General features: G+C 43.7%; 8 protein-coding genes across 17 annotated transcripts; 5 read left to right on the forward strand and 3 right to left on the reverse strand.

Moving 5' to 3' along the window:
* Nucleotides 1-15,542: 15,542 nt before the first annotated feature.
* Nucleotides 15,543-28,387, reverse strand: pip4p1a (phosphatidylinositol-4,5-bisphosphate 4-phosphatase 1a). Its single transcript, XM_062405018.1, has 7 exons — nt 28,175-28,387; nt 26,963-27,156; nt 24,956-25,062; nt 22,717-22,822; nt 20,674-20,726; nt 19,477-19,567; nt 15,543-16,947 (listed from the first exon to the last, which is right to left on the reverse strand). The coding sequence occupies exons 1-7, from the start codon at nt 28,290-28,292 to the stop codon at nt 16,804-16,806; spliced, it is 813 nt and encodes a 270-aa protein (XP_062261002.1). The 5' UTR covers nt 28,293-28,387; the 3' UTR covers nt 15,543-16,803.
* A 1,419-nt stretch (nt 28,388-29,806) lies between these two features.
* dnaaf6 (dynein axonemal assembly factor 6) lies at nt 29,807-32,194 on the reverse strand. The gene is made up of 6 exons (XM_062404289.1): nt 31,912-32,194; nt 31,333-31,399; nt 31,139-31,244; nt 30,908-31,004; nt 30,377-30,462; nt 29,807-30,129 (listed from the first exon to the last, which is right to left on the reverse strand). The coding sequence occupies exons 1-6, from the start codon at nt 32,005-32,007 to the stop codon at nt 30,000-30,002; spliced, it is 582 nt and encodes a 193-aa protein (XP_062260273.1). The 5' UTR covers nt 32,008-32,194; the 3' UTR covers nt 29,807-29,999.
* A 672-nt stretch (nt 32,195-32,866) lies between these two features.
* On the forward strand, nt 32,867-33,713 carry LOC133968316 (MICOS complex subunit MIC26-like). Its single transcript, XM_062404292.1, has one exon. It carries the CDS (start codon nt 32,919-32,921, stop codon nt 33,525-33,527), a length of 609 nt encoding a protein of 202 aa, XP_062260276.1. The 5' UTR covers nt 32,867-32,918; the 3' UTR covers nt 33,528-33,713.
* A 485-nt stretch (nt 33,714-34,198) lies between these two features.
* On the reverse strand, nt 34,199-37,075 carry eif3f (eukaryotic translation initiation factor 3, subunit F). The gene is made up of 8 exons (XM_062404291.1): nt 36,923-37,075; nt 36,458-36,528; nt 35,835-35,914; nt 35,615-35,752; nt 35,426-35,517; nt 35,099-35,235; nt 34,764-34,877; nt 34,199-34,370 (listed from the first exon to the last, which is right to left on the reverse strand). The coding sequence occupies exons 1-8, from the start codon at nt 37,032-37,034 to the stop codon at nt 34,293-34,295; spliced, it is 822 nt and encodes a 273-aa protein (XP_062260275.1). The 5' UTR covers nt 37,035-37,075; the 3' UTR covers nt 34,199-34,292.
* Nucleotides 37,076-37,880: 805 nt separating this feature from the next.
* kcnj9 (potassium inwardly rectifying channel subfamily J member 9) lies at nt 37,881-47,561 on the forward strand. The gene is made up of 8 exons (XM_062404290.1): nt 37,881-38,342; nt 39,277-39,700; nt 40,782-40,995; nt 42,173-42,374; nt 43,576-43,768; nt 44,186-44,383; nt 45,928-46,058; nt 46,403-47,561. The coding sequence occupies exons 2-8, from the start codon at nt 39,403-39,405 to the stop codon at nt 46,667-46,669; spliced, it is 1,503 nt and encodes a 500-aa protein (XP_062260274.1). The 5' UTR covers nt 37,881-38,342; nt 39,277-39,402; the 3' UTR covers nt 46,670-47,561.
* A 10,753-nt stretch (nt 47,562-58,314) lies between these two features.
* Nucleotides 58,315-64,604, forward strand: LOC133968671 (junctional cadherin 5-associated protein). The gene is made up of 3 exons (XM_062404829.1): nt 58,315-58,640; nt 60,341-64,248; nt 64,570-64,604. The coding sequence occupies exons 1-3, from the start codon at nt 58,315-58,317 to the stop codon at nt 64,602-64,604; spliced, it is 4,269 nt and encodes a 1,422-aa protein (XP_062260813.1).
* A 6,880-nt stretch (nt 64,605-71,484) lies between these two features.
* LOC133968672 (supervillin-like) lies at nt 71,485-106,230 on the forward strand. Of its 10 annotated transcripts, none has more exons than XR_009924121.1 (41): nt 77,286-77,574; nt 79,195-79,258; nt 80,074-80,162; nt 80,254-80,311; nt 80,388-80,536; nt 81,062-81,899; nt 84,498-85,835; nt 86,271-86,441; nt 86,603-86,640; nt 86,757-86,818; nt 86,912-87,048; nt 87,261-87,356; nt 88,549-88,834; nt 89,362-89,412; nt 90,302-91,013; nt 92,392-92,908; nt 93,785-93,935; nt 94,550-94,606; nt 95,374-95,451; nt 95,958-96,105; nt 96,364-96,459; nt 96,613-96,693; nt 96,911-97,088; nt 97,615-97,787; nt 98,017-98,211; nt 98,440-98,576; nt 98,969-99,116; nt 99,219-99,364; nt 99,872-100,047; nt 100,195-100,342; nt 100,651-100,930; nt 101,078-101,229; nt 101,344-101,449; nt 101,844-102,051; nt 102,136-102,269; nt 102,394-102,549; nt 102,699-102,842; nt 103,042-103,163; nt 103,271-103,426; nt 105,304-105,703; nt 105,978-106,230. XR_009924121.1 is itself a non-coding variant. In XM_062404835.1 (41 exons), the coding sequence occupies exons 1-40, from the start codon at nt 77,514-77,516 to the stop codon at nt 103,730-103,732; spliced, it is 8,049 nt and encodes a 2,682-aa protein (XP_062260819.1). In that variant the 5' UTR covers nt 77,287-77,513; the 3' UTR covers nt 103,733-103,742; nt 105,304-106,230. The 10 variants fall into 10 exon arrangements, 9 of the variants coding, with proteins under 9 accessions (XP_062260821.1, XP_062260820.1, XP_062260814.1 ...); XM_062404835.1 differs by adding an exon at nt 103,721-103,742 and having other exon boundaries at nt 77,287-77,574; nt 105,304-106,230; XM_062404837.1 differs by lacking the exon at nt 77,286-77,574 and adding an exon at nt 71,485-72,033 and having other exon boundaries at nt 105,304-106,230.
* A 530-nt stretch (nt 106,231-106,760) lies between these two features.
* Nucleotides 106,761-110,527, forward strand: LOC133968865 (acyl-coenzyme A thioesterase 1-like). The gene is made up of 4 exons (XM_062405100.1): nt 106,761-106,871; nt 107,486-107,961; nt 108,059-108,261; nt 108,351-110,527. Exons 2-4 carry the CDS (start codon nt 107,505-107,507, stop codon nt 108,960-108,962), a joined length of 1,272 nt encoding a protein of 423 aa, XP_062261084.1. The 5' UTR covers nt 106,761-106,871; nt 107,486-107,504; the 3' UTR covers nt 108,963-110,527.
* Nucleotides 110,528-120,724: the final 10,197 nt, after the last annotated feature.

Below are 120,724 nucleotides of genomic sequence, written 5' to 3' on the forward strand. Positions count from 1 at the left end.
CCCCGGCCACCGTGGCATGAGACTCGGAGCAGCAGGGTTCCTCCACACGTCCATTAAGAAAACACAACATTGTCCAACTCAATAAATACAAAGTGTGTGTACATTCAACCACAGGAAGTGATGAAGTAGCTACTCAGAACAACACAACGAAGAGAGAGAGTGTGTGTGTGTGTGTGTGTGTGAGGAGGGAACACGGTCCATCTGTCACTTGTTTCCTCTCCTTCACTCCCTCTCCCCCGAGTGGGGGTCACTCCTCGTCCTCCCCTCCTCCCCATGGGCGTCTCCCCCCCTCGCTGCAGCGAGCAGACTCCGGCTGATGCTGCTCAGATCCCAGCCTGGGGGGGGGGCCTTGTGCTGCCAGCCCGTGTGGCGGGCCGGGGCCAGACACGGGACGGCCCTCAGCGCCCTCAGGTGGCCCCCCGGACGTGGGGGGGCAGAGATGAAGGGGAAGGGGCCGTGAAGGGCCCGGGGGGGCGGGATGGGCTTCGGGAGGTAACATGGGAGCAGGAAGGGGTGAGGCACCGGGGGGGGCGCTGCTGTGGAACAGAGAGGGAGTTACATCAAGTTTCTTCATGGTGTTAGACGATGAATTAGAGTCACTCACATATAAACAGTTATTAATATTCATAAATAATATTCAAAAAGTAGCTGAAGCAACAAATGCATCTTAAATTGAGTTAAAAACAATTCAAGACAAAGTGAAAACTGACATTTAGATCTTTATAAACAAGGCAGGATGAAATAACTTACATATATGTGCTTTTTTAACGTGGACTATGTATATACATTATTGATGATACAGCAATAATTGATGATGATACAGCAATAACAACAATTCTCTTTCTGTACAGGACGACCATGTGATCCTTTAAAGATCCTAAAAGCTAAATCGACCCTAACTTCACTTATTGTTGCTATAAGACACAATTGTACTGAAATATTAAGATCACAATAAATAAATCTAAATAATGAATCTCTATTTTTACAGTTTTTATACTAGAGATGATTTACTCTATTCGTTTCTAGAACGAGAGACATTCTACAAGTGAAGGGTGAATATTTGACACTGGAATCATTTCCAGTCCTTTCACGTCTTCTTTCACTTGGAAATAAACTGAATGTCATAAACTCATAAAAGCATTTAAATGTGACTAATTTTGGGGAACATGAAGATTATCGAGAAAGGGATTGTCTCTAATTCCTAAAGAGCAAAATAACTCAATAAAGTTGAGATAGTAAATTCAGTAGATCCAGATGTTTATTTGGATCTGCACAAAGATTTCTAACGTCTAATCATCCTTTCATCTTTCCACCAACTTTCATAAGAATCGGTTCAAAAGTTTTTGCAAAATCCTTCAAACTAACACAAAACTTTACCAAGATGACTCCCTGCACCAGACAGGAAGTGAGACAGTGAGAGTGTGAGACATGTGGACGCTCAGGGGAGAGTGTGAGACATGTGGACGCTGAGGGGAGAGTGTGAGACATGTGGACGCTCAGGGGAGAGTGTGAGACATGTGGACGCTCAGGGGAGAGTGTGAGACATGTGGACGCTGAGGGGAGAGTGTGAGACATGTGGACGCTCAGGGGAGAGTGTGAGACATGTGGACGCTCAGGGGAGAGTGTGAGACATGTGGACGCTGAGGGGAGAGTGTGAGACATGTGGACGCTGAGGGGAGAGTGTGAGACATGTGGACGCTGAGGGGAGAGTGTGAGACATGTGGACGCTGAGGGGAGAGTGTGAGACATGTGGACACTGAGGGGAGAGTGTGAGACATGTGGACGCTGAGGGGAGAGTGTGAGACATGTGGACGCTGAGGGGAGAGTGTGAGACATCTGGACGCTGAGGGGAGAGTGTGAGACATGTGGACGCTGAGGGGAGAGTGTGAGACATGTGGACGCTGAGGGGAGAGTGTGAGACATGTGGACGCTGAGGGGAGAGTGTGAGACATGTGGACGCTCAGGGGAGAGTGTGAGACATGTGGACGCTGAGGGGAGAGTGTGAGACATGTGGACGCTGAGGGGAGAGTGTGAGACATGTGGACGCTGAGGGGAGAGTGTGAGACATGTGGACGCTGAGGGGAGAGTGTGAGACATGTGGACGCTCAGGGGAGAGTGTGAGACATGTGGACGCTCAGGGGAGAGTGTGAGACATGTGGACGCTCAGGGGACAAGCCCTGGCTGGTGTTGTCTTACCTCTGTCCATCACAGCTCCTCCACACAGAGGGAGACCACCCTCAGCGGGGGGGAGCAGGGGGAAGGGCAGGGGGCCGCTCTGTACCAGCTGCAGGACGGACAGACAGACGGACGGAGGGACAGAGGGACGGATGGAGGGACGGATGGACAGAGGTGGACATGGAAGGAAATGAGTTGAAATGGGAACATGGATCCCACAGTGCAACAGACTCATGACACAAAACATCAGTGTTATGTTTCTGATCACGTTATTAGCAGGAAGAGTTTTATTCCAAGTTTTCTAAAAACAGTATATTTCAAAATGGACATCAGAGGACATGTCTCTGAATGAGTCGCTGCTCTTAAATCTCTATCAGGAGAATTATGAAGCTTTGTAAAGAAGCTTCGGTCACGTGAGTCTCTGCTTAAAAACCCACAGAATGATTTCTATTGAACTCGGTCAAATTCATATTAAATGATAAAGCTGAGGAACTGTTTTAATTAAAGTTGGGTCAGTTCTTTAAAACATCAAATAAAAATGTGACGAAGATAGTTTTTTCTTCTGTTGTGGAATAAAACTGTTCTTAAATAAATAGTTTATGAAATTGGACAAAAAACTGTTGATGAGTGTTTTAAACAATAATAATAACATTCATGTGGAAATCCTTAAAGCAACAGTGTGTAACTTTTACTGATCAACAGCGCCCCCTGCAGCCACACGCTGGTATTCATTCAGTTTTGCTCTGTGTCGATTGAGTTGTTTTCGTGTAGAGAAAAAACAAAGTCTATCAATGTGTTGATGGACTGATCTGTGGATATTACCCATAATCCCCTGCTTCATGAACCATAGAGGCTGTAACAAATCTTCATAAAAACATGTCCTCCTGAATATTGGAGATAAACTTTGGTTTTTAATAACTTCTGAGTTATTTTAACTCATTTACAGTTCAGCTTCACTTCTTCAGTCAGTTCCTCTCACAGGAGATGGAACCCACTCACCAGAGTTACACAGAACAGACGCTCAGGGAGCCGAGGAGGAAACTTTCTCTGTGTTCACACTCACTGAGACATCACACTCATTTTGAAAGCAGCTGTTTTCAGGTGAAAAGTTGCACGTTGTTGCTCTGAGGACGAGACGTGAGACGTGAGACGTGAGACGTGAGACGTGAGACGTGAGACGTGTTAATGACCTGGTGACTCGGCGCCGGGGGAAATCCAGGATAGTTCACCAGGATGAGTTTGCTGAAGTTGAACTTGTAGGTGAATCGTTTCCCTTTGGTCTTGTGCAGGATGCGTTTGTTGTAGTAGTATCTGGAAGGAAAGTGTTTTCTGTGTCAGATCGCAGTGTGAGTGTGTGTCTGTGTGTGTGTGTGTGGGAGGGGGGGGGGTGTGTGTGCGCTCCAGGGCTCCTCAGATATAGAAGTGCTTCCTGAATGGCGTGCGTTGCATCTGTGGCCATTTTAGATTTTAAAAATTTAATTTGACAACATATGTCGGCGAGGAGCACGATTTATTTACAGCATCAGCCTGAGGGAGGAGCTGCACAAACACACACAGACACACACAGAGGATTTCACACACTCACAGTTGTTGTGACACGCTGTGGTTAGTGTGTGTGTGTGTGTATGTGTGTATATATTTAATACATGGGAGCATGTCTCTGTGAGTTTCACAGCCTCACCGGTGCGTTGTGTTTTCTACCTGAGCGCCCGGCTGAGCTTGTCGTAGTTCATGTGTGGTTTGCCCTTCCTCTCCCCCCACAGCCGGGCCAGCCTCTCCGGGTCCCGGATCACAAACTCGCCCCACTCCCCTCCCCAGCCGATGGCCCCCCCCTCGTCCCGGCCCAGCAGCTCCAGGAGGAAGTGCCAGAGCTGCACCTGCCGGGAGCCGGGAGACCAGGCCGGCTTGTAGGCCCAGTCGGGGAACAGCACGGCTGCAGGGACGGGAGGGAAACCATTACTGTCTCCAAACCAGTTACAGCACAAATATACAAATTTAACTGAAACGAGAAACTGTTAACGAGTCATTTCATGAGTGGGTCTGTGGCGTTTCCTGTCTTCATTTGAGAACCTCCTCCCACTGATCTGTTAGAATCTGCTGCTGCATCATGAACACGTCCTGATTTACTGCATGAGGCTGTTTACACTCTAGTTTGTTGTGTGTTGTCCACTTGACACACAAACGTGTTTGTGAATATAAGGTGACGATGATGAGTCCCTAAGAAACCACTGGTTTTGTTGAAGCATCTTTTATTTTGGCGTTGAATGCACAACACAATTCATATTTAGAAACTGCACTGAAATGCATTGTGGGACTAATAAAGGATTATCTGATCTTCTCTTGTCTTAAAGGCTCGAACTTTGGGACATGATGCATCTCACATCCATGTTCTGGTGTTTTACACATTTATTTTATCACATACACACATGCACACACACACACACACAGACACACACACACACACACACACACAAACACACACACAAACACACACTGCCAAGGATGAATAAATTATATCTCTTACATAAAAAACAAAATTCTCCCACACAGATGCCAGCCCACACACACATGTAAATCATCACGATACACACACACAAACACACACACACACACACACACACAGACACACACCGTCTTACTTCGACTCCAGTAAGGGGATGAAAGGTGTCCGACCGAGGAACCGCAGCCGAACTGCATCTGAAAGAAGAAGCAGAATCCACGATGTGAGGTTTTTCTTCATCAGCGTAATAAAGTCACGGAGGTGAGAGGAGACAAATGAAATATTAATTAGTTGTCATGTGGTGTTAAATTATAGGTCAACACAACAGAGCACGCACACACAGTTTTCTAATTCCAGCAGCTTGTGTTCCCGACGTCGTCTCACACGTTTATTAATGTGATGACAAATCTCAACCCAGAACAAAGACAGTGTCTCCGCTCCGTGCAGCAGCATCAGTGGAGTCGTGAGTTTAAGGTTTTAACAAACGTCTCCCAGCACGTCGTGTGCTCGGATTTACATTCACCAACACAGCAGCTGATGTGATTAGAGCAAATCCCAGTTGTGTGTGGAAAAGCAAATGTGAGAAAAGCTTCGTTTTCCCGACAGAGCGTTAAGAATTTATGTATTTTCTTTTTTTTGTAACTTCATCCTGCAAACACACAAACCAGCACTCAGACACACACACACTCTCACACACACACCAACCAGCACTCACACACACACACACACACACACACACACACACACACACACACACATCGTCCGCCCACAGACGCGATGACCTTCCCAGGCAACTGGAAGCAGCAGAGACACCCACCATCTTCCCTGGGAGGCTGAAAACTCATCTCTTGAAAAAGTACTTTGTATAACCCTAATTAATTGGAATCTGAACCACAACACAGACACACACATAGAAATCAGTCCCTTTAATAGGCCTCAGAGGGATCCATGAATTATTTCCTGGGGCATCAGTGAAACAAATTCCAGATCCTTTGTCCAGAATCACCTTCCAACAAATCACTAACGGAATAGAAAACAACAACTAGAGGACATTCTTCAGAAAGCCGCCTGGTTCTCGACTCATCATTCTGCTCTAACGTTATCAATCTGATAAAGACGACTGGTTTAACAGATGATTCTCTCTCTCTGTGTTTATTACTCGTCTCCCGATCGATCGTCACCACGAAGGATTCACGTCCTTTAGTTTCTGTCCAAATCCTCCAATGACCTCAGAGGCTCCGATGTCCTCGAGGCTCAAATCAAAAGGTTTAAATGTGATAAGTATCAGCTCATCGTGTTTTAAGGTACAAGTCACATTGACCTGTTCATTCTCTGCCTCTCTCTCCCTATAGGAAGTTCTCTGCTCACTCATCCCATCGTTTAGCCCGAGGACACTCGGACACGCTGGAGCCGGGGGATCGAAACGCAGACCTTTTGATTGGTGGAGCACCCGCTGAGCCACAGCCGCCCCCCCCACCCACGCAGCCGGGTGCCAGTTAAAGATCTAAATTCTGCAGGAACAGGAAACTTCTTCACCTCCAGCCGCTGCTCAACCTGCGAGAGCCTCAGGGACAGGTGGTGCAGCTGTAACATGGATTTCTGAGGCTGAACAAGTATTTGCACATTATTCCACTGAGTTCAGTTTGCTTTCCTCCTCTCAGCCGCCCCCCCCCCCCCCCCCCCCCAGTGACCAGTTATTCACTCTGTAACTCTGCTACAGGCTGTTTGTCCCAGTTCCCCACAGCCCGGGCTGTCATCTTGACTTTAGGGAAAACACACAAGGCAGCAAACACAGGCTCTGTATGCTTGTTCTGTCAAAAGAGGAAAAACAGAATTAAAACATGTGTGCAGAGAAAAACTGACTTTTCCCTTTTGTTTAATGCAAACTTTTGGATTTGAGTGAACTCCTCTCTTCTCCTTTGTTATTAGTTATTAGTCAGCTCACGGCCTCAACATGCAAATAACGAGAAGGAGAGAAAAACACTGAGCGCTTCAACAAGATGTGAAGGGTCGACCGAGCGGTGGCTTCTAAAAGGTCCACTCTTTCTTTTTGAACTAATCAGAAACAAGAGCTCCTGCTTTGCGTCTGGTTAACACAGAGCGGCCTGGAAAGCGGCTCCTGTGCAAAGTGGAATAAGAATGAAACTGGTCCCATTACCTTGACTGGAGCAGGAAGCGTCTTCGTTGGGTGAGTCTCAACCATCAGCTCGTCTGTCGGCTGCAGTGAGGGACGGACCATGGAGCGAATCTTAAACCCTCTATCTCATCTCACCCCCCCACCACCACCCCCTAAAACCACACACTCCCCCCCCCCCCAACTCTCACCCTCCTACCTCCCTTCTCCTGTGACACCCCCCCCCCTCCCTCATCCATGAATTAAGGAGACTAGGTCAAAACTAAAAGATCTTGTGCTGATTATGTTGAACTGATTTTAACAGAAAAAAGTTTTTGTAGAATTGATGAATCGAGTGGAGAAGTGAGTCCATTCGTTTCATGATTAACTTATTCACAGTTTATAAAAGCAGATAATTATTTTTGAATTCGCATTTAAAACTTAAATCATGGACTAATTATGAAAATATTAGTTTTTGTCTTTATGTTTCACTGAAGTCATTAATTAAGAAAAAGGCTCTTGGAGAATCTGTGGTCGTAGCTTTTCAAATCTGCTCTTCTCACTTGATTTCTGTCACTTTTAATTAAATATTTGGAGATTTTTAACTGTTTGTCAGATAAAAACAAGCAATTTAATGAATTTGAGTTTGAATGGATGATGATCACCGGCAGCCGTGAAGAGTCCGGGTCAACTGACCATCGTTACAAGTGAGAGAAGGGTTTGAACTGAAAAGAAAAATCCACCAGAGGAAAAGAGGTGAAGTCTTTTGTCCTCTCGTCAGAACAGGAGTGAATTAGAGTCGAGAGGAACAGATATGATTGAGTGGACTGAAGGTGACTGGAGGTTCCTGTTGAACTCAACACCGGAGCCGCTCTCTGCTCCTCTCCAGCTGCTCCTCTCCGGACGAGGAGTGACCTTCTCCAAGGTCAACAGGCTGTTCACTGCTCCGCCTCACGGGGCTCAGGAGGCCGTCAGAGGTGGAGGCGACGCCGAGGACACGGGGACACGTCCTGCTCCAGCTGACGTCCTCCTGAACTCAGCTCCTCCAGGAGTAACCACCTGTGTCAGTCCGGAGGGACGGACATGAACTCCTGCAGCCGAGCAGAAGAGCAACACAACTGTTGTGAAATCAAACCATTTCCATAAATTCTGCCCATTTAAATGAGTGTTTTCATCCTTTGGTGGTGATTTAAACCCACAGACACATTCTGTTTGTGCGTTTAATGGCACGATGAATCTTCTTTGAGAGGGACGTTGGCGATGGAAGCTGAGAATTAACATTTTTTTTTAATCGTTTTAAAATTTCCCGTCCAAAAGAAGCTATTTGCCTTGATAAACTAATCCCACTGGCACATGTGAGCACCTGAATGTGGTTTGAAGCGTAAACACAGATTCTACTGCTCCTCTGAAATAAGACCGGGAATCAAATCTGCAATATAGGAGTCGGTGCTCATCGTCAAGAGAAGTGAGAACCGTCAGGTACAGAAAGTTGGCATTTAATGAGGCTGTGTGTGTGTGTGTGTGTGTGTGTGTGTGTGTGTGTGTGTGTGTGTGTGTGTGTGTGTGTGTGTGTGTGTGTCTGTGTGTCGCTGGATTAGCAAGTGATGAAGTTTTTCTCTGCAGCAGAAGAGGAGACAAAGAAAAGCTGCAGCAATCCATTTAAGGCTTATGATATGGCTGCGTGTATCTCCCTATACATTCCTGCCTTGCTCACAAGCACTTATGCACATGCACACACACACACAGACACACACACTTCTCGTCCCTCAGATGTGATAGCTGACACCGGAGGCTTTTAATTCCAGTGTAAATACAAATACCCTCCCAGACAGCCATCAATTATGGATGCCGCTAATTGAGTTGAATGTTGTGCTTTTAGCAGACCAGGGAGCCAGGGACCCTCGTGCAGGGAGCCTGAAACCAAACACACACACACACACACACACTCTCTCACACACACACACACACACACACACACTCTCTCACACACACACACACACACACACACACATATATATAAACATATTCATATAGTTAGATGTTCATACTTTTTTCGAACCAAAAAGCAGCCAAACACTTTCCACACTATTGGAGTAAAAGCTCTGGAACCTTGTGTGTAAGATCCCTTTGTCAGTTGTTGAGGGGATTCAAACCCAAAACCTCCTCTGAAGCAGCAAAGACCCACAAAATATTCCCACAACCACCACACAAAAGAAACTGGTCGTGAAAGATCCAAGACGTTACACACGATAAAAAACAGACTGCCGCTTCTCGCGCTGGGTTTAAAGAGACGTATATTTTTACACACAGACACACACACACACACATGCGACACAACAAAGGAAGAGGCCTCTCAGTGAGTATAAAAGCTGACAGTTTGGAAATTGAGCCCTCGGACTGATAGAGCCGCCGTGCAGCTTCCAGGACCCGATGACAGAGCGAGAGATTTAAACAAACGGGCTGAAGATGGAGGCGAGCGGCGATGTCAGGGGAATATTACAGTAAAGATGTAATATAAACACAGAAGTGTGAGAGGAGGAGGAAGAGGAAGAGGAAGAGGAAGAGGAGCTCCCCCCCTCGCTCTCCCCCGGCCTTATTTACTCCTCAGTGTTTTCCAGATATTAGCCCGGTCTATCACCAGGAGAAGCAGAGCAGAGAAGAAGACAAATATAATGAAGGACTTGTGTCTGGGTTTAATAAGACTTCAAATTCCCCGAGGGGCAATTTAAGAAGCAGCGTATGAAAACAGGCCGAGGGACGGGAAGCTGCTTTCCTCCCAGATTGTCATCCTCTCCTCTGTTTCTGTTTTTTTCTTTCCTCCTCTTCTCCTTCAGCGAGGGGGCATTATCTCCTCTGTGACAAACTGTGTGCATGCAATGAGGAGGATGAGGAGGGAGTGGTGGTGGAAGAGGATGAGGAGGATGAGGAGGAGGGAGGGGGGGGGGGGGTTAAGTCTGGATTTGATCCCCGCTAAAAGGACTGTTTGTTTTACAGCTGACGACCCCGGAGTTTAATCTGGTGCTTAGCCGCCTGCTCAATCTCTCCTCTCCTCCGTCTCCTCTCGTCGTCCGTGCCGCTCTCCTTCATCTCTCGTTCTCACTCACTCAATCGTATCATCCACTCAGAGCGAGCTAAGCCCCCCCACCACCTCTCCATCCTCCTCCCTCTCTCTCTCTCCATCCTCCATCCCTTCTCATCTCCTTACTTCTCTCCTCTCTCTTTTTATTTGGAGCGCCGGGAGCGGTTGTACGCAATTTACATTTAACTGGATCCACCAGGTTGTGTGTTAGGCGTAAAATTAAGCAGTGTTACATCACCCAGTACAGTGAGTGCATGTGTGTGTGTGTGTGTGTGTGTGGGAGGATGGAGGTTTCAGGCCCTAAAACGTGTCCACACATGTGTGTGTCCGTGTGTCTCTGTGTGTGTGTGTGTGTGTGAGAGAGACAGGAGAACAATAGTGAGAGTGTATGTTAAACAGGATGATGGAATTGCAGCAGATGAGGGTCATGCTCAGGGTCTTAAGGGTCAAATCCTGTTACAAGTAAGAGGGATCAAGGCTTTAGTGAGGCGCTGACTTTTTATTTTTTTATTATTGCTGCAATATTCACTGACAGTGTGCAAGAGGGGCTGTGTGAGTGTGCATATGTGAAACAGTGTGTGTGTTTGTGTGTTTGTGTGTGAGTGTGTGCGCTGCTTAGTCAGATTTGGTTGAACCCAGTTAACACACTGGTTGAGCAGGTGAGATGGAAAAATAACCAGTAAAAAACAAAGTTCTCATCATAACCTGCAGACGGCCGACCCGCCCAGTTTCCCCTCAGTGTGTAAAACCACTTTATTCCTCAGTCAGTCACAAAGTGATTCTGTTTATAATGGGCACACTTGGTCATTTATTCAAAACCAACAATTGTTTTTGAGACAACGGAAATGTTCTGGATCCAGTGAGAATCATTTGGTGAATTTGGTATCTGAGGAAATGGCAGGAAGGCTCAGATTGAATAATGTTTAGAGTAACAAAAGGAGTTTGTTCCAATGGAGCCATCTTGTGTTGGTCACATTTCAGAGGCTCCTTTAAATGCAGCCGACACGAGAAACGAAGGCTCCAACGGGCGGAACCCTTTAGGAGCCAATGCCGGCCACCAGGGGGCCATCCAGATGTTTGGGTTCCACTTTCCGGGGCGCTGCCATGTCGTCCATCTTCATTCACAGTTATGTACCGTGTGACCCACCCACTGTCGGGCTGCTTCTCCGGCACTGCAGCATTTCATAAGCAGAATAATGGAGGATTTTAAACTTTTCATTGGATATAATCACGAGACCGAACATCATCCAGAAGATTGACGACCCGAGCAGAGCCGCTGCAGCTGTTCATAAATCTGTCTCCGAGTCGGGAGGTCCCCCCGAAGTTTTCATATCTGCCTTCACACCAGTGACTGATTCCAATAAATCACATTTCACCATGAAAACATACATCATGAGTCACATGTAAAGATTTACGTCTTTAAACTGGAGAGTAAACATGTAAACAGGAAGTTAGAGTTTCATCACAAACTGAACTAGTTTCCCAGAAAAGTACAATATAACAACATATATAGATTTTTTTTAATTGACAGTGTGGATTTATCAATCTTTTAATGTCTTTTTAACAGAGTTCATTTTTGGAACAAGAGGAAACATCTGACTGAACTGATCTATCCGACACTCTTAAGAGATTTGTCATTTAAAAGGTTTTATATTATATTAAATGTGATTTATAATCTCCGAGCTTATTGAGCCCTAATTAAAAAAATACATCATAAGTATGATTTCTAATATCATCATATATTCAACAGGAGATTTGAGATAATCCAATAAACTGGAGGAATCGACTCATGATGACGTTTCATCACAATTCAGTCACTTGGCAGACGCTGCTGCTCAGATCAGCCAATCAGGAGCAAGGATGAGTTCAGTGTCTTTCTGAAGGACGAATGATAAACGACCAGTTCAACGCCTGAGACACAAATCACATCGTAGAGCAGATACATGAGGTTGTCGTCCAAATTACTGATTTACAGCCAATTTCAATAAATAAAACACATTTTAGTGGTTACATAACTTTCATAATTTCGTGAAATACACCGAAATATGATGAGAGGAGGAAACAGAGATTATGAAAGTTAATGGCAGAGCTTTGTGTTTGTTGAGGTTTGAGGGAATTTACAGATATATTCAAAAAGGTGGAAGGAATAAACTGAAAAACGAATATTCTTAATATTTTGATTTAATTTAACCACAATGAGAAGCTCTAATTCAACCTCACTTATCTCATTAGGCAGCGTTTTGTCTTCACTTTAATCCGAATTCTCTTTGAAATTTGGCCTGAAAGTGACTCGAAGCTTTCAGAACGAAGAGCAGCTTTGTCAAAACGTCGATCACACAGAAGCCGTTTACCCGTAATGTGTTTACTGTGCTGCTGTGTTCTCACGTCATGCTGTTAGCAGAATAATCATCATCAAAAAGAGCATGTCCCCTAATGACTGGATCAGTCAAACGGAGAGGAACCCAAATTAAGTGATTTGCAAAATTAAAAAAAGAAAAATGCTTCGGTTCAGTTCTGCACTTGGCGTTTGTACAAAGGAGAAAGAAATGTGGTTGTGACCGACCGGCGTGATCCAAAGAAAGGACACAAATAAAAAAATAACAGGCAAAGATTTACAGTGTAGGAGATTTCCCCCCCTCCTCCTCCTCCTCCACCTCCTCCTCCTCTTCTCCGCCTCCTACAGTCTTACGAGTCCCACATCAGCCAAACTGTCACCGCAGCGTCTCACCGGGGAAAACTGTGAAGACGGCAAAGAGCGAACAGAAAGGGAGCAGAGACAGCCGCTCTCCCAGAGGAGCTGCTGCTCTATAATATCATGAATGAAAAATTGACTCAATAAAACGACAAAACAATGGACCTGAAGCACTTGGAGGGGGGGGGGTTCTGTGTCCGTGTGTGTGTGTTGTGTTGTGTTGTGTTTCACAATGAAAGGAGGCTAATGCTCCCTCACTTAAAACCAGGAGGTTATGGGACCAATTGTCTTTCTCTCTTTTTTTTCCACCGCCTCCCCTCTCTGGTCTCTCCTCCTCCCTGGTCCACGCTGCCCCCCCGGGGAGCTGTGGGTTCTGAAAGGTTTCTCAGTGTCTTTAATCCTTCCATCTCTTTGTGTCCAGGAAAAAATATATCCGCATGAAACTCAAGAGGCCGACAGGGACTGAGTCGTGTGAGAAAGAAAGAAAGAAAGAAAGGACGAGCTTCTCTCCTGCAGTTTAGTGGAATCATAAAAATAGAAAGTAGAGGTGCTCATTAAAAAAGATAAAAACTCATTTGGCTTCTTCTGGGAGAAGAACCGAGCTTTAAATTAGTGGGTCTATGATTGGAGTCTTCCAGGTTCAGCGAAAACTGGAATGGCTCGATTTCTCTCATTTTAATAATTGGGGAACTTCCCCAGTTCAGAGAATGGATCACAGCTTTAATCACAGGGTTCAGCTCCTCACATTATTATAAACCTGCTCTTTAGACGTGATGCGTTTTCTGTTTTAAAATCAAGGGTATAACCTGAGAACCATCACAGAGAGACACTCAGGAGAGGGACATCACACACGTTCAGCTGAAGGTCTTCACAGAGCGACTAGAGGAACTCTGATTTGATTTTAAACTTCATAGAGTCTCATCTTTTAATCTGGTGGTCGGGGGTTGATACATAAACGAGGCACAGACGACTCAGGCATCAGATGAATGTTTAAATACATGTGATGCTCATTGTGTTTGTGTGTATTTACAATAACCAGTAAAGAGCTACCCTAATGGAGATTTTAATAAATAGCTTATAATAGCTCAAAGTAGGCTACAAATCAGTTGGACTAGCTAAGATTTAATGGTTTGAAAAGTCAAGATATGTTTTATTTAATTGTGTTAATTTATCTTATTCGAGTGGGACAGTTGTGATTGATCAACAGACAAAATACTGTGCATGAGTCAGAGTCACTGGCCAAGTTGGACCAGTTATTAAAAGACAATTTCAATAAAATGTAAAGAGCTAATATTATAAAGCATCTGCCTCACAACTAATAACTTGAATACTGACATTTCAGCTATAGAAGGTTGGAGCTTCTGGACAGAAGCAGGATACAAAGTACTGAGAAGAAAGTTTGTCCACACAATGAATTTTGTACAGTTTCCCAAAATATTTATGATTCAACATTTGATTCGACCTCAGAGAACTTTGACTGTTTTCTTTGGACCATTGCATCATAGATGTGTTGAGGTAGATTCCTTCTCTACTCTTTAAAACTTTCCTCTATGATAAAGCTGATGTGTGATTTGGCTTTAAACCAAACACTTCTCCTCTCGAGGTCAAAAACCTGAAATATTTAGAGTTTAGTTTATTTGTTGTAATTTGAATTGACAGTGGTTGTGGCTATAATAATAGAAATGCAATGGATCTTGTTTGTTGTGGAATAAAAAAACTCACATCGGCTGTTTTTCACATCATCATCATCATCATGTCTTTATTTGTGTGTAAACAAACTCTGAAAGAGAATCAGCCAGGGTCTTGATTATTGGCAATAACATGATGGATTTCTTTTGCAGTCATGGATAAAACATGATCACTGCAACAAAAAAAAAAAAAAAAGCTCTTCAACAAGTTGTGTCACATTGATTCTGCCCTAAATTCATTTTTAATAAACCACAATAAACACAATTCTAGGGAAAAGACATAACTGTTGAATTGTTCCTTTGTTTTTTGTTGCAGCGTATATATAATAAATAACATGACACTTCCATGTGAACTGCCTGCGAGCTCAGTTCAGTCTAACTTCAGCTCCTCTAACTCGGTGTATGCAGTGTTTCCTCTCTACTGTATAAGGTGCTGGGTGTGTGTGTGTGTGTCTGTGTGCACGAGAGCCAGAAACGCCATCGCCTGGGAGCGGGATCCTGTCTGGATATTTTTCGTGGGTGCGGTTATGTTGATGTGTTTTTTAAGATGTGGACACGCCCGGGCGTCCAGAGGCTTATTAGGTTAGTAGTTTGTCAAATCATTAAATACGTAACAGGTGAAGAGTTGCAAAAATAACCTTCTTAAAAATAAAACACAAAAAAAAAAAACACGTCGGCAGCGATCACAGCAGTAGTGTTAAACTCGGAGTGCAACGCAATTTCGCTGAGTCACCTCCACTCGTACATAAACAACAAATATATTTACAATCAGAACAAAACAAAATATAGAATTCATAAGAAAAGGAAAATGTCACCACATTCAGAACAACAGACGAGTCATCATGGGAGCTATGCAGCGTGATAATGTAACGTGTAGTGTGTGTGTCTGTTTGTGTGTGTGTGTGTGTTCATGTTACTGACCTACTCTTGCTTTGAGCGTTTCCTCTTTTACTTTTGTCAGAGGCCTTTAGGTGAAACGCTCCATCTGCAGCCAACCAATCAGAAACCTCGGGACCAACCTGAGGACCAGTCTCCGTCTTCAGGGTCAACATCAAGACAGATTCACTAGAGGAGGTCCCAGAGACAAACAAAATACTAAAATAATTCGGAGAAAAGGGTATTTTCGTGCCAATTTGAGGAAGTTTGATACATTTTGATGTAAAATCCAAAGTTTTAGGATAGTATAGAAGAACTGGTTCTGTAACATATTCAACCTCGACCAGCAAAACACACAGACAGGCCTGAAAAGGTCTGATCCGAGCTTCTCTAACGAAACAGACCGAGGGGGGGGGGGGGGGGGGGGGCAGATATCCTATAGCTCTTTGTGATTCGTTTCATGTTTTTCTCTTTTTTCCGAAAAGCAGAACAGAATGAAAAACGTGTCTCTCGTGTCAATTCAGGTTGTGAAAATATAAAAATTTAAAATAAAATCAGAAAAGGTATTTTTTTTTTTTAAGTTTACTTGTTGGGTGAATTTTGGATCAAAGGAAAAGCTGCTGTAGATTTTGTTGCACTCGAACAGGATGTGGATGCAAAGTGGCGTGCGTGTCACTTTTTTTTCCTTTTACTGAAATAGGGGACGCAGCAACACGGAGGAAATCTGTTCACTGGTTTGTCTTTGAAGACGGAGACTGGGGCGGCTCCACTAAAACTGGTTTCGGAGCTGCTGCAACTCTAAAACACCGTCCTCTTTTTGATGTGTACCATATGTGTTCACGTAGCTGCGTGTGTGTGCATGTGAGCGTGTTGAATCTTCCTATCACACCTCCATTTAAGGCTTTCAAGCTGCTTTGGATCAAAGTCAGTCCCAGGGGATAATTCAGCATAAACACTGAGTTCAGACACATCAGACGCTACCTTCACATACGGCTGAATTCAATAATTTCAGACACATTTCAACACCTACTTGATCTTTTGATTCACAATAGGAGGCTGATGTCCCGTCAATTACTCCAGCCGTCTGCTGCTGGCGTGGATGTACTTCCTTTTCCCCACAGCTTCATCTGACTCCGCCACGTTTCAGAATATGTTTTTTCTTTGTTTAAAAAATTGCTAAATGCTTGAATATTAAACCAAATGTCAAATCAGGACTGAAAAAAAAAAATCGACTGTCGCCTCCTCCAAAAAAACAAAACGAGCGGGTTGTTCACGTGTAAGACTTGAACGTGAAGCCCTGGTCTTAGAGGTCGGGAGAGCAACCGATGTGCCACAGACTGAAGCCAAAGGAATCAACAGCGCCGGGGAAGAGGGAGGAAAAGTGTTAAAAATGCTAAAATGAACCCCACACTGGCCACGAGATTAGAATAGATCGACAGAACATTAGGCTATACGCGTCATCATGATGACCGATGGACATCCAGCTTTAGAAACACATCTGACTAAAAGGGAAGGAACAGGAGGACAAGATCATTTTCTTTTCCGGAGTTGGATTTAAATAAATATTCTGTTTTTGCAGATTTTTTTTTTTTTTTTTAAAGCCATCTTTTATCCTCCTGCCTGGCGGGTTGAGACGAGGGGGCCACAGAGTCGGAGAGGAGGGGGGGGGGGGGGGGGGCTCTATGTGAAGTTCTGGAGGGGCTGACTGACCCTCATGCAGGCCCAGTAAAAGGCCCGGACTAAGGTGATGAGAACCAGGAGCAGCAGCACGGCCCACGAGGCGTAGATCCCCTGGAAGGTCTGAGCCTTCACCCACGTCCCGGCCTGAGGAAGACAGAGGAAGAGATATTCAGCCGACACCCATTAAGCCTTTTAAAAGACATAAAAGCACATTCTGAATTGTTATGAAGCTAAAACCAGCACAACTATAATCAGAAATACATGCTTATGTTTGAAAATGTCTTTAAATGTGTTATCAGAGCCATTCATCATGATTTCAACAGCGCCAGATAACAGCAAATAAAAACAATAATGATAAAAAGGCTCCTTCAGGTTTACATTTCACATTATATATTTGTGTTCTTCATATTTATAGTCATTAATTATAAGGTTTCAGGTTAAACTACAAAATACAAGGCCTTCATTACATATATCTGTCACAATATTGTTACCACATGTTTTTTTTGCAACTTCCTAATAACGATATCAGCAAAGATAAATGTAAAACAAGGAAACGCAGCCATTCAAACATGTGAGAAGCTGAAATATCGCTTTAGCTTTTTTTTTTTTTTATATAAAATGATTATTAATTGATCTGCAAAATATTTCTATACAACTTTTAATACAACACAAAGCACTTAACAAGACAACAGTTACTCTCCCACATGGATCCACAGAGTATGATTAATCCACCTGCAGCCGCCCGATGAGACGACAGCTCATCTCACGACTCTAAAGAACATTTTTCATGCGAGAGCTCATCGTCAACACTTAACAGCGAGTGGCTAAGAGAGGAAACGTCTCTCCCATCAAGTATTAAGTGTGCAGCTGCTCAGAACAAAATTATTTAATGAAGATGGCGAGAATGACTTTGAGGGAACCCACAGGGATTTTCGTGACAATATGGAAATACGAGTTGGAACGGTTTGAAAGTCACAGCACTGGAGCAAAGCTAATACGGATATAAAACATCAGAAGAGTTAATGAACCTTGTTGGATTGAACATATTGTTGCACTGCTCGTATACTGAATATATATTGTCCTGTGTTGACAAACAACAGATTATGGTAATATATAGAATGAAACAACAGGCAGGGGATTCAGGGCGAGAGGCAGAGAAGGTTCTGTTGGAAGGATGCTTTAAGTTTAAGGACAGAAAATACTTAACAATGGAGTAATTATATGTACATGTACAAAAACATACACGTTTTATACAATATGTATAATTGTAAAAACACCAAGGTGTCAACCCACAGTGTCGCCCTTCGGTTTGTGAGTTTCTGTTTGGAAGCCTCAGCCCCCATCTTGGTTTTTGTGAGAATACAGGTTTCTGGCACGTTAGCATTGTCTTTACACCAACACTGGTTTGAACAGCAGGGACTGTGCATTGACTTCAATTTATTCTTTCTAACCCTATCTCTAACCATAACCCTGAAAACAACGTCTTGACTCTCTAACAACCCTTTGAATTTTTGACGTCCTCCATAAGGACCAAGACTCAATCTGGTCCTTGCTTAGATTAGACGCACAAACACATACAAATACAAACACACACAAAGTGAAAACGCTGTTGAGGTGAAACTGAATGAATGAGTAGAGTGACCTCATTATGTGTTAATGTTCATTTTGTCAATGTGACCTTGGACCAACAGTATCTAATCAGTCTCATTTCCCTCTGTGATTCTGTCTCCTCTAAACGGTTGAGACATTCAAATTCTTTGGTTATTCAGTTTTGGTTTTGACATTCATCCATTGACTCATCTCATGAAGCCTCTCTTTGATTTCTGATCCCCCCCGGCTCAGGTGAACTGGACTCAACAAAGTCTAGTTCGGTTTGTTTCTAACACTTGGATTCATTCATGTTTTCCCATTTTTGATCAAAGATGGAGCAGCTTTTTGTTTGATGAGTTCAGAAATGCCGTATTTTCAGTTCTACAGTGAGAGGGAAACTGGACGGGCTCCAACACTTCAATTGTGTTGATTTTATGAATTTTTAATATTTAGTTCAACCCTCCCTGTTTGATCCACCTTCATTTAAAACCACTGCTTTCGTATTCCTGATTAAATTCACCTGTTGAAACATGTAAATCACTGAGGATTAATCTGTCAAACTCCGGCTCTTGAACCATTCTTATAATTGAAACCTTTTCATGCCAGGTTGAGATGTATATATTTTTTTTAACCACTGTTATGCAACGTTGTCGACAGCAGCAGATTTATTGTCTGCACAATAAAGGTCACTGTTGTCTCTGCTGGCAGACACGTATCCTGTCATCACTGATTTACGTTGTTTGCTGCTCATCTTGCGCCCTCTGCTGGTCAAAATCTACTTTCAGACTCTTGCACTCCTTTTCTCTTTCTTGTCTCTAAAAACAGATCTACTGTAATTTAGATAAGAGCAAACAACTATAACAGAAAATATAATATGTCCTGACAGGTTGTGTGCACATGAAAGTGGAGCGTACGAGGCCTAAGATGGCAAAACTGTAGAAGAAGTAAAAGGGGGAGTTACAGATTCAGAGTAATTGATGGATACCAGTTGTATTTTCTTCTGTCAGCTCTGCAGTTATTGATAATCTCTTTTTAAAGGGGTGAACAGGTCTTAATCTCTCAGATATCAGTGTGTTGTCTCACCATCAGCCCGGCGCTGGAAATGCTAAAAAGCAAGCAGAGTAGAAAACACCACAAGCTCCGCCTCCGGGGGTACCTCTGACCAATGGAGGAGCTGCAGGACAAAGAGAGAGAAGAGAACTTTATTAGGAGATGAAATTCAAATGAAACTCAAAAGACAGGACCCAAGTGTCCCATTAGACAGGACACTGAGCCGGCATCATAACACAAGGACCCTGAAACTATTATTTACATCTTTGATTTTCTAACGTCTGAATAGTGGTTACAGATTAACTTGGACCCTTTTTTTTTAAAAAAGCACAAAAGTTTCTCCAGGACCAGCAAGTGTGTATAAGTTATGAATCTATATTTACTGCAGCCTAAAGGAAAGAGCGGGACTGAAAAGACAAACGACGGATGATCGCGATGCACCTGCAGAAAATCAAATTCAATCCACACCTGTCGGGGCTCAATCCATCATGCAGCTATTTTGGATGTGACGAGTTGAAATCTCCTGACTAAAGCCGTTTGTAGAAACTGCTTACGGTCACCTTGTTGCAGGGACACAACCAACACACTGGCATATTTCACTTTGCAGCCAATTCGCTCGTGATGTTAAGAAGCTTATGGAACCGGTGGTTTCGGGAATGTGATTAGTAGTAGTTAGTTCAAAGACGATTCCTGAGGCGCAAAATATACATGGAGCTAAATCCTACAGATCAGAAACCTCATGATGTTATAGTCTGGTTTTTCTCCTTTTGACATGAACTCTGGCAAATTGGCTCTTGACATTTTGTGGAGTTTGCCACTTTATATATAAAGAACGCAGCAGTTCAGGTCAGAACATTCAGGCCAGAGGTGGTTTCTGGGTAAAGCAGCAGGAGGCAGGACATGACGTGTAAATTACTCTGTGATAAAGTTCAATGTTTGTGTTTACAGCACATTGACACCAAGTTGACGTCTTCATTGGCATGTTCAACATGTATGACATGTCTTTTCCATCATGAAATGTTTGTAATGTAACAAAAGGATGCCACAGGTTTGATTCCCAAAAAAACGGTGTGTTCTGTCCTTGAGAACTCCCCTGAGGACACTTCCTGCTCACTCTCAGGTTTTTCTATTTTCAAAGCATGAGATAAAAAGTAAAAGACAAAAATCCAATTTATTTAAGTACAGTGAGCATGATGTGGTGAAAGGGATTAATTGCTTATGGCTACTTACACTTTCCTGCAGTGTGGGCATCTGGCCAGCGTCCGGTCTGTGAACTCTGTCCACTGAGAATCACAAAGAGAAAAGATGAGGGATCAGTGATGATGATAACAAAACTTAAACTCTCTGTTATCACATTCAATGTTAATATCCAGTGTTTCTGCTGCGACATATGTCAAAAGAAAGAAAAGCAACAACCCTCACGTTTGAAAAGCTGGAACCAAACAATACTAGATAAGTGACTTAAATAATCAATAGATCAAATGAATAACAACATGTCTCCACTATAAGCCAGCTCAAGGCAAATCTGCACTGATGTGTCTGATCCTTCGAATGCACGTACACATGATGCGCAGCCAATACAAATCTTATTTACCTTATTCAAATTCGCCTGCAGCTGCACTTGGATTGATGACACACTTTCAGAAATGTAATACAACTATCCCAGTTCTTGCCAACAGTTGCTGCTTACCATACAAAAAAAAAATATGATAAAGAAAAATGGCTTTCTCTCAGGGTGTAGACATTTAGCTCCCTCCCTGACGCTCAGGTGTGTTTATGAGAACACAATCCACTGTGCGTGCTGTACATTCTTCTTATTCTGATGGAGGCGCCGTGTGAGGAGCACGGAGAACCTAATCACTAAATCTGTGACAAAGGGTTCAGTGCGACGCCACCCGGGGAGCAGATCTGTATTTTCATTCAGCCACCGTATCTCTGAGCAGGAGGGGAAGGTCCAGCTGAATGCTAAACACCCTGAACCATCTATCTCACATCTGTTTACGGCCCGTCTCTTCCCTTTCTCTGGCCGAGCCGCCCTCCCTCCTTTCAGCAAATATCCCAAACCATCTTTATCTGTCCCACACATTGTTAAAGAGGAAGTAAGTTAAGACTTTAACTTTCCCTTTAGCACAAAGTGGCCAGAGTATATCAGCTGAGAGTTTAGAGGATTATTGATCTCGACCAATAACTCAACATTTATTTACTTGGCCTGGTGCAACAGGGTTTTTGGCTTTGCAGTTGTGCAGTGAAACGTTTAACAACACACCTCCTGAAACTGTCACAGCATATTTCAGCTGCTGATAGAAGCCAAAATGACAAAGCAATTTTTCATTATTCAGCTACTTTGCACAACGATTCATCAACTCTTCAAAAACACTTATTTGATGTGGGCTTCCTATAGTGAAAGTGATTGTTGGTTGTGTCTTTTATAGGTTGTTGTCGTTGAGACAGAGGCGCTGGGGACTTGTGCCAGAGACTTTAACTGAGGCTGCACTGATGCCGGATTTCCTACTGATTGCCAAAGAGGTTGATAATGGTAATCAATTGCTGTCAGTTTAAATAAAAGCAATACCACAAAGGCTGAAGTTAGTAATTAGAGTCAATTGCTATTTGTTTAAACCTACGCTCATTTGCTCTTCTGTATATTAACGATATATCTTAGGTCTTATCTCATCTCATAGCGGTTTTTAACAGCTACCATCTGTCGCTCCAGAGAGAAAAGGATATCACATTGCTCTAATGTAAAATGTTGACTGTCAGAGAAACTAATTATGCGAGTGGATCGAGAGTGAGTCAGGGACCTAGTCAGCTGACGAGTGGCCACTGGGACAGGGAGCCGGCTGCACTTCATCAGTGAAGCACATTAATTTCACCTTCTTTCTAAAGGCTCAAGTCTTTACACGGCTCTAAATCTCAGAGCTGTGAAAAGCAAAAGGCTCAAAATGAAGAAAAGCTCAGACGTGGACATTTGAGCTCAAAGGATTTTGGACCATGTGCTGACCTCTGAGGTCAAGAAGGATTTGGTTTGTGATCCAGATTTGAGATTTTCACCTTCAGGGGATATTTGTTTTTGTTTAGTCTTACAATAAGTTGGGAAATTTTTAAGCATCAAATTAAAAAGGACCTGTACGTCTCTCATTTATGCATCAATCTTTTAGCCAATCTGCAAATTTCCCCCAAAATCAAACAATTCCATTAACTCTAACTTGATGACTGTTTTGATTCAAAATCAAGTCTAAAAATATTAAAAACAAAGAAACAGTTGAGTGTTACCAGGAAGGTGTTGCTGCAGTGTCCACAGGAGACGCGGGCCCCGGCTGGCTGGGGATCAGGACTGGCAGGACCAGGATGAACTGGACCCAGATTTATTATCCTCTTACTGTGAAGAGACAGACCCACATTCAGTCGGAGTCCACACCACCGATGACTCAAGATATTATTCAGTGTTTGACGTGTGAAGCTTCACTCTGCTGATGTGGAGAAGGCAGCAGCAACAGATCATGCTCATCCTCATCATTACCACTAACGCTGCTTTACTACAACCGACCACAACAGACAACAGACCACTCAGCGTCAGTGATCAGGCCACATCATGTCGATGTGTCTGGTTTAGTCTGACTGACCCGGACTGAATGCAAAACAGTGAGACTGAAGATGAATTCTACAGAGCAGTTACAATCGGGAAAAGGGGCCTTTGGGGATTATTTATTTGTCTTTAATAAAATGGACAACCTGTGGTTGGATGAAATAAAAGCCAGAGCGGGGACAGCTGTGTCAGAGTCAAGATAAATCCCACTTCTCAGCTAGGAATGCACAAGTCTGTTTGTCAGACAAAGTGATTTAAAAGAAAGATAAAGAAAGATTTAAGTGATAAGAACAAGATTTGCTCTTTGTTTGAAAGGCATTAAATGTACAATAACGTCAAAGAAATGACTGGTTTAAGAGTAGATGTGATATATTTTTTTAAATGGCACTTTTCATGAAATAATGTCTTGCCACGGATTAACATGCAGACCCCAATTAGCCTCGAGTCCAACCCTGTGATCAGCACTGACACTGACAGATAAATTATAGATTTCAGATATGTATACTTTACAGTTTAACATGACACACATTTCAATAGCAGCAGAAGATTAAAGAAAGAAAAAAACAAAAAAAGAGAGATGGCTAAAAATGTTGCTCTTGCTCATTTTATGCCTCGAGCATAAACAAGGGAATCTTATCTTTCTGAGCAATTACACCCGACTGCGGCAGCGTGACGTTCAGATGAGCTGCCAGAGCCGAGTATTTCTCTGTGACATCAGCCGTGTGTTTGTGATGATAAAAAACACAACACATTGGCATCTCTTTGACCTGGAAGAATTGATGTGCTGCTTTTCACTCAGCAAGTTTCCCGACAGAGGACAAAGGAAATCTCTCTTTTCTCTCTCAAATTGGATGTGAACTTGTCATCAGCCCAGTGATGTTTTCTTTATGCCCCGGAAAATAAAAACAAAACTGCTACACAACTGATCTATAGCACGGGTTTGGAACTTTCCTGGTTTACTGTGATCTGTGGCTTCTGCGCTCATTCTGCCCTCTGATATGATAATGTGAATGGATTTGCTAAATGTGTATATGGCTGGTAGCTACACAGCAGGAATTTAGAGTATAATTAAAGCAGAAAGATACTGAATTAATTACCTCCGCTTAGGAGGATATGTTTTTGTTTGTTTGTCAGCAGGATTACACAAAATCTACACAACATATTTCCATGGAATTTTGTGAAGGGGTTAGGCATGACCCAAGGAAGAATCTGTTAGATTTGGGAGCAGGTAGGAACTAAATACAGGATACTTTTCCCCCACTTACTTCACAATTATGGTGTTTTTCCACATTTTGGCTGATTTCTCCATGAATAATTCATGGGCCTGATGAAAATCAGTCAAGTTCTGGGGACTGATATCTGAGTGCGTGCAATTTGGAGAATCAAATACAAATCCAGATCTAGTGAATCAAACCCCTTTAGACCAGATACAGAATTGTCCCTTTCATGTGTCTATCTGCTTCGGTATCTGCTTTTTTATGTGGGGCCTTAGGTCTTAATGGGTTGAATAAGGTTTCATAAGGAAACTGTTGGGCATTGACAGAGGTATGAATTCTACCTTTGTGCTTTTTCTGTGTTGACTGTAAATTAAATCTTAACATAATTTCCATTTGTGAATAAAATATGGATGTGAAAAACACACACGCTACACACAGTGTGTGACCCATAAAGCTACACCTCTCATAATATGAAGGACATGCAGAAGTGAAACCCATGATGCAGCTGTTCTAATGAGGCTGTTATTTCCTCGTCCGGCTCGCTGAGCACTGCATGTAAGCTGCGCAGGGAGCAGAGTCTTAATTGAGGTACTGTTACTCCCACTGCACCTTGTATCCTCTACTTCACTTCTCTCTCTCTCTCACATACAAACTAATACACAGTATGTACACACAGACACACACATTCATATGAGTATTAATTTCCCACCAGTATGGTCGGGGACAGGCGATCCTCTGGGAAGTGACTTTGCAGATGAGCAGACAGTTGCAAGGGCAGCGAACGTACTTCTTCCCTGCTGGGGCGTTCTTAATGGGCTGCAGAGGGAGTCAGAGAGAAACAAGACAGTAGAGGTGAGACGACAAATACAAAATAAGGGTAAATAACAACCCAATTATTCTTGATAGACCAGAATTATCCGATAGGACATGAGGGAGTATGTATCTAAGAGAAGCAGCTGTAATGTAGTTGTAGGTTAGGAGCCAAGGGATGGGAGTAAAGTACAAGGAAACCTACGTTTCTGCTTGTTACTCCACAAGTGGGCTAGAAGATCTGATTTAACAGCTCCTCCTGAGTCATGGTAGTAGATGAGGTAAAGAAAAGAGTTAAGGGTGCTTCTGGAGGTTTCCACAAGTTAGATTTAAGACTTTAAGACCATAATGGATGGAATATCAGAGTCCCAGAATTACTGACACCTTCCTATATTTGAAGATAAGGTGAAGTAGCCGAGTGGAGAATAACCTTCAAAATGAAACATTATCTCTCAGACTACAGACAGAGACAGTTGGTATCCACAGTCTTTCCCACAGCCAAGTGTAGTGAGATAAATGCCAACCGCTCTGTTTGTAGATGATCGGTTGTCAGTTCCACAAATTCTGGTTAAATGTCTGTTAGAAAAGTGCTTTAATGCTTCTAATTTTAATAATCCCAATAACAACAGAGAGAGAAACAAAGACAAAAGGCTTCAGAAATGTTTAAGCTACCAATTTGGATTTGATAAGGAGAAACTTGTACATTCGAAATCTGCTGTTGCTGATTGGAATTTAATTTAAAATTCACTACACGAGCTTCACAGCGACTCTAAACAGCTGCTACACCTTCTGTTCAATTTTACAATTCTATTCTTTACAAGGTTTGTGGCCGTTTACAACTGTTGGGGCAACTTTCTCTGTATCACCTCATTAGCTCACATAACACTGCAGGCCAGAGTCGTTTGTAGAGTCCATTGTTCTCTGAGAGAGAATCCGTGTTTTAACATCATGCACGTCGCTACTTCCACTGGGCTTTAGATAAGACTGCTGTCTCTCTGGTGATGGGTGTCTCTCCACTGCATCAGTAAACTCTCATGAACCAGACCTGCTCTGTTATGAACACCACATAAATCTGCTGTGGGAGGGACGTTCAAAGGTGGGAGATAAGAGTGGGAGTGAAGACTAATATGATGAGTTGGGGTGTATTTGATTTTCATTGCATGATTAGCTTTTAACAACATCATCTTCATAATATCTATACACAAATAATCCATTAAATCAAATTTAAACTTTGTTTAGTGAAAATCAGAAATCCAGTTAGTTCTGCCATTAATTAGTAAAGTAATTAAATGTGCTTCTCCTCTATATGTTGTCTAAGAAAATCTGGAATGAATTTTGTCTTCACAGTTATAGAAATGTCAATTATGTGAAGGAGGACCAATAAAACAAATCAGAGCAATGATTAGTGTCTGTGATGGAAAATCAGCTCTTTGCTTTTCAGTCATCAAATGAGCCACTTGATGTCCAACATGGTGGAAACTCTCAAATCCCAATCTCCCTAATTACAGTGAAGTTCCCCTCACGTTTAAACACAATGCACTGATTATTCAAAGGGTTTTAAATAATGAGAACTGTTTTATTGGAACAACTTTTCAAGAAAAAGTTTCACAGGGATTACAGAGACCATTAGTGACCCCACTGTGAGCTCTGGGGATTATACAAAGTAATGTTGATACTAAATCTGTTGGATTTTATTAAAAATGTCAGTCTCCATTACTTTGAGTCATTTATAGCATCATTTGTGACAAGATGGAGGTAGAAATATTAGAGGATTAACCTAACACACCCTGTGCGACGAGCGAAAATGGAAGATACTGGACATGTTTATTTTCCATACGAGTGTGTTGAATGCAGTATATACAAGTAGGCTGTGTATGTGCTATACATATTCCTTTATAAAACGTACCGTGGCTTCATTGCAGACCCCACACTTCACCACGTGTTGGTGGATCTTGCCCTCCACGGAGATCAGGCTCTGACACACCCTGCAGTTGATAACAGGGGCACTGCCGCTCTCCGGGGAGGTGAGCGGGGAGTAGGGTGGAGGATCCTCCCCGAGGAGCAACGAGGGCTGAGTTGGGCTGGGGAATGGGGGGAAGCCTGGATGGGAGAGGGGGACAAGGAAGGAGAAAGAGCGGTGAATAAAACTGCAGCAGGATGCAGTGAGTGACAAATGAAGGATTGTTGGGAAGGAAACACAGTCACAAAGAGTTGCCTCAACTCCCATGACAAGTAACTTCTTACGATACGATTAACTGGGTAATACGATTTCACCTCGAGTTCAACTGAAAGGAGCTTTGGAGGGAAAACACTCCAGGAATGCTGAGCCGTGTTTAGTCTCAACACAAACAGGAGTCTGTGTGTTTGTCAGAGTCAGAGGGAAACTGAGCTGGTCACACTTCTGTCAGCAAATCTGATGCAACACAGAGTCTGATCCCTGCACAGGACACACCAGGCCAGCAGATCTCAGAGCAGCTTGAGGGGGCAAAACATAATTACGAGTCATATCTCAGGCTTCTTCCATTAACGTCTCTAGACACAGTCCCTCCCTCTGTGAGCGGCCATTGGTCGCAGCTGCGTCCTGCAGCCTCCAGCAGCAGCCTCCATCACGGCTCTCATCCCTGTCAATCACATCAGGTGTTTTCTGGGATGCTAGCTGCCTGAGTGGTGCACTGAGCTAGCTTGTGGGAACCAGTCAGCTGCTGCAAGACGTTCACACAATAAAATCTAATGTGTGTAAATAAAATACAGCTTAGAAATGATATATATGAGCTCCTCAACTGAAGCTGTGCCGGAGATCAGCACAGCTAGATGGCAAGCTACTAGCTATGAGCGGCTGCTAGGTTAGCTAGCTAGTTAGCTCAGGGCTGATTCCCTTCAGCAACAATATGATAAAAAAACAGTTTATTAAATACACCGGGATTTGTTCATAAAAACAACCCGACAGCTGGCATCACATCCTGCACGTACACGGACACACGCAGGCGGTTCTTTGTGGCTGTCACAGCTGAGCTAGCCGGGTACCCAGAATGCCCAGTCAGTGCTAGGCTAGGCTAGCTGCGGCTAGGCTAGCTCCGGCTGGGAGTCGGGCGGAGCGCCGGGCACCGGGGATACTCACTCAGGGGTTTGTTGGGCACACCGTAGGGCGCCGCGCCGGGAGACACTCCGCCGTTACCGCTGCCGAGAGCTCCATCTCCCAGGTCGGATAGTAACGGGGACCGCTCGCCGTCCGCCATACCGAGAGCGAGGCGCTGGGGAGGGGGAGCGAGCGAGTGGGAGCGTGGACGCGGACCGACTCGGTGTTTGTATTGTTGTGTCGGAAACGCAGGCGTCACATGATCACACCACCGCCGCGGCTGCTGCTGCTGCTGCGGTAACGGAGCTCCGGGGGGGGCGGCTCCTCTCACTGGTTCCCCCCCCCCCCCCCCGTCATCCACAGACTCAACTCTGTGTCTCTTTGATTAAATGTGTTTTAATGATTTTCACTAATTCAACAACTGTAGAGTCTTGTTGTACTTGGTGGAAAAGTTTTTGGTCTTTTACAGGAAAATTACATATTTTGGTGAGTTTGACGTGAGAAATCACATTAACTTTTAGCAATAGGTGAACAAAATGATAATTATGGGATTACACATATTTAAGATCTACCCATAGAGTTGAGATAATATCAGATAAGATATAGATGTATTGGAAATAGTGAAATGGGTAGTACATTTGTAAAAAAACAAAACAAAACAAACACAAGGAACTTTGATAAATATGGAATGATATATGTTTAAGATCCACCTACAGATTTAAGATATAGATAAGATCAGATAGTACTTTATTAGTCCCACTATATGGACATTAACCATGTTACAGCAGCAAAGTGAACCAGTAATAAAAGTGTAAATAAATACAATACAGACACCAGGAACACATATAAATATGTTCACCATCAACTAAATTCAAACAGTACAACAGTATAATATCTGATATGATATTGTGATAAATAGAAAATGATTATTAAACTGTTGATTTATTTGAAGTACAGAGTGAGATATGGTGCACGTGGTCGACTGGGAGCAGAACTGGTTGAGCGGCAGCAGGAGGGACCCACCTGTGATACTGTAACTGGAGGAGCTGCCCAGTGCTGTGATCCTGTCCTACAGGGGTTCTGGTTCTCCAAAAGAAAACCACTCAGTTCTCATTCTCCTCCTCTGGGTCCAATGGGTCTGTCCCGTCTCTTCCTGTCAGCTGTGGAGATGCTTGTGACTAGAGAAGATGTCTTATACCACAGAGTCACAGAGAAGGTCTTCAGGAGCTTGTGAGATGAACGATGTTCAGGTCAGGGGTCAGTGAAGACATCAGTGTGCATCATGAAGTAGTTTCAGGTTTGATCATAAGAAACTTTCACTTTAACATTCTTGTTTGACTGCAGGACATTTGAATTCAGAGCCTGAAGATATTTAGTTAAAGTTACTCCAGCCTCTATGTGCAAGGTTTTGCTGAGCCAACTAAAACCACTATTCAGTTTCATCCTGGAATTTAAACGCATTTCAAGGTGAAGCTATGTAACATTAAATTTCACTTTTTATTTAAAAATTGGAGTTGCAAGTTACTTTAGAAGTTACTTTACAGATTAGAAGTTATCATGCCTCCATTATAACAGCTGATACAGCCAGCGTATTGCAGGGGAAACAAACACATATATTCAAACACAAAAAAACATTCACTCTCAGTTTAGAAAACTCACTCAGACATAGGGAAAGAATTTTTAATATTTATTTCTTACAATCAGTGGTGATACATGTAATAACAGCCTAAACTCAATATTTACATGTGAGACTTTCAGGAATCATACAGGATAGACACTGATCATTTCTCTTCACAAGGACAGTTTATGTCTCCATCACTTTTTTTCTGTTTCCTCTGAATACCCATGGGGACACTCTCATTCCATCTTATTGCATGTTGATAAAGTCCATGGGCCGTTTCACCATCAGCGTCACCTGCAGCTCCTCTCGCTCGCTGAAGAATTGAGCTTTGCCCTCGTGTCTGTGGACGGCGTTTGGGAGATGGAGACCCAGTTTGCTGGGGGGGGGGGGGGGGGGGGGGGAGAAGACACACAGGTTAAAGAGGAGGAGAGAGTGCTCTTGTAGAATCTGAGAGAGAAGGATGTTCAGAGCTGAACAGAGCAGCAATCAAAGCTCTGATCAGAATATATGAGGCTCTGATTAAAAGGAAACGTCTGGGAACTGGAGTGTTTGGTCTGAACTGCAGCTGCCTCGTCTCGGGGGGGATTCAAAATTAAAGAGAACATTTTCAAAGCGTCTCTTACTGCTTTGGTGTCCGCAGATCAAGGAACTTCTCTTGTACGTCCAGGACCACATCTGATGCTTTAGTGTCTGGCAGTTTGATTTTCACCTGCGTGGGGGAAATAAGTCAGCCTCTTTAATATTTCACACAGAGCAGACTAATACTAAAGGAGTTCCACATATTACTGGGGTTAAATAAACACTGCAATTTGCAAGGTCTGATAAAGAGTATGAAAAAGCAGTTACGGATGAAAACTATCGGGATCCCTTTTTTAGTCTTTAATTCAATCAGATTTTTAAACAATTACTCTTTCTCTATTTCCCACCTTCATTCTGTTAAAGTTGTTTTTTTGTCTCCTTAACATTTTTATACTGTTGATTACTTTTATTTCCCATAGTGGAGGATGAAAGGGAACTTTTAAAATGAATCCACTGAATCCATATTCATGCCGTCGTTCCTGCTTCGCAATCATGTCTCTGTTCCTTTCATCGTCAAACTATAGTACATTTTGTAGTGTATGAAAAATCTCAGAGGTCTTTTAAGTTTGAAGTACCAGTATGGCTTCACAGCACATGGACGATGGATCCTTTCCACTCAAGCCCAAGAAGACATCCTCTGTCCCCACGCTCTGCTTCAGGATTATTTCATACCTGGACACCAAGAGTACAAGAAAACAATACGTTCAGTTTCCACCTCATTAGAATCAATCCAGATCGGACAGAACCCAAAGAAAGAGCTCAAACAAGCACACAAAGACAGAGGAAGGTGTTGTGTTGTGTCTCACTCAGGCTGCGGCCGCAGGTCGGTCAGATCATCAAACTGGGAGCCGTCAGCGACCTCCTCCTCGCTCCAGATATCTTTACTGTTCCTCTTCACACAGGCAGTGGTCACTAAATAAACACCAGCACACACATGAACAAACAGTTTGTAACTTGACTGTGTGTTACTATCATAAGAGTTAGTTTTGGGGGATATTACCTTCTTTATGTTTTGTGGGTGGGGGACCAATGCTTCCAGGACCCAGCTGTGCGAGGGCTGTCCCCTTCTGTGGAGGTGAACAGATGATGTTGTCAATTAACAACTGTGTGCAAGTTCAAATCCCAATAAAAAAGGGATTTCAGTCATTCTGGTATAAAAGAGCTCTATACAGTAAAACTATACTTATTCATCTATTTGGGATTTACAAATACTAAATATTAACAACAAATCCAGTGGTGTGATGTAGATTTAAACAAGTACATGACTTAAGAAGTACTTTAAAACCCCATTATTTTACTTGAGTACTTCAATTTCTACTGGGAGCTTTTACTTATTTGACCTTTTTACTTGTAATAAGTGTAATAAGTAAATTTGAGCTTTGCTTCCATCAGATGTGATGATAAAATTCTGCTTGTGTTCATCAGTGATAATAATCCAATAATAATAATGTATCTAAAAGAGGCTGCATTTCACTGATAATACTTTCACTTACTTTTAGAATGAAGAAATGTACTTAAAACACAATATTTAGACAAATTGGAAATGAGAAGTGACTGATTCTTCCACCACTGAACTTACTCTGCCCTGTTCCTCTTCCTCCTCTTCCTCCTGCCCAGTGGATAACAGAGCAGAGAGAGCCTGTAAACTCTGAGCCGAGGAAACAAAACCCTCCATTTACAAAACTTCTTTAATCCCAGAAAAAAATCAACTGACGCCGTTTTAATCCCGGATGAGGAACAGACGCAGGAACGCGTCAGAGCTGTTGACGTTCTCCGTTCCCCTGGCGACGAGCAGGCTCTGGAGTTGTCACGTGAACCAGTGACGTCACAGACCAGAAGAAATGCCCTTACAAAAAAAATGTGCACGTGTTAAAATAAAAACATTAGAAATAATGCACTGCGTACTTAAAAATAGATTCATAAATCAATATGTAACAACACGTAATTCAAGTGCTCTTACTCTCACACTCCATCAATAATTAGTATGGTGTAGTATAACTAAAAAACTTTAAGAGCTAAATAACCGTGATATCCTGATAACGATGTATTAATTAAGTCTTTTATAAAAATGTAAACTATATGGTGAAAATTTTATGTTAATCGAATTAATGTTGTAAAAGGAAGCTTACCTCCTTCTGACAGTAGGTGGTGCTATCACTATCACTATCATTATATACAGACTCAAAAACACGTGTCTTTCTCTTCAGATCTTATACATATTTATCATAAGGCATTAAAGGAAGCTATGACCACTGACACTGTGACATCAAAGCAGATTTAAAATCAATTATTTGCCCAATTAATGTGTTATTTTATATAAATCATGATTGGGTTTTTAATATTAAGTAAAAAAACTGGTGTTGTTCTTTCACCTGAACTTAATTAAATATAATGGACTGTTGCTTTTATTACCATGGTCTCGTACTGTGCTCGGGTCATAATAACAAGCCCAAACACAAGGTTAAGGTCAATGGATGATAAACATTATAAATATCTTTGTGGGACGTGACCTCACAGCTGAAAGGCGGAGTGATTAGTAGTGACTCCTGCCGGACACCGTAGCGCACGCATGGCCCTGAGGGGATCATGTTGAAGGTGACAGGTAGCGGTGTCATGCCGGGGACTCTCGGTCTGTTACCGGTCACCGTCCGTGCTGCTGCCGCCGGCGACAGAGAGAATGAGGCGGCGAGCTGCTCCGTGTTGAACCGGGACGAGCTGTCTCTGTACGCGGATCCCCCGCAGCGACCCGGGTACGAGGAGCCCGAGGCCGGTCAGCTGGAGCAGAGCGTGGCCTCCCTCAGGAAGCTGCTGGAGCCGCACGCCGCCTGGTGGCAGGGCACGTACAACAGAATCCAGCCCAGAGTTCACAGCGTGTTCCGGCGAGGACACGACGCCTACACCTACCTGAATGACCCACCTAAGGGCTTCTACCCCCGGGCAGGGGTCATCGGATTGACCGGTGTCCTGGGGCTGCTGCTCGCCCGAGGCTCAAGGACCAAGAGGCTCCTGTACCCGGCCGGCCTGGTGACCCTGAGCGCCTCCCTCTACTACCCGGAGCGAGCGGCTGCCATCGCCAGGTCCGCCGGGGACTCGGTGTACGACCGGGCCGTGCAGGGGTACGCGGCCGTGGAGAAGATGGTGAAGCCGCAGGGCAAAGGTGCAAAGACCGCAGACTCCGAGCCGAAGCCCCGATGAGCGCAGGACGACCCCGCAACGTCTCAGCAATCAGAAGCCGGAGAGCAGCTCCTCGCACCGGCTCTAAACTGTGACTCTCATGCCCACTCTTTGCACTAAGCCTCACCGGGGGTTTGCCATCTAATGAGAAACTTCTGCCACTGATTTGAATGTATATTTACGTAAAGAATAAATAGTCTTACAATATCATGTTGTTGCTCTTAATTCTGTCAAAGGTCACTTGTCAATCAAGATTAATGTGAATCAACTGTATCTGCACTGATTTCTTAAATTACTTGATAGTTCAAAAACATTTTATCAACATTTCTTCCTTAACATTTAACGTTTCCAGCTTAACGGTGAAAACTTGCAATTATTAAAAATAGAATATCTTTTGACACGAGACAAAAGAAACAGGTCAATTTGTTAATAATTCCTGCTTATGATGTTTTACAGTCCTAATAATCGATGTATAGATCAAAGTAGAGGCTGAACACCATGGAGGCAGCACTACAAGGAGTTAACAGTGGTAAATACAAGCTGTCTCAGATGTGGCTCAGTAACATCTATTCAACGAGCCAGATCAAATTAGCAATATATCCCGTCCTGTAAAGTTCATTAGTCATTGGTGGAGACCAAACTGTGTTAATTGTAATAACATTATTTTTAAAACACACTACCTGGAACCCAGAGGGAATTAGAACTTTATGACTGTTTATCATCTTTATTCTTCATCTCAGTCAAAAAAAAAAAAAAAGTGTACAAAAATTAAATAGAGCAATCCCCTCAGAGCAGCACCAGCTTCTCGTTCAGGGCAATCTGTGCTTGGGTCAGATTCGACAGGTAGGTCACCATCAACAGATCCTGCAACGACAAAACAGAGCATTGGCAATTTGTTATTACGGGGAAGATATATTTGTAAAAGAGTAAAATATCCCAACAGCATTGCAAGGAGACAAAAGTTAAAGATCACATGGTGAATACAAGTGTCCTAACAACAGCTTTAAGAACAACTGCTCCTGCTGTTCAAACACAAGTGCTGGGTAAAGTGGGTCGAGAGACAGCGCCAGTTGAGCACTGACGCCCCAAATGCTTCCTGATTAAATGCTTCCTGTAATCAGTGTGCCACTGTACAAAGAACAAGCCTGAGTGCAGCGATTAAAGAAACTGAAGGCTGACGGAGATGCTCTAAATCCAACGAGGAAAAACAACCAGCAGCAACAGCAGCAGGTGTCCGGCCGGGTGAAAAGAACTTACGTTGATGTTGGAGTTGAGCATGTTCTCAAAGTCCTCCGCTGGGATGGTGGGAACCTTGTTGACCAGGTCCATCAGGAAACGGCCCACACTGTTATCTGCCGCCACCTTGCCAGACTGAGATGGATCGAACAACATTTAAAGCAGCGGTTAGAGTTAAACTTGAGTACTTCACACAGATCTCCGCAGAGACGTAGTATTAGTAAATAATTTAACAGCTGGACAACGACCAGGAAAACCAACAGCAGCAGGTAACTTCTCATCGTTGGGATTGTGTTATATACATGGGAAGAGTTTGTCTTCTCCCTTTCTGACCCTACAGGAACTTTAATGCTCACCATCACATCATCGATGTACGCAAGCATGGTAGTCAGCATGTCCTGCACTCGTGAGGCGGATCCAGCGACCTGGGAAAGATCGGAGGTCAGCCCCTTGGTGCGACTGGGAGCCAAACGAGTCCTCTGGAGAAGGTCCACTGCAACAGAGAAGGACTGTTAAGACTACTGAACTACTCAGAGCAAAGAAAAAGCAAAAACTCAAGGATCGCTCATAACATGAAACCACATGACAAATTGGACAAGGAGCCATTTGAAGATTACAGATATTTCACTAGGAAGGATTTTGTTTTTCGAACTGTGATCCAAATTTATTCGGTGTATTCTTACCGCCTATCCTCTCGGTGTCAAACTGGACATACTTGACAGAAAGTGGGGTGAACATCACACCAACGGTCTTTCCTGGCACACCCATCTGCGCGCTGTACGAGGGAGAACGATGCACAGTCAGATTCACCATCAGTGGTAAAAGCAGTGGAGCATTCAAACAAAGAGCCACTGACAGGAAGATCAACCAACCTGACATAAGCGCGGACGTTCATCTTGCCGCTCTGCAGCGCGGTGTCCACGGTCATGTGGATGGGGTTGGTGGCCTCACGGCTGTAGTACTCGTGGATGAGCACTGAGTGTTCTGTGATGTCAAAGCCTGTCGCGTACCTGTGAGGAAAGATGTCTCTGTTAGAAAAGCTTTTTCCTCTTAATACCGTCTTTATGTTCCAGATGTGGTTTAGCGACGCACCAGCCGATGATGACCTCAGTGGGTGACACCCTCTTGTGGAGCTCGTACATGTTCTTGGCGAACTCCATGTCCACGGCCACCTGTTGTCAAAGAGGAGTCATTTTATCCACGGGTCATTTACTGGCAATGATTGGAACATTTAACGTGTTCAACCACACAGTTTCATCACAACTTGTCTGAACAAACCATATTTTCTTTTTTACTTTTGTTTAGATGTTGTAGCTACCACTTCCTTTAAAAAGTACGAGAAGAAAAAGAGACCTGGGGAAATTATTCAGGTGTTATGGAATCAATGAAAAATGTCAACAAGTCCTGATCATCCATGACACTTTGGTTTGTCCATAGTAGAAATCCACTGCCTTACAACTCATCCAGTAGTCATTCTAGATGTTTATATATTCTTCTCCTAAATGCACAGATGAACTGAATTGTTCTCCAAGGGTTTAGGACATTCCAACTCAATTAACTTGATAACGAACCTCCTGCTGCATCAACAACATTTACTGTTCAAACCATGTGCAGATTACCATCAGTGACTTGCCACTGGCGTTCACTACATGTTGAACATGGTAAACAGTTTAAAACTCACAACATCACACAGAAGGATTGACTACACAACGCACCTCATCCTCGGACTCGTTGTGGGGAACAGAGAAGCAGTTGGTCACTTCGATCGTGTGTTTGTCAACAGTTCCTGAGGAGCAGAAGAGACGCAGGTTAGCACGAGAGCTGTTTGTATTTAGTCATCTTAGCGTTGTTAGCTTCCTAGCTAGGCAACAGACTAAAATCATGACGAACTATCACTGACGGCGATGATAACAACGACCAGTCCCGGTTGCTTCGTGTTCTAACAACACATGAGTGATGGATACATATTTAATAAACGTAACCAGTTTGATTTTAACCATAGAACAGACATCCAGCTGTTAGCGGGTGGAGCTGCTAGCTGTTTGGCTAGCTACGCGCGGCTAACGCCAAGGCCAGCGTGCGTTAGCAGCCGAGCTAAAAGATGCTAGCTGCGCATCACCAGGTCCTGACCGAGACGGCCTCACCCACCGGCGGGATGGAGATTTGAACGCTCCGCTTACCCAGCAGGGTCCCGATCACACGGCTCGCTCCCTCATTTCTCCGCTCGTACGAGTCGCAGATAGAAGCGAGGACGACGGGGTGAATTTTCACCACTGGCCCGTAAACCGACATCTTGGAAAGGAGGAAGGGACACCGGCTTCTGCAGTCACATATACCACCCCCTAGTGGCCGGAGGGAGAATAACGGGGTTGTAATTTAAAGGTCCAGTGTGTAAACTGTAGGTGAAATTAACTAGTGTCAGAAATATAGTTAAAAACAACCCGACTGATGTATTCAATAATCATCTAATTGTATAAATTGTTGTATTATAGACCCTAGAATGAGCTCTTTATATTTAAATATACTTTATATGTACTTCTGGAGCAGGTCAACACTTAACCTTAAAATATAGATTTGATCACGTAACTGATTCTAATGAGACAATGTGATTAGCAGAAGTTGATGTATCAGTGAATAATATAACTATATATTACTCTAATCACCATCATTATTATTCTTTTTATATGTATTATAATCTTTGATGTGTTGTATTTGATCTGGACCCTCAGTCTGATTTATAAAAGTCGTGATCATCACCTAAGCAGCCACACATGATGAAGAATCCAAACACATCAGTGATGATATTTATTATCCAACCTCAGGCTCCAGATAAAACACAACACAACAGATTCAAATGAATACAAAGAACAAATATATAAATACTCATGTCTAACATAAAGTAATACATTTACCAATGCCCTAACATGAATGATGATGCACATTAAAAGAAAACCCCACAACAACAATAACAATAATTGAGGTCTATATCAAAGCTTTAGTCACATTGAGCACAGATTGAATAATTAAAGTGTAATTGCATCATAGGGCCCATTTCCTCCTGCCTGACCTGTGAGCAGCTGCAGAGGAGGGACTGCAGGGAGAGGAGGGTCTCCTCTATGGTGGAGCTGAGGGGAGTGTGAGAGGAGGCAGGGCCGGTAGGGGCTGTTAGGGGCTGGGCTGATGACAGCAGCATCCTCCGCCGCTCGGTGGCTTCACACCTGACCGATGATGATGGAGCTCTCCGCGCCGCCGCCGGCTCTCCCTCCCGCCGCCACCATTTCGCACGTCCAGCGCCCGACACATGCTCCTCACACGCCGCGGTCGTCGTGATGCTCCATCTCGCACCGGAGCGGGTTTTCGTTCTCAGCGCCTGAAGCCGAGCGGCCGGATCGAGGTGCTCTTTGTTTTTCCTGGAGAAGGAGAGGAAGGAGGAGAGGAGGGAGCAGGAGCGGGCTGACGCTGCGTCGCTGCTGGCGAACACTAGACATGGGTGGTATCGAACCAAGGCTGCAAACCCCGGGTGGCTCATGGACCACATTTTGGTTTTCCTCCTGATACAACATCTGGTTTGATGCGTCTACAAGTCGCTTCAGTGCGCAGGTAAGATTTGGTTCTTTCTCAGCTGCCGGACATTAATCCACGGACCTGGAGCTTATTGGCTGCTGGCCCCTGATGGAGGCTATTTGTGATCCATCCATCAGTGCGTCATCTTGATTGTCCCCATCAGTCTCCTCTCCCACACCATCCCGGGCTACAGAGCACCACGACTCCATTTTACTGTGCAAACATTTCCCACAGCCTGTCTCACTGCCCACATGCAGCACATATTCACCCCAGCTCCTCAGACTTGTGTGGGACTTATGTAAGGAACCTCAGCAGGCCTGTAGTGTAAATCCACTACGTTCAGTATAGCAGTTAGAGCACTTACACAACACACATCACACACACACACACACAAACCACACGCACTTACCCCAAGGCCTCTAATGAAACCATGCAAAGCAGTGAACGTGGCTGTAATGTGCATATGGTCCACAGGGGCTGCAGGGTTCTGTTCAAAGATAAATCACAGATGTATAAATAGTTATTAAACTATGACAGATGAAATTTCAGAGTTTCTTTTTCATGATGTAGTCAGTTTTCTAAAGGGGCTGAAAAATCTCCTTAAGTATTTTTCTGTTTCTTTTTCAAAACACAGGGAAGTGTAATATTCCTGTGACCCTTTGGCTCATAAAGGATGTTTGCATGTTTTTTAAATATCTTTGTCAGACGTCATTTTTAGTTTCAAAGAGCAGTAAAAGAACAATGACTTTTCTTTTTCAAAATCATGTAGTTTGAACCTAAATGTGATGATACATCAAAAAGAGAACCAGAGAAAAACATCCAGTGCTTGGTTGTTGAATTAGATCCAGAATCTCCTGAAGTGTTTTGTGTTTTTTTTTTCAAAACTTGTGCGTCAGAGAATTTTGGTGACGACAAACCAGTTGATCCGTTTCATGACTGTGTTCCGTCCTTGTGTTCTTCTCTATTCCAGGTTTCATTCAAACAAACAAATGGTCCGATCAATAGCCACTGGACTGAGACTGAAGTAGGGAGGATAAACAAAAACACACAACACACTTGATACACACTCACACACACACACAGACACACACACACCATGGCGCTGGAGAGCTCTGTCTTCACCTCCCGCCCAGAATCCCTCTCGCTCCCAGTGGAGGAGAAGGGGGAAGGGGAAGAGGTGGAGGTGGCCACCGAGGCCACCGCCTCCACGGAGGACTTCAACCTGTCGGAGGAGCTGGGCCACGTGGTCACCACCGAGACGCCGCTGTACCCTCCGGTCCTGGCCAGGGTCCACAGGTCGTTCCAGAACAAGCTGGCCGAGCGGGAGGCCACAGCCAACGAGCCCAGGAAGAAGACGCAGGGGGCGGAGAAGGAGAGGGGACGATTCGGGTGGGGTGAGTGACTCTTAATGGGAGCTCCTGTCCTGGATGATGAACAGGGAACCTATTAAATGACAGTGAAGGTTGCACATGCATCATTATTGGTATGTTTTAGTTCTCTAGAGACTGGGGGGGGGGGGGGGGGGGACGCTGCAGTGTGGAGAGACCTTTTCTTTCTCTTCCTCCATCGCACTCGCATCAGTAGTGAATCTCCTGAACCTGATTCAGGCTGCGGTGTTTAACTCTTCAAGGTTTTCACCAGCCGTGCACATTTTTCCTTTATCATTTGTCTTCTCCAATTCCTCTCCTCTTTTTCAAACATCTTTCTGAAGGAGTAAACAAATCAAGCATAAAGCTAAAGACAAAGGATAACGTAGGACTTCTCAGATTTGTTTGTTTGGACGTCTGTTGTTTTTGCATCTGTTTCCCCCAAACAACACAAAACTCCTCTTCTCTGAAACATCTTTGGCAACCATAAGGTTTGAGTGTCGCCGTCTCGAAGAGCAGGAAAAGAACAAGGACGCTTTTTGGGGACCATTCATTTTGAATGATGATTTGAAACCTTTCATAGAACAGACAAAAACACGGACATGTTTTTGTCCATTGTTTTCATTTCTTCGATCTCTTCTTCTTCTTCTTCTTCTTTTTCTTCTTCCTTTTCTTCAGATTCTTCTTGTTCTTCTTCCTCTGAGCCCCTCTGCGTCTCTCTAAGTTTTCCTGTCCCCTGGCACCTCCCTGTGTTTATCCTCCCGTCTCTCTGTGTGCCTTCATTCAACTCACATCCTCTCACTGCCGTCGGAGCTGTGGCTTCAAAGAGCAGAACTTTGCAGAAGTGTAGATGGGCGGCCTTGTGTGTGTTTTTGAAGTTTTTCGCGGGGGGGGGGGGGGGGTTTCAAAGGCTTCTCTGAAACCTCGGGTTATGAAACTGAGACAGATGAAGATTTGTCTTCGACCTTATTTTCAGAATAAAAGTACCAAAGCTCAAGCTGCAGGTGTTTCCCACAAGAGCAGGACATCATTCATACGCCTCCGCCTTACATGTTTCTGTGTTTCTAACTCCATCTATCCCCCCCCCACCCACCTGTCATGTCACCAGGTCGGACTCGGCGTAAGAGGCAACGCTACGTGGAGAAAAACGGGCGATGCAACGTGCAGCACGGGAACATGCGGGAGACTTACCGCTACCTGACGGACATCTTCACCACGCTGGTGGACCTGAACTGGCGCTGCTCGCTCTTCGTCTTCGTCATGGCCTATGCCGTCACATGGCTCTTCTTCGGGGCCATCTGGTACCTCATCGCCTACTGCAGGTGAGATTCATGTGCAAAGGATAGAAGTGTGTTTACCTGGATTCGTTTGGGTCTTGAACCGTGTACGACCATGTGGAGTTTTACCTCCGCTAATGAAGTTGTGTTTTCATCGCTGCTTGTACGTCTTTTATCAGGATTACACAAAAACTACAGATAAGATATTACTGTAACTTTGTGGAAGGATGGATTTTGGCCCAAGGATGAAACCAGGAACTTTAGACCCTTCCATTAAGGGGGCGGATCCAGGAATCCTTTTGGGCTTTTTTTAACATAGCACGTTTTTGAACAGGGGTTAGGGTTGGTTTGTGAATTTCCCTAACCCTTACCTTTTCTTGAGAAAGAAAGCATACATACTAATACCTGTTTTACACTTAGGTTAGCGGGTATACACAGGTAAGTTATACATGGGTTTACTCCTTTCCCCTTGCTAGTAGAGGAGTTTGCCTTCTTACCTTTGTTCCTCAACTCAGACGGGAGATGATGCTGCTCAAGACGTTTCTGCAACCAAGGGAAACGCCCCATGTGTTAGCCGGACAGGCAGATGACAAGCAGTATTAATATTACACTGTATTTTACCACGATGTGCTCCCTCTTCACTTGATGATGTGTCTGCTGGATCCTCACTCTAATTAGCTAACGTATTCGTCTCGTAAAATCCTGACCTTTTTATATCAATTACAAGCCATTAGTGGTGCCAGGGAGCTGTCGCGGCTGCTTCATTCCTTGGTCACCAACACGGGTCAATAAAAGTTATAGATTATATAAAATACTTAACACCACTTTCAGTAATTAGCCCTCGCTGTCCGCATGAAGCCGTGTTAAACGGGAACATTAGTTCTGCAGACGCTAAGTGGAACAGGACTTAATATCCAGCAGATAAAGTCCAGATATTGCATGTGATGATATATAATGGAAGCTGTAGAGTTATACTGCACCGGGAAGAAGTGACAGCTTAAAAGTAACGTTAACCATCAAGCTGAAAAGTGATGAGTTGGGTTACAGCTTGTTCATTACAAGAATTAGCTGAAAGCAGACGATAAATATAAATGGAAAGATGAGTCATCTGTAAACTTCTCCACCTTCGTTCTAAAAATATAAATCTTCTCTCTCTTTTTATCCCACTTAACACCCCCCCCCCCCCCCCCCTCCTCCCCCTTTCTCTCACGTTCGTCCCAAGGGGCGATCTGGACCATCTGGAGGACGAGAGTTGGACGCCGTGCGTCAACAATGTCAACGGCTTCATCTCGGCCTTCCTCTTCTCCATCGAGACAGAGACCACCATTGGCTATGGCCACCGGGTCATCACTGACCAGTGTCCGGTGGGAACCATGCTGCTGCTGCTGCAAGCCATACTGGGATCAATGGTCAATGCCTTCATGGTGAGCACTGGGGTTGGTAGAAAACTGAGGGATGGAGAAATCTAATTTAGAAAAACACTGCTGTTCAGTGGAGCTGAAAAAGACGATACAGGACTTTGACAAATGTTTAACAGACAAAGACAATCAGTATATTTTATTGTGAAAATACAATATGGGCGTTAGCTTCCTGCATCTGACATCAGACTTGAGTCTTAAGAATTTTACTTGTGAATCAAATGCTTTATTATTCTGTTAGCCTCAGTATTAGTGAGACTAGAGACCACACTGGCTGTGAGGTTTTCTGACCACTTAGTACTCAGTAGTTATTAATACACCTGCTATAGTACTCAAAACCACCTGATCACATGATGGTTCCTGCTCCAGTTTGTCTCTGGGACCAGATTTTGCAATGATAACAGTCAGTTGTGTTTACTTAATCCTGCTAAATAACTAACAAACAAATGGTGATGAACACATCCCCTGAAAAGACCAAACACAAAACATCAAACCTGCATCAGGAGCTCTGCTCAGTCAGTTACGTCTCAGTTCAGATACTGAGTCTTTCTCCCGTCAGTTCAGCTTAATCCGATAAAAAGCTGAATATACACACGTTTTCTTTATCGAGCAGAGAGAGATGGATTGAGAGAGACGGAGAGAGAGAGGGACACAGATAGAGAGAGAGAGAGAGAGAGAGAGAGTGAATGCATGAATGCCACGCAGGCAAAATGACACTAATTCTTTGCAGATGAAAATGAAAATGCTAATGGAGCCGGACTATCCGCACCATGTAAGCACTCTTTCTGATGAGGATGAATCCGCACATTGACGTCCATGCAGCATCATGTTTATGCATGTATGTGAGCTGGAAACATGTCGTATTAGCACCTCATGCATACTGTGTGTGGGCTGCTTTACTATGCATGTTCACAAAATGACGAAGAGTACGAGGGAAATTCAAGTGTCGCTAGTTTTTAAAACACTGGAAACCAGAACTAGATGTTTTTAGCTGCAGCCTGTTTTCGACCAGGTGATTATGTCCCAGCTGTTTGTTTATCTACACTTCAGGACTATTCGGTTGTTGAGCTGATGTTTTAATCATGAATTCTGGAAAACAAGAGATGTCATTCATTTTTCATAAATCCTCTGCTCTTCCAGTTAGTGTGAATATCTCATGAGTTCTCAGCAGAGCCTCATATTGCCCCCCCCCCCCTCTCGTGTCCAGGTGGGCTGCATGTTCGTGAAGATCTCGCAGCCCAACAAACGAGCCGAGACGCTGGTGTTCTCCAAGCACGCCGTCATCTCTCTGAGGGACGACAAGCTCTGTCTGATGTTCCGAGTCGGGGACCTGCGCAGCTCCCACATCGTCGGAGCCAACATGAGGGCCAAGCTCATCAAGTCCAAACAGACGCAGGAAGGTGAGACATCTGGGATCTCACAGTTGTGGTATGAAGTGGAGGGCGTCTCATCCGGAGTTTCCTTGTGGCCAAGACGGCCACCCTACCCAGTTGTCCCAGTTGTCCCAGCACCAGCCGCCTGTGCCCACGGGTCAAATGGTTTGGACGGCCATGGTCTTTGCCGCCAGGAAACTCTAGAGGAGAGAAACCTCCACTTCCAACAACACACAGTGTCAAAAAAGTGTCTGTGCTGCTAATGGGAATCTTCGCTCATAGCTACACAACCTGCATTTTAATAATGATATTGATCAGTCTTTCATCTACATCCAGTGATGACTTGATTTATGTGATTGTTGTTTCAATCTGTCCAAAAACAATTTGATGAAGAAAATCTCTTCCTCCTTCCCTTTCCTCGCCTCCTTTCCTTGTGACCTCCAGGTGAGTTCATCCCTCTGGACCAGACGGACATCAGCGTGGGCTTCGAGACGGGCGACGACCGCCTCTTCCTCGTCTCGCCGCTGGTCATCTCCCACGAGATCGACACACATTCGCCTTTCTGGGACATGTCCCAGTCCCAGCTGGAGAAGGAGGACTTTGAGATTGTGGTCATCCTGGAGGGGATGGTGGAGGCCACTGGTGAGGACTGGGTTTTACATTGTTGTTAAGGGATGAGAACACAAACCATTTGTTTACCTTCTCTGGTAAATCATTATAAAACAAGTTATTAAAAATATAAAAACTGAGATAAAGAAGAACCTTTAGGTTTTTAATAAATTAGTCATTTTAAAATACAGTTCATACATATGTGGTAGATTTTTGCCAAAATAATCATTAAATGCAACATTAAAAAAGACACAGAAGGATTTCATTTCCAAGTTTGCATAAGAAATGAAAACGTGGACGATAAAAACACGAGCAACTAAAAATCACTGAACTGAATAATCATAGTTACTCACTGAAGAAAACAAATGTTGAGCTCACGATGATTTCATTTCAAAATGTAAGAGGCTACAAAAATAATACCATCAACAATATCGTCATTATGTGAGGGATTTATATATTTTTTGTATTCAATATCCAAAAAAATAATAATATAATATATAAGGCATTCTATTGTATGAGAAGTAATACCCTGAAATTCAATTTCACTGTGAAGTTACAACGGCCTCTATATTCCTGAATGCATGTTTTACTGCAACATGTAGGAATGAGCATTAGGGAATTAATCTTGCAGAGATCGTAGTAATACCATCACAGTTGTTTTTGTGAGTGCAGCCATTTAAAAAACTGTCCATTAGAAAAATGAAATTCCTTTTTTAGGATGTCTGAGGTTGAAGCTGCAGTTGTTTCAGAGCGTCTCATCTGCTGTAGAGCATCAGGATGTTTTATCAAGGGGGAAATATACACGCCTCTGAAACGGGAACAGCCTGTGGCGTTAAGGATTCAGTCTGTACTTACAAATCCTTTAATATATTCGGTACTAATGTTCACTTTGAGTCAACGATGACAAGATTAGAATTTTGTGGTCAAAGGTCAAAGTCCTGATGAGCTAAAAGAACCTTGATCTGGTGAAAGCTTCATCTCAGAAACACCTTGAGGAGAATTTCTTCAAATTTGATACAAACATCCACTTGGACTTCACCAGTTTTCTTGGTTTCTCAGAGAACTATGTGCATCTTTTAATTGAGTTATAATTTGACTACACACACACAATCACTGTACATTTAAAACCGAGCATATTGAGCATCATGCATATTAGACAACATCTTCAGATAGAAGACAAAGGATCTTTACAGATTCAATGAGAAGTTCACAATCATGAACTATAGCTGAATTCTTCTTCTTCTACCTTCCCTCTCATATTCCCTCGTGTCAAATTCATCCTGAGAGGATGATTCACTCACCTGCTCCTCATGTTTGGCAAGAAGTCAGTTAATCAGAGCTCATCACGATGCGTCTCCACGAGGTAAAGGTGGCCTCTTCGCCGACTCTGCATATTGATTCCCTCAGTGCTGTGGAGAGTTCCAAAGAAAAGGCTGACGGCCATAACTCCGCTGCAGAGAATATTCATTTAACGACAGCTCGTCAATGAAAGTGTGACTAAAAACATCGAGCAGACATCAAAGTTCATCTTGACAATCCCACTTGTATCACCTCTTGGTTCCCTTGTGTGTGTGCAGGGATGACGTGCCAGGCGAGGAGCTCCTATCTGGCGGAGGAGGTGCAGTGGGGTCACAGGTTCAGCCCCATGATGTCTCTGGCAGAGGGATTCTTTGATGTCGACTACGGAGCGTTTCATCACACGTTTGAGGTAAAGTGTGATAAATGTCGACTTAAAGCCAATCACAGGGTTTTGCAACCTGGGTGATCCGTCCAATAGGGAATAAGAATCAAGACATTAGGCCTAAATTTGTGTCAGTAACAGATATATAAGTATTTCAGACTTATTTGAATCTTCTTTACTGTTTCTACCATATAAAGCAAGCGTTGAGTTTGTGTGTGAAGAATTGAATCGTTTTTATGAGCCTTGTTTTAAAGGAAAGTGCTTTTGGACAGCTGTCATGTCGTTGTCTTTACATACAGTCACTGTCAACATCTAAAATTATGTTTTTGTGATTTTACCAACTCCGATGTCTCCCCCCTCCCCCCCCCAAGGTGAACACGCCCTCCTGCTCAGCGCAAGAGATCTCATTGGCCACGGCCCGACTCGACGCCCATCTGTACTGGTCCATCTCCAGCAGGCTGGATGAGGAGCCCACGCTGACCAACGAGGCGGCCAAGCAGCCGGACAGCGGCTCGGCCAGCAGCAAAGGAGGCGAGCCCACCTTCATTATCGGGGAGATGACGGACATTCAGGAGCAATCAGGACTGGGCGAGCTGAACGGCAGCGTCGCCACTGACCAATCGGAATCAGAGGCCTAGAGCAGAGAATGTTTTCATAGACCTTCAGTATATCGCCACCACAGTTAGTGTTCGCAGGTCTTTTATTTCAAGGCAAAATGAGGAGTTTAGACTCAGTTCTGCACTATACGCCATATCTTACGTTACCACGTATGATTTTATTTCTCGGTACTTTTGTCTCTTATTTCTATGTTGATCTTGGTTACAAGTGTATTGTACGTGTGCTCTTTTCAATTTGTTGTGTTAGATAAAATCACCCTTGCCTATATAATACATTTAAATGACAATACTATGCTTCAGGTGGGGTCAACAGTAGTAAATCCAGAAGACCGTAATATTTTAAACAGATAGAGATCAGACCAAAAAGACAAAGTGGTTCATAGCCGCAGAATTAAATAATAGGATTGTTTAAATATAATCATATTTAAAGTAGGAACAGTGCAAAGACAAATTATTTTCACCTAAGCACAAATACCACGTGATAGTATTGAGATATAAAGTGGTATTGTAGAGACCTCAGCTTTGTTTAGATGCAACGGTTGTTCATAGTTTGATTCCATAGATTGTTTATAAAGATGGACGATGGGTCACAGAAATTAAGCCGCTGCCATTGTGCACTTTTGACGTCATTTGTCGTCCCATCCATACACAAGCTTGACAGGTTGTGAGTCAAAGCCTAAATTCAAAGCCTAAACAGAAGCCATCTTTGAGGAAAATGTATTTTACTTTTTAGTTTGGTCCATGTCCCATCCACTAACATGGGGGAGGCTGGGTCTTTGACCTATACTGCAGCCAGCCACCAGAGGGCGATCAAGATGAATCGGCTTGACTTCTGCTGAGCTGTCATGTTGTCCATGTTTATATACAGTGTATGATTTATTCTACATTAATCCGGTGTTAAGGGGGGGGGGGGGGGGACACTAGCCCAGAAGTGTCAACTCTGCGAGAATCTTAATTGAGCCGCAAAAAACATTTGGCCGACAAAACAGAGAATCCAGTGAGTTGAGGCCGGTTCCCTGCCCGGAGTATAAACACGTCTTATCATGAGGAGACACAGAATATTATGTGTGTTAATAACACACACATATATATATATATAGATCTGCTGACACTCCTCCCTGCACACAGCACATCATGGTGAGTAGGATCTAAAACCTTTAACATAGAGACGAGTGTGTCTGTGGCTTTGTTTCACGTAGGATGTGTGTAGCACAAGGATTATCTATCTTTTGTCCTCCAGCCAAGTAGAAATTAAAAGCACAACAGTGTCCCGCTCAAACGCCTGCTTCTGCTGCTGTGTATATATACATGTGGCCATTTTTACTTGATGTTTTTAATATTATAGATATAATACATTGATTAGAATTAATAAACTATAATATATTCCAGAGCAACTGTCTCAGATTGTGTGTGGTGTTCTGAGGGAGGGCAACGTGGATACAACCATATTTATACATGTTTACACAATTGTTATGAGTTGTTACACATTCTGACGCCGTGTCATGAAGATATAAAGTTTTATGGCCTGTGGATGAGCAGATAGGGAACCCTGGGGTTTTCCTGCTTATCATATCCAACGGACCCTAATTAAATATTCAGATCATGTTTAAATACTAAATAAAAGACTTAATTAAAACTTGAAATAGAACTACAGAGGTACTTACAACCGTGTTAAGGTAAGAGTCCTTATATGGGGAAATGTTATAGCAGTGAAAGCGTCAGTAAACAAGTCATAAATAAATAAACATGCATTTATAAAAGTAAGGAGATAAAAAATAATGGCCATGTCAGCTTTATGTAACTGTATTGGATTATAGCTGCATTTACGTATATGAGCGTTCAGTTTTTATATAGCTGGGTAGTTTATAATGGTGATAATACCATTTACATACAAAATCTAAAAATGAAAAGTAACTATCGTCAAGTAAAAAGCAGAATATTTACTCCTGAAATGTTTTAGTATCAAGTAGCCTCTACAAGTATCTGATAATTGTACTGTACCTGAGTAAATGTACTTAGTAATTGTGCACCACTGGCAATTTGCACACCCCATCAATCTCTCCCTCTCTTTTACCTGTAATAATCTGCAAAGGCACTTTCTTAATTGGCTTACGCTGCATTTGAAAACACACATTTCCACCTCATTACCACAATCATCAATCACTGACCATACATGTAAGCTCACAGTTTGACTTACAGCCCATATTAAAGTTTTTATCTACACCAGGTCCGATGTGAAGCCTCGCAGCGCCACGCCTCTCCTTATGAATTCATGGCCCCGGATCTCGGCACCAGCAGAAGTCAGCACATTGGGTTACCAGGCAGAATGTCGGGTCCTTCTCTGTTCTGGCTGCTAGATGGCGATAAAGATCCCGCGCGGCCTCCTCCTCCAGCCAGTCACACGGTCCTACTGGTTTGTAATGAGATGGGGTCCCCGGCTCAGCTGTCTCCTAGGCAACCAGGGCTGGGGACAGGGAGAGGGCAGAGTGTGTGTGTGAGTGTGTGTGTGTGTGTGTGTGTGTGTGTGTGTGTGTGTATGCATGTGTGTTAATGTGTGTTTGAACTGGACTTTCACGACTGATGGGGGAGTTTATGAGGATTGTCAGAGGGAGAGACATTTGAGTTTGATATCTGTGTGAGAGCAGGTGATGATGCTGGTGATGCACGGCGCTGCAGCTGGAGAGGAACCGATGCCCTTGACACCAAAACACCAGTCACAGCAGCTACTGACATTTTGGTTGTGTTTTTTTTTACCCGTCACAATAAAACCGGCCCAAATATCACAAAGATCCACGAGTGGTGTTGTCAAAATAAATTATTTTTTGGTCACTAAAGAAGGATGACGAATAAAAGCATATTTCTAGACTTAACTAGAAATACACTGACTTTAATAAGAAACTCAATCTAATGCTGGAAACATTCAGCTTCTGCAGCCGTGACGTTGCTTTTACCTCTTCACCTCACGTTGTATGAGATCTCACGACCGGCAGCAGCAGACAGGTTTTTTTGGAGTTTGGGAGTTTCCAGCGATTTTTTTCAGTTTGCCACAGAGTTGAACCCCATGTGCCATTTCCAAGTTCTAATTATGATTTTAATGAGAGGCTGTTTTTGCAAGATCCCCGCTGAGTCTAAATCAATGCTTCTCCCGATGGAAGGAAGTCATGTCAGTTTAGTTTCAGTCTGGGAGGCAGGTGGAACGAGGAGGAGGAGAGGATGATTTTAAAAATAGAAGAAGGAAAGAAGAACGTGCAACGTACACAGCAAAAAGCTAAACTGAAGGCACCGGCAATTTAGAGAAACATCGGATCAATGGTGGTTCATTGGTGACTAGTGATGTTACAGTCACTAGTCACCAATGCCCTTTAGAAGCTCAGGTCCATAACAAATCGGGAAGTCATTACGATAATGTGCTTTACAGTTAGAAATCTAGCAAAAAGCTGAAAAACATCCTTCTCACAATGTTAAAGAAAATGAAAAAACTATCTGGATCCACCCTCTGATCCAGATCTGCACTAAATGTATTCTTCCCTGAATCCATGGTTATCCCGTCCAGTAGTTTTTGTGCAATGCTGGTAACTAACCGACAAACCAAGAAACGCAGACACACAATATTTATCTATGTTCAGTGCATCTCAAAGACTCCTGGGTGCTGTGGTTGTGGAATACTAATACTGTTTAGCATTCTGTTAAGAGTATGAGCTGAAAAGCCCTATGTGGAAACATAGAAAGACCTTCATCCAGCCTCAAACAACCGAACGTCAGATCTTTCCTCCTGCTGAACTGCTGAGGTGAAAAACATGCAGCAACACCTCGTGTACGTGTAATGAGTTCAATCTACGGTGAGAGAGTCACCTCTGGGTAACAGCTGCTCGGAGAAGAGGCACAATCCATGCACAACATTCAGTCAATGTAGAGATTGTTCATTGGGAAAATCTCAAAACCTTCAATTTATTAATAGGTGGAAGCAGGACAGTGTTTGATCAAAGTTTACATCCTCTGCTGTCGTCTTGTGGCTTTTTCTGTCACAAGCTCTTTAGTCGATCACTTTAAAAGCAGTGAATTAGAAGCAGACGCCTCTAATTTCAAAGTAAAAGTCACCCGGCCACGGGAAGTAGAGCAGAGCTGATAAAGGTGTTAGACCACACGCTGTAACACGCAGCAGGACACGAGTAGGGCTTCAGAAATGGCCAAGTAATTACCCGTCTGCCAAATGGAACGATCCTACACCAGGCTGCCACAGCGGGCCGATATACACCACAGGTGATTTCTGAGTAGATCTCAGGACAGCGTCACGTCAGAGGGGATCGAGATCAGGTCCTTAGTGGAGATGAGAAAGTTATAGTTCTACTCCAGAGCAAAAACGAGTTTTAAAGACACACATTTCACAACTTGAACTTTATTTAGTTGTGCAGATTTCAATCTTTCAACATTTGTACTGCTAAGAAAACTAGACAGAGCAGTTTAAAAGCTCATTCATGCTTAATAATAGATACATATAGAAAAAAAAACATGGCCGTCTGTACGTTCACTGCACTTTCCCCTTGTCTATATGGATAAGTGAGACAATCATAATCCTAACTTGGCTTGAAGTTGAGTGTCCTCTTGCTCGTGCCTTAAGTCAAGTGCACACTTCCTGCTGAATTCCAGCAGCTCTGTTTTCATCCAATCACAACCTTTACACTGTCAAAGTTTAAAGGTCTCAGGTAAAACACACCTGTACTGACTGAGTCCGGCCTCCACCTCCCTACGTGCAGCTCTAAAGTCAGCATGTGCTCAGGTTTGTGTTCAGCACCTCTTCTTGACTGACAGCCTCTAAAATGACTAGACCTCCAACACCAGTATATATAAATATATATACTGTATATATATATATTCTCACCAATTTTTGTGTTATGGGCTCTGCAAAGACATTTGTTCACTTAACATCATGTTTAGAACATGTTGTATTCAACATATATAAGTGCTAAACATGCAGATTAAGCTTCACGTCTGGACAATTCTTGGAAAAACCTCAACTCAAGATCCACTTACTACTTTTCTAAGCTTCCACTCACATCTCATGCTCATCTACACCAACTTCCTTTGCTGAAAATAGCCTAAAGAAGCTTGTAAACAAATCTTATTTATCACACAATTATTACTTATAACATGACGGGAGTTCAGACCACTCCACTGTCAGAGTGAGGTCACTATTGGCCTTTCCTTGTATTTGATATACCAGAAAGATAAAATGTGTGGGCATTTCAACTAACTCGCCTGTTGTGTTTATGTATAATCCTGCCAAACCAAATGATCTATATCTTAATCACATGATCACAGGGGCGTCCTTTTAGGCTAATTCAGTTTTTTAAGCAACTATTTGGTTTGAACAGAATCAAAATAAAAAGGGCATGGGCTTTTTAAATAAAGTTTTCTTTCCTCATGCCGGGAATCATGTTTAGACTGCGGAGAGGACAACGTGCAGTCGGCTGGACATAATGTTCATCGCTGAGTTTGATGTTAATGATGTGCAGTGTCTTCTGCCTGGTCAGCAGGTTTGTTGCTCAGCCAGCTTCGCACTGAAGACGCGGACTTGGACCAATCAGGTGCAGTTGGCTGCAATCGGGTTATAGCTCCAGGCCATGTGTCAACCAGGTGCATCATTTATCCTCAGGGTGACAAGGTGTCCTAGAATGAGGCCTATGATGAGGACAGAGCATCGGTGAGCACTGTGCGCCTCACAGCAAGAAGGTTGTTGGTTTGGATCCCCATTGGGTCAGGGCCTTTCTTTTTTTGAGATATTTTTTACATGTACTGATCGGAATGTACAGAGTGAAAGAGGGAGAGAGAGAATGGAGGAATCAGCCGACAAAGGGCGCGGTGGGAATCGAACCCTGGGCCGCCGCAGGAGGAGTTAACCCTCTGTGTGCTGGCTATCTGGGCCCGTTGGATCAGTGACCTTTCCAGGGTCATTTCACTTATCGTCACTTCTTATCTGTTTTTATAAAATCCAAATAACAACAATAAAACTATTCATATATCCATGAAGGGCACCATCTTACGCTTGTTGACCCACAGGCCACATGGCACTGGTTGTACTGGGCAGCTTTCAGACGTGGCTGCAGGTCAATGAATCCTCCTTTTCCGGGTTAGTGAAAACAGGGAGAGGATTGTATGGTGTCCGAGTCTGGCAGAGGCCCCCCCCCCACCCCCCAACGCTTCCTCCTCAATGAGTGGATCTCTGTGAAGTGCATGTTACCAGTCGCTCCTCTGAACGAGGCATCCCTCAGAGTGCAGCATGTCACTGTTGGCACGCGAAGGCCTGAGCCCAGCACATTTAATTAGCCAAGCTGTCTTGGCATTGGACGGGAGTTGGGGGGACACACACGGTGACGATTCATCAACATCACCCAGGGTGCGGTTCTGCTCACAACCCGTACACACAATGCACATCCCAAAAACTTAGTAGGATGGGGAAGAGATTTGTAAACGGGGACATGAAAGCTTTTTAATATTTCGAGGGCGTAATGAGAGCAGGAGCACAACAGCCGCTGACCTTTCCTGTGCAAATACAAACGCTCTGTGCTCCTGTCAGCTTCTTATCTGCCAAACCGGTGACAGAGATACAGAGACCTCACCGCTCCATCCACACCACTGTATTTATCATTCAAGTCAATATGCCACATTGAAATAGGGGAGGAGGGGAGGAGAGGGAGAAGGGGAGGAGGGGGATGACTGTTGCTATGAAAAAAAAGCAAAGTTAGGAGAAACAGTTTGGAAGAAACCATTTTGACATCCCTCTCTGTATAGCTCGGCTGCATGCGAGGAGCCCACCCCACCTCAGCTGTGGTGAGGGGAGCCCAGTCCAGGCAGCCAGCAACCAGCGCGTCTCTGCCTACCAATGGGCAGGCTCGGCTCTGTGCAGCAGTGTTCAGTCTCAGCAGCTGAAGCTGGGCGCAGGGGAACTGCGACGGCCGCGCCAAGCATCTTCCCAGGTATGCGTCTCCGCGCCGCTACGCCCTTATTTGCTTTGCATGGCTGCGGCGTCCTTCTGGCTGCATGCTGCCCGGAGCCCGGGGGCTTGTTCCCAGGGAGGGGTCGCCTGGTCTGTGTGTTATTATATTATATTTCATATTTTTTTCCTGGGGTACGGCTCACGTAGCCTGCACGGTAGCGCAGGAGCAGCGCATCTTTGGGGTAAACACTCAGTCAGCGAAGACGCATCTGCAAAACAGCCGCTGCTCGTTCACCGCGCGTCAACTTGCACACACCTCAGAATGTTCGCCCTTCGACGGAGCGGCGGCCGCGCGGCGAGGCGGGGACCGGGGACCGGGGACCGGGCTCCTGCAGCCGGGCTGCGTGCGCTTCTCGGGGGGAAATGTAGCAGAGAGATCCTGATTTGGTGAAGCGGCGTTTTTTCCCCGTCAAAACACAACCGCTGACTTCAACTTAGGGTGCGTGCAGGTGGAGGAGGGCAGTATCCCCCTCCTGGTACTTGCGGCACAGGGCGAAGCAGGTACTGGGGGAGCTGATTTAAAAAAAATCATTTTTCATATAGCAGTGAATTCCATGTAGGCTGAGCCATATAACACTGCAGCAGGCTACAGTAGGTCACTCTGTTTCCATGCATGCACAGATATCCCTTCAACTGTGATTCATTATTGATGGATGTGTGTTGTGATACGAGGGGATCTATTCCACATCATTATTCATTCATACGGAGAGTTATCATTCAGGGGGGGGGATTATGATTTTAAGGGATTGAACAGAAAAATCTGAGTTAAAAACAAAGTGTTCCTGATTCGCCAACGTGCTGAACTCGTGCTGGAGATGAGTTTGCATGCGCAGCTCTTGTCATGATGAGCCTGATCTCCGGTGCTCTTGTTTTCCCTATCACTAGGTAGGATGTAGGTGCACTCCCTCAGCAGTTAGGGTGGTGCTGCCTGCCAGTGCTGATGTGTTACAGTGGCCACTACCTGTGCATGAGGTGTGCTATAGAGGCCTGGCTGCACATTGCCCCCCCCCCTCAGCTCCTGGGTGGGTGGTGGTCAGCAAAACTACATTTTTAAAAGTAAATTTAGACCCAACCTTCAAAATAAAGTTGTGTTTTGTAGGGATGCTCGGGGGAACACATCAGTCACAGCTCCTAGTGCAATAACTGATGTATCCAAATAAACGCAGTGATTGCTAATGAATAACACCAACTGCAACTTTTCCACCGCATCACACTGTCACATCCCATCACATATCCATAACGTGCATGTAAAATATACTCGTGATGCAATACAGGATGGTAGTTCTGTTGTTGCTATGCAAAAAAGGGCCCATGTGCCATATTTCCAGTGCAATCACTTGAAGCTGTGACCTTGTCGAAAAGGGCCACTGAGTGTCGGGGTCACTCTGGAGCTCGTTCACACTCTGTCAGAGGAAGTGACTTTTCCTCCTCGAGTCGTTACTGTACTTCTGGATCTGGCTCGCTCGGGGAGCCCCATTAGTTTGCTGCATTCACCACGATATACACTCGGCCCCACCGGGGAGCACGGGGGGGAGTTGGAGGAGTCGCATCAGACGCTCTCCGCTTTGTTTCGTGTTGTTTTCGACTCGGCTACAGCTCGTCTAGTCAGTAAAGTTCCTATGACAGTCGTGTGTTGGCTGATCCATGTTCACATGTGGTGTCCTTGAAAGTATGTGCGGTCTTGAGGTGGAGATGTTCAGCTTGAGCCTCGATATGTCCGGATGGTATTAATTGTCTCCAGGCTATAGACTGATCCGAGGTGTTACAGCCAATCACACGGTTTTAAATGAGCTCCCAGGACAGAGACGACCCCGCGATGCAAAGGGCACAAAGTTGTGAAGGGAGAAATGTTAAGGTCACATTAAGGTCAAAGGAGGGAAGAGGATTTTTTAACACCATTTGAATTAAACTATATTTTATACAATGAATATTTTAAATTTATGAAAAAATAAGCAAATTAAGTGACATATTAACAAAACTTTGTCAGTTTTGTTAAGTTTTAACTATTTTGTCTTTGTTTTAAAGCTGCAGTGGTCTTTGAATTACTTGATTCATCAACTGAAAGAAAATTTATAATCAACTCATTTGATGATATTGTTTAAGACAAGTATTTCCTGGTTCCATCTTTTCATTTAAAGGGTATTTTTTTTCTACAGTTTTTTTCTTTTATGATTATGTGATTATTGCTTGAACAACACAAGAAGATGATATCTTGGGACATTCTATTTACTTTTCATTTACTAAATTATTAATCCATAAATCGATAACTGATAGCAAGTTACTATCAAGAGTATTGTAGAACTTTATTTGTATTTACAGATTTCTGAATGATTTAGGACATTCTGTTGAAGCTTTGTATAATACAAAGCCATTTTTACATGATCTCTCTCATTGAAATTTAAAATCTTTGGAAAGTAATTCATGAACATTATTTAAGTTTATTTAAATGTACTGATTTGTTACTCACACTGTTGTTCAATATGACAACCTGTGTATCTTGTACACACACTGCGACCACAGCCACTGATGTAAACTTCCTGGAAACTTCTGGAGAACAAGTAGTTGATGAAGCCTGGTACATGTGCTCACTCTGTTGTCGTACATGATGGGTTTGCATATGTTTGGATGATCACATGACACATTACCTCCATTTAGAAAGCAAGGTGGAGTAGTTTGAATAATAATAATAAATAAATAATAATGTAAATGTGTTTTGAGGTGACCGCTTCATAATGGAAAGTGAATAGAGAGCCACGATTAGAGTTGAAATACGAGGAGCGGAAATGCTAATGTGTGCAAAGCCTTTGATCGCCGTGTTACTGATTTACAACCAGGCAGGACAGACTGCTATAGCCACTAATTAATACAGGAGACAGGCAGTTGTGCATTCACACACGTGCACACACATGTAAACACAAAAAGTAGTGGAACTTTGCAGAATGTGCTCTATATTTACATTTTCATCTGTTATCAAGTTTTTTCCAGGATATATTTGTTTCCTTATGTTTCCACCTCAAATTAACGGTTGATTAAATGATCAGAGAATTGAGCGTAACTATTTTCAACACTTGATTCTGTCCTTCGTTTGTGATGATTTGCTTCGTCTCAGGTGATAACAGCCAGAACCACCTTTTTGACCATTGATTGAAAAAAACAAGTGATTTGAATGACACCTCCTCGGCTTTCAGAAATGTTCACGGCTCTTTTTAATCACTTTTTTGACTTTACGCAGACAAAACAATCAATTGCTAATTGCCACCCAATATTAGTTTTTGCCAAACACCAACAGTAAGTGTGATATATCTGCTGAGTTTTACAGAAACTGACTTATGTCTCAGAGAAATGCTATAAACCTTCACCGGTGTTTTGTTGTTGAATGAATTTCTCTGGTGGTCTACAAAGTTTGAGGTTTGGTTGAAAAAGTTTTGTCATTAAGTAAATGAGGTGAGACAGTACATATAATATGATGCACCCATCGTTCTGTGCTTCTACAGGGGTTTAAAAACATGATTTCCATTAAGATGAAATGTATGATTTCTACATTTTAGATCATGTACAGTTAAACATGAAATTCTCAACTAAAGAAGAAATTGAACAAGATTCATATCAATTGAATACTTTTAATTTGTTATGTTAACTTACACAGCTTTCTGTTAGACTTGAACTGGTTAATGTGAATCAGGGGCTCAGTCACTTTAATTACATGTAATAAATGTACCATATTTTCCTTGATGCCGTTAAGACACAAAAAATATTGGCAACTTACCAACTTTCCCCACACATGCTGACACAGCACAGAGACAAAGGGCAGTGTGCATTATATTTAGTGATTTATATTGAATATTCAATTCCCTGTATGTGGGATCTCTGCAGAGTCGGACACAGATTGATAGTATGCTGAGGTATTTAATCTTTTATTTCTTTACTTAATGTAGGAGAATCTCCTTGCAGTGTCTTTTAGCACTCACAGTTTGTTTTTTTGTATTGAAAGTACAGCATTTAATATCTGCATGCGTAGAATAGGGGCGATGTCCAGATGCTGCTCTGAGGTTCTGGAGAAGAACAAAGGTGATTCTATTGACTGATGACAAATGTTCCTATAGAACCTGGAGGAGACATTCATCACTGTATAGATCCTAAACAATGTGTAGATAAATCATTATTTAGGCAGTGATTTAATTTCTTATGATATGGATTTGTTTTAGACACTTATGTCTGTAGGAAGAACGAAGGGTGTGGTTACATGTTCTGTTAATCTTTTGGGAGAGACTTAGAAACTGTTTTTAAAATGAAAATGGATCGTGCAGACCAAGAATAATGAAAAGAGATGTTAAATGTGTCTGTGTGCAAATTTAGGTCTTTATTTATACATTTGAAAGTTGCCTTTGGAGACAATAATGTGTTCATAAACGGCTGAGTTATGTTTAGCACATGTGTATTTAACTTTGGAAAGCACTCGCTGATTGTTAGCACATAGCGCATGGTGAGAAAAGAAAAGAAAAATGACACATGACTCGTTTTAGGTGCACCCAGAAATAATCTGTTCACACTATCCTGTCCTCTCCTCAGTGATGGCCTCTGCTGAGCAAACGTGCTCCAGCTTCCACCAGCAGCACTGCGCATAAGGCAACACACCCACCTTTGCCCTCCTACCCAGAAGTGAGACACCACCATGTACAGTGTGGAGGACCTTCTCATTTCGCACGGATACAAATTGCCCAAGAGCGGCCCTCCTTCTGCCACGCCTTATGACAAGCGTCCTGCTGATTGCCAGCGTGAACTTGTGGACAACAGGGCCGGCCGGGGGACGCTGAACGGGTATGAGGCGGACCGGGGGGCATCCTTCACAGGCATCTACGCCAGCAGGCAGGCACTGGTGAAGTGCTTCCCCGCCACAGACAACGAGAGCGGGGAACGATTCCAACGGAGGAAAGAAGCCGGCATTGGTATCCTAGGTGACGCTCAGCCCTTGGGTGATTCTCTCGCCACGGATAGTGGGTGAGTGGTTTTTTTTCCTCCCTCCCTTTTGCAATCCCCCACACCCTTTTCCCCTTTTTCCCTCTCTCCCCTCTTACTGGGGCCCTTCGGTATTGCATGCAAAACTGAGTCTGCACTGCGCAGGTTTTTTCTTCTCCTCCTTCCACAGCTGCAGAACAGTGTGGCTGCAGCAGCGCCACTGACATATAGATATGAGGAATTATGAAAGGTGCCTTTTGCGCTCCGAGTTGTTTACATGGCTGCACAGGGAGGTGACTTGTGTCTCTGTGGAGCCAGAACATGCACTGGTATTTTCTCCGCAGCCTCGACGAAGGCAGGCAGATGTAAACAGCAGCACTAGACACTAGCAAACTGAGGAGGACTGAACATGCCTCAAGACAGGCGCGTAATCACTCCACTGTAAACACTGGCACACTGAATCACGCCCAGCACGTGCTCTGTGATGTAAGCATGTTGCTGGGCAAGTGTGCACAGCGTGGCTCCCCTCAGCCATACAGTAGCATATGCTGAGGATGATCCATTGACTTTGCTGCTTGAACGTATGAGTACAGTGAGCACGGTGATTTAGTGCAGTGCAGATATGAGATGGAGCGCCTAAAAGGCTAATTGTTATTCATCCAGATTTTGACTACTCGTTTTTATTTATTAGACTTGATATTTTTCAAACATATACTGTAATATGTATATATTATATAGATTTATGGTTATATTTCTATTTGTTTTTTGCTTCTTGCTAACTGCAAATCATGGTTGTATGTAGCTATTAAATAAATCCCTGAGGGATTGATCAATTATTGATTTATTTCATTTGAAGTTATATTTGAATTTCAACAAGAATTTCAAATCTAATCCAAACTCTCTCGTTCGTTATTACTGACAAACATGCACGGATGTGACCGATTACCTGGGGATAAACTGATATTTCAGTGCTGCTCCACGACAGCAAGAAAATTACCACAACTGCTTGAGGAAATTAGAATTTACGGTGTATTTTAACAAATTACCATATTTAACACAGAGAAGTGAAGCTCGGATTTTTAGATTTAATCCGTTATGATATATTATGCTACTTCTGAGATAATTGTTTTAGCAGTGCAGCTATATCCTGCACTTAGGTAAATATGGATCTGTGACTCGTCACCCGTCGCCTTTCCATGTTACTTTAATAATGCATAATGCTTGTGATATATAGGGACAATAAAAAAGACCCACTTCTTTTTTTGCATTGATTGGCGTCCCATTAAAGTTGTATGCTGTATTTCCTAAAAGGTACAGTTTGATATTACTAATTTAGTTATGTGATCAATTGAATAGACGGGGAAAAGGTACTTTTTTGTCAGATCAGGTAATTGGCCATAGTCACTCTCCAAAATGACAAGCTTTTTAGAAAAGGTCAGCACAATTTAATATACAGATCATATTGCAGTGGCATCACCATTTCATTGCGTCTTCTAGGGACCAGGGAGCCGCTGACTCAAGCAGTTTTGTCAACTGTGTTTGCCGTCGCTCCTCGATCGAGTTGCGCCGGCATGGAAAAAGACAAACACATGCACGGACATCTTACTTCTAATATTAAGTGATCATTAAATCTTAAATTGCTTTTTTAAAGATTCAATGTTAACCTAAAGTCAAAGTCACCTCACTATCTGTCTGTAACACTGTGGCGGTCCTAGTAACACTGAACTTTTCTGTCTTTGCAGGTTCTACGATGTTCCCAGTTTGACTTATTCAGAGCCACTGAGCCATGACGAAAGGGATGTTTCCTACTGGCGGAGGCGAGGCCAGGACTTCAGCATCCTCCTGGACTATGCTGATGGCAGGGAGCTGAGGGCCTCTGCTGGAGCATGGAGGCCACAGGCCCTGATCGCAGCTGAGGAGCACAGGGCAGAGAGGCGAGCGCAGCAGCTATGGGAGGATATTTCCTGGCTAAGGGATCCAGATGCAGCCCCTTGTCAGCTAAGGGTGACTGGGGAGAGGAAGTGCCAGAGCCTTGGTACAGAAGAGTGGAGGCCTGCTGTGGGCCTGGGAAGGCAGCTGTCAGATGGTGATGGGGACAGATGGGCTCAGGACCACTATCGTTTGAGGACACCTGAGGGTTTTTTTCACCCTAGAACTAAAGCAAAGTCTCAATCTCTCCCGAGAGTTTTGTCACCTGATAGAATTGATGGCAGAGAGCTTATTCCATCCAGACCTAGCCTACCCGATAGACAACAGAGGATAAACAGCACTGTCTTCTCTGGGCCCTATAGTAGGTATATCTATAGTGGTCTTGGCAGGGAGCGTTGGGGTAGGAATGCTGGGCCAAGCAGCCATGTTGCACTTTTACCAAAGCCCAGGTTCAGCAGGCCTTTAAAGCCGCCATCATATGAGATTCACCAGCAGACTAGGGGTAGCGCAGAAATGCTTGCTATAGAGCAGGGTGCCAAACAAAAAGATAGGTCTCTCTATTTTCCAAGGGGCGGGGAGCTCAGACAAGACTATTTCGCACAACACTCTGCCATCACTGGAATGGAGCCCCCTGGCTACATCCCACCCCCATCTTATAGAAGACCCCCACTCCCAAGAGCAGTTTCAATCAACCGCAATGAGATGGCAAACCTAAGATGGAGGGCGGAAGCTCTGCAGATGCATAGTTCAGATCCTGGAAGATGGTTTTCCAGACAGGCAGGTGGTTCTTGGCTGGAGTATTATGGAGATCGTGGGGCATCCTATCGAAAACTGGTGCATTCTGGACATGAAGAACAACCAGGTCCTGCCCGTCAATTGCCAACTGAAGACCCAAGAGCGAAGCAAATCTCAGGAGGGCCTGGGGGAAATTCTCTCACTGACTCAGACAAGATCCGTAACATCAGCAAAGAGATTCCACCCGCGATTCCTTCAGCGATTCCACCCGCGATTGCGCCCCCGATTCCACCCAAGATTTTAGGACAATCTACACATGATAGTGCCTTTCCTCCCCAACAGGGGCCAGCTCTCAATACTGATGGCCGCAAAACATCTCTTATAGAAAATGACAGCATTAATCGATGGTCTAACAGGGGATTAAACAAAAAAAGTGACAGTGTAGGTCCTGAACAAAACCGTACTCAGTTCTTTCCTTCATCTATTCTGGGTAAACCCCCACCTCCCCCATGCAAGCCGGTTGATCAGGGTGTCTCTGAAATTGTGGCAGAGGTAAAAAAGGTGGAGGTACCTGATCCACCAGAAAAAGACAAAAACAAGAATCTAAAAAAGAGACTTAGTGAGACAATTTTTTGTTTGGTGTCTGTCCCTCCTACTCCACAACTCTGTGGGACGATCCGTGATCAGAATAACAACAATGAGAAGTCACCAGACCCAGCAGACAGTCCAAGTGATAATAAAACTGGCCACTTAACAAACCAAAGTCTCCAAAGCACATCTTCAGCTGAAGCTGAGCTGCAAGCACTTACTGGTAGCATAGCAAGCAGCAAAACAAGCAGTAGAGCAAGCAGCAAAATGTTTAAAAGAGTACCCTGTAGACCCCCTAAAATAAACCATTACAAGGAGCTGAAACTGTCTGGATCCTGGCCTTCAAACCAGTATCGAGACCAGGAGACACAAACAAGTCCAGAGGCCCAAAAACCTGCCCCTGAAAACAAGGAAGCACAACAAGAACCTGTCCCTCCAGACACTGAGGACCCTCCTGACAGCATAGGTGTAGCGGGCAGTTCCTTCACTTTTCCTATTAAGGGAGTGAAGAGCCTGAAACTGTCAAGCAACAGCGCCTTCTCCCTGACATCCACCTTCTCCAACCAGCTGAACAAGAGCACAGCTCCGCAGCCAGCAGTACCACCCTCAGGAAATGTGGAGGAGAACAAACCAGCAGCAAACACTGGGTCAGAGGCATTGCCACCGTTGCTACTGAAACCGACTGTCCAGCGGCCATGGGATGCAGTCAAAGAGCTTGAGACCATCAAAAAGGAAGTCCAGGATCAACAGCAGCAGCAGAATAGCAAACAGCCCAGCGTTGACAAGTGCATAGAAGACCTCAATGAGGCTTACAAAGACATCTTGGAGCTAGGCACTGCCAGCAATAAAGTCCCAGATGGTTCTGTACAAATCCCTGAGCGTATCAAAATCCGGTTGACATCAGAACCTCTCAACAAGCCCAGCAGCCTTAGGCGCAGTGCAGTAAGCTGGTCAGTTGACCCAGAATACAGGGAAGTCAAGAGCGCCTTCTCCAGGCCTGCAACAAAATCAGTGACTTTCAGCAAGCAGCTTCGGGAGGAACTGCCCGTCCCCCCCAGGGAGACAGGCTTCCGAGAATACAGGGTTCTTTCGCACCTTTCGCGCAGACGGAGCACTGATGGCAGGACAGTAAAACTAGATCTGCCAGATGAGCCCATCGAGACACCACTTTGTGACTTCAGTCCAACAACGCACACCACATCAGCTGAGGTACCCTGGGCAGACAGACAGCCCATGCAGGATGCCTCTACACTCACTAGTCCTCCAGATTATGAGGACATATGCCTGACTTTGCGTCATACTAAAGACCCATCTGATGTCAATAAAGCATCTACAGGCAATTCAAACCCGAATGACCCTGAGACTCCTCAAGATCTCAGTGGTGAATCAGAGGAGGACTGCCCTATTTGTAAAAGAGAGCTTGAGAATCAGATGAGACAGGGTCCATTGCCTCCACTTCATGAGGAGAACAGCTCGGACAGCTCAGCCACTCAAAATGGCAGTCCACCACAATGTGCTGCCTTAGAAAGTCCAGCAGATGATTCCCTAACTGCGGAGCCAAATGACTCAAGTTTGAAACAGTCCGGGTCTGATCTGTGTGGTGAAACAAGGGAACAGAGTACTTTGACACAGGGAGGGAATGAAATAACAGACAATGCTCAAGCAGACAACTTGGACAATATTGGTGCAGTTAATCCTGCTGAGAGCTTATTAATGAATGACGCTACAAAGGAGAGCGCATCCATGATATTAGCAAATGATGTGCCTGCAGACCCCCAAGTCACAGAGGAACAGAGAGCTAAGGAACTAGAAGCGAAGGAAGCCAGTATAGGAGAAATACCTGAAGGCAGTGCAGACAAACAGTCAGCTGAAGGAAAATTTGAGAATGAGATACAAGACAGTGCAGCGCCTGACGACAAACAGGCGCAGGAGAAGAATCCTTTTGCCGTCCCAGAGCAGAGAGTTGTTCTACGGACTCATTTAGGTCGAGACCACGCAGGGTTACCTGAGTTTCCACCAGATAGACTGCCCCTTTCAGTTCCCCCTAATCCAGACCGCAGGCTGTCTCTTAGCTTGGAGGGGGAGAGGAGGAGCAGGGGACCTGCTCACCGAATGGAAGCGCTGCAGAACAAGCTGGCTATTTCCCCAGGACGGGTTGCAGTTGAGCGTCTGGCCCGGATGAGGGATGTGGACGTTATGTATCGTATGAGGCGCCTGAGTATCAGGAGCAATGACTCTGGGGAAGGGGACGCTGAGGGGGAGGGGGAGGGAAAGGAGGAACAAGTTGAGGAAAGCCACCGTTTGCCTCAGAGAAATAAGGAGAATGACCAAGAGGTCACCAATTCACAGCAGGTCTCTGATGAGACAGTGTTACAAAACAAGGAGTCATCTCTCTCAGGTAAGATAAAAACAATGAGAGGGAAATAAGGATCTTTCTGGTTGTCGAGTTTTGAGGACTGAAGAGAAATCATAGTCACGTGTTAGCAAATGTTAAAAACAATATTGTTTATTTAACTCAAGTTGTCCAAGTTGAAGAAACTGTCAGTGGACCTGTTGTTAAAGACAATTCCACAAGATGGTCTCACTGTCCACATTCTGCTTTTCTGCTTCAGATATTTTAGTAGAAAAAATAATACAATATAGATAAAATTGATATACAATTTGATAAAGACAAAAATACACATTTTCTAAATTCACATTTCTCTTCTTTATATCTTAGAACCCCATGATCCCAGCCGAGTGGAGACATTGTAGAGAGACTACGACCATCATGTCCATCTGAGGTTATTAGCTCCAACACTGTGACCTGGCTGCCTACTAGAATGCCTTCATCTCATTTTGACACTGAAATGGCCTTCTTGTCCGACAAGAGCATTGTGTACACCCTCACCCTCGGCGCTGCGTTGACTTCTGAGTGCTGTTCCACTGCCAAAGGGAGGTGCCCCCTTAACATTAGGGGCAACTTCCACCCCCAGAATTCTTCCCCAGCCTTCCCAGACTGACTTCCCCCTACCCCAACTTATCCTCCATCCCCAAGCCCATCCTCTTATAGGGTTTCTACTAGTTAGTCTTCTTGTAGCGGCTTGTCCTTTCTATTCTATCCTCCCTACGCTTTTCTCATTGGCAGACATTATGCAATTCTGTCGCACATACTACAACTTCTGAAATGTCCATAGGGAATACAGTTGAGACATTTTTTGCATTCTGAACAATTCTGTTAGTTTACAGGCGAGTCGTGAAGGATATGAATGTAAGCATTTATGTTTAACCTAATGTAGAGATAGAAGGGTTACTGTCACAAACCTGTTCTGTTGCATTTACACCAAAATAAACTGCTCATCTGATTGTTGTGGTGAGGAAAATAGGTGTTTTAGAACTGGACATCACTGTCTCTGGCTCAAGAACTGTTTTGATTTTCAGATGAGATAAATCAGCCTTCTGTTTTTAGAATTTCATCGACATTGAACCCTTTTTTCATTGCTTTTGTACACACTACAACCATAACCATAACACAAAGAGCTCTTCAATGAAGAGTCAGTCTATACCACATGACATGATAGATCAGTGACCTATTATACGATATACTGGTTCTACACTGGAGGAGGAGAGTTGCATTCTTTTACCAGATGAGTGTTCCCTTGTTGGATCAGGTGAAATCTCTGGTTATTTGCCTGGTCAATCCGGCCTGATCTGATGTATAACTCCCATTTCCAGGTAATTTCAGGAAGCAATAAAGGCACAGATAGAGATAAAATGGTTGTCAGCAAAATTGATAAGGATTAAGGATGGATATAGGGAAAAAGAAGAAAATTCAAGGTCCATAGAGCAATACTGTTGTACTATTGGCTCAGTGGTGCAGTGGAGCGATGTGTAGGAACCATGGTCAGGAGTTTTAATGTGAACGTGTCATTCAAATTATACTACAGGGATATGGAATTGTGTCAGGGTATATGGGCAATTAATAGGGGGTGGGTGTTACTTCATGATATATAGTATATCTTTGTTCATACATCTGTAAGCAAGACGACATTTCACGGAATATTTATTTTTTTTATCATCAAAATGTTAATGAGTTTGCATAATGTACAAAATAAAGTATATTTTAAATATTTTAAGAGATATTTTGTATTCAACCATGAAATTTTTATTTCTCCGCGCTTATATCAAGTTGAAAGAATCATGTGTCTGTAAAGTATCATATTAAGAGTACACATACTTTTCTAGTGCTTTAAAACAGAGTGGTATAGGAAGGGATGACCCGGTGGTGTGCCTTGATCACACGATGTCGGTTTCAGTGAGAGATGGGGTTCATCCATGCGAGTGTTTGACGTGAGGGAAGCTTTTTGATTGTGCCATGATTTCCTATTTGATAGTGCTTTTTCACACGCTAACAGAGTCAATGTTGGACGCTCCACGCGATGTTTGATACATAAATACATCTCCATTTTGTTTCCAAGTTGAACTGTGTCTTGTTTATTTCCTTTTCTGTGTCTTCCAGTTCAGATCATGTACTGTTCTGTTATTGGTTCTTGGAAATATGTTTAGAAATAAAAGTGGGATGTTTTTTTTTTTCTGTCTTTCTCTCCTGAACTGGGTTCCCTCTTATCTTAATGTGTTTCTTTCATTCAACAGCGTGTTCATTTTGTGTAAATTGTTCTGCTGTCTCTAACATTTATTGCACTAAAGGATACAATGTGCTCTGCTCTTCTTGGCTTAAAACCATGTATTTGCGAAAAGTATGACAATTGTTTTTTAAATACAGGAATTTTTGATAAATTTTAAAATCTAAATCTAATGGCTAAAAACTTGATGTAAACAGTTTTGCTCTTACATGGTTTTCCAAGCCAGCAGTGTTGCATTGCTGTAATGTATCAACAACAGATCTGTAGGAAACCATCACTGTTTAATCAAGTATCACTTAATTGTTATGTAGCATTTTACAGTTGTAGCATTTTATCAACTCAGAACTTTGTCTTAGTATTTCAAACATTTCTTGTAAATCTGGATCATGTCGCCTTATTACGTGTGCATTACATTATACTCCAGGCAATGCCAAATATTAATGTACGAAGCACTGTTTCATACCTTAGGTTTTTACAACTTGCTGTTCTGCCATCCCTCTAGCTGGAGAGGTACAGTAGCATTGTGGATAGTTTCTGCTCTTCATGCTGTTTATCCGTAGGAACATTGAATCAAAGCTGTGAACTTCAAATAAGACAAAAAAGCATAATCGTAAAAAGTACAGGATGAGATTCAGTGTTTCAAGACAAGCCCATTGTCGGCATCACAGGGAGGACAAGCTGACACGCCCGTAATTACTAACATCTCATTTACAATTCATTTTGAAGACTGAAAGGCTTTGCCTCTGTCTTGTGTGTAAACTGCCCCTAACAACATTTAAATAACTATTTCAGTACATATGACCCCCCCACCCCCTCTAATAATTGGCATGTCAGGTACACTTGAACATAGTGTCATTAGACTCTTTGTACGGCAGGTTATGTGCAACATGAAGTAATTATGCACACTTGTAATATTTTATATTTTCATATGAGATTTAAGTGCTTTTTGTACTCACTGACATCTTTTTTTCTTCCTTGCATGAAATGCAAGAGAGAGGAGGAAAAAAAAAGTTTTTCATAAAGTATATTTACATTTGGTACTCCAACAGTAAAAACCAGTGGGCAAGACATTACGTTTCATAATTTAATTTACAAAACTATGCCAAGTATTTAGAAGCTATTTTTAGAGTTAATCAAATGAGAACTCATTCATTTTCTTTCTTTTAACACATGCCTTTATCTTTGTATCTATAAATATGAGCATAATCCATAGTCATATGATTGTGCTACTGTTGTATGATACTGCAGTCGGATTCATAAATAAACTCTTTGCATGAACGTTGTTTGTGATCAATTGCTCAAAAGGGACATACACGTGAATTCACATCTACAGGAATTGTTTTGTGTCCTACAAACTTCACAGATCCACTGGAGACAATAATACCTTTGTTGTTTTTGACAGAATATTCTGGAAATATAACTTCCTTTTTATGTAAATTGTATAGTATCATACGGGCACAGCACAAGGAAGAAATACAAACATAAATGGCAGTCAAAAGAAAGCTGTCAAAACAGGTCTCGAATTTTTCAAATCACAGATATCTCATTTCTGAAAAAGCTAGCTTCTTTCCTTAACGTAAAAGTAAAGCAATAGAAACAGAATGAAAGTGTATGTCCACAAGTATGTGTGTCTTTTCACATATGTAGATTTGTATACCAGCAATTTCCGCCCAATTACCCTGCCAGGCTGTCACACTGAGCTCCACTTGCTGGATTAAAGTGTTGGCAAAGACTATACTTAGGCCGGACCTTGTAAAAACCTCTCGGCACGCTCTGTGGGACTTGGAGGGCGTCCATCCTCAGACACCGCGCTGTTCCATCTTTCTAAAAGGAAAGTGAAAAGTCTGATCAGTGCTTCCTCTTTATGTGATACCTCATTTATTACAGTGTGCCCTGGATTCACTCTCATCCCATTGTTGTGTGAGGTGACAAAGAGAAGTGGGATCTGGACATTGTTCACAAAACATTTGTCAGTGTAAGTGAAGCAGTATTTTAAAAACTTACATCTACATACAGTGTTTCTGCAGTGTTCATCCAACTTAATGCAAAAATTTTAACACATTTTTATTACCATGAGGATTTAATCTAAAACCTTTAATTTAAACCGGGAAATACTGGTCTGAGAATGCAAAAAACATCTGTTTCTCTTGTGTTGTTTTCGTTGAGTTGTTTTAATAATAGTTCATAAAGTGTTGGTGAAGTAAAGTCAAGTCCATAAAAACACTGATTAATTTAAAGAATAAATAAAGATGTATTAACAAACCTGAACAACTTTACATTATGACCCCTGCTGTGATTATAACATCTAATAATTCTGCTTTTACAGAACTACAGATAATTTCTCAGTAGAATAAATCAAACATATATTTTCCTCAGGATTATTGTTATTGAACTGATCTAATATCAAATAGTAAAACGTGCGTTTACTCAGATTTTCCATTCTGGTGTGTTGACGCTTCGGCACCTGTTAGCTAAACTGACTGTTAGCTAGCCTGCGAGTGTTAGCTCCCTGATAGCCTATAGCATTCACTTATTGTTGACATAATAAGTACACAAAATAAATAAAGTAAAGTAACAAACCTCCAGCCCCAGAGAACCACGACTTTTAAAAACATTAAAAGGTGAGTTTTATTCCACGTGCTTACCTCAGTCCTCCTGCTACCGCCTTGCTATTAAGCTAGTTAAGCTAGTCATGCTAGTTAGCTAGTCATGCTAATGGTGGGACACTGGTTTGTGGACCTGTCCATGAATGTTCACTTCTGGTTCTGTTGATCTCTGACCTCAACAAGATGCGGAGAAGTTTGTTTTCTTAACCTGAAAGTACTTCAAGTTCCTGCTTTGCTGCTAAAGTTAAAATGGAAGCTACACGTCTGCTAATGCTAATGCTAACGGTCGGCTTGTAAACTTGGTAATCAGCTTCCTCCGGTGTTTACGTGTACCGGATAAATAACTTCTAAAAGCAGGTATTAATAATTTCCGTATAATATATAGTATATCAAGCACATACTTACACTTAAGTTACATCAATATACTTTTAGACGTATTGTCTTGAATCTTAAAAACTTTTACTTTTGTAATATTTTCAACACTTAAACTTAAGTTAGATCAAGATACTTTTGAGCTAATTTCCCTGAATCTTACAAATTTTTTCTTCTTGAATTGTAATATTGGTACATTGTGGTATAAGTACTTTAAACCAAAATAATGGTCCACCACAGTTACACCTGCACTAACCTCTATGAAGTGATTATGCATTATTTGTATCTACAGTCAGTGGTCTCATCAAATATGTGTTTTTCTGTATATCATATCATATTTCATATTTAATTGTGGACATGCAGTGTTCTCTAAAGGAAACAGTATGCCCCTGTTGGACCTCTCTGGTATCCGTCCCTCCAGCTGCCCCCCCACCGCAGCTGCCTCGGAGTGAGTACACTACATGTCTGTCGTTACTGTACGCCTGTCGAACAAGCTGCTGCTCGGGGAAATTAGTGAGTCCAGTAATGTCTCAGTGTCAGTTGTCCTCCTTCTCTCCTTCAGTCCTCACGCACGGGCCACATTTTCCCCTGTACCACACCCCAACCGTGATGGATAAGGTATATACAATATAAACAGTGTATAAAATAATCACATCCAGAACAAGATACATAATTAGTCATGTCAAATTAGGGCAAATGTACAAGTTGTGTGAATACTAACAAATATAGATTCATACATGTGTTGTGAGATCGAATATTTAATTGCAATTATAAACCGTAAAGGAAGATTAATTCAGTTAGATTCAAGATAAGACAAAATAAAATGATCATCTATTAGTCCAACAACCGCTGTGGGGTAATTGTCACATTTCCCCACTGGGTATCAACATGCAGTAGCACCACTCTTGTAAATAGTGTTTCTTTCTTTTATCCCAGTTGCACCACAGGCTCTCTCCTGTTTCCCCAACTCCTCTCTCTCTCTCTCTCTCCTGCTCTCTCCCTGCTTCTCTTTCGTCTTTACTCAGCTGCTGTAGCAAGCCAAGCCCACAAGATGGAGACAAACAACAGTTTAGGAACCAATACCCAGTTCCTTCTCTTTCATTGGAAGACCCAAGGAGAGTGAAACCTGTGACCTGTTTATTATAACAGATAAAGCATATATCCAGTAACCCCATATGTGCTTTATGAAATGCTCGAATGAAAGTGCAAAAAAGATTTTACTGTTGTTGTCGTTGTGTTATGTTGAAGGAACTTTACAAATTCATTTGTGTTTTTTGTGTAATCCAGCTGAAAAACTAACAAAAAACAAACAAAAGTAAACAGATATTTGTATGCATGCTGCTCTCTCTTCCCTTTTTTGATGATAAGGACAATGGCTGCATTCATTTTCATAAATATTAACACTTTGCCTCTCATGTGTGTTTGGGAAGGTGAAGACATCGACCTGAGTGCAGCAGAAGACACCATGTTGTGTGCAACTCACAGATGTCCTGTCGTAACTACTTTGGCAACAATCACGGTCATGTGGCATTAAATCATGAGTGGTGATATGTTATATGGAGGCTCCACGCTTTGTTTTTAATTTTAGATTCAATGAAGCACCTGTTACTTATGGCCTTTTAGAACCACGGAGCGTGACACTCTGCTGATGCTCAACTTTAAATGTATGAATTTGTGTAGATGCAGATGTAATAAATATGACATCGCTGGTTTAAGGAAGAATGCTTCGCTGCTAAAGGTTCTTATTAACATAGGTCCCCCTCTGTTGAGGTCAGACCCAGTGTTGTAGTGTCGTGGCCCCTGCAGCGTCTGGATCACAGCACGCTGGTGGATTGTAGTTTTAACAGCTGATTCGATCCCTGTGCACTGGGAGCCTGACGCTTCCTGTCTATTTATGGCCGATGCCCCTCCATCGAGGCTGCTCTCTTCAGCCCATACATGGCTGTTGTGGGATGAGGTTACCACGCCGGTTTTGGCCCGCACGCCCCAAACCCTTTGGAAGCTGTGTTGTGTCGCCTCTCTCTGTCAGTCCAAACTCTGTCAGACAAGGGTCCCAAACCTCCTCCACAAGAATGGACATTTTGGGGAACCACAGTCTTGACTCATGGAATAGTTTGAAGAAGCATTTGCTGTAGGGGCTTTAGGAGCATCAGTCTGCAGTAGCACACCTCTTCACTATTTTTTTTCGGTCTTTCACCCCAGTTTCACCTCATTCTCTCCTGCATACCCTTCTCTCTCTCCCTCCCCCTCTCTCCCTCTCCCTGCTTCTCTTTCTTCTTTACTCTGCTGTTCTTGGACTCGTTTATTTGACCCTGGTGCAGCAGAGCTGGTGGGAAAGCACCAGGCTATATCTGTCGGCTGCTGAGGTTGGACCTGCTTCATGGTGGATGACTTTGGATCATTTGTTGGGTTTACCTAATCCCCCCCCCCTGCTCCTCCTGCCTCCTCAGCACCTCTGCGCTGAACAAGGTTCCAGTGAAACCTTTTGTCTGGTTTCATTTGCCTGAGCTCTCAACAAAAAGAAACATGGACTTCACCTGCAGAACAACTCCCTCAGTCCTGTATTATTGGAGTTGAAGAATTGTAAGTATTGTTTTTCTGTTGCCTAGTTTAATCTCATTCGTGCTTGTATTTATATTATGTCAACAACAAGTCGAGTGGGCAAAGCATAAATGATTTGAATGGTAAACTAAGAGACTGTTTAAGGTTCACACTTAAACAACATGATAGAATTTGATATCTGCCACGGTGGAAATATAATAAGGGATTTAATAGCCTCACTGATTTGGTAGCATTAGCCTTGTCAGTCAATAAAAGGACAGGAATTTTGCTTTTGCTGGTAAACATAAATAAGCTAAATGTGATGTTGTTAAAGTGACAGACGCTAATTAAAACCATTGCATAGTTTCCTTGAAACACAACTTGCCTTTATCATTGTGCAGTTGCATTGCTGCAGAATCTCAGACAAGGTATTTTGCTCCGTGCAACTCTCCTGCTGGATTTCACAGTCTGGAGATCGCTCCCTCTCAGGTGTCTTCAAGATTCAGGAACTCACTCATTGTTTTCGTCTTTGGCAAACTTCCTGGTAGAAGAAGGCAAAACTTTAAAACTCAGCAATACTTCATTGAATGTAATATCCCAGCTGAGCCCCCCCCCCCCCTTCATGTTATGTGCCTTCTCAAGTAACCACATGGGTATTAGCATTCCAAGCTCCAGATTATGGCTGTACGTTGGCATGTGTGTGCAGCTGATCTATCGGCTGTGTGTCTGGAGCTGGTGTGTTGTTCCAACTCGGGACAGGCGTTGTTTCTCTAGAGTTTTGTTTTAACAGTGTGTGTTCGTGTGTTTGTGTGTGTGTGTGTGTGTGTGTGTGTGTGTGAGAGGGAGACAGAGTATGTGTGTGAATACACCAAGCGGCAGTTGCTTGGAGTTCGGCACCTGCTGCACCCTTCAGTAGGAACAGACAGGTTTACTGACTGGCCTCATTGTTGAGCCACTGCCACTTGATTCTACTCATCTACATATCTACAGTCTTACTCACATTATCACCCATGTGACATGTCTATTCGATGGTTGTGATATAAATGCAGAAATGCACATTTTGCTTTGTCCTCCTGGTTGCACCACTAAGTTTTTATACAAAACCGTTTAAGGTGTGATTCCCTGGTAGAAAACAAGAGCACTTTTTCACTGCAGCCAAAACTGAAACATAAAGTTACTGCTCTTTTTTTAGTTCTGCTATTATCAGAGATTATATCGATTTTTTTGTAGGTGGAGGGGCAGAGATTTAGTTCAAAGAACCGGCTGTGTGTCTTGTGGATGTGTCATGCACTTGTTATTCCTAGAGCATGTTTCCTCAGCACCGTCTTTTATTGTCTCCACCATCTGTTTCCGTCAGCACCTTGTATGTCAGAAGACAGAACGCTGGCTCAGGCTCCCACTGGCCTGCAAACATGCTGCTGCCTTTTTCACTTTATGATTGCTGCTCGGATTATATGTGGCACGAATCACTGATGATATTGAAATACTCACAGATTGGCCCTCAGGTCTAGAATATTCACATTTACTCACTATAGCATAAATCTATATAACGCTGCAAAGCCAAACACCCTGTGCCATGTTAAAGAGAGTGAAAGAATATGTGTTTGAGTAACTTTTTGCGTAATCCTGCAACTAACCAGCAGCACACAATGATAACACTGGTTTTGATGGGATTCTGCATCAGTGGGCCAGTGGTCCCATAATTACTGTGGTTATTCCACCATCTTTGCTTTCCACTACCTAGGGAAAGCCATGATAGCTTCTTGGCTGCACTGTGACAGACGCTTTTCCGTTCAGGACTAAATGGAGCCCATATTCTTTTTCCACGAATGTTTAGTTTAATACCCGGTGTCGGATAGAATTCTTTTGTGAATCTAAATGCAGATGGGGGCGTTTTCCAGTAGCCATTACTTTTGCAATCAACATTTTGCGTCATAGCGTGTTGGTAGTTTTTTGTTATTGGCAATGTTTCTGGATGTTGTTTGGATATTTCAGAAGAAATGAAATATAGTCAGTTCAAGTCACATCACAAACAACAGTAAACATGCATAGCACAGTATGAAGTGATGTGGTTGCAGGAGGATTCAGCTGAGTCATAATGATGATAATGTCAAAGGGATACATGTGATAGGAAATTTAAAGAAAGTGCATGGTTTGGTGCTTTAAATTCTTTGGAAAGCCGTGTAGAAATTACTTATACTTTTGTCTGGTCTTAAGTTACCTCCTCCAGTTACCTAATGGGGAGATGTTCCTGGACAATGTAGCATCTAAGAAAGTGCAGCCAAATCCTCCAGCTCCCGATCTGTCTTTGTCTCTCGCCCCCTTTTCCTCCCTGTCTCCTGCTCTGGCCTAAGAGCTGCAGAGCTTCTTCAGTGTCGTCTCTCTGCAGCCCCGGCTCGCTGCTCATCGATATCCATATAAGAGCAGAGGAGGCAGGTTTCTGTGCCGAGTGTCCGGCAGAGTGGATGCAAGGCAACAGAGAGGAATGCAGATGCGGATCTAAAGATGGAATGCCAGAGTCAATGTTTAAGAAAAGGAGGGAGGATAAAGGTTCCTGGTCTGCTGCCTCATGCTCTCACTTGACATGCGTTTGTGTGTGAGTGAGTGAGAGAGAGAGAGGGGCAGCTTAAATCATCCTCTTCCTCTGCATGTGTTGACATCAGTGCATGTGTGTCTGTGGCTCCTTCATCACTGAGACAAATCTGCTGTTTGTCATATGGTTAACATTGTCAGCACCAAGAATGGTCGGGAGTTTTGTGAGTTAACATCACGGTCGCGTAGCTTTGGGGTTTCAAACAGACGTTCGTGGCTGAACTTCTGTCATTCTACTGAACCCAATAAATCTCAGTGTGTTTAAAGACGACAGACTGAAGCAAGCGATGTCCTCCACAGAGAAGTTTTTCTTCCGAGCTTCACATCTTAGCGATTTGCTGCGAGATGCTCTGATGCTGAGTCACCCGGCGATTTGTTGAGGCCTCATCTCGTGGTGTTTACATGTTTTCCTGGGTGTTGAGTTTTGAGGACTGTTTTGTACACTGACTGTGTTGCAAGATAATACCGTTGAGTTGAGTTTCACATTTCTATAAACCACCTCTCTCTGACCTCATGAGATCAGAGAGCAGGTCGTCCCTTAATATCCACTGTGTGGAAACATTGAGATCAGAAAACCAATTCATCCTCTCACAGAGAGATTGACTGGGTTCAGGAGAAGAGGCTGCAAACGTGGTTCATGAACAGAGAAACTAAGTGAAAAAGACTTATCCTACATTCTAAACGTGTTTGTTTTATTAAGATATGTTTCCCTTTTTAATAATTTAAAGACTGATGAAGGGGTTTAAATTAAACTGCTTAATTGCAAATGACTGATACATTAAGGTGTTAGGCTGCAACTTGTTGTCAGCGACTCTGTGTTAAGAGTCCACCTCAGTGTTATTTACTTGGTTGTGTTATTTGTGATGCCAGTAAAGTTTTCAACTAAGAAAAACTTCAGGGCGACATGACTTGTTTTGACAATGCAACCAATCAGATGGAGAGCAAGTGACTGAGGGTGTATCATGAGTTGTTTTTGTTGTTGTTTTTGATTTGGCAACAAGAGAAGAGGAAACCTGAGAGGAAACATAGAGATAAAGAAATCAAAGAAAAAAGAGGAAGTGAAAAGGAGTTGAGGAATGAGGAGGAGTGATTGGAAGGAGCAGGAAGGGTCAGAGGAGAAAGATGAATCTGGGGAAGGAGAGGGAGTGAGAAAGAAAACAAGGCCGAGCGGCGTGCAGACGTGGAGACGGTCCCCTGGTAAACACGGGCCGGCGGCTGACAGGGTGACCTCGCTCCCTGAGGCAGCCACTCACAACACATGTTGCCTTATTAGGGGCGTCTACAGGCAATGTGGGCAGACCGGGAAAGGTGGTGGGTGGGGGGGGAGTTTGTGTGTGAAAGGGAGAAAAAGCATCACCCAGAGGAGGTGAGTTAACGTGCAGGCAAGAGTGTTTGTAATGCAAGTAAAGAGCCGTGTTTTTATTACGAAGTTACCTCTGCAATGCAGTTCACAAAGTACTTTATCCTGCTACAAAATGCACAAGCAATTTGCACATCCATGCATATTATCACATTATATTAAGAAATATAACCTGTTTGTTATAGAGCTTGTTTGTGTTGAGGTGTGTGTGTGTAAATATATGTGTGCACTCAAGTTGTATCAAGTCATGAACAGGAGAGGAGGCTAAGTTACTGTAAATATTTTGACCAGCAGGGTCTTTGTGATTTCAGGTAATTTTTTTAATTTTTTTAATTGTCAATCTCCATTTTACAGTTGAAGATTTCAGAGGGACATGGACAGAAGACCCAGAGGAGTGGAATGTGCTCTTCTCACAGAAGAATATTGGGGTCAAGCTAAATAATGAAATTAGAGGAAGACTTTTCTTCGCCTTTTGCATTTCGAGCATAATATTAAAATGTACCAAAAAAATCACCATATTCTAAGCAAGTAAAAGACTTTCCCATGATGTGATATTTAACTGTTGAACAGAGTATTCTATCTAAACTGGCATCAAGACAAAGATGAAAGTAAAAAACCTGACAGACAAGAATCTTATTTCCAGGGGTAACCTGAATTTTTACAATCTTCGGACCCCCATGCTTCCTGAGCTAGAAGGTTCCTGGTTTGGATCCCAGTCTGTGACGTTCTCCCCGTGTGTCCATGGGTTTTCTCCTGGAACTCTGAACATGCAGAATGGGATTAGGTTGATTGGAGACACCAAATTGACCGTAGGTGTAAAAGTGATGTGAATGGTTGTTTGGCCTTGTGATACTCTGGTGGCCGGTCCAGGTTGTGCCCCGCCTCTTGCTCAATGTCAGCTTGTTTTGGCTCCAGCCCAACGCGACCCTCAAATGATGGGCGGTAGAGATAATATTTGATGGATGGACACATTTAAAAACAGAAAAAGGAAGATTTCACAGCCAATCTATCGGAAAACTTCATAGTAATTTTCAATTTTATACAGTATTTGGCCACTTTCTTGCAGTCATCCGTCTTGACTGAGGCACACCTGATGGCTTGTGTGCTTTAAGGATACCGTCTGACTCCCAGTAGCCCTGGACCCCATACCAGCCCTGCTGCCCTGCTGGCACCTTCCTCCAATCCTGTTCCAGAGTTTTTATCATCAAGGCTAATTTCTGCCTGTAATCTGATTAGGGCTCTGAGCTGCTTTAGCACCCTGCTGTGCTGTCTCTCTCTCGCTCTCCCCTCCACTCCACTGACACACACACACACACACACACACACACTGTCTGACAGCCAGACTGTGCAGGCTGTAGCTTGCTGTTTAGCCGGGGCAGTCACTGCTCTGTGGCTGTGTGCTCTCGTCTGTGTGTGTGCTTGTGTCACCACTTTCCTCCCAGCCTGTCTGCTTGCCGGTAGCAGCCCTCACCTCCGCCGCTGCAACTCCTGCTGTCCAACGTCGTCACCACCGCGGTGACACCGGAGGGGAGTCTAGCAGAGAGGCTGTCTGCTGTGCACCTCCTTAAACATGTTTCGAAACCCATGGATCTCTAGTTACCATGTGGACCATGTCCAGCCCTGTGGCCAAGGTAAGGCCTGTGGAGGGGAAGGCTTGGTTATAGGATGACTTTCCTATCTGCCCCTAGCTCTATAGACTCCCTGGTCAATGCTGTTTAGCTCCTAACTGAAGCTAAAAGACACAGTTTTGGTGGATGTCAGTCATATTGCAGAGGGAGACTTACTAGGAAGCTGTGGAAATTTGTTTCATTCTGATAACACCTGTCTAATTCCCCTGAGGGAATCACTATGAGTTTAGATGTTAGCATAGAGTTTGCTTGGAATGAATGTAGCCTCCCTTTTAGTAGTGATACCACTCTTCTGGTGCTTTCATTTCACAGGTGGATGCTACTGTGTGTGTCTTTCTGTGCTGTTTTACCTTGACAATGCTTTGTGTGCATGAAATCCTCCTTTACAAACACCACAAGGCGTATCTCTGCCCCCTGAGGTGGAAGATGGCTGGTCCTGTTCCCCCAACAACCTGTCCACACAGATTGTGTGCAAGTGAGGGCCCTGTTGACTCAGGGCGTCTATTTTGCACCTCTTGAATATTTATAGAAATCCTTCTCCTCACTGCCCTCACTTTGGGATGTCTGGCACTGCCCACCCTGAGCCTGGTGCTGCTTGTTTTGTTGACAACCTGCAGGCGTTTCCTAGGAAAAGCCCGGGTTGACTTCTGCACAAGGGGCTTTCCAACAGAGGAGTTAGACTTGTGAAGTCATAAACAGACAGGTACATGAACTCACTCCTCCAGAAGAGTCCCATTGACTTTTAAAAGAGATGCTGCTTTTAAAGGTTATGGCATTTATTGATTTTGAGTATGAAAAGAGAGTGGTAAAATAATCATTTTCATGTCTTCTTCTGGGATGTGATCTTTACAAGACAAGCGTGTGATGGGGAATCACACCCATGGTGCAGAGACTTCAGATTTCTGGCCTCTCAGATGTCTAATCCTGATTTGACTTGTCCTAACATGTCCTTCAATTCCATCAGGTCAGTCACTGAAGCCCTTGACCTTGATGTCTCGTGATCACATGGGACTTTACATCCTACACCTTCAGTCATGTGGATGGTTCTGCGTTGTTGACACATCGTCTTTAGTGGCCAAAATAAGTCAGAGGTGTCTGGACCAGTAAGATGATCTGTCTCATATACTGGAATCCAACTTTACAACACGCTGCTGTGACCCGAGAGTTAGAGGGTCAGCGGTCAGCAGGGAACTGGGACTTTCTGAGTAAACTTTTTTTGTCAACTGACTCACACTGAGCTGTAAAGTTTCTGTCCCAGTGCTGTTTTTGATCTCGGATCTTATTTCAGCACAGATCTACATGCTGTGGCTGCAGTGAATTGATGATAGTCATTACGTGTGGAGCTAATGACAAAAATAGCAACCATTATAAATTGTTTTGATAATCACGCTATTATGAGCTATACTTACGAGCCCACGTGTAGCGTCTCATTACAGTTGTGAATGGGCTGAAGTTTATTCTCGTCTGCGACACCTGTTGTTTTTTGAATATGCAGGATCACTAGTTTGTACGTTATTTTCATAATATTAGCCACGGTGGGAACTCAAGAGAAATATAAAAAAAAGGTAGAAAAGGATTTCTTTCATTCAGGTTCTGGACTGAGTCTTGTTTGTTTTCCTCTAGGAACTGGATCCAAAGCTCCGGCCAAACTCTGCAGCTCTGCCTCGTTTCCATCCGAAGCCTTAAGGTAAAACTCACACGTAGACGTGGGTCAAATGGCGTGAGTGGAACTACGGAGATGACGCGCACCCGTTTCTAAGAGCATTTGCCATTCCTTTCCTTTGCTTGGTCATCAAGACGGGGATATGCAAGGATATAGGTTTAGTGCTTTAGCTTATCATGCACAATAGGCATTAAAAGCTGAAGATGCCTGGAACAGCTTATCCTAAGACACTTTTTTCTTCACATGGTATTAGAGCCATAATACCTCTTTCTGGAATCCTTTACACCGAGCCTCTTTTTAGCTTGAACTCAAAGTTTCCTCTGGTAGTTAGTTAGTTCAGTAAAAAATCTTTATTACATTGGGAAAGTGTAGTTAAAGTGTGTGTTAGTGTTTGTGTGTGTGTGTGTGTGTGTGTGTGTGTGTGTGTGTGTGTGTCTATTACCGGCTGTTGCTGAGACGTAAAGCCATGATTGTCTGGTTCCACTTGGAGCAGAGTCAGGACTTGATGACCTGCTTTCTAAGCTGGATCCTGATGGAAGTAACAGCAGCTGATCTTCACCTTTACCTGCGTTCACCTCTTAAAGACGAGTCACTTAAGGCTGAGACGCAGAGATCAGACTGCAGCAAATGACGTCTGGCTTGTTATTAGTTTTAGAACCAAATATGAAGTCCTCCACACTAGTCGACTATAATTGGTGGTAATTTTAACTTTAAAAGAGATTATTTGTTGCAGTTAAAGGTTAAATCTTATTGTACCTTCACTCTTTTATTTTGTTCTCAGTTGGATCCAGAATGAATCAAGTTGCATGCTCACAACAGGCTTGTGACTTCTCTTTCAGTTTTCAGAGTGACTTCCCTGTTGACAAGACCGCCCTGGTCAAGAGCGTTTCAGATACAGATGCCAAACGTCTGGTCGTCCTTCCCAAGGGTGTGCATTGCTTCTACCATAATAACATCAACAATTATTACTTTTGATAATTTTATAATATTAACTTTGTATTTTCTGATCAAACAATCAGTTTCAGAGTTGAAGAAACACTTTGAGGCTCCCGTCACAAAGGATTTGGAGATGAACAGGTAGGCTCAGGGATCATTACATTCTCACACTTATATTCCTTTAACCTCCCAGATGCTAACCTTTTCCCCTCGACAGAAAGGAGAGGATAGCCCGGCGTCTGGAGGGGATGGAAAGTGATGCTCCTCCTGCTCTGGTACCCGGTGGTTTGGTAGCCAACAGAATGCTGGAGGAGGATCCACCGCGGTACACCCGCGCCTCAGACCCCTGTGAGCCTTGTGGGATGGGTAAGCATGGCACGCTGCATGGCAGAAAGATATGGTGATGCATCTGGGGAATTGGATTGATGTTCCTGAAATGCATCTCATCATATTTGAAAAAGAACCAGTTAATTGTTTGTTAGTTGGTTTTTGTAACCCATTGCTTGAGTTGTTGCCGAATTACTTTCACTGTTGTAACATTTTTGTGGCCTCGTTCCTTCAGTGGAGCTGCTCAGTGACCAACACTTTGTATCTGTGCATCTGTCCTGTAGGTTTAATTCATTTGACAGTGAAAATAAAGCACAAACAAATCTGAGTTTTAGCATGGTGTTCATTTTGTAAGACATGGACTAACTCATTCACACTAATGTCTGTGATGTGTTTTGTTAGATTAATGCCCCATTTGTCTCTTTACCTTCTAATGGAGGTTGGTGTGAATGATATAAAAAATTGGTTCCTTCAGTAACTCCCATGTGACACAAGTTTGCCACAATTCTTGATTTTCTAAAAAAGTTGTTGAGTAATATTGAGTATTTTCCCTTTTTACCACAGTGAGGCGCTACAGTCGAGAGGATTTTGACGCACCCCAGAAGAAGATGTCATCTTTAGACAGGTCACCTCAGGTCAAAGGTGGAGTTGGTGGCAGTGGACGTTCAGACCCAAAGTTGGTGTATGTCGACCCGGTAACGTTGTCCACCTCCTCTACACCCACATCTGGCCCCACAGACCCCTCCAGCCTCAGTTCCAAGGCTGAGCGCATAGCCCGCTACAAAGCAGAGCGCCGCCGGCAGCTGTCAGAGCGCTACGGCATCCTCCTGGATCAGGAGGCGGACATCGACCTGACACCAAGACACCGTTCCCGCCAAGGGCCTGAGACCTCTGGTCGACAGACAACTGCCAGGCGAGACAGAGATGGACAGGAATCAGAAGAAGTGGGACGGGACCCCAGGGTGCCATACCGCTCTGGAGTGGGCAAGGTTTACATGAGGACTCATCCAGATGCTGCACCTGTTAACACATCAAACCCTGCCCACCCAACCCCAGCTCCTCCCCCCACACAGGAAAGACAGAGCAGATATTCTGAGCGGGAAAGAGCGATGAACATGGAGAACTACCGGCGTGGGGGAGCCCAAGAGCGCAGAACCGCTTTAAGATCCAGAACCCAGGAAGCGCATCCGCCCCAGCCCCAAAAACCACAGAACCCCCAACACCACCAAGACGCTGACCACCAGGAGCCAAGCCCTGCCTCAACAAGGGATTACAGCATCGCAGCAGTGCCCAACTCTCCTCGCAGCGCCCGCCGGGCATCCCTGCCCTCCACCCGCTACGGCATATCACCTGGGGATTTGTTCATAGAGCAGCAGGCCCAAAGCATCCTAAACAGACAGGGGTGAGTTTATAAAAACATTCACGTTCACAAAACACATCATGTTGGAAGGTTGTATGGTCATCAAGTCTTTTATACGTAATCAAGAGCAGGTATGTGACAAGGTGCTTAATCCAAACTGATAAATTAAAGAACCATTACTTAGCAATCCCCTTGAATTGATGCTCTTAATGTTTGAGAGGATAAAACTTTAGATAAATTGCAAATTTCATACAGCTTGGGAAGCTTGGCTGCTGAGCTAGCTAGGGGCTACTTTTACCCACAGACTATATCTTTCTAGCTGTGTCATAATTGTCCTGCTCCAGTTTCACATGGATAGATGGTCTGGGGAGCTCATCAAGGAAAGGCACTAGGGCGAGGGGGGAAATGGGATATGCCTTTGGAAAGGATATGATTTCCCAACTTGTCCCAAGAGGTAACCCTGATCTAACAGCAGCTTGGTTAATTAGCTAAGTTCTACATCTCACTTTCTATAATAAACGTGAATATGCTACCAGAAAAGAAAAACGAAATTGTCATGGTTCTTAAATACAGCAAATGAATAAGGCTTTGACTTGATGGCATTAAGGCAGAGACAACTGTTGAATTGGACGATGAGCTAAAGGCCATAACAACTGTTGTTCATATTTCTGAACGTTGAAGTGACATCACCAACATAGATTAGCTACAAATGTCTTCAGCTTGTCTTCGAGGAACTGTCCACTCGACAACATCAGCTGGATACATGTGTTTTAAGCTGGCAGAGCTCAGACACTCAGGGAAGCACTGGTCATGCTGCACTGATATTTTTTTAACAGGGTAATCATGTGTCTACAATTTAAGGATTTGGAATGTGATGATAAATATTTGTCCCATGTAAAACAATTTGAATTCCAATCAACTACAAGAATGACTTCCAGTACAGCACAGACGTCTACCAAGGCCCAATCAGGCCCAGTCACTTTAGATTCAATCAATCTGCACCAAGTTTTACACACTTGTTTAAATTTTTTGAAATTTTAGGCCTCAGACACTGTTCTCATTTGACCTCTTAAAAAATATCTGCGAACACATTACTTTATTCCTAAAAGACTTGCACTAAGCTCACAAGCGAACAGTTTGAGGAAACAGATCTACTTCAACAACTTCATGACACAAACATGACCATACCAAGAACTCTGTAAAACTGTGCCCATCATCCCCAGCACCTACATTCTTGTTGAATTAGTGTGACTGTGTGTGGCCTGGGTTTCGTCAGCACATGAGTGGTGAACCAGAGTTGATGGGCTGACAACACTTGTCAGCTTCAGACCCTGACTCAGTCAGTCGCAGACATCAGCACTTGTGAGAAGAGGCTCTATTCACATCTCTGCAAACTCTGGCCTATTATCCCTATGAAATTACATCTGAGTCCTGAACCCTGTTAGTGAGTTGAATAATGTCATGGCCTTCAACATGCTTCTCCCATTGAGAGCTGCAGGAGAGCTCTTTGCATGTATGGACTTTACATTAATTTTACTAGTAGTTTTGTGCAGCTTTGCAGAATGAGAGTGAAACACATTACCCATAATCTTTGATTGATCTATCTCTGTATTCCTGGAAGATCTGCCATCACAATTTCAGGTCCTTGGTTGTTTATTTCTGGACCAGACAGTGGCACAGATGAATGGCATAGTTGGCTTGCAGCAAGAATGAAGGTCCGTGGCCTGTCTTTGAGCTCTATGGACAGGTGGACTTCATAAAGACATGGATTGCTTAGTGAAGCTTCAGTTGTTTCATTGGTTCACATAAGTAATGGCTTTTCTTTGCAGGTTTACTTGCAAAACGTTAGTTTATTCCAAAGAAATCAAATCCAACACTCTTTACGTTTATTCAATTTGTTTTAACAGCTATTTTATCTCAAATAAGGATATTCAGATTACACTATTTTCAGGTCTATTGTATTCCACCCGCACAGACAGCCTTTGTGACCTTATCAGCTGCTTATGCTAGCTAGTATTAGTGTGTACTTGTGTAGCACACAGTTTAAGTCCTTCATGCCATGTCAGATAAACCAGAGGGCCATCAATTATGTCTGGCTTAGTGGCCTTCAATGAGATTAGAGCAACCTTTGGCCACCAGAGGTCAGAAGGTTATAGATGAAAATAGTTTGGCTTACTTTTTGGCCCAGTGACATTAGAGCGAGCGAGAGAGAGAGAGAGCGAGAGAGTTGATTGAACTAAGTCTAAAATCTAAACCTAGAGCATGCTGCTTCTTGACCTTGTTGCAAAGCTATTGTAGGATTTGGGAGATCAAGTTGGTCTCATGACAGTCTCAGGTCGCAAACTTTTATTTCACAAGAACACATCACAAATGAGATTTGTGTAATGCCAGAAAATTTAAATCTGTCAAATATTTTACATTTTTAACCTTTTTTTATTGTCTGTCCTACCAGAATTTAAGGCACCTACTCAGTTCAAATTATGTAAGATTATTAATTAAATTACATGCCCTTGTATCCCAAGGAGGAAAATAACATTTGGCGTATGTCTTTTAGATCACCTCTTGTTTGAGTTTGGAGAGTTTCATAGCTTTTTACTTGAGCTGGAATCTCAGTGTCCCTTATCCATTCCTTTCCCCAAGAATCCGAGCAAGGGAACGATTGTCCAGAGATGAAACTGCCCAGAGGCCCCCTGACTGGAGTCCAGACATGAATCAGGTTAACAGACACCGCACTCAAAGCAACACTGCTCAGTTTACGCCCCAGCACGCAGAATCCACCCAGCAAAGGACTGTTCACCAGCCTCAGCCCAGCCCTGGCCACCATCCTTCTCATGGGCAGACAGCCTACCCTTCCACTCCTCTGGAGTACCGACATTCTGGTGCTGCTGTTGACTCACAGCCCTATTTGGGTATGCCTGCCCCAGCTGCTACTGCCAAACTTCCTGGACCTCCTGAGGTACTACCACGAAGGAGAGTGAGTGCCGACCAAATCCATGCCGCTCACAAGGAGGCAAGATTAGAGGCCAGGCAGGCCCTGAAAGAAGAGGCCCATACAGAGGGCCTGCTTAAGAGTAGGAAAGCTGTGCTGCCTTCGGAGATCCGCCGGAGAGAAAAGAGTGTGGATGATCCTCACAGAGGCCGGCATGAAGATATGGACTGGCAAAACTACAGCCCAGAACAGAGGAGGATGAGTCAAGGCGAGGAAGACTGGGATTGGGACAAAACGAGGGAGAGGGGGAGAGAGAGAAATGTTGAGAGGATAAGGGAAAGGGGGAGACAGAATCTTGACAGCCAAGAGGACAGAATATTTAAATCTTTGCAGCCTTCCCACTCACCTGTACGGCAGCAGCAAAGGGAGCATCGATCCTCAGAGACTATGTTCCATCAAGAGCCCCAAATTCCATATGAAGAGCCCCCAATGCAGCAACAGTTTGAACCCAGTAAGAGGCAACATGTTGCTCAAATTCAGCAGTCAGACCCAAGGCAGCACCAGTATGACCAGTCGAGACAGCCGCAAGAGCCTCAAAGACAACAACCCTTTCAAATTAGGCAGGAGTACATGCTCCAACCACAAGTACCTCCAAGTCAGCAACAAGACCTTGAGAAAAGAACAGATTCAAGACTAGACAAAGAGTTTGAGCCTCAGAGGGCGCAGCAGCAGGATCCTTCAGAGCAACAGAGGTTTGACTCGGCTGCCTACCACCAGAAGGTTTCTTCTTTGCCTCAGGTCAAAAGCAGAAGCATTGAGCTCGGTGGAGGGCCCAAACCAAAGACTCGAACACGCTCCATGTCAGATATAGGTATAAGTGAGCATTCTGCTATGTATCGTATGGAGAGGGCAGCAGCCAGCCGGGACGCATCCAGAGCCATTCCATCTGCAGGGGTGGCTAACGGGGATTTGGGCACGCTGGACACCAGGGTGTCGGTAGCACAGCTGAGACACTCCTATCTGGAAAATGCCAACCGGAAACCTGAGTTGTACGTCCAATAGCATGCGCACTGTGTGGCATTGCTGAATAACTCTCTAACTCGGCATTATTGAGCTGTTGCAGACAAATAATCCACTGGTGATCCAGGAAAATAATACGGATAGAACAAGAGGCATGAAAGCTTAGGTTCAATTTAGCTTAACTTACTTGCGCAAATTCGCATCAGGTCTTGCAAGTTACCCTTTGGCAGCTTTCTGCATGTTAACCTCGGGTCATGGCTGTTCACAGATGAGTTGCAGTTACGTGTGTGCAGCCTGTTTGAGGTCCTGCCTGTGTGTAAGGTCCTGTTCTTCAAATTTGGTTGGAGTTTCTGGTGCACTGTTAATCCACTAAAACAAAATCAAAACCAACCATTAGTAACATTCTTTTGTCCCTTTTTTGTTGTCTTTGTCCGTACTTCCTCCTTTACCCTCGACTCTAAAAGTGAGGCCACTAAAGTAGATCTGTCAGCAGTGGAGGTAGATCCAGCTAGTGGCAGTGATCGAGACAGGCCTGCTCGGAGGCCTCGTCGCTACATCACTCCAGGAGACAGTCGCTTGTCGGAGAGGTTTAGGACCCAGCCCATCACCTCTGCAGAGCGTTTGGAGTCTGATAGGTACAGGAGAATCTGCAGATGCTCTTCAGAATAATTTTATTTACAATGAACAAAACACCACATGGAGTGGCAGGGCATGGTTCAAGTGTGGCATGCAGATCACAATCATATCCAGTGGTTCCTGAAGTCTAAATACTGACGCATACATTTGTTCTCTGCAGGTCACGTCTTAGCCCATCACAGCTACAGGATCCTGACGGTAAGTTCAGTGTATTGCACTCATAACAGAATGTGTGTTTGCGGATGGATGTGATTTTCTGTGATTCCACATATTTAAGTACAGTACATGACACGTAACATAATTTCTTTCGGTAGATGAAGAGAAGCTTGACGACAGAGCCAAGATGAGTGTGGCTGCCAAGAGGTCTCTCTTCAGGGTACAACTCCTTTTAATTAATTATCTTTAATTATATATCCTCAACCTCAGCTGGACCAGACAGTCCTCATGTTTTCTTGACATCTTCCTTCAGGACTTGGAGAGGATATCAGACGGGAGCGTTCCCAAACCACGTTCTCGAAACGCTGCTGTGGAGAGGCGTCTAAGAAGAGTTCAAGACCGATCACAAACGCAGCCTGTCACCAACAGCGAGGTGGTCAATGCCTCAAGGTAGGTCCTATTGCTTATATAGCTGTAGTTTGGATAATATAATGAAAAATACACCATGGACAGTGGGTTTTCTTCCCTTTTTTTGTCTTTTCAATTATCTGCCTTTTTGCTGACTCTTCAGAAATCCCTGTCAGCTTCTTTCAAGGCTTTCACAGATTAAGTGATGTATATCTAACTCGTTCCACTTCTACCGCCCTTTCTTCACTTTAAAGTGACGATGCCACTTTGCTGCAAGCTGTGCACACTCACACAGCTGTAGCTCACATTCCCAGCTCCACTGTCGTCAACACAAGTGTGACAAACAACAGGTACAGTCGCACTGAGCTGCTTTGTATCTGTGTGCGTTTGACAGTGTTGTCTACTTACTTAAATACCATGTGTGCTCTTTGCAGCACTGTTGTGTATATATTTGGTTCTGTTATAATTTAAACTACAGAATGTGTCTAATTCATGAAAACCACCTCAGTCTCAATGATTTTTAAGATTTCAAATAAATAAAACAATTAGATGGACTTCACTGGGTTTATAAACTACCAGTTAATGAGCTTGAATCTCATATTTATTGAATCAAAATAATTTTGAAGGACATAATTTGACCTGTTAAATCTTATAAACTTAATTTCTCACTTGTTCTGATTCTGAACAATGTGCTACACAGATGTATTTAACTCTCCATCTCCCTCTCCTGGTTGCAGTGGAGATCTGTTCAGCCAGTTCCCTCTATCTAGTTATTTCTCCCCTCTTTAAAGTGCTGCTCCTAAGCTGGGTGCACCTTATACGGGAAGGAAGCCAGTGTTTACACAATAACTCATTCAATATTTCCATGCACGGTTTCCATGCATTCCTCCTGCAGTGATTCACACTTGCAGTTCACACATGCCAGTGAAGAGATATGTTCCAAAGGTCAGAGGTTGAACCTGTTAAAGCCGTTTGCGAGTCGGGGGTTCACGTGTCCTGCGTGTTTGTTTACCAACCCCAGGTTTAACTTAGCACACTGCGGGGAGATCATCATAACACCCTGCACACATATGAGTGCATTATATGATTATCTGGCATATATGCGCTGATCTGCTTATGTCTTTGTTGCTGTGATTATAATCTGACACGTCTCTCAAGAGTTAGTTACCTGCCTGGTATCTGCATGCAGGTTCATCTGTTTAATATCTAGAGGAGGAATACATCAGCTTATAAAACCTACAACACCTCTGATAAAAACTTTAGGTAATAATAAATGTGTTTGTTTGAAGAGAGACAGGTTATAGTTAGATTCTTAATTAAACGATTTTAATTAAATAATTCACAAAGACTCTATATCCTATTTAGTCCTCCTGTTTTAATGGTCAGATAAGTTCTTTTATCTCTTGCAAAAATAGTTTTTCATTACTCATTTATTTCTCTTTTGATGATATTTAAACATGTCCCTGTCTAGAGGTCGACTTAGGGGTGAGCTCTTACACAAAGTTGCTATTTGAAAACTGACACCCCCCGTGACTCCCTCAGCATGCAGGCCTCCCCCCAGCCGGTCTCAGCAGTGAAGGAGAAGGATGCGGAGGAGCACCAGAAACCAGCTCCGGCTCCTCGTGTCGGGGGGGAGGGCGATGGCCAGGAACTCGTCTCAGATGAGCCTGACCTGTCCAGCCTCACCCTGGCGGAGAAGATGGCCCTCTTCAACCGCCTTGCTCACATTACAGACAAGCCCAGTGAAGGGGCCCATGGGGACACCCGCCAGCGCAGGGCCAACGCCCGCTTTCAGACCCAGCCTATCACTCAAGGAGAAGTGCGGCAGGTACACACATTTTACTCAAAGAAGTTAAGACAATGCTGAAGATCAAGGATGATATTAAATGCTGTATTTGTACATTTGTTGGGATTAATTTCTGTGAGTTATATTGACCACCTATTAGAAAGATATGTTCAGCCATCATAAATGGAATCAATAACAGGGCATCTCAGCATTACTTGTATCTAAGATCCTCTCATCAGCCGAGAAGCTACTGACAACTTCCAGGTCATTTACTCTGAGTCAGTGTTTTGCAGTGTTCCAGTTTCCCTTTGACGTTTTGTGGATGTTTGACACGAGTCTCTGTGCTCTAGATATGATCATACGAACAGAGGACACAGATTCTATATATATATATATATATATATATATATATATATATAAATCGTTAAAACATCACTCAATAGGTCACTGCTCCAGCCCATTGTCCTTTAGACACAGTACAGATACTGCAGAGAGGGTGGATCTCACCTCCACCATATTCTAAGCCTGATCATGGTCAGAGACATTGTCAATCACTGGTGTCCACACAGGAAGCTGAGCGACCTGTCAACGACGACTTAAGGGCCAATCAGAGAGACCATGTAAGACGCCTGCTGCCCGTACAGCTTCTGATTGGTTTCATTGATTGATTGAGTTTTTGACGTAGACGTAATTTGGCATTTATTTAAAGTTCAAGTTGCCCTGCTGCTCTTCTGCTGCTTTCTGTGACATGCTTGTTTGTTGCATAACAAGCATGGGGATACTTGAAGGCAAATGGTGCAGGCTACTTTGTTCAGGCCTCCTCCCAACCTGAATAGACTAGCAAAGAAAATGCTTATCCAGGGAATGAGTGTCGGTGGATCTGGCCTAGAATTGCAACCAAAAGATCAGTTGATATTTTGGTGTGGCGTTTGAGCATGTTACAAACGGCTGCGTTTTACAAACCTTTTGGTTGTTGCACTGAACAATGAAGAAACTCTTTTCTGCGTACAGTAACTACAGGAGAAGAGAAATATGGGTCACATTTCATTTTGCAGTAAAATAATATGAAAGCTTATAGTTATGCAGCTTTAACGTTGCATGTTATGCTCTTCAAGGCTAAATTACAGGTAAGTAATTCAATATTGTGAACAAACAGACATTATTGATGTCTGTCTTTGTCTCACAGATCTGATTATTAATCATACTTATTGAATATTGTCTGAAAGTGGCACTTAGTCACTTTATCAGTACAATAGTAATTTATTCAGTAAAACAGCGAGAGTATATGTTTCTGTGACTGTTACTTATTTATTCATTTTATAAATTTAGTTCATTTAGGCATTCCAGCTCTTGTGATTAAAATAGTTAATGAATGATATAAATTACATATTTACAAGTGTCTGGGTGTCTTGCTGCCATTTTGTGAATGACAGCTTTGCTATAGAGACGCTCCTCGTTGTGATTCTGTCCGTCCTGACTTCTCTGACACGTCTCCTGCTGCTCCTACAGCTGAAGCACGGAGCTGAGATCAGACTGGAGCCTCTGTCGGCGTCTCTGGTTCGATCGGTGGCAGCAGTCACCTCCCAAGCGGCTGTCGCCCCAGTAACCATTAAGCCAGGCAGCAGCAGTGTTTGTGACGATGACGGCCTCCGCCCAGGGAAGTCCACCACCATCCCCTACATCCCTGCCCAACAACAGGCTTCCAGCAACACCAGCAGCCACCAGGAGAGAGCGCTAAGGTATTTCTCCATGACCCAGAGCAGGGACCCCGGCCGCCCTGAGCCTGAGCTCACCTCCTCCCCTCTCCTCCCTGAGAGCCAGGAGAGAGTGGGGGCTCCTCCTGCTCCCATCTCAACTGCTGCTCACAGGCAGCAGCGGGAGGCTGTGGAGGAGGGCTGGAGGGAGTATCAAGAGGAGGAGGTTAGGGGTAGACGACAGGGAGGAGCCACAGAAGACAGCCAAGGCGGCAACATTAAGGAGAGGCTGCACTCCCCCGACAAGGATTGGGACGGCAGGCAGCATCAGCATCCCCAGCATCAGCACCCTGCCGAGCCCTCTTTGTGGAGGGGCGAGTCAGAGCCTCTGTCCAGCTGGAGAGCTGCAGACAGAGATCCAGAGGGAGGAGGAAGAGGAGGCTACCTGAGAGAGGCTGCAGCCGTGCATAGCTCCTCCACACGGGAGCAGGAGAGGAGCAGTGGCCGGAGCCAGACAGGCGTCTCAGGTAGGAGGCTGCACTGATAACTTAGACAGACAAGAGCTGGAGAACTAGATGGAGAGAGCGAGAATAGATAAGGAATTGAAAGCTACAGCTGAGGCTGCAAAGAGGTGTGTGATGATTAAAAGAGAGAGGAGACTGAAAGGGAGTGTCAAAAAAGAGGAAGCACTGTCTAGAGAAGGGGCTGCTTTCATTATCCTCATTGTCTTATGCAGCCGGCTCCCACGCATGATTGCAGACTACACATACACACTCATATACAAACACACACACTTTTCCCAGCTGGGGGTATTTGATTTGGCTCACACAGTGGGAGAGGGTGTGTGTATGTGTGTGTATAAAGGAGAGAGAGACGTCTCAGCCTGCATCTCATTAGCATATTTTTCCATGTATTTGCCTCGTGGCTCCCTTTGTCTGGAGGAAGCTCCAGGAAGCAGTTTCCTGACGTGCTGATGGTCAGTGAACACACAGCAAAGCTCTCCCCATAGATCTGTGCCTGTTGTGGCAGAGAGGGGGCTGCGGTCCCCTTGCACCAGACCACGCTCGTGCTCATAGTACAGTATAATGGGCCTGACCTGTTTTTATGTGCTAATGCTGAATGTGTCCAGGGGTGGTCCTTTCCCATGCATGCACACAAATAGTACACAGAGACGAGAGCACTCAGCGAGAGGGTCCAAAACAATCGGCCGGCACTTATATGAAGCAGGTAGAGGACAGAAAGGACACAATGGAAGCCTTGTCTGCAGGCTGTCCTCTTATTTACTTCTGCATGGGTGGATTTTAACCAAAGTTTAGTCCATTACACTATGAGGTCGGGAGGACTTGCTCTGATTTACACTGATTCCCTGGCACTTGTCACCTCAGGCCTGACACCGACTCTGACGTCAGCGAAAGACTTACAACTTAGATGATAATGAAAAGGTTTTTTCTTTCTCCCAAATAGAAGAGTCCTCATGACCACATGCAGACTTTAATTAATGCAGACACACACAGAGACACCTGAGCAGCAGGCATGGCTTTAATTACATTTTCCTGTGTATGAATTTGTTTAAGGGATGAGTGCACAGGGGATTTCAGTAATCTGATATCCATCTGTGTACATTGGTAAATGTGCACATGTAAGTTGATGTCTCTGGACCGTTATACTATATCACGGACATGATGAATGATCATAACAAAGGTTTTGCATATTTGTATTTATATAATATATAAAACCAACTGTTTCTGTCACAACGTGTTTCTTATTTATCCTTTTAATGTGTTAAAGATGCTGCAACAGTAACGTGGCCGGCAAAAATGTAATATGGAAGCGATCACAATGTGATGCTCAATCAACATCAATGTTCTGTATTGATTTTGACCATATTGCATCCTTTGCTTTCAGATCAATCTGCACCACTGAGGCCACTGGCAACTAAAGTGTCCTCCAGGACAGTGTCTCACGTGTCCAGCAGCCAGCAGCAGCAGCAAGCTGTGAACCAGTCTCCTCAAACTCTTCCGAAACCCTTCACACAGCCACCTCCTGCGACTCAGCCCAAACCACTGTCCATCATCCAGCCCCAGCCGTACTCCCAGCACTCCCAGCCCCCACCAACATATCCGAAACCTTTCATCCAGTCCCCTCAGACTCAGCCCAAACCTCCGGGATTCGTCCAGCCTCTTCCGAAGCCTTACCCACAGACAGCCCCCCAGCCTCCGCCCAAACCCCAGGTGCCTCCACAGACACCACCCAAGCCCCAGTCCTTCCCCAAGGCCCTGGTCAAGTCCCAGTCCCTGACCCTGGACAACAGTGAGGACTTCAGCAGGGACAGTGTCCAGTCTGGAGATCTGCTGTCCCCCACAGACTCTGGAGATCTACTGTGTGACGGCATGTCCAGCAAACAGATGTCCATCAGGGAGAGGTGAGTTGTGACTGAAGCAGAGTTACTGTCTGTGTACTGTGGGATTCTCAAGTAAAATCTGGTGCTTCAACAGCAACTGTAAATATCCAGGATCCCTGCGGAGCTCGTCCTCCGTTGGAAACAGAGATTTACTCAAAGATCAGAAACCAACAGATTTGTTTTGTTGGCTGAGTCACATTTACACAGATTGACAGAATCAGGCACTAGCAACTCTTTACAGTAGCTTCATGTGGGCTGGTTCCACGCTTCCTTTTCTGGAGGTGAGAGAGATTCATTTTTAGCATCACTGCCGGAACAGACCTGTACAGACCGGAGAAATCCTCTGTGATTTAGTGGAAGCGTCTTTATGTCCTCATTTCTGCTCTGTCCACAGTCTCCACACTGAAGCAGCAGAGATGATGACATACTTTATTTTTACCCCTCAGCCATCAGTTCTCTTCGTGCTGTCTGGACTCCTCTCTGTAATGCAGAGCAGAAATCTGACCTGGTTTTTAAACCCTGAAGGATGTTTTTCTTATGACCTTGAAGGAAATAATGGGAATGTAAATGGCCGGGTGACCAAAGTCAGATTCAGATAAATTAAAACAAATATCACTGAGCCTGTCGGTGGTTTTCAAACCCATTATATTAAATAATGAACAATTTATTTTTCATTACGAATGTCTTTTATTTATTACTGGTTTAAAATAACACAGCTTACAAACATTGTGAAATAGATGTGACAGTTTGAACCTGACTTCACCAGAGACATTTTCATCGTAAGACAATATCTCCACCTTGAAAACAAACGCATGATCAGGGTGCAGAAATTAAAAGAATCAAATCAAGAAAAGGACTACAGGGATTATAATAGTCTTCTATTTCGTCTTGTGTCAGAGTGGCGCTGCTGAAGAAGAGCGGTGAGGAGGACTGGAAGAACAGGATCAACAAGAAGCAGGAAGTGGTGAAGGTAGCGTCCGCTGAGCAGCCGGAGCCGGCGTGGGAGCCGGAGCCGGAGCCGGAGCCGGAGCCGACCCACCATGAGAAGGTTAGTCTCCACACACTGCTTCATCAACAACCAAAAGTTTACATAGTCACCTACACATTTTTTTTAGAGCTTGTGTTGTACATCCCTAAACACCACCAGTGCCACCTTTCACCCCCCATCCTCCACGTTGTCCATGCCAGCTCCGGTCCGACTCTCTTTTAGCTAACGGCTCCTTTCACCTTTCACCCCCCCCCCCCCCCCTTGGTCTAAGTGTGGTTTGAGCCCAGTCCAGCCCCGATAGACTGTAAACACCAAAACATTAAAAACTGTTGATGGGAATAAATTGATATATTATCTTTTTAAATGAACTTCAGGAGGTAATAAGTTTTTGAAGACACATTTCACTGAGAGAAATTATTCCAGGAAACCTGTATTTATATACATCAGTTTTAGTTTTGAGGGAAATGTATAAACTATTGAACCTGTAGTTTTAGGCTCTTTGTTTCCCACAGCTCATTTACTTCACATTAGTATTCTGCAGGGCGCCACTGCCTGTTCAGAGCCTGGATGGTAATCCTCCAGGCACTCTCACTCCCAAACCCATTAGAGCAACAATGGCGTCCTCCCCCCCTTCTTTCTCTGACTGAGTACTTCCCCTGTTTTTAAACCCTCAGGAGGAAGAGGTGGTCGTTCAGGAATACTCTGCTGTGTCCGTGTCCGAACAGCTCTGGGTAAGAAATGTGGGCAGCTGAGCACCGACCCCCCTCAACCAATCAGCTTCACGTGTGTTGTCCAATCACACTTCTGTTTGGATGCTGTGTGGTGCTGCTCTCCGGAGCCGGGGGAGTTGTTTTGATTTGTTTTGCTGATTCTGTCTTAAAGGGGCATAAAATAATATTTTCTCAGATAACAATCTAGACAAATGTTCTATTTCATTAGAAGTTGATATTTCTCTGTATAAGGAGGATCCTGTAGCATCAGCAGTTTCTTAACTATTATCATGACGTAGCCATTTTCACATCAGTTAAGGAGAAAATGCAGTTTCATGAAAGATCAAACTCATCATTTTCAATCAAACTTTCTTTGATTTGAGAACAAAAAGTCTTCAAGTTTAAAAAGAGCAGTTTCCAGATGCACAGACGACTTAGTACATTTCTGAAAGCACTTTATTACCTAATATAGTATAGATCTGAAGTGGCATGAAATAATTACTAACAGTTTGCACCTTAGTGGCCATTAACACTTTTTATGGTTCTTTGATATGGTTCCTTTATTTTGAAAAGCTTTTATGACTTCTTAAAGATACAGTAACACATATATGAACTTATATAATAAACCTTTAGAAGTCCAGCAAGTTCCCAGATTCTAGCTGCAGACTTTTCACCTTTGCATCCATCCCTTTTCCCCCATCAACGGCATGTTCATGTTTTTCTTTCTTCCATTTCCCCCTTTTTACTTTCCTGTCTTCCACTTATCCGCCCACCTCTGCATCCTCCAGGAACCCGTCTTCTCCTCCACCTATTCTCCTCCTATCTCACTTGGCCAAAAGTGTCAGTATATTGAGCATCCCGGTCAGGTAAGGACGTGCGCCTGACACGCTCCAATGGGCTGCATGTGCTGTCTATTCATTTTTTCCTGCTTGGTTTGCGGCCCCCCCGGTGGAGGGCACTATCTGAGTTGTTGAGATTGATTCGATTTCCAGAGCATGAGTAGAGTTCAGCGTTCATCCATCACTTTTACCGTGGAGTAGTCAGGATTATGGAAGGACATGTACTCAGCACGCTTTGATGCATCGAATCATTTTATATCTGCTCGGTTTGATGCTGTTACTACATGAATAATTGCTTCAGAGTGAACGGAGGAGTCACATGAAGTTATATAACTGTGTCAGAAGTGCTGCACTTCTCTCAGCGTTGTAGAGTCGATGCTGTGCTGTTTGGAAGCTTCTCATTCGGCTCCATGATTTCCTTTTAGGGTTTTAAACCTATCAAATGACTCCAACCGGGAGTCTTGCATGCAGGACAAGGCTCTTGAACTCGCTGATGGTCTGAGCATTTGTCTGATCTCCTCTCGTCCATGCAGAAGGTGGGAGAGGACGTTGACGCTCAGATGACCATTGAGGAGAGGAAACTGATGATTTCCACTCGTGAGGATGCCTGGAGGACGAAGGGCAGAGGAGCAGCCAACGACTCCACCCAGTACACGGTGGCTGCACGGATGGTGAAGAAAGGTCAGTGCACGAAAGCTAGTGTGTGTAGTGCTGCTTTAAAAGAGACCTAATAACCTTTATTTCTGAGAGTTTAAGAAGCTTATTAAATTATGATTTGGTTTGCAATGTAACAACATCACTAAAAACTGAATTATAAAATGTTAAGTGGATTCATTTATTCTTTATTTATTAATGTAGCAGTTATTTGATGTAAAAATCTCTCATATATTGTTGTAGCTTGTCGTATCTCTTTTGAATTTATGTCCTCTGCGTCCTCAGGCCTTGCAGCCTCCTCCTCGGTTATCAGTCCCATCCTGTCACCAGTGTCCACCAAGCTCAAGAGCAACATGCCGGCTGTCAGCAAACCACAAGAGGGTGAGAATGATTATCCTGTCTGCTGAAGAATCCCTGTCATTCAGGCTTCGAACTTTCACAATACCTGTACAGATGTAGTTAAAGCCAAACAAACAATTTTACAAATAACTTAAAAACCTTAAATGTCACTAAATTGAATTATTTCATCTCCAGAAATTGAGGCTCGGCCCGAAATGGAATCGGATAAGAAGCTTGACAAGTTGGAGAGTTTCTTGGGACGTCTCAATAGCAAAGGTTTGTCCTCCAATTATTGTCTTAACCTCATATTTCTATTAAAAAACATATTCTGTCATCTTCACATGTTGTAGACATGTACTGTAAACATGTCATTTATTTATTCAATGAGGTTTTTGCTGAGCATTAATTAATCTCATTCTCTTGCCTGTTTCCTTTGTGCACATTGATTTTCTTATTGCATTAGAGTCTAATCTTGTTTCTCTCTGTTGCTCAGTGGCCGGTCTGCAGGAAACAACAATAACAGTGACTGAGAAGGCCGTGAAGGAGGTGATGAAGCTGGACGACGAAATCTTCTCCAAGTTCTACCGACGCGTTGCTGAGTTTCCACGCATGCCGACCAGGATCGAGATCAGTGAGGACTTCGATAGCATCTTCGGCTCTCAGGGGCCCAAGTAAGAAAATAGAAAAATCGTCTAATATGTCACATTTTGACTATTTGTATTGGAAAGATGTGGGGCAGGAAAGTTTTAACTTGATCTCGACTGATATCAATACCAATATTTGGGGGTCAAACATTTCTGATACGATATATCAGCCAATATATATATTTTTTAAATTGACAACTATTTCTAAGAGGTTTTTTATCAAACATTTATGACAAAGAAATAAAATTGATATTTTATAGGTTAGCCATAGGCGTTACTATATATAACTATAAATAAAAATACAAATAAACAAATATACAAATAAAAACAAAAATATAGAATTTGAATAAAGAAAATAAGAAGAAACATAAATATGATTAAATCTGCAAAAATCTAAATAATCTGTCGGATTCCAGATTTAACTAAGCGATCAATTGGTTGAGGTAAGTTTAGAAAGTGAGCAGACTTCCTATCCATGTACAGTATTTGCAAGATGTTCAATAATACAAGGACTTAGCATTATCCTCATCCATCTGCTCTGCCCCCCCCCCAGGTTAACTTCGGCCATGGTGCAGCACAAGCGGTCGGTGCGTCCGTCCAGGAACGTCCAGTCGTCCAGAAACCCTCTGAAGATTCTGGCAGCCAGAGAGGACATCAGACACGAGTACACTGAGCAGAGGCTCAACGTAGCTCAGCTGGAGAGCAAGAGGATGAAGGCTGAGAAGAGTGAGTGCGAGGACGACACTGTGTGTTTATGTGTGTGTGTGTCCGGGGGGGGGGGGGGGGGGGGGGGCAGAACCACTCGGTGATGCACGATATTAAAAATACTGCTAGAATCGTTTGTTTGTAATAAAAACTCTCAGTCTCAAACATAGTTTTTTCTACATCTTACAAGATAATAACCCTATTACATTTATTTTATTCTTCTTCTTTTCTCTTTTTCTTCCTGATGCAGAGCCGTGTTTTGGTAAAACCCTGTCCTCTCTCGTTGCAGTGACTAAAACCTCAGAGTACTCTGAAGCCGCTCTGGCAGGTCTGGCCAGTAAAGAGAACTTCAGCAGCGTGAGTCTCCGCAGCGTCAACATCTCGGAGCAGATGTCCAACAACAGCGCCGTGCCGTACAAGAACCTAATGCTGATGCAGGTTAAAGGTAAACACACAACCTTTGTTGACTGTGCTGAGCTGCAGTTGATTCCTGGGATGCGTTCATAGAACCTGCTGGAGGCTTCTTTCACTGCTTATATATCCACATGTGGGATACGACTAATAACTGATACGTAGACGGTGGATTTTGTCCAGATGTTGTCCGTGCTATGTTTTTAAACATAGAAAGAAACTAATTATGGAAAAGAAAACTGATGATGAATTTGTGTTCCAGGTCGTCGTCACGTTCAGACCAGATTAGTGGAACCCAGAGCGTCATCGCTGAACAGTGGAGACTGTTTCCTGCTGGTGACTCCGGAGCACTGCTTCGTCTGGATCGGAGAGTTCTCAAATGTGATCGAGAGGGCGAAGGTGAGCGCTGCACCGGTACTAAGACAAACTGTGACAGATAAGATAAGAATCCTTTACTGTGTCTGTGAAGAGCACTGCCGCAATATTTTCATTTGAACAAAGATGATTCATTCATGATTCCCTGCACACACACAAACTCAGGCTGGCACATATGCCCGGGAGTAATCGCCCATCAAACACATGCTTCCCTCCCAGGCCACAGCGCTTCCATTTCCCTAAAGGAGGTTTTTACAGCCACTCTATAATAAATATTTATTCTTCTACGCTTTCTGCTCGTTCAGAGACGATTGCAAATATAGTTTTTTCTCTTGACAGCAGCATTTTACACCTCCAGTACTTTTCTCTGTCAGTTCACTGCCTCCCCTCTCTGCATCTTTGTTTCTCGTCTGCAGGCGATAGATCTGGCCACTTTCCTCCAAACCAAGAAGGACATGGGCTGCAGGGCCAACCAGGTGCAGACTGTGGAGGAGGGAGTTCACCCACAGGGTCCAGACCACCAGCTCTTCTGGACCATCTTAGGAGGACAGTCGGCTTATCAACGTAAGAACACAAGTTTCAAGCCTTTGCTCCGTAGTCATCATTAATAATTGTGTTTTTCTGATGGTTACTTCAAGGCCTTTTTGTTTTCTTATCGTTCCACAGCTGCGGGTCCACCGGAGGAGGATGAGCAGTTTGAAAACGGCATCGTGGAAACCAACTGTATCTTCAGGCTGCTGGACGACAAACTGGTCCCTGATGATGAAGAGTGGGGGAAGGTCCCTCACAACTCGCTGCTGGCTTCCAAAGAGGTCAGTGGGAAACAATCTTCACTTTCTCGCTCTCAAATTTCAGAAGAAAAGTGATGGATTTCATTATTCCATTTTTATAAAGAGGCACAATTCATCTGTGCTATTACTCACACCTGGAGTAGCTCCTCTGTATTTCTATTTTGCTCTATCGCCACAAGAGCCAAACACAATTCAGTACTTTGAAATATAGTAAAATTGAGAGTTATTCCCTCAAAGAGTCCAATAAGACCATGTGATGATGGATGTCATCTTTAAGGTAACAGCCTTTAATCATGAGGCTATTTTAGAGGAGCTCTGTGCTTGGAGCTGGTTTTAATTTGTTGACGAGCGCCTCCTACATCCATCTGTGCACAGCCTCTGCTGAGAAACCTGAAAAGGGGCAGAGACCAGGGAATCCACTGCTGTCTCAGCTTTCTGTGATACTCACTGTGCATCTGAACAGTTTATAGAATGAAGCTCATGTGCCCTTCCTTTGTTGATTGTTTCCCGGTGTTGTTGCGGCTGCAGGTGCTGGTGTTTGACTTTGGCAGTGAGGTGTACGTGTGGCACGGGAAGGAGGTGACTCTGGCCCAGAGGAAAGTGGCCTTCCAGCTCGCCAAGCACCTCTGGAACGGTACGTTTGATTACACCTGCTGTGACGTCAACCCGCTGGACCCCGGCGGCTGCAACACACTCATACCCAGGTGAGAAAACACACACACGTGCTTTTACACATGTTTGAGGACACTGTGTGTTGTATAAAATTACAAAATTCCCTTCCTTAACTAACTAAACCAAGTGCCCACACTTTGATTTCACACATCATCCGCTTTTTGTGTAACTCCCCACAGAAAGGGCCAGGGCCGTCCTGATTGGGCGATATTTGGCCGGCTGACAGAGCACAACGAGACGATCCTGTTCAAGGAGAAGTTCATGGACTGGACCGAAGCGAAGGCGGTGACACCAAAGGAAGGCGGCGAGCTGGTACCTGAGCAGAAGGTGCAGATCCAGCGCTGGTATCACAAGAATAATCTATTGAATTACACCGAGTCACAGACATCACAGACCCATCTGCTTCTTTATTAAACTGTGGCTCACAGTCAGTTAATGTGGCCAGGACAGTTTGTTTCATACAGGAACTGGAAACAGAATGAGACAGCACATGTCTTTGAGTGAACGCTGGACAAAGCTTCATAGAGAAACATGAATCTCCCTGATTCTGCCTGTAGTCTCTGGCTCACAGTTCTAGTACCTCAAAATATTCATAATATAATAAATTCTATCTGTGATCTGGCCCTATTTCCCAGGAGGCACCGGGGCGAGAGTGCCAGCCCTACGACGCCACCCTGATGCTTCCCTTCCTGCAGACGTCCATTTCCACCATCTTGGACGGAGTAAACGTGGGCCGTGGTTACGGCCCGGTGGAGACCGAGGACCACATGAGGATCCAGGAGCTCAGCACGGTGTCGGTGGACGTCTGGCACATCCTGGAGTTCGACTACAGCCGCCTCCCACGCCAGAGCATTGGTCAGTTCCACGAGGGAGACGCCTACGTGGTCAAGTGGAAGCACATGGTCAGCACCTCAGGTTCGTGACAAAGTATTTACGCTCCACCTCTGATTCATAATGCGATGCTGCATTCAAATAGAAACTAAGTCATTCTTATAAGAGCTACGATTTGAGAAACACTCAGTAGAGCACATATCTTATATCTGTTGTGCTCGTGTGTCCCAGTTGGTCGCCGACAGAACCCTGAGGCGAGGAGCACCGGACCGGGGAAAGAGAAATGCTGCTACTTCTTCTGGCAGGGCCGACACTCCACCGTCAGCGAGAAGGGGACGTCAGCACTGATGACGGTGGAGCTGGATGAGGAGAGGGGGGCTCAGGTAAGATAGACAAGAAACTAATCATCAGTCAATCAGGAAGCAAAGTGTGCTCATCTATAACCTTATGAGAATAAAAAAAACAACCTTTCATGATATCCATGTTGTGTGTTACAGGTTCAGGTGCAGCAGGGGAAGGAGCCTCCGTGTTTCCTTCAGTGCTTCAACGGAGGGATGATCATCCATGCTGGCAAAAGGGAGGAGGAGGAGGAGAACACTCAGAGTAATTGTTTCAACTCTTGTTTCCTCACGTTATAAATGATTTACAAGTTTTGATTTGAAAGGGAGGGGGCAGGGCAGAGGGTTATTCAGTCCGTAAAATACACAGTTTTATTATTTTTGAACCAGTTTAGTCCTTTTCCCTTTAAGACACCAGTTAAAACAGAATAGATTATGAATAATATTTAGCCAAAATATATCAGGTGTTCCTGTAAACTAGAGAAACAAGAGGATTTAGGTCATTATAGTTTGAATATAATGTCTATTTTACAGAATATGGACCATTAATTAAAACCATGTAGAAATTGAGCCCATATGAATCAGCAGAGACAGACAACGTATATTTGAGATGTGATCTCAAGTGACTCCACTGATCAGATTCACTGATCTGTGTTCAGGTGATTGGCGTCTGTACTGTGTCCGGGGCGAGGCGCCGGTGGAAGGCCACCTGCTGGAGGTGGCGTGCCACTGCAGCAGCCTGCGCTCCAGGGCCTCCATGATCCTGCTGAACATCAACAAGGCCATCATCTACCTTTGGAACGGCTGCAAGACGCAGCTTCACACTCGCAGCGTGGGAAACACGGCTGCGCTCAAAATCAAAGAACAGTGAGTTTCACAATCAGGGACGTTTGGCCTCTGATCGCCACTGGGTTCTATGAGACCTCATGTTCTCCATCCTTTTGCTCTCAGGTGCCCTCTGGAAGCAGGTCTCCACAGCAGCAGCAAGGTGACCATCCATGAGTGTGATGAGGGGGTGGAGCCTCCAGGCTTCTGGGAGGCCCTGGGCAGAAAGGACAGGAAGGCGTACGACTGTATGCTGCAAGGTGGAGGAAACTCTCTCGACTGTAGAATTCTGAAGAAACACATCCAAACTGGTCATTTAGATCAGAAAATACGTTTTGGAGGAACTACGTATCTCATTACATGTTGGTTTCTGACTCTTTCCAGATCCCGGTAAATTCAACTTCACCCCACGACTCTTCCAGCTGAGCAGCACATCTGGAGAATTTGTGGCAACCGAGTTCTTCCACCTGTCCAGAGCTCCGGACCTGGTCAGCTCGCTGCCTTTCCTGCAGGAGGACTTGTACAACGCACCACAGCCTGGTGAGACACAACTAGAGTCTTTCACCTCACTTTCATGATCTTACTTCGTGGATCTTGTGGGGACAATTAAACTTGTGAATTGATGCATGTTCTGCACATTCTGTAATTTACAAGGAAAGAGTAAAATGAATTTCTCCGTCCGATCGCAGCTTTGTTCCTGGTGGATAACTTCCATGAAGTCTACCTGTGGCAGGGCTGGTGGCCTCAGGACAGTGGGAGCACCGGCTCGGCTCGTATCCGCTGGGACTCGGACAGGAAGTGTGCGATGGAGACGGTGCTGCAGTACTGCAAAGGTACGGAAACAGGAAGTAGCTGCATGAAGGTTTCTAATATGATGTAAAATGGTTCATTCTATGTGTGAAGTTGTAGGTTTTCAGCTTGTTAAGATGGGGATAAAGATATTTTATTTATTTATTGTAATGCTGTAAGGAGAAAAATTTGATTGTTCAGATCTGAGGTCAGAAATATTGATTTAGCTGATTTTTCCTTCAGAGAGAAACGAGAAGAAACCTCAGAAGTCGTATCTGATACACGCGGGTCTGGAGCCGCTCACCTTCACCAACATGTTTCCCAGCTGGGAGCACAGGGAGGACGTGGCTGAGATCACAGAGAGGGTCAGCACCACACACACACACACACACACACACACACACACATTTAATATGTCCACATCGTCTCCTGTGTCGTCTGCTTCATGCGTGTTGTCGTCCTGTGGCTGCAGGAGGCGGAGGTCTGTCACCAGATCATCCTGGTGGAGGACGTGTTGGCCCGGCTCAGTCAGAACACCTTCCCTCTGGATCAGCTCCAGGCCCGGCCGCTCCCTGAGGGGGTCGACCCCCTCCGTCTGGAGCTCTACCTCTCCGACCAGGACTTTCAGGTCAGTACTGAAGCCAGAGAACCTCCAATGATCCTGAAATGTTCCTGCTGAATTGTTATTTGGGCTCCCTGGACCTTCTCCACACAGTTTACTTGTGGTTGGAGAAGTTCTGGATATTGTCTGAACATTTACTGCCTCATATACAATTTGAGTAAATTTGAGTCATTCCCATAATAGGATATTTAGTTTTATGTCAAACAAGTAGGCTGTATTCTAAGGTGTTTTCTTAATCTCATCTCATTCTCATCTCATTCATATCATCCATGCTAACTCCATTTAACTCTCACTTTTCAGACCAAGTTGTAGGTGGATTCAGGTAAGAGGAGCCACTCGTGTGATTGTATGAACCTCAGCGACCTGTTCTTCTTCTCTCCAGCATGTCAGCACCGTGTCTCTCTCCCTGGCGTGATTTAAAAACCACTGTGTAACTCTCCCGTCTCTGAAGTGTGGTGCTGGCTGTAGAGGGTACGTTTTGTGCTCGACTGAACGGTCACGTCCGAGAACATCATGGTGATGAGTCTGAGGGACGTGACAGTCGGTCGAGTCCCTTTACATCGGCTGCTGCCACAGTTACCAACAGCCGTATAAGAATATATAAGAAGGACTGAGGGCTCCTGCTAGAAAAAAGATATATTTTAAACATAAAAATTAGAATGATTATTTGCACAACACATAAACATAATGTACAATTTGTTTTTAGTCGCACAAAATGCTAAAAACAACATGATTTTAAATTCTCTAAATTTTCTCAGAGCTGGAGTAACAAGTTGATTATTTGTTTTGTGACTAGACAGTCAATTTAATGGGAACTATATTGATCATCTGTAAATGGTTTTAGTCTTTCATCCTCAAGAGGTTCTCTTGTCACACTGAAGTATAATCGAGTGGCAGTGAAGCTCTAAAGTGACAGAAATTAAGTTTTTAAATATGTTAAAAAAGAAAGTCAGTTATTTTCACAGGGTTAATTTGACTGTTTATTCAAGAGGATCTCTTCAGAAACTTTGGGCTCTGATTACATTTCATTTAATGGCCAAAACAAATCAGTGACTATTTATGGAATTAATTGAAACATTAGGTGATTTTTTTTTTGCAGAAGTTGAAGACTTACTGTTATTTAATCAGCTCTGAGATCAGCTGTTTCTGAACAACTGTAAATTAGACAAATTAAAAGATTTCGATAATCAGGATGTTTCATTGTGCAGCCTTAGTTCCTCTAGTTTCCCTGAGTTGTCTGCACTCCACATCTTCTACTCCACCACCTTCATGTACCTGCACCTCTCTGCTGCTCTTCTCTCTTCTCTCTTCACTCACACACACATCACCTTCCACCCAGTGTTTAAATAAAAGCACTTGTGATTCACCGTCACCTCACACTGACTCACTCTGTCTGTGCAGCACAAAATGGAGGCATGAGACCATAACACTGTCCTCACACAGAGGTTTACTGACTGTACACTCTGACATCACACGCTATGTGTATTAGTACAGAGACAGAAATATGTAGCAGACATGTCAAAGTTCTCATTAAATCCCAAACGTTTTCATTTAAAGCATATTTTCCAAATTGTCCTCTTAGTTTAATCTCAATGTTTTTAATTACCCTGGTAAGTATGTAAGAGTTTGTAATTTAAAGGTTTAAAATAATCGTATTACTGGTCATGATCATTTATTTTTTTATTTTGCATTCTGGACCTTTTGTCAACAATTAACAAAAATACTACAGTTGGTACAACTAGCGAGTTTTTACCACAGTATTCAGTCAAACACTCAAACACCTTCAATGTTTAAACTTCACCCAACAAGGTGTGGATTTCCCTGCGTCCTTTCCTCCTTCTTCATGAACTCTTTTGTTTTGTTCTCTTCCTGTTCCGTCACAGAACGCGTTGGAGATGAAGAGAGAGGAATACGAAGGTCTGCCAGGGTGGAAGCAAGTGAACCTGAAGAAAGCCAAAGGACTGTTTTAAGTTTGAACCCAAGATGGCGCGTGAAGAGTGGAGCAGCACAGATGGAGAAACAGGAAGTGTCACATTAACCTTTAAAACTTTGAGTGTTAACTCATGGGGACGCTGGTGACGGAAGAGGTCACAGAGTCCTGAGGAAGGAAACCGGAACCTGAGGAGAACCGGACCCTGAGGAGAACCGGACCCTGAGGAGAACCAGAACCATAGGAGAACCTACACTAGCCCGGAGACGCACTCGCCTTGCTTATAGTCACGTTTTACTTCTCAACTTTGTTATTAAGGAACAGAACTAAAACTCAAGTGGTTTCAACCGAAGGTACAAACAAACTGCACCTTGCTGTGGTTCATACGTGGTGTGTGTGTCTTTGGAGTCTCCTCCGAACACTTGACGTCACCTCTCGTGGACGCTCGGTGTCAGAGTGCCATGCTATGATTGTGTACGTACGTGTGTGTGCGACTGTATATAATGTTTGTGAGTGTGCGTACTGTTCATTTGTGTAAATGTGTGTTTAGGCGCGTTTTTGTATTTATGTAAGAAAAAAAAAGAACAATCCTGTCATGTCAGGTGTTGTGTTTTATTTTGTCTACAGTGTCCGGATGCCGTCAGGCCGCGTAGGGAACTCGTGTCGCTCGGCCGTGACGCGGCTCTGACTCAGCGAGAGCAGAGTTGTAACTGAACGGTTTGACTTTGACGAGAGGAGACGCAGCAGCTCGCTGAATCAGAATGTATAGTGCCTTGCTTTTTGTGTACAGTTTATATACAGAAATCCTAGTCTGCATTTTTAAAGACTTTCTTTGTGATATAAGACATAGTGAAATAAAATCACATTAAGGCTCAAATCATGGACTCTGGGTTTTTTTGTGTCTCTTCCTACAGTCACCATATTATAACTGTCCATTCGTCATGGCACAGTGATGAAGCTGTGGGTTCGAATCCTGCACCACAGGTCGGCTCCCCTCACTCAGGAGGGTGGTATTACTCACCAAGGCCACTTGATGGCGATACATGCTTTTATTGTGTGAGCACAGCTGCACTGGAGCATCTTGGGTCTATTGAATGTACACAATAAACTAGTTACACACATATATTCATTATTGCAATTTAATATTCAACAGATACTCGTCGATAATTAGTATAAAATGGCAGCTGGAGGAAGAATCACTTAGATTTTTCAGGTACTGACACATAAACCAGAAACATGTTAGAAGTATCCAAATTATTTAATATATGATTCAAAATAGATGAATTAACAGCATTTAGACATTTATACGACATGAACAGCTCCAGATGAATTATACTTTTAATTAAAATAGAAAATAAAGGTTTTCTTCCCATCAACTGCCCTGAGACTTTTATTGTGAAGAGGCGGAAGCTTCTAGTTGGCACGGTGAGGCTGTTAGCATGTAGCCTCCTTTACCCCGGAAGTGAACAGAAATCAGGATCAGCTGTTAGTGCAGGAGACGGTGTTTTTGATTGCGTGAAGGTAAGAAACGTGTTTGTTAAAAAATGAAAAATGAAATAACTCATTAATAAGAAGCGTTGAGTTTCAGACTGTGGCTCTGTGCTAATGCTAAGCTAGCGGTTTCCTTGGGTTAGGGTTCTGTGATCGAGTTCATGAGAAGATGTTGACCTTTAACTTTATGACATAAAGTTTGTTATTTAACTTTATATTAAATTCAAACCACAAGATTACAGATCGACATGAGAGCCACTTTAGCATCTCTGCTCAAAGCTAAACAAGCAGCTGACTCAAAGTTGTTATTATAAAAACTTAATAACTAGTTTATGCAGAAAATTAAAATAAATCTAAAGAGTGAAAGTATCAGACAGTTGCAGAAACATAGAAAAAGTAAATAATTTATTAATAGATGAACTTTGTACACAGTGCACACACCGGCTGTACTGAATGTCCGCGGTGTGTGTATCAATAAAGTTCTAACAACAAACTCAATAACCTTGAAACACAAAATGCTTCAAACACGTCAACATCCAGTCAGAGCAAGAAACTTATTATTCTTAATGCTTAAGAATTCCAAAGTGGAACTTGTGAAAAGTGGAAAACACTCCTACATGGTTCTTCTTCTGCCTCAATCACAGATCTCCACTTCAGAGTAAGATGGCGTCCCAGGTGCGGCTGCGGCTGCTGCCCGGCGCCCGGTGTCTGTTCGACGAGCCGCTCCGGGTGACGGTGTCCGGCCTGAGGTCCCAGCAGGTGGTCGCCCTGAGGGCCCGGTCCACGGACGAGAAGGGGCTGGTGTTCAGCTCCTCGGCCACCTACAGGGCGGACGGGGGCGGGGAGATCGACCTGGGCCGGGACCCCTCGCTCGGCGGCAGCTACGTCGGGGTGGAGCCCATGGGGCTGCTGCGGGCGATGAGGACGGACGCCCTGCACAAAAGGTTCCAGAAGACAAACTCCCTGAACCCCCACGTGGTGAGGTTCTCTGTGCATGAGGTGGAGGGGGAGGGCAGGATGCTGGCGGAGGTGGCCAATGAGAGGCTTCTGATGGCGGACGGGGTCAGCAGGCGTCCTGTCAGAGAGGGGAACATCCGTGGCGTCCTGTTTACTCCACCTGGTTGGTCCTGAATTCTGCTTCTGATTCTGAAAACACACACGTCTTCTCTCCATGGACCAGAGTGTGTTGAAACCATGTGATGTGTGTGTTCCTCCAGGAGAAGGTCCGTTCCCCGCCGTGTTGGACCTGTACACGTTCGGTGGAGGTTTATCTGAGAAGAGGACGTCTCTGCTCGCCAGCCGGGGCTTCGTGGTTCTGACCGTGGCGCTCTACGGACACGACGACATGCCCAGGAGCATCAAAGAGGTTCATCTGGATTATTTTGAAGAAGCAATCGAGGTTTTAAAAAAGCAGGAGAAGGTGAGTTCACTGAGATGATGCTGCTCTCGAAGCTCTGACGCTAGAAGAACTTTAATTTCATTGCTTCACATTTTGTTGTGTTTCCCCAGGTGGGCAGTGGAGGAGTCGGGGTAGTGTCCCTTTCCAAAAGTGGAGATCTGGCTCTCTCCATCGCCTCGTACCTGCCGCACGTCCACGCCACCGTGTGGATCAACGGCTGCTCCGCCAACACGGCGTTACCCCTCTACTATAAGAAGAAACCCATCCTCCCTGCGTTGATGTTTGACGTCAACAAGGTCGTTGTCACCGAGTCGGGCGCCTGCATCACCAAGGGCGCCATGCACAGCCCCTGGGCGGAGGAGAACCAGGCCACCGTCGTGCCCATCGAACGGGCGGAGGGACGTTTCCTGTTTGTAGCCGCGGAGGACGACCAGAACTGGGACAGCAAGGCCTACCTGGACCAGATGGTGGAGAGGCTGAAGCTTCACGGGAAGCAGAACTTTGAAAGCGTCAGTTACCCCGGAGCAGGGCACTACCTGGAGCCCCCTTATGGGCCCTACTGCCCCTCCAGCTTCCACGGGTTGATGGGTAAACCGGTGGCGTGGGGGGGCGAGTCCAGGTCCCACGCGGCCGCTGAGGTTCACCTGTGGAAGAAGATCCAGGAGTTCTTCAGGACCCACCTGAGCTGTGATGGTGGCACGCAGAATAAAGCCAAGTTGTAGATCGTTGAACATCAAGTGCCGGATTGTGCTCTGATAGTTAATTCACTTCCTGTTGTTTAATCACCTCGTCATCAGCCGGAGACATTCTGTTTCCTGTTTGTCATCCATCCGTCCCTCTATGGTGAACACGAAATCTCAAGAACGCCTCAAGATCATTTGTTCACCTTCGCCACAGACGTTTATTTGGACTGGAAGATGGATTTAGATTTTTGGTGGTGAAAGGTGAAGGCAGCTGTGACCTCAGAAAACACATTCCTGCCTCGTGATGCCTCAGGAACATCTCCAGAGAACCTTTTAGAGTTTAGAGTTTAAACTTTCACTTGGACTCACAGATGAATTAAGACTAAAGTTTTCCAAGGTCAAACGGTGACCTCAAAGGATTCTGGGATAAAAGACGTCTGTAGACTGAAACTGCACCGATGGGTGGACGAGTACCACAGGCCGCAAGTCTGTTAGTTTGTCTTTAACATTGTGAGAAAGTACAAGAGAAATAATAATTTAAAAAATCAGGCATATAAAAGGCACTGATATTTTGGAGTGTGTATAATTTAGTGCAGCTTGACTTAATTGTAGGTTCCTGTTGTGCCTTGACTGAGTGTGTTACACTGTGTGTTACACTGTGTGTGTTTCACAGTGTGTGAGCCACATAACAAACCAGACTGACATTCTTGTATCATTGAACATATTTGTGCAACAACACCATCTGCAATGAATCGTTAGATGCAGGCGTCTCATTGGTCAGCTCCAGCTCCCGTGTGACTCCGACATGTGAACTCTGTTAAATCATCTCCTTCTCTTCTGTTCTACGCCCACGTGTGAACTCTTGAACCTTCACTTCTGTCGCTCTCGTCTCTTTCATCTCCTCGCGTTGTTTAATCGCATCTTTTACCAAAGGAGAAGATCCGAGGAGGCTGAGAGAAGCCCAGTGTGTGTTCTGGATGTGACTGAAATGATCCATATCTGCATCGTGATTGGCTGCAGCAGCAGAAACAAGCATCCTATCACCACACGGCTGTTCAGTCCACCTCCGACAGGAAATCCATCGTGACGCCGTGTTGAGCTGTGATTGAAGCTGAAGGCTCCTCCAGTACACGGCTCTGAAACTGCTGTATTTCTAATGAGGAAAAGGAAGTGGAAACAAATAGAGCAAACATCCTGACACTGAAACATGTGTTTTAATGTGACGTGAATATATTTTTGATAGAGGATTGATAAACATTTACTGCCCAGGGGTTCAAACAGGAGTTTCAGACGTTTTTCTTTAATCATCTGTGTTTTTGTTTAATGGAGCCAAGAATCAAAGAAGAAGTATTGTGTGTTGTGTCGTAGCAGAGAAACTTAAATCATGTTTGTATGATTGTCTTAAAATGTTGAACAAATTGAAAATGGATATGTGGGGTTATCGTAATCATATCCCAAACTTTTTGTCTCCTGATCTCCTTCCTACAACTTGACTGAAGAAGAAAGTAACTGAACTTGGATTTTGTTCCTCAATAAGATGTTGATATTGTATTACATAAAAGTAATTTCAAGGTGATATGAAATAAAACATTGATTTTACGAGACACTCGCTCACTGCTCATGTTTTTTTGGGAATCTATCTCTGTTCACTCTGCTTGTCTGAGGTGAAAGCTTCGTACATCTACTGCTTCTGTCTGGAGTTTGAGAGATACACAGAGTTATTTCCTGCTCGGCTACTTCCCTTATCTTCACCTATGTGGCATTGGAAGTTTCAAGGACTCTGGTTTTCCCTCATCTCTGTCGTACTCAGACCTAGATTTAAAATGTCATTCAGGCTGCAGAAACTCTCCTGCTGAACCTGAACATCTCAACAAGGTGAGAAGGGATCTCTGTTTCCAGTTGGTTCAGATGTTTGTATTTATTCTGACAGCATCATGTAGATCTGACTCGGCTGTGAACCAGCACATCCGGACTGTGAGTGTCGTTACAGCATCAGAAGACGAGACACATTAAGACCCTGCAGTGCTTTAACTTCAGCTTCAACTCTCGAAAGCTTCAGCTCTTTTATATTTGACTTGAGAAGCGTCTCTCGCACTTTGCTCAATAATGCATCGCACACGTCAGCCTCCTCTTCAGCATCTCCTGAGCTGCTTTGGAAAGAAAGTTTCTAGTGTCTGTTTCCTTGAAGAGAAACTCAGGGGAGATTCCCACAGTTAAAACTAATTCATTTAAAATGGATTATTTAAAAGGGTTTATTGTATTTGGTATTTGGCTCATGAAACTTTCCCTGCTTCAAAAGATGATGTGGATTTTTTTGGGTCACTTCAAAAACATGAAAATCCTCCTTGAAGCATCATTTCGACTTGATGACAAATAATATTACATTTATTTATACTTAATGTACTTACTAATTTATACTTTATTTATTAATACAACATTTATGAATGATGTTTGACTGTAGAACGTAAATAAAGATCGATGATACGGATTGGGTCGGAGAGGTGGGGTGTATAAACAGTTCTGCAGCCAGCCACCAGGGGGTGATTGAGACCATTTGGCTTCACTTTTGGAGAACAGTCATTTCTGCACTCAGGGTCTCCAGCACTTTAATTCTTCACTATTGTGTATTCACTTTTTAATCTACTGAGTTCAGCTGATAAAATAACACCAGTTATGTTTCTAAAAAACCCCAAGATAAGAGTGCATGACCTTCGTGTCCTAAATGGCAACTTCTGTTCTATCCTCTTATTTTGTAAATGAATGTGCATGAGTGTAGAAAGTAGAACGTTCACTTCAGATTCTTTGTTTTCACCCAGAAACATGAATTCCCTCTTTTCTTTCCATTTACGTCATCAGGAGCGATTGTAAAACTTTTCTATTTTTATTCCTTTTTTCTTTCCCTGCGTCATTCGTCCAAAACAAACCTCGTTTGATAAAGACATCAGAAAGCAGCCGTTCCAGAAACATGTCTTCCAGCGGCTCAGCGGCCCGTGAGTCTGGCAGCTCTCTCTCCGGCCTCCGCCAGGACCCAGACGAGGAGCCAGGCTTGGAGCAAACACAACATCAAAGAGGTCTGGGGCCTCTGGTAAAAGCATCGGGTCTGCTGGTTCGTCCCACTGGTTCGGTCGTTTCAACTGGTCCCAGAGAGACGTGCAGAGGTTCACTGAGGCGTCCTCCTCCTCCTGCACACGTCTCCATGTGGGGGAGCTGCACGCCACTGGGCCTCTTCATAGAGCTGTGAGTCATGTCTGCTTAGACCCTGCAGAATTATGCATTCATGCAGAAATACATTGGAGAACGAAAATGAGAAAATCAAAAGATGCACTTGTGTGTATTCTCCGTCTCTGATTGGTCCATTTGTGTAGATGTGATCAGCTTCTGTGTTTCAGCAGGTGTAAAGTGAACCTGCTCATATCAAAGCCTGGACTCTGTCTGAAGCTGATGAGTTCATGTGATGGTTGAGTGAGATTCTGTCTCCTCACCACGCAGTGCCTCACTCGGCCACAAGGTGGAGCTGCAGCTAAACATTTAAAGCTTTAACGCGTCACAGGAAACACATGGTCCAGGTTCACATGGACGTTAAAAAGATTCATATATAACTAAATAACGAATAAACTAAATCATGAGCTTAACTTGATAGACATTTTCTGAAATACAAACGACCTGTGTCTCATAGCTCCCTGTTCCAGGAAAACTCTCTTCTGTGGCTGCTGCTGAGAATAAAGTTTTAATACCAGATCTCAGTAGATATGTTTAAATATGTTTTCCCAAATTAAATAAGCATTTACCACATAGCTGAAACTAACAGAACCAGGATGGAAGTCAGTAGAGCTCACAGCTCCACCGAGGCCCAACAGTCGCCTCATGAAACCACATCTAAAATCACTAGATCTGGATTTTTATTTCGATAAAGTACCAAATTCCTCACAGATATCCGTCCTCAAACATGCATCATGGAAATCGCTTCTGTAGTTTTAAGTATAAGCTGTGTTTTAATTACATGGATGAAGAACAAGAACATATTAAACTGATGGATACTTCGATGTGTCCGTACGTCTTGCTTTTAAAATCGAGGTTGAGTGAAGTTTCTGAACATATTATTCACCCTGTGCAGTTGCAGCAGGAGCAGATGTGATTAAACTCAAATATTCTACTGGAGTTGATCTGTCAAATGTCTTTGTATTAAAATACATAACTGTGAGAGTCAGAGGGAAATCAGGATCCACGTCTTCTTGAACGAAGCCACTGAGCTGCTGAGATGCAGATATTAGATCAGACATGTGGATTCTACAGTGTGGGTGGAGCCTGACCTTTTACGCACATTATCCTCCTTTCTTTCTCCGTCTAAAGTTCCACTAATGTGACTTTTAAAGGAATAGATGGAATCAGAGTGAGGCTCCATCTTACACACAGCAGGAGTTCTGTGGCAGTGACAGATCTGTCCTGAGAACAGAGGTGGAAGTTTGTGAAACCTCACGTGAACCCCCGGCCTCATTTGAAGATCCTGCAGTATCTCGGAGACACGAGTGCAGACGGCAGAGGGAGCACAGCAGTTCTATAATGAATCCTATAAGAAGAAAGAGGACGAGGACGCGTCAGGAGGAAAAACATGGCGTTATATAAAAAGGAGCACGAGGACTAACACCTTGAAAAGCTGCTCTGACACCTTGAAGACGTTATCGGCCACCTGTGGGAGTGTGGCTACCAATCGAGGTGAAGGACTTACAGCAACCCGAGCACAGAAAAGTGCATTTCATTCCCACCTCATATTGCAGCTGTTGTGCCCTTGAGCAAGGCACGCACTGCCCAGCTCCACTGGAGCAGGAGGAATCAGCTTGCTGGAGAATAAACCTGGAGAAAGTGAGTTTAGGTGAGTTGGGAGGTGTGATAAGCTCCAGCTCCAAAATGATTTGTTCCCAACTGTTTTATCTCTTTTCTTTAATGGCCTACCCCCCCCCCCCCCCCCTTACCTCTCTGTTTCCAGGATCCCTCGTACAAACCATTTAATTGAACGTGTTTGACATTTACTGGCTTTCAGCTAATTGGCCGATTGAAGAGATGAATTATTGATGGTTTTCTTTGCCGTGTGGGAATTTGTCTGGATATGACACATGTAAGCAGGAGAGATAATAAGCCCTGCGGTGTTCGAACATTTCCACTTTAACCTCTTTATTTTCTCATTTTGTTTCTATCAAACCTCCATTTTGTGTATTTCCTTTGTGTTGTTTTGTTATTTGGCCGCTGCAGCTAAAAGCCAATTTCCCCACAGTGACATCATTAAACTTTCATCTCGTGTTATTGCTCCGCATTAAGGACCCGTGGAGAGAGAGCGGCTGATGGCGGCCGTTCAGGTGCATTATATCATTTAGGAAATCAACAGGTAGGAGCAGCCAATCCCAGGATATGGTGCTCCTGAGTGAGGACGCCTGCTGCTGGGAGCCACTTCGCTTAGAGGCTGATGTTCTGGTTACTGGAGGACGTGAGGATCTGGAGCCGGCGGCCGTCAGAGCTCAGCGGCTGAAACGCTGTGTGTGGTCCTGATGGGGGGGGGGGGCAAAGGATGCACATAATCGAATCATTACCAACACACACAGGACCATCACTCTGCAGCCACAGACACACACACACACACACACTTTTTGCATTTTTGCTTTAATGCTGACAAACTTCAAATCACAGCTAAACTTTACCTAAACTTAACTTAACCTAACGGAGACCTTGAACATGTCTTCAACTTCAAATTGAATAATTAACTTTATGGAGATATAGTTTTTGTCCCCATAAGGAAGATCAGGCCCAATACTGTCCCCACAATTTGAGAAATACCTGTACCACACACACACACAGACACACACACAAACACATCCACACCCACACACACACACACACACACACACACACACACACACAAGCTACACATGTCAAACTGTTTGAGAGAAAGTCTCCAAATATATTATTGCTGAACTTAAACTCTTTTCCAAAATGATTCCTGCAGACGTTCTGTGTTCGGTGTTTTTGGAAACTCTGGGAGTTCAACTCGAGTCTAAAATGAAACGGTGTTGGCTCTAATAACGTTTTAAATGGAACTGGATCATTTCAAAGGTTCTTTTCTATTCAGCTGCATTTCTAAATAAAGGAAAGTAAAAGCATTTTGGCTCCGATAAAGTCTGATAAACTCCCACAGAGGATTTTGATCACGTTGCGAAGCTGAAACAAACAAAAATTATATTAATCAATAATCTATTGAATATAACATTTACCTGGAGTCTCCTTATCAGAGGAAGTTCTGTGAGAGAGAAAAATGGCTTAAAACTGTTGACGTGCTGTGAACGTGCACAAACGTAAACAAAGAACCTGAGTCACACAAATGAGCACATAAACACACAAACACACACACACACACACACACAGCTGATAAAATACCAGTGTTGTGTTTACAGGCATTCCTGCTGATGTTAAAGTCAGGCAAGGATGTGTGTGTGTGTGTGTGTGTGTGTGTGTGTGTGTGTCTGTGTGTGTGACGTCTGGAAATAATTAAGATAAGGGCCAGAAGGGAGGGGAGTGGGGGAGGGGAGGGGAGCTGACGGACATGCATCTCTTTGCTATATTTAGCTGAGTGAGGTTTTCTCAGGCAGGTCGACTCCTCGTCCCTGCAGAGCGGCGCCTGGGTTCTTCTTCTTCTTCTTCTGTGGTTTCTAACCTGAGACTCCTTCAGTCTCCTGAGGACAGATTTTGAGGAACATGAACGACGTCACTTCATTTTGCATTCGTACTTGTACTGGTGACAGATGCAGTAACCAGAGCACTAGAGGATATAATACTTAGTTGAGGATAGAGTTTCTACCATGGAATGTAAATAAAGATGGTCGACACATCTCCACCTCCTCTCATAACATGGGGGTGTCAGTCATTGACCAAGTTTGGTTTTTATTTACCTTTTGCTTTGGTGTTCTTGGAAACCTTTGCAGGATTTGAGAAAAAATGTGTGCACTTTTAGTTTGGTCCTTGTCCCATCCATGAACGTGGAGGAGGCCGGGTTTCTACCACCTATCCTGCAGCCAACCACCAGGGGGCGATCCAGATGATTTGGCTTCATTTTCAGGAAGCAGCTCCATCTTTATACACAGTCTATGTTTGCTAATAGTAGTATCATTAATAATGCATCAATCTTTATAGACAGATCAGAAACAGCAGCAGATATAATGTTGGTAGAACTAAAAACAGGAGTTTTCCCAGTTGTGTACATGTGTACGTTTGTTTATTACTTGTGTTGTGAACAATTAATCATAATTTAGGGCTTAATAATCTCATTTCAGTTACAAAAAAAACAAAGATATTAAACTACATCAGTCTTTTCTTACACCTTTAAACTTTAGAAGAAGTCAACTGAGCTTTTAAAGAAGAAAACAAAAGTTAAGCTGCTGAATTTCCAGCTCGAATCCTCTGAGTGTTTCTGCTGCAGGCATCGAACACTTGCTGTATGTACGTGCGCGTCCCTTCCTACTGTAGCGCTCTGTACCTGCAGTATGATTCTGCACACGGGTGGGATTTGAACCAAGTTGCCGTCACTGTAACGCAGCTCCTAATCAAAGCGGATCAACGCGGAGCCGCTTCAGCCCCGAGGCGTCGAGACATCGTAAAGACAGACAGCTCCACCTCAGCAGCATCAAGCCCACAGAGAGGCCTGAGCTCCAGAAAGAGGAGGAGAAGGAGGAGGAGGAGGAGGAGGTAGAGGAGGAGAGGAGGAACACGGCTCAGGAGGCAGAAAGTTTATTCTGTTATAGTTTCTGCAGCTTCCGGCCTGAATCCATTCACACAGAAAACATTTAGTCTGATGGTTCACGAGGGTTTTTCAGACCTATTAGTCAGATTTCCATTTCAGTACGAAAATCAATACACATAAACTGAGCGTGCACGTTTATCTGCAGCCTGCTGGTGTCACTGTGCACGTCAGAGAGGATGTATCTGGAGGAATTCATAAAGACGTGATGTTGTGTTCAGGGATCATCTGCAGCAGCCACCAGGGGACGAGGAACATCAGGGTCACAGGGGAGGAACCGGAAAATAATAATAACAATACACTTCATTTATACAGCACCTTTTAATACACAAACACACACCCACACACACACACACACACACACACACAAAATGCCTCACATGATTTGTGTATTTGTTTCTAATGCTTAAATTTGTTCATCTTTGTTGTTGTCGTCCTATTGTTATATTATGCAAATAAATAAATCAACAGAAATTAGGAATTGAAAGCAAACTGCAGAAAACAATTAAAAAGCTAATTCCTGTTTCATAAAGTTAAGCTGATTTATTTTTAACTTCATTTCATAACTCTTCTGGGATGTAAATATACTTGTTGCAACCAGCAATGATGCAACTGGTAACTACTGCTTTGAAAAAGTTGAGTATAATTAGTAGAATTAAATGTTGAGCTTCCGCATATTTTAATAATGAGACATATTTCCTAACACTATATTATTATCGATTGGTCATCACAGTAAATCATAATAAAAAAGAACAATGGTGTTAAACTGGTGCTTTAACTAGGCCAGCACAGAAATCCCTCTGTATCTGTGATGTAACATACGTACCAGCCACAAACCTGCTTCTGTGCGTGTGTCAGAGAAAAAGCTCCTGAGCAGAGAAACTGGAGGAGATTGTGAAAGTCGGAGATTTCTGATTTCCCAGTAACAACACAACACACTCACCTGGGAGCTGCAGGAAACTGGGAACGTTTCACATCAAGACATCAGCCAACAGCCTGGGGAATAGAGCGCAGGAAATATGAAACCCAACCCCTTCCTGTCCAACGCTGAGTGTGAGTGTGTGTGTGTGTGTGTGTGTGTGTGTGTGTGTGTGTGTGTGTGTGTGTGTGTGTGTGTGTGTGTAGCTGTGTAGTGTATGTGCAGATGTAAAGCAGGGTGGGGCTGATAAAGACTACCTTGATAAAAGAGTGAAAAATAAACGTGTAAGAGCATAAACAAGCTTTTGTGAATTTGCTTTTATTGTGTCTGTATACATCTCTTTACATGACCAGTATAAACCAGTAGAGCTTCATTATCCCAGTGAGGGGCTTTGTTAGAAAGACAACACGAGAATATAAGAAGTAAAAATAAATGATTTGAATACACATTCAGTACAAAGACGTCAAAGAATGAAAACACACAGAATGTGATCTGAGGTCAGGACTCATGGATTCTGTATTTCACACATTTCTGTTGTAGAACAACTCTTGTGAACAACTCTTGTGAGTGAAACGCTTCATAAACTTCAAGGAGAAACGTTCAAACGACCTTGAATCACTTCCTTATTTTCTCCTGTGCAGCTGTGACAGACTGACAACGACCTCTGAGTGACACAGTGACGCAACTACAGTTTGTGTGTTTTTTTAAATCATAAAATAACTAATTAAAACCAAACTTACTAAAAAGATGAAGATGTGAACAGACACCAAAACAAAAAAACTAAATCCAATGTCAGAAACCATCTTTGAGAAAAATGTAGCTTGGTTCACGTCCCATTCAATAACATGGAGGATGCAAGATTTATGAGCTACACTGTAGACAGCCACTAGGGGGCAACTGAGACTTCAACGTCAAATCTATGTAAAATTGAACGGTTGCGATAAACTTGCAGAAAATTAGAAGTTGTGTGATTTAGCTGCTTTCAGCTGAATGTGCAAATATTCTTTGCTAACAAGTGACATGTGTGTTTCTGCTGCCCCCAAGTGGCCAAAAAGCAGTTAACATAGCTTGATTATAGAGGAAATACATCTTTAACCTGTTTTCAGGAGCTTCACTTTTTCACTGAAATGAGATTAAATAAAATGAAAACTGTCCATCCAGTAATTTTTTCCGACCTTCAGCTCCTGGTTACCTCAAAGCTCTGAGTCAACATGTTTCAGGAAAATAAAAATCTCTTATGTTTCTATAAATGTTCCTCAAACCTCCGTGAACCAATTAATCTTTCATTTTGACTCACATCTCTCCAGCGGGTTTGGAGCCCGGGAGGTTCTTCACCTTTGTGTCGGCCGGCGAGCTGCAGGTAGGACCGGCCTGTAGGAAAGAAAAACAGAGACATGTGGCTTTAATGTGGAATCAGGGCCTGGAGCCGGGACCTCCGTGCAGCCTGGAGACCGTGAACACACACCTCGGACGAGAAGCAGCTCGGCACACACACATTCCTGCAGCCAGATATCTGAAGTATGTGTCTCTCACCTGAGAGACGCTGAGCAGGGCAGGAGAAAACACACAGGTCTGGTAATCATTCCAATGTGGGTTCAGTCTCTCTCTTTGAGAAGTTCAGAGCTGGATCAAATCAAGTTGGAGAGATGGCACTCCTCTTTTCTGTTTTTATATTTAATCTTATTTCCTTTTCTTTAAAAATAATTTTAACATGTTTATCTATATTGTATGTAACGCACTTTGAGTTGCATTCCCTTGTATGAAAGGTGCCGTACAAATACAGTTTATTAATATTATTATTAAATTACAGACAATGGAGTTGATTTCAGTCTGATATTTGATGTGTTTGTTGTTTATCTCAGTTTTTCTTGTCAGATCAAAGCTCCAGACGCGACAGAGCCGAGAAGATGAAACGTGCAACGACAGGATCATAAGAGGAAGTTCCTGCTTGAGAAGAAAAACATTCTAAAGAAAAGGAATTGATAATGTTTCAGATGAGTTCAGCCTCGTTTTTGGGCCTGAAGGAAAATGATTCTTCTACCTTCCATTCTTCGATTTGAATTAGAAACATCGTGCAGAGTTTAAAACACATATTTCATTCACTTTTTGTAACGTAACAACATTAAAGCAGAAGCTGAATGAAGAGAATTAGGAAACCGTTTGCAGATGAAGTCTTTTGTCTCATCCACAGTGAACCACCTGCTCCCAGTGGGACCAGTTACCAGTTTGCTGTAATGTCCCTGTGACCTCAGCTGAGTGTGGATTAAACTGCTCCTCGTATAAAACTAACAACCGACATTCAGATTTTACAGCCGGCTCTCAATCCTACGGCTTCCTTCTTCTTCTTCTTCTTCTCTCCTCTCACTGCAAAGTCATTGCAGTAAAGAAAATGTCCTTAAACCATTTCTGTTTCCTGAGAATATCTGAAATAAAAATCTATTTTTTTTATATTAAATGTAAACTAAACCGTGAAGCGACTTCAGTCTTCAGACTTCTGTACAAATTTAGTAGTACAAGTATTTCAAGTTTGCAGTTTCGAGTGTGAGTCTCAAGTGAGAATAGAGACGACGGATAAAACACAAATCTTGTCTGTTAGAGAGATTTCTTGATCGCCCCCTGGTGGCTAGCTGCAGTATAGGTACTTAAACTTAGCCTCCCCCTGGTTAGTGGACAGGCGATTGAAGAACAAGTCAAATTGCATGTCCAAAAAAACTTTTGTCCAGCTTTAATTAGTTATTTGATGCTACGTGTGGGGGGGGGGGGGAAACGTCATGATTGACAGCTGAGACTGACTCATAGTTGAGTCTCTGGCTCATAAAGATGGCCGCTTCCGTATCCGGGGGATTTTGTCTTCGTTTCTGGCGAGTGGGAGGAAGTGATGACGTGTCGACCATCTTTATTTACAGTCTGTGGTTGAAATTAAGATATTTTTCTCTCTCCATTGTGAGAACTGTTGAGTTTATCTCTAATATTTCAAGGCATCAACCTCACCGTCGCCTTTTGTTTCCAGAAAACTCGATTCATCTGCTCCATGACGGAGGCAGAAAGTGTTGATTCTACGATTTATGATACAGCTGCAGAGTCTCCAGGTCACGTGACACA

Source organism: Platichthys flesus, chromosome 14, assembly GCF_949316205.1.
Source record: "Platichthys flesus chromosome 14, fPlaFle2.1, whole genome shotgun sequence".
In the NCBI taxonomy this organism is placed as follows: domain Eukaryota; kingdom Metazoa; phylum Chordata; class Actinopteri; order Pleuronectiformes; family Pleuronectidae; genus Platichthys; species Platichthys flesus.

What these genes read in the sequence shown, in the direction of transcription:
- pip4p1a (XM_062405018.1), bottom strand. Translation starts at nt 28,292, where the DNA reads ATGGCGGACGGCGAGCGGTCCCCGTTACTATCCGACCTGGGAGATGGA. An exon ending in ACTGCAGCAACACCTTCCTG is followed by an intron (nt 20,727 to 22,716) that starts GTAACACTCAAC and finishes TGTGATTCTCAG; the next exon opens with TGGACAGAGTTCACAGACCG. An exon ending in TTTCCAGCGCCGGGCTGATG is followed by an intron (nt 16,948 to 19,476) that starts GTGAGACAACAC and finishes TGTCTTCCTCAG; the next exon opens with GCCGGGACGTGGGTGAAGGC.
- dnaaf6 (XM_062404289.1), bottom strand. Translation starts at nt 32,007, where the DNA reads ATGGAGGGTTTTGTTTCCTCGGCTCAGAGTTTACAGGCTCTCTCTGCT. An exon ending in ACCCACAAAACATAAAGAAG is followed by an intron (nt 31,245 to 31,332) that starts GTAATATCCCCC and finishes GTGTTTATTTAG; the next exon opens with TGACCACTGCCTGTGTGAAG. An exon ending in GACCTGCGGCCGCAGCCTGA is followed by an intron (nt 31,005 to 31,138) that starts GTGAGACACAAC and finishes CTTGGTGTCCAG; the next exon opens with GTATGAAATAATCCTGAAGC.
- LOC133968316 (XM_062404292.1), top strand. Translation starts at nt 32,919, where the DNA reads ATGTTGAAGGTGACAGGTAGCGGTGTCATGCCGGGGACTCTCGGTCTG.
- eif3f (XM_062404291.1), bottom strand. Translation starts at nt 37,034, where the DNA reads ATGTCGGTTTACGGGCCAGTGGTGAAAATTCACCCCGTCGTCCTCGCT. An exon ending in ACTGAGGTCATCATCGGCTG is followed by an intron (nt 35,753 to 35,834) that starts GTGCGTCGCTAA and finishes CTTTCCTCACAG; the next exon opens with GTACGCGACAGGCTTTGACA. An exon ending in TGACACCGAGAGGATAGGCG is followed by an intron (nt 35,236 to 35,425) that starts GTAAGAATACAC and finishes TCTCTGTTGCAG; the next exon opens with TGGACCTTCTCCAGAGGACT.
- kcnj9 (XM_062404290.1), top strand. Translation starts at nt 39,403, where the DNA reads ATGGCGCTGGAGAGCTCTGTCTTCACCTCCCGCCCAGAATCCCTCTCG. An exon ending in TACCTCATCGCCTACTGCAG is followed by an intron (nt 40,996 to 42,172) that starts GTGAGATTCATG and finishes GTTCGTCCCAAG; the next exon opens with GGGCGATCTGGACCATCTGG. An exon ending in GTCCAAACAGACGCAGGAAG is followed by an intron (nt 43,769 to 44,185) that starts GTGAGACATCTG and finishes TGTGACCTCCAG; the next exon opens with GTGAGTTCATCCCTCTGGAC.
- LOC133968671 (XM_062404829.1), top strand. Translation starts at nt 58,315, where the DNA reads ATGTACAGTGTGGAGGACCTTCTCATTTCGCACGGATACAAATTGCCC. An exon ending in TCTCTCGCCACGGATAGTGG is followed by an intron (nt 58,641 to 60,340) that starts GTGAGTGGTTTT and finishes CTGTCTTTGCAG; the next exon opens with GTTCTACGATGTTCCCAGTT. An exon ending in CAAGGAGTCATCTCTCTCAG is followed by an intron (nt 64,249 to 64,569) that starts GTAAGATAAAAA and finishes TTTATATCTTAG; the next exon opens with AACCCCATGATCCCAGCCGA.
- LOC133968672 (XM_062404830.1), top strand. Translation starts at nt 77,514, where the DNA reads ATGTTTCGAAACCCATGGATCTCTAGTTACCATGTGGACCATGTCCAG. An exon ending in ATGAGGAGAGGGGGGCTCAG is followed by an intron (nt 101,230 to 101,343) that starts GTAAGATAGACA and finishes TGTGTGTTACAG; the next exon opens with GTTCAGGTGCAGCAGGGGAA. An exon ending in TGGCTGAGATCACAGAGAGG is followed by an intron (nt 103,164 to 103,270) that starts GTCAGCACCACA and finishes CTGTGGCTGCAG; the next exon opens with GAGGCGGAGGTCTGTCACCA.
- LOC133968865 (XM_062405100.1), top strand. Translation starts at nt 107,505, where the DNA reads ATGGCGTCCCAGGTGCGGCTGCGGCTGCTGCCCGGCGCCCGGTGTCTG. An exon ending in CGTCCTGTTTACTCCACCTG is followed by an intron (nt 107,962 to 108,058) that starts GTTGGTCCTGAA and finishes GTGTTCCTCCAG; the next exon opens with GAGAAGGTCCGTTCCCCGCC. An exon ending in TTTTAAAAAAGCAGGAGAAG is followed by an intron (nt 108,262 to 108,350) that starts GTGAGTTCACTG and finishes GTGTTTCCCCAG; the next exon opens with GTGGGCAGTGGAGGAGTCGG.